Source organism: Bos indicus, chromosome 1 (assembly GCF_029378745.1).
Source record: "Bos indicus isolate NIAB-ARS_2022 breed Sahiwal x Tharparkar chromosome 1, NIAB-ARS_B.indTharparkar_mat_pri_1.0, whole genome shotgun sequence".
Classification (NCBI taxonomy): domain Eukaryota; kingdom Metazoa; phylum Chordata; class Mammalia; order Artiodactyla; family Bovidae; genus Bos; species Bos indicus.
This window is the reverse complement of record NC_091760.1, coordinates 135,706,222-135,828,117: the sequence shown is the minus strand read 5'-3', so window position 1 is coordinate 135,828,117 and position 121,896 is coordinate 135,706,222. Positions and strand designations below refer to the sequence as shown.

Here is a 121,896-nt window from a genome sequence, read left to right as displayed (position 1 = left end):
AACTCAAGGGCAGGGATCAGAGACTCTGAGAGCCCAGCACTGTGGGGTCTTGACTGAAGGGACTTCACTGAAAGGACAAGAGGCACCTGCTGCTTCTCTGTACCAGCATGATAAGTTGGGAGTCGCATTACCTCCCATCCCCATGGTCTTAGGCCCCCAAGGATTGGGCAAGGGACAGTCTCTGGCCAGAACATATAGGTTCTGTCTGCTCTCTAGCAAATATACATGACAGTACAAATTCATGACCAAGTTACATTATATTAATAGAAATATCAAAATAGAAAAAAGGCTTGGAATAGCAACCATCTTCTAGAATCTGAAGGCTGGCATTCATTGTTCATGAGCTCGGCTAAAGGCAGTGCCTTCAGAATTTGGTTAAACTGCAGAGAGAAGAACCAGGGTTAATTGCAGAGAATCATTTTCCAAGCATGACCACTGAAAGGGCTGAAACTGGCTTCTGAGGTTGCATGGAGCTTCCCTTCCTGAGTGAGATCTGTGGAAATAGAGCTGGTGGCTTTGGAATCAGGCTGTCTGTGTCACAGTGTCAGTAGCTTTCACAAAGACTTCAGACGATGGCACTGTGGCCACTGAGGTTCCATCATATGAGGCCTTTCCAGAGGTGGCTTCTGGAAGGGTCTTCTAAGAGCAGTGGCACTCAAGAGATCTGCATGTGACCATGACCAATGTCCAGCAACTCCAGAGGACATGGTAAGTCAGCTCCCTATACAGTAAAGGCCAGGAGCAGACTCAGTATGCTGAGGCATGGACGGTCAAGGTTCTGTTGATAATCTCCAGGTTCTTGCTGTGTGTCCCTCCCCGCCCAGTGAGCCTGCTCTGGGAGGCAGCCTTAGTGTAGATGGAGGGCAGGGAAGCTCCAGGGAGAACCATGCCCCCCCAGTGCTGCCTTGCACAAAGTTGGTCTCCAATAAACATTTGTGGATGAAAGGAGTCCTTCGTTGGCTTCTGACTCTGAACCTCCACCCAGGGCAGCAGTACCTCTCAGCCCAAGCCCAGGGAAGGCACCCACCTCACTGGAGGCAGTGAGAAGAGGCTGAGAAAACGCTAATAAGCACAAGCATGTTCAAAACCAGGAAAGTCAACCTCTCAGGCCTCTACTCTGTGGGCTACAGGAGACCAGACAGCTTGACGGCTTTTGACATTCGCTGGACTTCCTAACCTGATTGCTGACATCCCTGACAGCCTCTCTTTACTCCACGACCCACAGGCTAAAGTCCAGATGGAGAAGCCCATGTGAAGCCACCTCATCTGCACCCGAGTCAGCTTTGGGGAGGGTGGTCCTCCCATCACTCTGAGATGAGGAGTCCTGTCTCCCCACTGTGGTGTGGGGGCCAGGTGTCATGGCCATCCACAGCCAGCCACAGGTCTTCACCACCATGTGACTTTCTTAGTGTGAGACATACTCCTGGAAAGACGGAGATAAACCTACACAGAGCTGGGTACAGAAGAGTCTACAGTTAACGTGAACACCATTTGGATGGCCTGTCTTCAGGTGTTAGTCCGAGCTCTGGTCCTGAGCGTGGGTAGCTGAGAGGACCCACTGGCCATACTTCCCCATGAGAGCTTCCAAAGCAGCCTCTTGGGCAGGAAGCGAGGATCGGAGGGGAAGCAAGTCGGTCCTCCTAGGCTCTGTGCTGGTGTTGAACCCAGATACAAAAGGGACTGCAGCCAGCCTCCCCTCCCCTAGCCTGGCTCTGGTCAGTAATAACTCACTCCCCTCCCTCTTTCCTCTGGGCAGATACCCAGAGGTCTCCCCACAGAGAAACCACAGAGCTGGTGAGGGACCGGCGGGGCTGCGTCAGTGAGCATCCCCATCGCGCAGGACGAAACTGGGCTTGTGGGGGCCTCGCCCAAGGGGCCAGGAGAGACCCAGCCCTCCAGCTCTGTGCCCATCAGGCCCCTGGGCACGCTGGGGGTGCTCCGGGAGGAGGAGACAGGGAAAGCTAATGGTGATGGGGTTTTCTTTCTCATTTATGAAACAGAAAGGAGGCACCGTGGTAACGTTAGTAAATATGGGCAGGTATGGGGGCAGGTCCGCTCTCAGGAGCAGGGCAGCAGCTGAGGCCGAGGGTCAGATGAGGCTGGCCGCCTTCTCCTGCACATTGTACTCTTTGTTCTTCTTCACCCGCCAGCTGATGAAGATAAGCAGCACCGAGCCCAGAGCCTTGTAGGCCACCTGCAGGCCCAGGTACCTGTGAAGCAGGAGGCAGGACACGTGAGGGGTATGGCGACTCTGAGGCCAGGGCCACTGAGCAGAGCAGAATCATTGTCACAGTGACCCGGGGTCATGTGTCATCACCACTCAGGTAAGGATCCGTCCCCAGCTGAGTGGGAGCCACCTTCCTCATCCCTTTTGTACACAAGCCTAGAGAGGCTTGTAGGACGTGGGAGCTACATGGGACTCCCAGTCCAGTGCTCCTTGTTGCCACCTTCCTTGGTGCCCCTCACCCCCCAGAGGGCCAGTGAAACACTGCAGCACCAGCCATCTGGGAGGGTGCTGTGTCCCAGCACAGCCAGGAAGGGGGCCTTCTCCCTGCCCTCTTGGTCTGCCCTCCTCCTGGACTTCTATGCCCCTCCCACAGCATTTCCAGACCCCGTCCAGGCCCCTGAAGCCCACTCTCCCCACTTTGTTTGTGACAAGACAGCAGGTGAGGTGGCTGAAGGGGTGCAGAGCTCAGTGGTGCTGCAGCTGGGCTTGGTCCCACCTGCCCTTGGTCTCTGCCAGGAGCTATGATGGGCCACCTCTTTCCGAGCAATAGGAGGCTGGCCTGGCATCATTGTTCCACAGCCATGACCTCTTCCTTTAATAACCCTCTTTGTGATGCTGTCCCTCTCGAGGGCCAGGGGGGCCTGAAGACGGGGGCCAGGACACATCAGAGCAGCCTCTGGGTCTTGTTACTTGGATGGCTCTCTGTGAGCCTGACTTGCTGGTCAGTGGTGGCCCCCACTCCTGCCCATGGCAAGTTCCCCTCCAGCTCTCCCTCGCAGGCCTGAGAGCCTCACAATTGCCACTGGAGTGATGACCGCCCTTTACTCGGGCCTGGGGCCTGGCGCATCGTGCAGGCTCTCACCTGTTCCGGAGAGCATTGTTGTCATAGTAGACACAGGCCCCTCTCCTTCCCGAGCACTTTGCGCTCCACAGGATGCAGGAGTAGTCAATGGTGAGGCCATAGAGGGCTGGAGACGGCAACCAGGCTAGCATCAGCAGGAAGAGAGTTGAGAGAGCTCAGGTCACTTGGAGCTGTCAGCAGAGGCACCAGGGCAGGGTGGGGAGCCAGGTGCCTGGGGCCCCTACACAGCTCACAGGCATGAGAACAGCTCTGCCCCAACCCTGGGAACCACAGTGACTTTGGAAAGCAGACTAGCTTTCTGTGAAGCCTGAATTACTCTTTCACTGGAGGCTCAGAAGAGAAGAGGGACCTGAGCCATCCTTCCAGGACAGTGAGCTGCAGGTGTCCCCTTGTACCAGCTCAGACAGGTACCAGAGTTCCCACGCTTGGGATTGCTGGGCTCACCGGGTGGCAGGAGAAGGCTCTTGAGGACACCGACTCCTCAGGCCCTCAGGGCAACCCAGAGGCAAGCAGGTGCCCTCATTTTAATGGGGAGGAAGGTGGGCTCGGCTGGCTCACCTTTGCATAGCCAAGCAGAGTCAGGGCTGGACTTGGAACCCTAGTTCTCGGAGGTTCGAATCCCGCGTTCTTCCACAATGGCAAGCTGCCCTTAGACAGCAAGCACCACCTCCAGGCCCCCAACACCCTGGGTGTTCAGAGCCTCTGCCCCAAAGCTGAGTGCTGAGAACTGGTCCAGCAGGGGCCGTGCCCTATGGCTGCTGAATATTCAGGTCAGTCCTGCATCCTTAGCTACGGGTCTAGACAGGGGCAGGCTTGGCCAGATCCACACCCCGGTCAGGCCACCCCATTCTCAGACCCACTGAAAACAGCCTCCCAGACTCTGTTTAGGGCCCTGTGAGAAGCTGCTTCTGGGGGGAAGAAACAGGCAATGTTCTGCTTGTGGCTCTGCTGTGAAGTGGGGACCTTTAAGAACCAGCCTCTGTATCAGACCTGCTTGCTCCCAAATCTCCAGGTGAATGGGGAATGGAAGTTGGCCACAAGGAATGACCTTCCTAAATGATGTTCCCTGAATAGAAATGAAGTCCACAAAAATTTCTAACTAAGTTCCAGTGGGTAATTTGAAGCTGGCCAAGTCCTTTTCTCTACCCAGGGTGGAATTGCATTCTTGGGTGATGAATGGATCCCTCCAGCCTGCAATTTCTATCTGTGATCTCACATTGAGTTATCTGAGCTTGAATGAAAAAAACAAAGGCAGCAGGTGCTTTGAGCACAGGAGGGGGTGTTTTCACAGTGGTGGGAAGAAGCAGGGCGAGGTGCTCCAGAGCCTATCCTAGCTGCTGTTGAGCTGGGTAGAATGTAAGGTTTCCTTCCCAGTGGAGGTTTCAGAGCAAGTTATAAATGATAAGTTATAAATGGAAAGGCACTGTGGTGACAACTGTGCCTCTGCCATTAGGACAGGGTAGACCCTGGTGCTTTGTGTCCTCGTAATATAGGCCAGAGGAGCAGAGTCTCAAGAAGGGGGCTTTCGGAGCAAGTGGCCAGAGACCAAGAAACTCCACTGACAGAACTGGCTCACTCCTCCTTATCCCACACTCACCCAACTTTGGTAGGAGAGGGCCCCCGCTGGTTAGGCCCAGGAGAGACATCACCCACACACCCCAGGGTGATCATGGAAGTTGCTACAGAGTGAAGCGCAGCCAGGCTCCCGAATAATAATGCACTGCAGGCTTTTCAGGGATTTCAGCATTTAAGGTCAGAAAGTGCACTCTGATGCCAACTGAAGTCTCGTCACTGAAGTCAGCATATTCCCCACTGCAGTGGGAACCCCCAGGGTCCTTAATAAATCCCTCCTCCATCAGTGCCTTTATTTCCTGTACCTGTCACTGCAAGTCTCCATATGAGTGCCTTGTGTTTAATCCAGTGCCTGGAGGCAGCCAGAGGGGACAGTCCAGCATGAGCAGTCTGGGAAAGGACCTGCAGCGTCCTCATACCTGGGGCGAGCTGGGTGCTTGCAGATGCCTGCAGACAGCGCATTCACAGCCAGTCCTGATCCCTGGGCACAGCGCCCTTCCTCCTCGGGCTCTCACTGCTTTGGCAGGGTTTGCCAGCAGAGGGCCCCCCTTTGCTGAATAGAGGTAGGAGGAGTAGATTTTGTAAAATGGAAGGGAAGCCAGGGCTGGGCTCTGCTGCTGTTCTGGCTGCGGCAGGAACGCGAGGTTTTATTCCTACAGTGAATTCTTGGAGAGAGATGAAAAAATACCTACACTCAGCATTCTATTAGGCATTCGCAGCTGTGTCCACTTTTCCTTCTTACACAGTTTTGTTTGGAATTAATGCCATAGATGGAAACTTTCCTAATCTCAAGTGATGCGGAAACAGTCCATATGGGATTTGGCATTTGCTGTTGTGCTTATTATGTACAGCTTCTTATGACAGAGATGAGATGGGGCTTTTCCCCTCCGCACCCCACACCCCACAGCCCTCTGATTTCCCTTAATCTGGGGCCACCAGGAAGGGGGCGTCCCTGATACTCACCCAGCAGACGCATCAGCAAGAACTGCACTCCGATGGCGAAGGACTTTTCATCCTGGTTCACCACACTGAAAAGGCAAACAGGAAATCAGCCGGGGCAGGACTCAGGGCTGAGCCTTCCCTCTGCTGGTGCAGTCAGCCTCAGGGCGCATCAGACCTGCCCTCGAGAGGCCCCCCTGGCTTCCCCTGGGCCCTGTGCTCCTATTGTTCCTCTGGTGGATCTCACAGTGTGATCATTGCACCAACAGCATCATCAGCATCCCCTGGGAACTTGTTAGAAATGCAGATTCTCAGGGTGCACCTCAGATGAAGAAGCAGATGCTCTGGGGGTGAGGCCCCGCCCTCTGTATTGTAAGAAGCCCTCTAGAAGATTCTGTGCACACTCAGGTTTGAGAACCACTGGTCTCTGTGATTTTCAGGGCTGCCCAGAGCTCCCTCCAAGAGGCAGAGGACAGAGCATCTGGGAACCAGAGGATACTGAAGGCTGTGTTTATGGCAACAGGTCTGAATAGCTCTGGTGGTGTTTTACAGCAGTAGAAGACAGCCCTGATGCAAAGTGTAGCCAGAGCCCCTGGGCTGAGGGCTCCTTTGAGCAGCTAACAGAATCCTCCACTTTGGGCTGGGGCGGTGGGCATGTGACCTGTGTGGCCTTGCCGGGCTCCACACTCCGAAAGGCCCCATGTTCGCTTCAGTGCTCTGCTGTGGCTGGCTTGACATTCTTGATAATTTTGGAACCAGGAGCCTTGCATTTCCATTTTGCACTGGGTCCTGCAAATTATGCAGCCAGTCCTGCCCCCGCCCTTCTTCCCTCTAGAGGAGGAAAGCACTTGCCTGAGGAAGGAGACTGAGAGAGGAGAGGGAGGCTGTCTGGAGGAGGAATTGCTGGGCCCTGCCATGCCAGCTAGGCAGGGAGAGGAGAGGAAGGCCCCCATCCACGACATGGGGAGTCAGGAGTGGGCCAGCCAGGGCACCAGGCTTCCATGTGCCCTGAGTGCACACTCCTGAGTGGGAGCTGGTTGGGGGAAAGCATTCAGAGCTGAAGGGAATTCAGATCTCCACACACATATTGTTTTATTTCCACAGTTCTGCTAGCAAACTGGAAAGGGACCATCTTTCAGCTTCTCAGAATCCCCACTGGGGTGAAGCAGGGGAGAGGTACCCACTGGGAGCCCCCAGTGGAAAGTGCCTCAAATCCCAATCTAATGGACACTCCCTTTATTGAAATAAGTCCCTTCAATGGGCCAATCCACAATAGATGGATTTGTTTTGGTCCTTTGCTTCCATGTTTTGGTCCTTATCTCTGGATAGACTCTCCTGGTTTCTCAACTAAATGGGACTTGGGAACCCCAAACTGGCTTCTAACAGAGAGTTTGAGTTCCTTGTGATCTCTGCCCCTTCACCCCTGAACTAACACTGGCTCTCTGACCTCTGTCTTGTGATACATTATTGGCACATCTTCACTCCCAGACTGTATTTCCATGCCTGCTTGAGGGCCATGAGTGATACAAATAAGGTTTGGGCCACGTACAACATTGGCTTTACCCCTCACCTTCTTTGCACTACATAGCATCCATTCTTTCATCTTTCCCAGGGGAATTTATCTTTAAATTATTTGGGGATACTGGGGCCTCTTCTTCAATTTCACTCCAGCTCCTGACCAAACTTGGAGGGGATAGATTTTTCTAAAAAAGCCCACCCTGGGGTTCAAATGGTGCTTTCCCTCCACTACTTCCTCATCCCTGATGAGTGGCAGTCCTCTGGGAGGCAATCTAACAGCAATGCCCTTCTCCAATGTTTGGGGGCTTCCCTATGAAATTTCTTTATTCTATTCCCTCTCTTTGTCATGGCCACCCACATACCTTTCTCAGAATTACTGGGTCCACTGTGGTCCATCTGACCTGGAGTGCAAGAAGGGACCCACACGCAGGGGCCTTGAGTGAAAGCATGAGTACTTGGAATGCACAGATGCAGAGCGGTAGAGGAGAGGGTGGCGACGGTGTTGAGACAAGCAACCTACTCTGAGCACCCCTACACATTCTCGTGGAGTATGCTAAGAATGTAAGGGCCTGACTGTGTGCTTCCTGGGTCATTTCCCAAGGGTGTGGTTGCAGTGAACAGACCTAAGGCATGAGGTAAAAGCTGCTAGACCTGCTGCAGGCTTGGTCTATAGAAGCAGTAGCTCTCCCAAGCTCAGTGCTCCTCAGCTGTGCCCTACACCCACTGCAGTGACACATACACCTGAAGCCCTCCACGTCACCCAGTAGGACATGGGGTCACAAATAAATGATGCAGCATGAGCTTCACATTGCTTGCTGTCCTGTGAGCAACAAAGTCCTTTGCCTTTGACCTAGGAGTCTTCCGGCTTCTGCCAGCATCCTTATGAAACAGTAACAGAAACAGGAGCTCGGTAGTTTGCAAGCTAACTTGTAAATAGGATAAAACCCCAGACTCCTCAACTCCTAGTCTTCTGGGGAAACTAGCTGTTGATAAGAATAGTAATAATAATTTGGTGGTAATAATTCTTCCAGTAGTCATGTATGGATGTGAGAGTTGGACTATAAAGAAAGCTGAGCGCTGAAGAATTGATGCTTTTGAAATGTGATGTTGGAGAAGACCCTTGAGAGTCCCTTGGACAGCAAGGAGATCCAACCAGTCCATCCTAAAGGAAATCAGCCCTGAATATTCATTGGAAGGACTGATGCTGAAGCTGAAACTCCAATACTTTGGCCACATGACGTGAAGAACTGATTCACTGGAAAAGACCCTGATGCTGGGAAAGATTGAAGGCAGGAGGAGAAGGGGATGACAGAGGATGAAATTGTTGGATGGCATCACCGACTCAATGGAAATGAATTTGAGTAAACTCTGGTAGTTTGTGATGGACAGGGAGGCCTGGTGTGCTGCAGTCCATGGGACTGCAAAGAGTCAAACATGACTGAGAACTGAACTGAACTGAACTGAATAATTTGGTAAATATTGATAATGAACCATTATGCAGAGCAAAGCAATTTACAACCCCCACATGAATCCTTTGAGGCCAATATCATTAATGCCCTTTCATTCATGAGGAAGGGCTTCTTAGGTGATACAGTGGTAAAGAATCTGCCTTTCAATGCAGGAGACACAGAGATGTGGGTTTGATCCTTGAGTGGGGAAGATCCCCTGGAGTAGGAAATGGCAACCCACTCCAGATTCTTGCCTGGAAAATTCCATGGACAGAAGAACCTGGCAGGCTATGTCTATGGGGTTGCAGAACTGGACACAACTGAGTGACTAAGCACACACATACATGAGGAAATTGAGACTTGGTGAACTTGACAACACTGAAGGACATTTAGCCAGTTTATGGTAGAGCTAGGCCTTTGACCCTGGACCGGGTCTTTCAAATCCTGTTTTTCCATCTCTGTTGCCAGACTGATAAGGACAGGAGGGAGGTAGGCAGGGGTAAGTTATGCCAACTTGGTTGAAACCTTATTTTCTCCTTTCCAGAGGGTGAGGTGAATGGAGGGTCATTTCATGTCAACACCTCAGGGGCAGCTTGGTGTCACTGTAACAGGACACCTGCCTTGGCCTGCCGCCTGTCCTGCCCTCCCTTCTGACCTGGCTCCTAGTACACCGGGGCTTTTCTCATTGTCATCCTTTCCACAGTCCTTATTCTGTCTCTGGAACTTTTCTCGTTTTCCTTCTCTGATTTTATGCCTCTAACTGAATTCTCCTCCCTCCTCTCTGTTCTTTTGAGAGTTAAAGATAGGTGAATCTACAGGTGTGGAGTCAGCGTGGAGCCTGGAAGCCTGGAGGGGTCACGTGGCTCAGCCGGCAGGCTCCGCCTCCTCTCCAGGCCCCGCCTCCTCTCCAGGCCCCGCCTCCTCTCCAGGCCCCGCCTCCTCTCCAGGCCCCGCCTCCTCTCCAGGCCCCGCCTCCTCTCCAGGCTCCGCCTCCTCCTCCCTCCTCATACAGGATGGAGAGGCAGAGACACCCACCAAATGAGGCTGCAGTATGGAACTCCACACGGGCTGGCACCAAAGCCCTGACACTGGCGCACTAGTATTATCTCCCTGCATCACCCCAAGAATATCTCATGTCCGAGGACTCAGAGGACCAGGAGAGGCAGGAGAGCTGAGAAGGGGGCAGCTGGACGTTAAGTGAGGGGAGCGTTGGGAAGGAGAGGTGCACTCACCGCAGCACCATCATGTAGAGGGGGTTGTGCGAGATGCAGGCTATGAGCGCCGCAAAGGAGATGAGGAAGATGGTTGGGAGCAGGAAGTGGGCGCAGGAGACGGGACACGGGCCTGTCTTCGCTGAACCAGATCCCCTGTTAACGCAGCTGCAGTTCAAGTAGATCTTGGAAGGAGATGGAGGGGAACAGGGGAAACCTGCTGTTATTATTTCGAGTCCACACACTTTAAATGCCTGCTCCAACGGTCACCCCTCTGCCCTCCCTGGGGACCTGGTGATGCTAGATGCAGAGACTGGAGAAGAGATGAGGTGGGGATTTCAGGTGCCCCGGGGATCTCGCTTCTGATCACTGGGCAACAAACAGTGTTTGTTTCACCAAAACCAGTCGTCCGTTGTGCGCTGGACTCCTCCTGCAATTACACCACGAGGGGGTCTGCAGGATCCCGCTGCCAGGTATGGTCCACCAGTTGCGGACCTGGGTTTGGGAGGGCCCTCCTCTGGGCCAGGCCACCTGCTGCCCAGCAGTAGTGGTTTTCTGGGTTTTTGTTTTTGCTGTTTGTGTGTTTATTGCAGGGACATTAAAGGAAGATAAAAATAGGAGGAGATACCAGTGGGAATGGACTTCCCAGGTAGCTCAGCTGGCAAAGAATCTGCCTGCAGTTCGGGAGACCTGGGTTCAATCCCTAGGTTGAGAAGATCCCCTGGAGGAGGGCATGGCAACTCACTCAGTATTCTTGCCTGGCGAATCCCCATGGACAGAGAAGCCTGGCAGGCTACAGTCCATGAGGTCGCACAGAGCCTGACACAACTGAGCGACTAAGCGCAGTGCAGCACAGCACCAGAGGAAACACAGTGAAATCCACTGAACTTTCTGCCTGAGATAAATTCCTCCTTCCTCTAAAGGTCTCTGTCTCAAGTCTATAAATCCATACAGCTCAACATGGTTGTACAGCTCACCTTGGTGGACCCTGTCTGTCAGGTGGCTTCATCTTCCCTCTCACATCATCTGATGGACCAGCCTATGGTCCAACTGCTTTAAGTGTCAAAGCCATTAGAGGGCAGAGATTGGAACTAATAAACTGGTATGCTTCCTTCTCCCAAGGACTGGAACTATGGACCTTCTTTACTTGGGCTGCTGGGAAGCTCATAATTAAGTTGTATACAATGTTGCTGCTACCTTCCTCAGTCTGGATTTTTTACACATATATTCCCTTATAATTTGCTATTTTTTTCTTGATATTATGCTGATGAACCTTGGTCTTGATGTGGTTGTGCTGTTATTGGAAACTTGTCAAGATTATTTCTGGAGGTAGACAACTCAGAGGTAAGTAAATAAAGATAAGAAAACCACAGAAGCCACCACAGGCTCTTCCAACAAGAAGGCGACTGAGAAGGCATCTTGTCCAAGCTCCTGGTCCTTGCACCTCCTAGAACCATGCTCCTCTGCCAGCGGAGGTGGCCATGGAAGCAGCTTTGCCTGTCGTCTCAGGGAAGATGGCTAGCCTTGCCCATGCCCTCCACACAGGTTTAAAGGAACAGGCTGCATCCTCTCCCTAGGGAGCTGCATAGACTTCTCGTGCTCTTAGGATAAAGAATGTCCAAGTCTGAAGCCTGAGCCCTGCCTGCTCCCAGGCCTAGCTGGGTATGACCCTCTTCCACACCTTGTGCCAGCCCTAGCCTTCTCGCTCTTCCCATTTGCCAGATCATTCATGCCCTTGGGTCTTGCTCTTGCATTTGCTTCACTCCCAGGTCTTCATAGGGTTTTCTTCCTCTGGTGGTTCAGTCCTAACGTCACCTCCTCTGGGAGGTCCCCAGATATTCTCTGTCTCATTAAGTCTCTTCGTGGCATGGGTTACCTTCTAAAAACACTCTTGTGCCTTTATTTGGTGAATACAAGTTCATGAGGGTGGGGACATGGGCTGATGGGTTCCCCACTGAATCCTCAGCACCCACGAATGTGTCTGGTGTTCACTACGTGTCTGTTGAATAACCACACAGACAACTGGAGTTGGTTTGCTGCTGTCTGATCTGGGGAGGCAGGGAGCACTCTGAGGGCCGGCCAGGACCTTGCCAAGTGAGTATCGTGAATGTGAGCTGTGTGAGTGGGAGGCTGTGGCTGGGAGACACCTGATCTTGCACAGACATGCCCTGGGCTGAGGCAGCACCCTGGGTTCTAGTCCCAGATCTGCACCATGAATAGCTACAGCCTTCAAGCCAGTCGTGTGGCCACAGCTGAGAGTGCTCAGAAGGGTTGAACCAAAGGGCCTCCTTCACCACTTCCGGCTCTAAACTTCCAGGTCCACATCACAGAGGCCCTCTGTCCTCAATCTATGTGGGCCTGTCCATATGGCTTTGCGACATAACAAGGTTGCAGGATGCTGGTGTGCCCAATAAGGACCCATCAGGGTGAGACTGGCAGGCTTTAGCGGAAGGAGTGCTCTGACTTGTTTCTGCTTTGAGCATTGTTAGGCTTCAGGAATGTGAATTCATTGGACATTGGCCAGTCTTTAATTGACTTTGGGCTATAAGCATCTGATCATGACCCTAGGGTATGGGAGGTGGAGAAAAGGTGGGTGTGGCCCAGAGGCCAGGATGCTGGGAATGAGTGGGGTGGAGCCCTGCCCATCCCAAGTGGAGGAGCAGGCTGTCAGAGCACACACTAGGCAGAGACCTGGGGCCCCTCCGGCCCTTACCGGTTGCTTGAGAGCTATGGAGCTGAAGTTGACTTCACTGCAGCCAGCGTGGCACGGGGAGAGGTATTCAATCCCATCGTCTCCACAGACCGGGTGGAAGACAGAATCTGGGCACGAGCAGCCCTGGCGGCAGGGGAGAGGTTGTGGACGTATAGAACTTGATGTGCTGCCAGCAAAACAGGAAATGGGAATCAAACAAAGCAAGACCAAAGGAAAGCCTCGCCACTCCAGCCCAGCGTGACTTCCCTGCCTGGTTAGCGTGCTTGTGCTTCTCTGTTTGTCTTGGGCCAGCGCCACCCAGAGATCTGAATCATGTCTACTGGAGCCAAGGGTCAACTTGGCCGGTGTTCATGGCACCTCTGCTTCTTCTGCCAGTAGGAGCCCAAACCTACCAACTAGTCATTGGGAATGCTTGGTTGGCAAATCCCCCACTGCAGAAGGGGTCGAGACGAACAACCTGCCAGGACTCTGATGAGAGAGAAGGCAGATGCTATGGGAAAGTCACAGGTGATATTTCCCTTCCTTTCTCTTTCATGTGGGCTCGGCTGAGGCCCCTTGAGGTCATCTAGGGTCTCAATGGCTCCTGTCTCTGGGTCTAAGTAGCCATCGCCCAGGTTACTGCATCCACCTGAGCTTTAACCCAGTGGTTTCACTGGCTGGTCACACCAGTCTCTCCGCCCTCCATATCCAATATTCATGATCTCCTCTGGGAAGGGTGGGGGTTAGGGGCTGATAAACCACAGTTCAGAACTTTGCTAAAATAATTATTCCAGTGCTGGTTAACAGTAATGGGGCATCTCTCATGCTCCAGGCACTGTGCCTTAGGGCTTTTCATGCACTGACACCACAGTAAATGTTCTGATAATGATGCTCCCTTTGTGGATGAGAAACCTGAAGTAAATTTCCCCAACTAGGAAAGAGCAGCACCAGACCTCGGACCTGGTCTGATGACAAAGCCCTGTGCTAAACACCCAGGAAAGCATTCTTGGCCTCTGTCAACCACAGCCAGAAGAGAAGTACAAACTGGGAGTGGGCCAGCGTGTGGGGAGGGGCAGTTCCATCCTGAATAACACTACCCTCCTTCATACCCTCTGGAGACAGGAGAGGTCCTTTCACAGGCAAGGATAAAGCACCAAAACTGAAAAGTACGCTATCTTCCGGTATTGCAACCTCACTGGGCAAAATCTAAAAGAAGAGGTGTGGAAAGGTGGCTCTGAGGGAAAAAAGCAAAAAAGCACATCCCCTCCTTGGCTTCAAAGCCCTTCCTGAACATGAAGCCAAACTTAGAACTTAAAACCATGTCACTTTATGCAAGCCGACAGGTATCCTTTACCTGCCCTCTTCCTCACCTGCCCTAATTTTTTAAGTCTGCCATCACTTTCATTGTTCTTCTCCAAACCTTTTCAAGTCTCTGTCTCTCATCTTTCCTCAGCAGCTCAATAAGACTCTGTAATTCTAGCTGGTAGAGAGCAGATGCTAAACATAGCTATTTCCTGGTTCCTGAGGCTCACAGCACTACAGATTCATCTTGAAACCAAACAAATCAGTTTCTATTGCTTCTTAAAACGCAGAACGCTAATCCTGATTGCTAGTGGCCCACTAGCACTCTCTGATTTCTTCTCATAATTGAGCACACTAAGACCTGGCTTTCTCAGTCGCCACATACGAGATCAGATCAACAAGGGAAAAGGAGAGAGGACAGTTGAAGAAGCAGAAAGAAGATGTGGCAGCCATCTGCAGGTTCTGGACTCCTCACCCTCGCTCCCCTTACCTCGGGGGGTAGACCTCCGCCACGAGCGGGGTGGAGCAGCCCATGAAGAACAGAGGGGCACAAAGGATCATGGAGATGATGATGATGGTGGCAGCTACACGGGGAATGGTTTGCAGAGAGAAAGCACAGCGCTTCATGAGGATCCCTCCAAGCAGCATCCCCAAGGCCGCAGCAGGGAGGTTCACAGCACCTACAGACAGAGAGAAGCTGGTCTGGGCGCAAAGGCCTTGGAGTGCTAATGTGGACCACCGAGAAGGGGGCATGGCTTCCTGAAGGGACATTCAATATGTTTAATTGCAACAGTAATAGATGACATTAATTGAGCACTTACTGTTTGCCTGGCATACTGACAGAGTTATCTTGACATGGAGGATTGCCCTGCCGGTGCAAACAGTAAAGAAAGAAGTGGGACCCTTACAACCAGAGATGTGGGTTGAATATGCATTTATTAGAAAGTGAAAGTGTTAGTTCCTCAGTCATGTCCAACTCTTTGTGACCCCATGGACTCTAGCCTACTAGGCTCCTCTGTCCATGGGATTCTCTGGGCAAGAATACTGGAGTGGGTAGCCATTCCCTTCTCCAGTGGATCTTCCTTACCCAGGGATAGAAGCTGGGTCTCCTGCATTGCAGGGAGATTCTTTATAGTCTGAACACCAGGGAAGCCCAAAGAACTCTGTGCGGGCATAGTTGCATCCAATTCTTTGTGATCCTGTGGACTGTAGGCAGGCACAATACTGTCCATAGTACTCTCCAGGCAATAATACTGGAGTGGGTTGCCATGCCCTCCTCCAGGGGGTCTTCTGGACCCAGGAATTGAACCCAAGTCTCCTGCACCTCCTGCATTGCAGGCAGATTCTTTACCCGCTGAGCCACCTGGGAAGCCCTTATTAAGCCTTTCATTACCTGGCCCTTTACTGCACTGTAACCACAGGAGGTTAGCAAGGCTCTGGTGGTGCTTCCTGCTTGATGTGCTAGTCAGAGGCCAAAGGCTAGAAGGGTGAAGTCACAGCCAAGAGCCACACAGGAGGTCAGGGGTCATGCCCTGACCACCCTGCCACATCCACATGGTCAAGTTCACCAGTGAATTGGCCCCCATCATTCCCTTGGGTACTTGATGGGACTGCATCAGTATTTTGCAACCTCAGCTGCCAAAAACACACGTGCTGGATGCTGGCACCCTCTGCCAGAGATTCTGCCCTCACTGCTCGAAGGTGGGGCCTGGGCATCTGTATTTCTTAAAGCTCTCCTGGGGAGCTTAAAGTATAGGGGCTTGAGAATCACTGGGCCCCACAGTCCTTATCCAGGTGAATGTCTTCAAGCCCTTGGAGAAGAAAAACACCCAGCGGCATCTTGCCTAGCCCCCAGCTCAATCCGTGCTCTTTCCTCTCTTGTCCTTGATGATGTCAGAGCCTCTGGGAGACAGTCAGGCTTTCAGCCCCTCTGACAGGGAGGAAACAGCCCCCAACCTCCACCCACTCCTGCCCAGAATTATAGGGGCCCAAGAAATCTGCCAAGAACATTCTGGATTGCCAACCAGGAAAAATGTCCTTAAAATCCTTTCTCCTGGGCAAGAACCCGCTGGCTCCTGCCCTTATCCGGTCTGGTGGCGCACCTCCCTGGATGAACGGGGGAAGGCCCAACTGCGGCAGCCCTGGGGACTTACCGATGAGGAAGTTGGCATAAGCTGCGGAGGCGCCGTACTGCTTCTCCAGGAACTTGTTGAGGAACGTAGAGAGGCCGGCGATGACGGAGGAGAAGGTGCACTGAGCCAGGACTACCAGCATGAAGAGTGGGTTCATCAGGAGCCTCAGGAAGATGCGGGGGAACCCTGTGGACAGACTGCTCTCAGGGCTGCGCCTCCAGGCAGTGGTCACTGGGCTCCGCAAGCCTGACCTCTGCCCTTCCTGCCCCCCCGGCAGTTCCCCTCTCTTCCTCCGGACAAAAACCCAGGCCCCAGGCTGCTCAGTGGCCAGCTGGGGACACAGAGCCACTCAGGATCCACTCAATATGCTCACGGGCTAAATAAAATGAGGACAGGCCTGGAAGAAATCAGGTGGCGGGTGATTACACAGGACAGCCGCATCAATGTGAAGGGAAGAGAGAGGAGGATGTGAGCCAGACTGTGAGGGCGGGGCTGCCTCTGCCTGATTTTGGGTCTCCTGCTCTCTGCAAAGCAGCAGTCGGCAGAACCTCTCATGAAGCGATGGGCCAGTGTTGCTCTTACTGCCACTCACCACACCCAATCCCACATGGGCCAGGTGACCCTAGACCACCCCCACCCCAAGCCAGCCCACCCAGGACTGCCAGGTCACTCAGTTACTTTTAATGAAATCCACCAGGGATCTTCTTGACTTGACCTCTTCCATATTCCTTGCTTCATCCACCATGGGATGAGTCCTCTGAAGGCAGCAAAGGGGGTGAGTGTTAACGACATCCTTGAATGTTAACAGGTTCCTTACAGCCATCTTTCCCAGGCCCTTGATCCTTCTGGTCTTAGTGGCTCACGGCAGGGCGGTGCTCAGCCACCCTGGAAGTGCATGGAAGGGTGTCCAAAGCAGTCACCACATGCATGTCAGTGAGCCTGGTGCTTTGGCCACTGGCCAGAATGCATCCACACTAGGGCCTCCCAGATATGATTTCATATCTGTGCATATTATTTCATGTCTAACTGTTGGCTGATGCCAAGAGGCATGAGTGAACATCAGCCTTTGTCTGTCTGTCATGGCTACACTTCTTCCTTGTCCTCAGGTTCCAGGAGCTATGGGCCTCTGGGACGCTCTGGTCTATAATGACCTCTGTTCCCAGCTCTCTCTTTCAGTCTCCTCTGTGGAGTCCCTTCGTTCTTCTGGCCCAAAGTTGGATCCTGTCCAAGGCTCCGACCTGCCTCTTGGCCTGCACTTTCTGTGCAAACCCCCTCAGTGAACTCGCCTTCCACTTCTGAACTTGTCAGCTGCAGCCCAAGGCCCAGCTCTGAACCACTAAACAGATGCAAGGCCCCCGAGCTCAGACACTGTTGGGATCCCCCAGCAGACTCATCACCAGGTGCAGGCGCTCCCACTTATGTCATGCTTCCTCCATGGTGGGCCCCGTGCCCAGCATTCTGCATACACTGTCCCATTCCTCACAACCTCCTCCTCAGATAGGTGCTCTTATCTCTGGTACTTTTGTATTTATTTTTATTTACTTATTCGGCTGTGCCAGGTCTTAGCTGCGGCATGTTGAATCTTAGTTCCTAGACCAGGAATCACTGAGAGCACAGATTCTTAGCCATGGGACCCCCAGAGAAGTCTCTATCTCCAGTACTTTAAAGTAGAGGAAACTTAGGAGCAAGAAAACTTGCCTAGGATCTCTCAGCTAGTTTAGAAGTAGCAGAGCTAGATTCAGACTCAGGTTTGTCCGACTCCAGCATCCTGATGATGTGCTGCCACACTTTGAAATTCTTCTTCAAGACAAGTTGAGGCCGTCTATCCCTGCCCCACCCCCGCCCCGGCCAGGCCTAGATTTCACCCAGTCTCACACACCTTATTGCAGAACGTCCAGCTCAGCCTCTGGCTCTAAGCCTTGGCACAAACTTCAGCTGCTCACGGCTAAGTCCTTCTGAGCAACCCCTCCGAGGACATCTGTACTGCCCTGTTCCAGGTGCCTGGCAGCCAGGGCCCTGGTCCTCAGCTGCATCATCTCCACACTGGCTGCATCACGTCTCCAGGCTTCATTCCTTCCCGACTCCCCGGCCACAACCCCATGTAGTTGTCACCCAAGTGGGCTCCAGTCACTTAGAACTTCACGAGATCAGAACAAGTTTCAGATCCTTCAGGCTAATGTCAAGGCCCCCACTCAGACTTCTCCCCACTGCTTTCCAATCTCATCCTTCCCTGATTTCTTTCCCCAACAGATATGACTGGAAGATGCATGCAGGTCAGTCTGCTCAAAGTATGCTCCACTCTCAGCCCAATCTCACACTCTTCAGCACTAGGAATGTCTTTTTTACTCAGTCCTTTAGGATTAGACATGACCAGCCCTATTACATGCAAAAGTCAACGGCTCCAGGTCACATATTCAGTTTTTATTGACTCTTAATTCTTTATCTCACTTTACATAACTCAGAACTTCCCCCAGACTATATTCCCTGGAGCCCTCCTAATCCCTGAGATGCTACCATGGTCAGGGAACACATGAAATCACATCTTTGGGAAATTCACAAGCACGCTCACCTTTCAAAGCCTCTGAGAAGTCCTGCATCAAGAAACTTGATTAGATTTCACCCAGAATTAACTTACTGAAACTTCTCAGCTTTATTATCTACCCCTCCATACCTCCTGGTGGCTCAGATGGTAAAGAATCTACCTGCAGTGTGGGAGACCCAGGTTTGATCCCTGAGTCAGGAAGATCCCCTGGAGAAGGAAATGGCAAACCACTCCAGTATTCTTGCCTGGAAAATTCCATGGATAGAGGAGCCTGGCAGGCTGTAGTCCATGGGGTCTCAAAAAGTCAGACAGGACTAAATGACTGACACAGTACCTCCTTTTAGGAAACTCTTACAATAGGTAGAATTGTGGGTTCTCAGAAGCTTACCTCCATTTTTGTGGGTATTGCTCGAGGAAAGAAGAAGAAGGGGAAAGAAGTGACAACCAAACAGGCAGAGGAAATGAGCAGGCCCAACCACCAGGCTCCTATCCATCGGGGGTCTCCAGGGCTCAAGTTAACCGAAGCTGAAGAGAAAGCACAGGACACAAGTATTTGTTGGATGAATGCATGATCTCACTTTACTCATCAAGGGAACTAGCACCTTGGTCAAGACAACATCCGCTCTTTCTTCCCAGAGAACAGAGGCCTGTGGGAGGATCAGCGAGGTTAACCTTGCCCTGCAAGCACCATTTCATTGGCCAGTTTCAAACCCATGCATTCCTGGTTTCCAAACCTGCACTCTTAATAACTGAGTGCTCTGCCTCCCACTTTTGTTAACCCCTAAAGAAGGAGGCCTCGCAATTCTTAGAAAATCAAAAAACCACCATGAACAGAGTAGGCTCTTGGGTAAGCAGATGCTTTCTCCTGTGCAGTCTCCCATCCACATCCAAGGGTCTGCTGTTGTGTTTCTCTTTGTAAGTAAAGAAGCCACATGGGCATGCAGGGAGAGAGAAGAGGGAGAACACTGTCCTGGGCCCTGTCCCTGGTGGACTGGGAGCTCAGGGGCCAGTCTCTTTGGGTAATGAAGAGCTAGGACCCAGCTCAGGAAGTGCCAATGAAGGGCAAGCATGGCTTGACCTCGAGCAGACAGCTCCTCCAGCTTTGCCCTTTGATTTGAAGTACAGGTGGATGACACTGAGCAGATGACACTGTGGTCTGACAGTCCCAAGGTCAGGAGTCTGTGGTGTCTGGCAGCATGATCGCCCACATTCTTTGTGAGACAGGCAGGCTCTGATCTGAGTGCCTGGCACTGGGGTGGGGATGTTATTTCTGAGGGTCTGGCAGACCTGCCTTCCAGCCACATCAGGCCTGCGGGAATTTCCATACCACGCACACACTCCCCGTGCATTCCCTGTCTTGACTTTGTCCAGATGGTTTCCTCTACCTGGGAAGGCCTCTGCCACCAGCCACCACCAGCTGTGGAATTTCCACTCACATGGGATGGAGACACACATCATCTCCCTGGGAGGCCCTCCCTCATCACCTCATGCAGAAGCGCTTTTCTGGCCTTGGAACTGCCAAAGCACTTTGCCTGTCCCTCTGTTACGGTGCTGGCCCTCTCTGCCTTGCAGAAGGCTGGGGGGTGTCAGGCAGGCTTACAACAGCCATATGCCCTTGTAGGATTCATCCCGGGGTCGGCTCCCTGAATGGTTAACTCAGTACATGTGCTCTTGTCTGTGGATTGTATTTTCTCATCCTGAGATAGAGAGGCTTAATCCATATCATTTTGTTAATAGCTCACTTCTGTCAGCCTCAGTATATATCGGCCATTTTTAAACATCACAGCAACTTTATTTCACTATCATTAGCCCCATTTTACAGATGAGGAACTGAGGCATAGGAAGATGAAGGTTTGTGCCCAAGATCAGTGGAGGTGGTAGAATTCAGCTAGTAGAGGTGGAACCAGGATTAGACACAGGTTCCCTGCTATCTGTGTCCACATGGTTAAACTCTGTTACACTCTTCTGTGTGGGAGTCATAAGCCATGTGTATATTTCACATACTGCTTCTTCCTTTCCCTTAAAGAAGTCTTCTCAAAAAATTTTAAACAATCAAAGCCATCTTAGAATCAAAGAATTATAGAGTTATTTTTAACACCATGACCTCAGAAGGCAGCTGTGATAGCAACACCTGAAGCCCTGCCCAGGTCGCAAGGTTTCCCACTGCAGAAAGTATGTTTTCTTAGGGAAGAAAGTGTGTTTTCATGAGGTACCATTTCATGCCAATCAGAATGGCTGCAATCCATAAGTCTACAAGCAATAAATGCTGGAGAGGGTGTGGAGAAAAGGGAACTCTCTTACACTGTTGGTGGGAATGCAAACTAGTACGGCCACTATGGAGAACAGTGTGGAGATTCCTTAAAAAACTGGAAATAGAACTGCCTTATGATCCAGCAATCCCACTGCTGGGCATACACACTGAGGAAACCAGAAGGGAAAGAGACACGTGTACCCCAATGTTCATTGCAACACTCTTTATAATAGCCAGGACATGGAAGCAACCTAGATGCCCATCAGCAGATGAATGGATAAGAAAGCTGTGGTACATATACACAATGGAGTATTACTCAGCCATTAAAAAGAATACATTTGAATCAGTTCTAATGAGATGGATGAAACTGGAACCTATTATACAGAGTGAAGTAAGCCAGAAAGAAAAACACCAATACAGTATACTAACGCATATATATGGAATCTAGAAAGATGGTAACAATAACCCTGTGTACGAGACAGCAAAAGAGACACTGATGTATAGATCAGTCTTATGGACTCTGTGGGAGAGGGAGAGGGTGGGGAGATTTGGGAGAATAGCATTGAAACATGTATAATATCATGTATGAAACAAGTTGCCAGTCCAGGTTCAATGCACGGTACTGGATGCTTGGGGCTGGTGCACTGGGACGACCCAGAGGGAGGGTAGGGGAGGGAGGAGGGAGGAGGGTTCAGGATGGGGAACGCGGGTATACCTGTGGCGGATTCATTTCGATATTTGGCAAAACTAATACAATATTGTAAAGTTTAAAAATAAAATAAAATTTAAAAAAAAGAAAGTGTGTTTTCCTCAGCGGCAACTCCCGCTCCATGATAAAGCCTGGCCCTGGAGAGAGGAGGCACATGCTGTCTGCTCTCCACTATCTGAGGCCGGCTGACAATTGCAGGTGGGAGGGAGGGAGTGGGGAGCGAGGGAGCCCTGGCACACACTCACCTGTGTCCACCCTGCCATAGTCTACAAAGATCTGCAGCATGACCGAGCCCAGCAGGTACCCGAAAGCTGGTCCAAACACGGCGATGGCAAACAGGATGGCTGGAGAGGGGAGAGAGAAAGGCTGCTGAGGGGTGTGAGAGGACTGAGGGGGGCACCCAGGCTCTTTCCCTCACCGAGGGGTTCCCGGGACATTCCCCAGTCTGTCCCCTGGCCCTGACAAGTCCACACCTGTAGCATTTCCCACAGACAACGCCAGAGCCACTCGAGACCCTGGAAGGTGTGGAACCCAAGCTGCTTCTCCTCTGGCTAGATGCCAGAGCGATCTGCTTGCTGGGAGAGAAGCGGCCTCCTGGGCATTTACAGATGAAGGCCCAGGCGTGGGCTGGGGGCAAGGATCCTTGCAGGTATGATGTGGCAGCCGTGGTGGGAGCTTGTGGGCCACAGAGCCTCTGGATGTGGCCTGTCTGGTCTGGGCCCTGAGGATATGCTCAGTGTGGCTTGTTCTAAGGGAAGAATTTGGTCATTTGCTATCTATTTTGGGCTTCCCTGGTGGCTCAGATGGTAAAGTGTCTGTCTGCAATGTAGGAGACCTGGGTTCGATCCCTAGGTCAGGAAGATCTTCTGGAGAAGGAAATGGCAGCCCACTCCAGTACTCTTGCCTGGAAAATCCCATGGATGGAGGAGCCTGGTAGGCTACAGTCCATGAGGTTGCAAAGAGTAGGACATGACTGAGCGATGTCACTTTCACTTTATCTATTTTGCATGTTTTTCTATGAGGCCAACTTGTCCTATGGGTGGCTCAGAAGACACGTGTGCTGGCCGGTGCCTGGTCTGGAAAGCAGTGGTGCTGCTCCTGACCAGTAGCTTGACCCGATACTTGACCACGTACTGCTGGTCAAGGAGCTGCCCTGTTCCTGGCCCGGGACCAAGGGGTCATGCAGATACCCTCGGGGACTCCCACGGCTCCAGCACCCAGAGACCGTGGGCCCTGTCCTTCTGGTGAAAAGCTGCAGCCTGGGCTGGGACTCAAACAAGGTGCCTCAGGTCCCCAGACCTCTGTATGCCTTGGCTGTGCCATGTGAGGACCCGCCCCCAACCCAAGCCCTCTTCAAGCCTGACTCACAGATGTACAGGGGCGAGTTGTTGGGCTCCGAGAAGTCATCCACGTAGGAGATCCCAAATGGCTGGATGGGCACCGTGCCGATGCCTGCCAGTAGCTGGGCGATCACCATCAGGCCCCACATGCTGCTGGTCTCCTTCTGAGAGTCCTGGGGGCTGCTGTGGCACTTGCTGGGGGGCAGGCCCTGCCAGGATTTCTGACAGAGCTCGGTCTGGAGGTGGCTGCTGTTCCCTGCAATGGGAGAGCACACACCCGTCACCGCCACCCTGGTGTCCTGCTGTGGCCTCTAAACCCGGCCTTTCTCCCAGGCCTTCTTGGAGTGGTTCTAGAAACAATGGTGAGAGGAGGGGAGAGGCGGACTCCCTGCTCTAAGGGGACCTAGCCCGCATTGGATGGGAGAGGCATCTTCCTCTTCTCTGGGACCATTCTTTCCCCTGTCTGGGTACTGGCAGGGGGGTGGTGTTAGTAACACGAAGCTTCGGCCCTGGAGGTAAGGCCATCCAGCGGGGAAATGGGGAACCAAGATCCACATCCAGGCTTGTGGGCCTTCAGCGCCCCTGTGGGCAGCTTCAGGCTCAGGCCCCCAAGATGTGTTTTCTCTTTAGCAAGACAGAAGTCATTCTGTACCCCAGAAGACGGTGTCGCCTCCAGCCTGGAAGGCTCCCAGGGGTCATGACTCCCAGAATTCTCCCTCTTGGATAAGCCACACATTGGGTCACACTAAGGAGCCCTACTGCCAAAGGCATTGAACGTGCTACCCAGTCTGGCCAAGGATCAAGAATTTGGGATGCTAAAGGGATTTTGACACCCTCTGGTTCAAACTTCCTGTTCCAGATAGGGGCTGAGGCTGCACCCACAAGAAGAGCCAGGCTGCACCTACTGTGAGGGCCCCAGAGGCCCCATCGTGGCCTGTGGGCACCAGTGCCCATGGCTTTGGGGACCTGGCCAGGCTGGCCTGCTGTTCCCATGCGCTGTTTCCAATTTGGCCCACACTAAACAGACAGCACTGCCAGCTCTCCAAGGCCCTGAGGGCTCCTTTCCACGAGATGCCTTCTTTCCCAGCCTTGAAGAGGCCAGTGGAAACCACTAACATCCCTGACCCTGCTCCGTAGGGTTCAGTTTCACTCTCATTTGTCTTTTCAGAGAGGACATAGCTCCGAGCTGGGTGGACCTCAGAGTCCCGTGGAGAGGAACCATGAGGGCTGTGGACAAGATCAGTCCATCCTCCTCGACTCTGCCTGGTGCTGTTGAGCTCAGGGCTGCTCTGGGCGGTGGGGCTGGTGAGGGGTCTGCCCTCCTCATCTCATCTCCCCTCCTCTTCACCAGACACACATGCTTCATCCAGCCAGGCCTCCCCATCTCCCTTCCTCTTCACTGGAGTTTGTGTTGAACACGTGTGAAAACTGCTGGCTTGGGGGTCCCCTCATCAATCAGGGAGGCCTGCTCAGTAAAAGCAAAGGAGGCCAAGATGTCATCTGGTCAAGGTCGTCCAGACCTGATAGTAGCTGCACGCAAGGAAGCTCTGTGCACCCAGCCTAGCGCCCAGCCCCTTTGGTTAGTGTCCCTCCATCCCATCCATTATCCTGCCTTTCAGTGCAGGGTATGGGGTTTGGGTAGAGTGGTCCAACCACAAGGGTAGGTGGGAGACAGACTCTTAGAGGGAGGTAGCTTTGCTGACATGGGAAGGAAGCTATAACATCTTGTAGATTCAAAAACTACCTAGTAGTTTGGAGAAGAACATGATCCCTAATTTGTAAAACTTATGTGATCTCGTTGAATATGCAGAGAAAAACTGGAAGACCATGGCTGTTCCAGGGTGATGGGATTGTGGCATCTTTGCATGCATGTGTGTTTGCCTCTGTGTACTTTCTAATTTTTCTATAAGGAACACATGATGCTTTTGAAATGAAGCAACAGCGAAAACTTTTCAATTAAAAATATTTTTCATAAAAAGTATATAGCCAAACTTTAACAATCATTCTCACTTCTTATTTCTTGGTTCCAGAGCTGTTGCCCTGGGCCTGCAGAGGTGTGCTTCACACCAGAGCCAAGTTTCTCTGACACCCATCTTCCCCGAGGCCTCTCCTTGGTGGAGTGCTGGGCTCTTCTCTGAGTTACATGCTCTCCTGTAAAGACCCAAATTCCAGCACCAGAATTTTAAAACTTCCCCTTACTGCACAAGCAGACACTGCCAAGGCTGTGACGTACTTTGTGTCCCGCCTAGAGGTTACTGGCCCATCTAAGTGGCTGCTTTGGGGCAGAGCTGGCATTTGAACCCATGTGTGCCTGATTCAAAGTCCTTAATGAAATCAAGTCTGAAATGGCAGCTCTGAAAAGATCCAACACAGGTTTTGCAGGGATGGGGGAGGCAGGTCTGGGGTGATTCCTCTGCTCCTCCCTAGTTACATTCAAGCACATAAGCCCTCTGATCTCTGTAGGTGGCTGGGAACCTCCTCCCAGAAAGAGGTATCCTGGGAAGGGCTGGCTGCTGGGAGTTCTGCTGAAATCCGAGACAAAGAGACAAAACGAGCAGAGTATAAAGAGTGAAGAAATTGGTTTTGGTGAAATTAGCCAAACACGGAAAGGCAAATACTGTATGATCTCACTATACATGGAATCTAAACTAGTCAAATATATAGAAGCAGGGAGCAGAATGGTGGTTGCCAGGGACAAGGGGAAGGGAAAAGGGGAGGCTATGGTGAAGAGTAAGAAGCTTCAGTACTGTCAGAGAAGTTCTAGAGATCTGCTAGATGGCATAGTGCCTATAGATAACAATACCACACTGTAGACTCAACATTTACTTACAGGGTAGATCTTAAGTGTTCTTAACACACACACGCACACAATAATAATTATTATTATTAAAGGAAATTTGGGGACATGATGGATATGCTTTGACGGTGATGACAATTTCATGGGTGTATACTTAAACTCATTAAGCTTTATATATTAATATGTATAGTACTTTACGTGTCAATCACATCTCAATAAAGGCATTTTTTTTAAAGAAAGAAAAATTGATTTTAGCCCTAAGTAGCTGTGTGATCTTAAGCAAGTCTCTGACCCTCTCTGAGCTTCAATTTCCCTTTAGGCAGAGACCATAATGTGGCTAGATAGGGACAGCTCCTGTGGGTCACTAAAGGGCTAGAAGGCAATAGTTGCAGAAGGGAGCAGGCATGAAAAGTCAGACCCGCTGGTCAGTCAGCATGGCTGACAGATGTGCTGGCCCCCTTGTAGGAAGGCTGGTATGACCCAGCGGTGCTGCAAGGCTTGACTCTCACTTTAGTCTGGAAGCACAAAACTGTGAAATGTTCCTGCTGAGAAGGAGGAAAGCCCTTCACTGCCCTCAGGAACCCTGTCACCAACACTACCCCATGTCCAGCTCTCAGAACCAGAGGTGTGGTTCTGGCAGACTCATGCCCACCCCCAGGAGGAGGCCCAGCTGGCCATGGACAGGCAAGACCCACAGATGTTGGAATGGCTGGATTGGGGGCCTGGGATCTGGGTCCTAGTCCTGAATCTGACTCCCTACATCTGTGACCTTGACTTTGAAAGACCTCAGAGGATTCCAGGGAAAGGGCCATGCACAGAGGTGGGTGGTTGCTGGTGAGCTCACAGCTCACTCTGGGCCCTCAATTTGGCAGCCACTGGGACACCCCAGCTGATGAGCATTTACACACGGTGGGCTGTGCTAATCTTTAGAAAAAGACCCCACTACCCTTCTCAAGACCATTTGGACAGGTTCAGGAATGAGGCCAGAGCAGGCCGCCTGACCTGGGCCACCTTCTAACCCAACTGGCCAGGTGCAGCTCTGTGGTCACTCAGTCGGCACACACACCCTGCTCACCTCCTTCTGCCAATTTTGAGCTGAAGCATGTCTAAAGGACTGATAAGTAAAAAAGCTGCCACCAAGTTCTCAAATGGGCATTTGTTCTTAGAAGATTCAAACAAATTTCAAGTAGATTTTGCATGAGGAAATGAGCAAAGTTTGGAGTTCCCTAAAACCATGGGCTGTTATCACTTGCAAATGTGCTTGGCTAAGCTGCCTGTCCCTGTCTAGGTGTGACAAAAGCTCCCTCTCAGTGTTGTCTTATCAGCTATGGGGTGGCAGGACCAGGCCTCCCTTTTGTGCTAGGTGGCAAATGACCACACCGGGAAAGAGGTGCGAAGCACTGGCCCCTGCTCCTAGTGCAGCCACTGAAGAACCACACCCAGGCCTGTCAGCTTCCGTGGACGATGCCTGCCTCACTCTTGGCTATTCAGTTACTTGGTCAAGCGTGACTGGGGGCAGGCACTCTGCTGGGGTGACTGAGACAAGCCCAGGAGCTGCCATTCCAAAGCCTCTGACTGCTGTGGGACACTCATCATCAAAGAAGCAACCACAATATTGTCAAAATATTGGTCAAATAAAAATCCCATTGAAATACCACTTGCCACCCTTTGAAAAACAGAAAACAAATGCTGGGCACTGCTGGTAAGAATGTAAAATAGCGCAGCCACTGTGGCAAATGGTATAGTTCTTCAAAAAGTTAAAAATTGAACTACCATATTATCCAGCATTTACACTTTGGGTAAATAGTATTTTACCCAAATACCACTCTGGGTATTTGCCCAAAAGAAATCAAAGCTGGGACTTAAAGAGATATTTGTACACCAATGTTCATAGCAAGATCATCTGCAATAGCCAAAAGGGGGAAATGATGCAAATGTCCATCAACGGATGAATGGATAAACATAATGTGACACACACATACAGTGGAATAACACTGAGCCTTATACACCTGCTCCGTTGCAAATGAATGAACCTTGAAGTCAGGCTCACTGAAATGAGCCTGACACAAAACTACAAATATTGCATGATTCCATTTACATGAGGACCCTAGACTAGATAAATTCATAGAGACAGAAAGCAGAATGGTGGCTGCCAGGCAGGGGCTGGGAGGAGGAGGAAGAGGGAGTTAGTGTTTAAGGAGTACAGTTTCCGTTGGGAAAGATGCAAACGTTCTGGAGATGGATGGTAAGAATGGTTGTACAATAGCATGAAAGTGTTTAATGCCCTGAACTGGACACATTAAAATGGCAAATTTTATGTTATGTATAGTTTACCACAATAAAAAAATACAGCCTGGTATCCACTGAGTTGGGCTCCCAGGTAGCAGTAGCAATAAAGAACCCACCTGCCAATGCAAGAGATGTGGGTTTGATTCCTGGGTTGGGAATATACCCTGGAGGAGGGCACAGCAACCCACTCCAGTATTCTTGCCTGAAGAATCCCAGGGACAGAGGAGCCTGGAAGGCTACAGTCCATGGTCACAAAGAGTCGGACATGACTGGGGCGACTAGCATGCACACTCACATCCACTGAGCTGGAAAGGAAAGTGTACCAGGGAGCATGTGGGGGAGGCGCCAAACCCAGGCTCACTGGGGAGAGGATTTGGGAAGGATTCCTGGAGGACATGGGCTCTGCACTGAGAAGACTCAATAGGAAGAGACAGAAGGGAAGAGCGCAGAGGTTTGGTGGGGTCAGTGTGCAAACACAACTACGGTGAGGCCTGGCCAGCCCTGGAGGGCTGCTGTGTCCCATGAAGGGGCCTGGATTATATCCTAATGAGAACCCAGAGGGTCATGATCACGAAGGGGAAATTAACCAGTGTTCAAGACCCATGTGGAAACAGCGGAATTGACCCAGCCAAGAGCTACTTGGATAGTAAAACAGGTGAGGCTGCGTGCTACGTGAGAGGCAGGCAGGGGTTGCTGGTCCAATCCACGGCTGTGAGCACAGGATTGCTCAGCCCAGGGTGGGTGTGCAGCAGATACACAAGGCCAGGCTTGTTGTATGGGAGCAGGAGCCTGAGAAACAAAGGGCCAGAGAAAAAGTACTTCTTTTAAGAGTTCTTGTTTTTAATTTTACTGATTCTTATTATTCAACTAAAGTCATATTCATTAGAACATTGTTGCTGGCAAAATTATTTTTCTGTGAGCCATTTAACAGTGATCAAAGCTCATAAAAATGTTGACTGGCTTATTAAGCCTTTACATAGCATGTTGCACGGTACACCAAGGCCACAAAAGTCCTCATGAAATTTCACCTAATGAAGTGTCCAGGAAGCAAAATTCTCTGGGGATCTTTTAACTGTTTTACATTAACTTTTAGAATGTTAGATTACCTGTCAGAAACTGCCTTTATTAAACATGCGCATTTTCAAAAATAGTCAATCGGCCCCAGTTAAATCCAAGTCTACCGAGTTCCTCTTGGAGCATTCTGCACTCCAAATTGATTCAAGGTCTCCCAACAAACTTTCTTTTCCTTATGCCAGCCCTAAATGGGGCCAGCCCTAAATGGGGCCACCCCACCCTGACCAGGCTGTGACACAGGTGAAAGGGAACGAGAAGTTCCTCCACCTGGGAGCACCACCCTCAGGAAGGGAAGCGGCAGCTGTCTGTCCCGGGGGCAGGGTGCCCTGGACCCAGGTAGAGTGGTGTGTGGTGGTGGGAGAGACCACTGCTTCCTGACTTATTGTGGAAAAGGTGTCTGCATCAGAGACAGAATGTGGGCCTTCCAAGAGCCCATGCCTGGGCCTCCCTGCAGTGGGCAGCCATGGCCAGCTCACTCTGGTGAAGACAGTCTTCTAGAAGTTAAAATATTAGGCTCTTCTCTTAAAAAGAAGACAGTGATGGAGTGACAAGACCTCGTATCAAGACCCTTTGGCAGAACTGGGGGGCTCAACTTTCTGCAGCCCACCCCCTCCTCTTCCCTGGAGCGAATTCAGGAGCTCAGCCCATGTGAAGAAGCAAGAGCAGCCTCTCTTCATTTTTGGGGCATTTCAGCAAAGGCCAGGCACCCAGTCTTCTCCACTGACTTACAGAACCTCATTGCCCTCCTCCTCCTCAGACCTGCCCACCGTCAGATCCTGTGATAAGGTCAGAGAAAAGCCCACCAATTCCAGCCACAGTCTCAGGGGCTGCCTGCCTCCAACTTGAGGGGCCTGGGAAAGGGAAGGAGGGAGGTGTGTTCATTAGCTGACTGTCAGTCTATTTCCCATCTTCCCTGAGGCCCACTTCTGGAAGGCTCAAGCTTATCAGAGCACATTCTTCTTCCCACAAGACACCAGAGATCTCGCTGTGCCAGTTATCACAGGGCTGCGAGATGCTAACTTGAAACAGGCCGGGACCTCTCCCCTCCTTCAGCTACCCCCCATACCAGCCCAGCTGCATGCCAGTCAACCCTTTGACTCACCCCACAATTTAAATACACAGAATTTCAGCTCTAATTTCTAAACAGCTCCTCCAGTTTGGAAAGAGGGGACGTAGTAGGGCTACCTTCCTGGAGCAGGACCCACAGAGATGGGCGGATCTGGGCAGACCAAGGTCTGGCCTCTTCACTGTTCAAGGACACACAGTCCAGTGTGGCCAGGCTGAGGTAGTAGGCTATCAAGGGTCTAAATAAGAATCTCTGCACAAAAATCCAGCCCTGGGGCTATGAGAGGATGCCAGAAGGTTTGAGCAACACAGGAAGGCCATGGCAGGAGCGGGCTTTCCTCTGACTAATCTTTCTTGTCATTCTAGTAGAGGAAAGAGAGAATTCTTGCCAGGAAACAGGAGGGCAGCACCTTTAGAGCTACCCATTACCTCCCCACTCAGAAGGGGGCACTGCTGGTGGGTGAGTAGGGCCAAAGGAGGAGGAGGTTAGCAAGACCTCAGAAGCAGCCCATAAGAGTACAACAGAAAAAGGCAGTGGTGCTTCCGGAGAGTTTCCTGGAAGCACACCCAATGTGCCAAGCTTCACTGGACTATCAGTAAGCTCCTGGACCCTCATTCAGAATGTTCCACTCTGAAGGACCTATTTCCTCATCCTCCTAAATTCGGCTACTCAACAGTTCTTCCTGGAACTCTGGCAACACCCACCAGGAGGCCTGGAACAGGCTGTCCAAACTCATGATGGAGATCTCCAAGTCATTTATAAAGTGACCTGTTTGCAGAGCAGAAGTGGCTGGGTTCCTTGTCAATCCATCATGCCCCTGTGACAACACGTGTTCTTTTCCAACTAGACTAAGCCTCCCCTTAGACAACAATTCCTATGGGCATGTGCCTTCTGACTTTCATTTTGGGAATCTAAGAGAAAACATTAAGAGAAAAAAAATTAAGATAAAACATTCTTCTGCACCAGCAGAAATGAACAGAGTTGGGGTTGACAGCCAGAGTCACATGCTTGAGCAGTGCAAGGAATCGTATTTTGAAATCAGACAGACCAGGTTCAAATGGGAATTCTCAGAACCTTAGTCTCTTCATCTCTGAAATAGATATAGATACTAACATCGACTTTGTAATCGTCTTATTCAGATTAAAACTAATAACAGTAACAAAACCTGGGATATGGTGATTACACAATAACATCAATTTTCATTCAAAGTTTCAAGCCAGAAACTTTGAGAAATTCAGACAGATGAGAGAGATGTCAGAACTCTTGAGACAGGCATTGTTGCCCAGGTTTTTAAGACTTGGGAACTGGGTCCAGAAACCAGAAACAAGTAAGATCAGTGCTGGTCACTAGAAATGAATGGATATAATAAAGGAGTTGAGGGCAAGTGGGTTGCTTGCAAGGATTCACATCCATGCAGGGAAAGAGTGAGCTTAGGGGAGTGGAAGAAGAGGGTTCCTTTGCTCTGTTCTCAAGACTGGGTTTCCAAGGCTGAGACTGAGGCTGGACACCCTTTCCCACACAGCTTTTCAGTACTAAAGAGGCCATGGGGAAATGCCTACTTGTACTGAGAAGGCCATAACCAGCGAGGTCGGTGTGAGAGGGCAAGTCCATTATGCACAGGGTGATGCTGCAGACAAGGGGCGTGCCTCCAGCCTGTCACCCCCCTCCTGCACACCCACCTGCTCCTGAGGAACTGCCATCAGACCAGGGAAAGAGGAATTGCCTGGGTCATCTTGCATCAAAATTGTTTCTTAGTGGATAGGAAGGGAAGAAGACACACCTGACGGAACAGGAGGGAGGCTCAGAGCCATTTAATTTTAGTATTCAAAGAGAATGCGTGCTTAATTTGCACACTCCCAATTGGGAGTGAAGCAGAATTTATTGTTCACAGATTTATTAACAGGCTGATGAGGAGCAATTTGAAGGGGAAAAAATGGGATGAGCTGAGCCAACATGAGTTCATCAAGAGCCAGTCATGCCAAACCAACCTCATTTCCTTTGTTAATGGGGCTCCGAGACCGGCAGGAAGCCGTAACACGGTGTTACTTGACTGGAGGAAGCCTTTTAACAAAGCCAGTCATGATATCCTGACTGATATACAGACTAGATGCAGACGCGTGGCTGAGCGTCCTCTGGGGAGAACGTCTCAAAGCGTGCCCGGTGCAGGCACGGACGGGCCAGGGTGACCTGGAAGACAGTGGCTCTCGGGTCCATCGTGCAACTCAGCCCTGGGCACGGCTGAGAACAGCTGACATATTTGTGAATGACATGAATGGCCTGAGGCTGGTATCAGTGGTTAATAAGACAGTCCAAAGGTTGAAAATTCAAAATTAAGACCCAAGGTTATGAGGAGGGGCTCCAAACAAAGGGACTGAATCTAAGGGAGTCCATGGGGGCTGCTATACCAAAGGGTCACAGCCTGGGCAGCTTACAAACAGCAGAATGGTTTCTCACAGTTCTGGACACAGGAAGCCCAAAATCAGGGTGCCGGCATGCTGGGGTTCCGGTGGGAGCTGGACTGCTGACTTTCTCTTGCAATCTCACGGGGCTGAAAGAGCCAGCCAGCTCTCTAGCCTCTTCCACAGAGGCATGGACCCCACCAGGGGGCTCCACCTCCATGAGCTCCCTGCCTCCAAAAACCTGACTGTTCTTGGCTGCTTCCCCCTTTAGATCTCTGAGCCTTACTTACATTCCCTGACGGAGGCCAATCCAAGCTCTGGGTCCTGCAGTCCTTTTGTTCCCTTAGAGAAAGAGCAGGAGCTCCTCCCTGTGTCCCCTGGGGGGTCCTCAGAGGCGGCCTCGATGGTTTCTTCAAACCATAGTGCTTTGCAGGACAGGGGCTGGCACCCTACTTCTGTGGGGCCATCCCCCTGACAGTTTTCCTGGGGTGATCACAGCCTCTGGAATAGTAACCAGTCTTCCTTTCCAGTCTGAGTGTGGACTCTCCTCAGGAAACCACCTCCCTGCCTTGGGTGGGCCCAAGACAGACAGTCCACAACGGGTCCCTGAGAGGCCCTCTTCCCAGAGGAGCCAGGACGCAGGGTGCAGCCTGGCTCACAGGCGTCCCTCCCCTCCCCTCCAGACCCAAGCAGGCCTATACCCCCAGCCTCATTCCTGAGCAAGTGAAGTGATGAACAAGCCTCCAGGGGAGGCAGAGTGACGCTCAGGTCTCTACTGGGGCCTGTACTGGAGACCCAGAAGAACAAGGGTTGTGACTCTGCCACACAACAGAGGCAAGCACTCTCCGGTCAGCTGCTGGGGCTATCTCTCAGAGAGGCCCGTTCTCTGTGGCCCCAGCTCTTTTCCCGGCCATCCCCTGACAGGCAACACAGCAGCCTGGTGTTTTCTGTCGTGTCTCCACACTCATTTCTTGTCCTTCCTATACTGTGTATTGAAAATGTGTTCCACATCAAGTCTCATTAGCTTCGTTGTGCTCATCAGTTCGGGAATATTTTCCTCTCAGTTGACTTAATAACACTCATGTGTTTTGTGACTTTCCCCTCGTTGTTTTCTCTTCCTTTTCAGGTTAAATAGCTCCAACTGGCCAGCCTGTGCGACCATACACCCACTTACACCCCGCAACACACATGCTGACATTTATGTAAGTATAGGACCCCAACCCCTGCCAGGCTGCTCCCCCACGTCCATCCCTGTCTGCACCTCCACACCCACAAGACCCCCACCCTCTCCACACCTCTGGTACACACCCACACCCCCACACACACACACACATGCACTTCTTCCCTTACACACCCACCTCTTCCACGTACAGCCACCTACCACCACAGAGAACAGCCTCTCTTACACACACTCCCATACACCCCCAAAACACACTCCTTCCCCACCACGTCCCTCTCACCCCATGGCCAGATGCTGCCCCTTGAACAGCCCTGAGCTCAGCATCCCTGAGCAGTTCCCTCAGTGCCAGGACCCTGCGTGGCTCTGGGGTTCAGTGCCATGGGTTCTGCTCCGGGGCTGAGCATCCTCCAGTGAAGGGGCTCAGTCACTCAGGGGCCTGAGGCTCCTGTCCCCAGGCCTTCCCACCACCCTCCTGCCACTTTTGATGAACAAGCATGGGTGAGGAGCTGGCAACTTCACAAATAGGGGACTAGAAAGCAACTCTTCCCTTTCTTTTCTTGACCGCTCCAAAAATACCATCGACTCCCCCGACCCCACAGTTCCCACAGGAAACCCCCTCCCGTGTGCATCCATTGTCTGCGAGGAGCTGACTTCCCTCTGGCCTTGGCTCAGGACCTCTCCCAGGTTACACCTACTCCTCCCAGACACTGGTTTCCGAAGACACTTCTGTCTCCCGGGGGAAATGGTCTCCTGTTGGCCTGTCTCCCACCTATCCCAACTTCTCCACGCATTCCAGAAGTGGTCTTAGAGGCTTTGGCTCGGTGGCTAGTCTTTTCTCTAAAGGCGCCAGGCATATTTCCGGACCCCACTGACATTTAGAAAATCTAAACACTCAAAAACGTCTGCATGGCCTTTTTAGAATTAGCAATTAGTTGTTAAAGGTCTCTGCGATTCCCACAATGGCTCCATCTCTAATTTGTTTTTCCTAAAACACTTTTCATTTCCCATGTCCATTTCTGGAGCAGCTCTGCTCCAAAGGGAAAGAATCAGCAGGCAACACATGATACCAGGTCCAGGGGTCACTGCTGATGAGTAAGAGATTTCACATACCACATCAAGGGCAGGCAAAGAGAAGTGTGCTGAACAGCTACTGTGGGCCAAGCACTTTATCTACACAATTTAATTTTACTTTTGCCCTTAGAACATGCTGAAAAGTGGAGAAATTTATTGTTCCCACTTTACAGATTAAGAAACTGAGGCTCAGAAAGGTGAACAGCAGCTTGCTTGAGGAGACTTAGCACCTACATGGCTTAGCTGGGATTTGAAATTCTCTGTTCTCTCTCCCCATTACCAGGTACCTCCAACTTAAGGGTCTAGGAACGGATCAGAACAGCAGCCTAAGCTTCAGGAAAGAGAAATCCTATGGCCTCACATGTGAAGGTGTGGCAAGGATATGCCCAGGAGGGGCCGTGCTCCAGCTAGAGCAGAGGACGGATGGACGGTGAGGACCAGGGAGAAGCTGCAGTCAGATACCCTAAGGATGCCCAGCCTGTTGGCCGGGAGCTGTCAGACACTCCATAGGAAGCAGGCGCTTCCTCATTTGGAACCCTTGTTTACCCAGCATAATACATGTATTGTCCCCACCACCGCTGGTTATAAAGGCCACCACTGAATAGTTGCTGCATGTGCCAGCCACTGGGCTAAACTTAGAGCACACATCCTTCAGTCCTTGCAGCCGGGCGAGGGAGACTCCATTTTATACAGGGAGGTACTGAGACTTAGCTGCGAAGGAAGTGGCCCAAGGCCATGCTGTTAAGGGGTCTCAAAGCCCAGCTTCGGATATAGGACTGTCCAGACGCATGTCACCCTTCAGGGTGGTGCATTTAATGAAATTCATTTGTTGTTGATGTCTTGCATAGTTCAAAACTGAAGTTCCCATAGGAATACATTTGAAGAATCATACTTCAAAATTTTCCCATGAAGTGAAACTTTATAAATATTTTTGCACATATTAGCATAGTACATGCCCTCGCTGCACTGGCACCCACAGCCTCAGCTAGGTCCCACAGTGTGGCTCCTGGGCCAAAGTCCTCCTTAGCCCGAGCCCCTGGCAACATGAAGATGCCCTGAAGGTAGCCCAGCCCTGAGCACTTCCAGCTGCTGCTCTGATCCCAGCCAGCATGAGAGGGACTGTGTCCTATTGTTGCAAATAGAATCGACACAAACAAAAACACAAGGACCTCACTCTCTTGGCCAGCTTTTCCTTCCTGCAGGTTGAGAGGCAAGTCTTGTTCTTTCCTCTCTCCCTAGAGGTGGGCTAAAAGCTGGAGTGTTTGCCTAGGAGCAGGGAGGATGGTGGTGGAAAGGACCCAAGCCACCTGACCATCCCTAACAAGGGGCAGAGGGGTTGCTTTCAGAGCCCCGCCCATCTCCACCCACCCTCTTTGGTGGCTGCTCTGTGCGGAGCCATTGCCCTTGGTATATGGCCCAGGCTAGGGGAGGCTGGGGGAGCCCGCCCTAGGCTAGGCAGGCCACCGTGTGGCGCCTGGCAGGATGCCCTCCCTGCAGCCTGGCCCCAGCGTCTGGGGCTCCCCTGCTGATTTCGTTACCCCATTCTTCTTGCCGATGGGGAAGGACTGGGATCTTGCATTGGAGCGGGCATGGCACAAGGCTTTCCGATGTGGCCAGCAAATCCTGACTCTCCTTCTGAGCTGGCCTCAGATCTTTTGTCTAGATCAAGGAGAGGGAAAGAGCTTAGACCCCTAGGCTTGGGTCTGTCTTCCTCTTGCGCCTACTTGAAGCAAGACTCAGGCTTATGAGCTTTAAGCCATAAGCCTTTAAGACTCATGTCTCCTGCCTTGGAAGGCAGATTCTTTACCACTGACCAACCTGGAAAGCTCACTCATCAGCTGTAGAGTTTGCTAAATCATGGTTCGTTGTTAAAATGTAAGGGTAACAGTGCTGCACTCAATATGCCAGAAAATTGGGAAAACTCAGCAGTGGCCACAGGACTGGAAAAGGTCAGTTTTCATTCCAATCCCAAAGAAAGGCAATGCCAAAGAATGCTCAAACTACCGCACAATTGCACTCATCTCACACGCTAGTAAAGTAATGCTCAAAATTCTCCAAGCCAGGCTTTCGCAATACGTGAAGACTGAACTTCCAGATGTTCAAGCTGGTTTTAGAAAAGGCAGAGGAACCAGAGATCAAACTGTCAACATCTGCTAGATCATTGAAAAAGCAAGAGAGTTCCAGAAAAACATCTCTTTCTGCTTTATTGACTATGCCAAAGCCTTTGACTGTGTGGATCACAATAAACTGTGGAAAATACTCAAAGAGATGGGCATACCAGACCACTTGACCTGCCTCTTGAGAAACCTATATGCAGGTCAGGAAGCAACAGTTAGAACTGGACATGGAACAACAGACTGGTTCCAAATAGGAAAAGGAGTACGTCAAGGCTGTATATTGTCACCCTGCTTATTTAACTTATATGCAGAGTACATCATGAGAAACACTGGGCTAGAAAAAGCACAAGCTGGAATCAAGATTGCCGGGAGAAATATCAATAACCTCAGATATGCAAATGACAGCACCCTCATGGCAGAAAGTGAAGAGGAACTCAAAAGCCTCTTGATGAAAGTGAAACAGGAGAGTGAAAAAGTTGGCTTAAAGCTCAACATTCAGAACGTAGATCATGGCATCTGGTCCCATCACTTCATGGGAAATAGATGGGGAAACAGTGGAAACAGTGTCAGACTTTATTTTTGGGGGCTCCAAAATCACTGCAGATGGTGATTGCAGCCATGAAATTAAAAGACGTTTACTCCTTGGAAGGAAAGTTATGACCAACCTAGATAGCATATTCAAAAGCAGAGACATTGCTTTGCCAACAAAGGTCTGTCTAGTCAAGGCTAGGGTTTTCCCAGTGGTCATGTATGGATGTGAGAGTTGGACTGTGAAGAAAGCTGAGCACCGAAGAATTAATGCTTTTGAACTGTGGTGTTGGAGAAGACTCTTGAGAGTCCCTTGGACTGCAAGGAGATCCAACCAGTCCATTCTAAAGGAGATCAGTCCTGGGTGTTCTTTGAAAGGAATGATGCTGAAGCTGAAACTCCAGTACTTTGGCCACCTCATGAGAAGAGTTGACTCATTGGAAAAGACTCTGATGCTGGGAGGGATTGGGGGCAGGAGGAGAAGGGGACGACAGAGGATGAGATGGCTGGATGGCATCACTGACTCAATGGACGTGAGTCTGAGTGAACTCCAGGAGTTGGTGATGGACAGGGAGGCCTGGCGTGCTGCAATTCGTGGGGTCGCAAAGAATCAGACATGACTGAGCAACTGAACTGAACTGAACTGAACAGTGATGCATACTGCATTCACAGACTGGCAGACGCAGTGTCAACTATCCCCAAAGTGACCTACGAATTTAATACAAGTCTAATCAAACTTCCAGAAGGTTTTTTTTTTAACATATAGACAAGCCGATTATAAAATTTACATGGAATGACAAATGAATAAGAATAGATGAAGCAATTCTGAAAAAGAATAGTGTTGGAGGAATCACACTACCCAGCTTTCAGACTTCTTTGTAAAGCTACAGTAATCAAGAGTGTGGCAGTGACAAAGGAATAGACACACAGACTGATGGAACAGAAGACAAAGTCTAGAAATGGACCCTTACACATATGTCCAACTGAGGGCTTCCCTGGTGGCTCAGTGGTAAAGAATCTGCCTGCCAGTACCGGAGACAAGAGTCTGAACCCTCGTCCGGGAAGATCCCGCTTGCCATGGAACAACTAAGCCCATGCACCACAACTATTAAGCCTGCGCTCTAGAGCTTGGAAGCCGCAACTGCTGAGCCTCCGGGCCACAGCTACTGAAGCCTGCACACCCTAGAGCCTATGCTCTGCAACAAGAAAAGCTACCGCAATGAGAAGCCTGCACACCACAACTAAAGAGGAGCCCCCGCTGCTGACTGCAACTAGAGAAAGCCCATGCAACAAGGAAGACCCAGCACAGTGAAAAATAAATTAAAAATGTGTCTCTTATTTTATTTTTAAAAAATGTCCAACTGATTTTTTATAACGATGCAAAAAATATTTAATGGAGAAAAGAGAGTCTTTTTGACAAACGATGCTTAAAGGATTTAACATCCATATGCAAAAAGAAGAAAAACAACCTTATAAAAAACTAACTCAAAACGTAAATGTGAAACTATGAAACTTATAAAAACACAGGGTAGAAGTCTTTCCTGACTGGAATGTAGCAAAACATTCTTAAATGTGCACCAAAAGCACAGGAGGATTGAGGGGGTGTCTCACTAAGTTGGCAGGGGGGCTTCTGGGCAATGGATACCACTCTGAGCTCTGCTGTCCTATCCCACCAGAAAGTTTCCTTGGCTTTCCTCCCCAGACTGTATCTGACAGTCAGAACACACAGAACTATGTACCCTCATTCCCTTGAAGCAGTAATGGGAGGCCACTTACCCATGATGGTCTTGGTGTATTGGTAAGGCTCTGAGAGGAAGTGTGGGAGGGTGAGGATAAAGGCCCCCAAAGCTAGCAGAAGACCCCCAATGCCAATCAGCCTTGGACGGTGCACCCGGCTGCCAAAGTAGCTGACGAAGATGATGAGGACGGCGTTGCTGATCTGCAGAGAGAGCAGAGGAGCCGAGTGAGACACAGGCTATGTCCTCACCCACCCATAGTGGACCTGACCAGCAAAAAAGAGAGGCAAGAAGCTGCCTGGTGTGACCTAAGGGCTCAAGCAGAGCTCCTTCTCCCTGTTGTCAGAAACCCTTCCCAGCCTTAGCCTTCTAGGCCAGACCAAAGGAAGTATCTAGAGACCACGGGAAGTTCAACCATCTTAGGGCCAAACCTTTTGGGGCCAAATTCAAGAAAGCCTCCTATTCTGGCTGGCTCCTAGAAACAGTGCATGTTCTCTAACTAAAGTCCCTAAGGACTCTGATTTCATAGTCAGAATAACCACCAAGCAACATGTACTATCTCATTTCAGCATGCAGCAAGACATTTTGCAGATGGCACAATTGGGACTCAGTATATTAAGTAACTTGCTGTGTCCATGAGGTCAAGAGGTGGCTCAAACCAGGATGACCTGAGTTTAAAGTGCCCTGTCTTAACTGCGCTGGTTTATTGCCCCTTGCAGAAGTGGGTTTCTGCCCCAGAAGCTCTGCTTCTAATCAGCCCTGGCTCTCCCTGGGTTGGTTTCCACTTTTGTGAATAAGGGATGAGGATTAAAGTGCCCCAAGTCCCTTCCCAACTGGAAACACCAGTAACTCAAGCTGGTGCTCCCTGGAAGGCGTGCTCTCTGAGCCCCACCAAAGAGGGGAATCAAAGGCCCCAGCCTGGGGAGCAGGCTCCTCAATGGTAAAAGAGGGGCTGGCAGATCTGACCTTGACTCCAAGATGGTCATCTACCCCAGAAAGTAAGTTCGCCTGAGCCAGAGGAGCCCTGGATGTCAGCACGCGTAGCACCCGCCCTGTCCATGCCACAGTCTCCTTCTGGCTATTAAAGCAGGTGCCCCTGTCTCAGGAAATAGGGACCAGAGGCTTGGTATGTGGCTCTTCCCATGATCATCAGTGACCTCCTCATTGCCAAGCCCACTGGCTAATCCTCTTCTCACTTGATCTCTCAGCACCTTTTGATTCAGTTAACCACTGCTCTCTTCCTAAAACCCTCCTTTCACTGAGTTTCCCTGACACCACCATCTCCTAGTTGCTGCCCCTGGCTGCTCCTTCTCAGTCTCCTTGGCTGGTTCCTTCTTGCCTCTCTGATGTCTCAACTCTCTGAGCTCAGTCTCCGCACCTCAGCTCTTGTCTTGGGAGCTCAGCCAGCCCACAGCTTTCCTTGTTCTGTATATGCTTCTAACCCCCATAAGGAGATTAGAAGCACATTTCTACAAGTAAATGTCACACTTATCATTAGAATGATATTTGAGCAGAGATTTTTTTTTCTGTCTGTTCATTCCTGTCTCCCCAGCACCTAGAATGGTGTTTGACACACATTTGGTGCTCATGAAAGGTTTGTTGAATAAATGAATGGATGACGGAGTAAATGGTAGGCTTTTTCAAGAAGAGGAAGGATTACCCAGGAGACCCCTCCTGTGTGGCCAAGAAAAAGAATGGTTTATGACACACAGAGAAAGGGAATATGAAGGTGGGTGAGGAGGCCTAGCCTGACTCAGAAGTTGCGCCAGTTCCCGGCCAGATGTGGTTCTAGGACATTCTGTAACCAGTACCTGGAAACAAAGCTTTGTTATGCTTCTTAGATTTTATTCCCTTCTTGTTTCCCTATCATTTTGCAGGAAGTAATTGTAAATTTCAGACCATATCAGCTAAGCTAACTGAGGCTGACTTGCAAGGTTTTGGAGAAGAATGGTGGAGGGCCCCAAAGGGAGGCTCAGGAAGGACTGGGGGGCGCCCAGCCCTAAGCACTGAGAGCAGACTTGGCTGGCTTCTTGGAGGGACCTGGGCCTCTATGGCTCTTATGACTGGCTTAAGCCCTTGGTTCCCAATCTTCCCTTCAGCAGTGGAGCTCCTTTGAAAAAAATTACTTTCCTTAATACAAAAACAAAAGAAGCAGCAGCAGCAATTCTAGCTGAGGAGAGGAGGGGCTCTGCAGCCCAGGCCACATCCCTCAGCCCTGACCTGGCACCAGACAGCTCTGTGGGCTTCCTGTCAGAGCATTTGTAACACATCCCTGCCCATTAATGTCTCAGAACAAAGGGACCCAGGGCAAACCACAGCGGGCATTAAGGGCTACTGTAGGTGAAGCTGATGCTTCACTGGCAGATGCTCACATCTTCCCTGCCAGCCAAGCCCCTCCTGCTGCCGGCCTGGTCCAACCAACCCTGTCTCCCCTTCCCCTCACCGCTGGGCCTCACTGGCTTGGAGACTGGCCTGCAGCGTGCAGGCTCCCACCTCTGGAAGCTGGCTGCACACTCCAGGCGATCAGATGGGTTTGCCTTCCCCTCCACCAGGCCTTTTCTTTCTCACACCCCTCATGCTTCTGATAGGCAGCTGCCTTTTGGTCTGTGGTGCCTCCAATCCCCCTGTGGCTCAGCTGGTAAAGAATCTGCCTGCAATATGGGAGACCTGGGTTCAATCCCTGGGTTGGGAAGATCCCCTGGAGAAGGGAAAGGCTACCCACTCCAGTATTCTGGCCTGGAGAATTCCATGGACTGTGTAGTCCATGATGTTGCAAAGAGTCAGACACAGCTAAGCAACTTTCACTTCACTTAGCCTTCAATCATGTGCGCAAGCAGCTACCAAATCCTGTCTTTTCTTCTTTTGCAGGATCACCAGGGCCCTCTTCTCCCCTAGCTGCTCAAGCCAGGCTTAGTGAAGGCCTCCTAGCCATCTGACTTCAGGATGCACCGTCTTCTACCTCAGGTGTCTCCCAGGCTCCTCTCCAGAGGGTTCATCTTCACTGACTATACACCCAGCCCTGACTCTGTTCAAGAAGCCAGGCCAGTTCCTTGCTGCCCATCCCAATAGCTGGGAGCCTCGAGCTTGACCATGAAGCTCCGTCTTATTTGGCTGCCCTCTGCTCTCCCAGTAAGACCCCTACTTTCCTAGTCTGTTTTTAAATGCTGGGGTCAGAATCAATAGGATTGGGACTTCCCTGATGGTCCAGTGGCTAAGACTCCATATACTCCCAGTGCAGGGGGCCTGGGTTTGATCCCTGATCAGGGAACTAGACTCCACATGCCACAGATAAAGATCCCTCATGCTGCAATGAAGATCAAAGGGTCCACATGACACAACTAAGATATGGTGCAGCCAAATAAGTAAATAATAAATTTTTCAAAAAATTTTAAAAAAAAGAATCAATGGGATTGTTGAAGACCCTTTGGCTGAGTTCCTATCCTACCTACTCCACACATTCACCCATTCACTTGCCTTCAACACACACAGATACACATCCAGACACACACAGATACACAAGTACACACAGACAGATACACAAATATACTCACAGATCACAGACACACACAGTCATACACAGACACACACAAAGACTCAGACACATGTAGAAACAGATATACACACAGAGAGATGCACATTTTCATACAAAGCACACACACAGGATTGTTAGGTTCAAGGAATTAACTTTCTTATATTTGCTTCGAACAATGCCCATAGGGATATCTAAAACCTGATTGTTGAAAAACTCATCTGAGTTTGGGAAAGAGAAATTAGACATCCAGAAAACAGTGAAAATATCACGTGGGCCTGGGAGCTCAGAGGAGGATCTGAGGCCCATGAGGCCAGCAGGCATGACTGATGGGTCCCAGGGCTGCATGTGTGCAAGGGTGTGCCCATCACAGTGGAGGAAGTCCAGGGAGGCAGAGCGCGCATGTCAAGAGAGGCAGCAGTAGAGATTCCAGCAGTGTGTCTGGGGACTAGCTTTTGAGCAGAGCAGGGCTGGTGGACAAAGGGCAGGGCGGGGGTTGTAGAAGAGGGGCTTTGGGGATCAGAGGGAGGTCTGGGGTGGTGGCCGTCAGACAGACCTGGGCTCTGATCTGGTGTGGCCACCAGGATCGGGTAGGCTTTCTGCCTAAAAGACATGACCTCTGTGAAGGCAGTCCTCCTGTGAGGACTGCAGGGGGATCTGCCCTGGGGTGGTGGGGAGGGTTCCTGAGGGGCTCTGCTGTGAGCGCCTGGGGGGGCACAGGACTGAAGGGTAAAGGGGCATTTCCAGCAGGGAGCTGGCTGGGGGATGAGCTGGCCGGAAGGTGGTGGTTAGGGGCTGCTGGTAGACCTCCCGCCTTCTTTTCAGCTCATTTCAGAAGCTGCCCATGAGAGTCCCTGCGTCGGCCTGAATTTCACTAAGTCAACAGAAGACCTAACTGCATTTGGGCTCCTGGGAGGGGGAGGCTGTGGCCTCCACCCCAGAACAGTGGGCCTCATGGAAAGGAAAGACAGGAAGTCATAGACCTGTGACCCCGTCTGGGAGTCAAGGCCATTGAGTTGGCCTCCAAGAGCTGCTCCCCACCTGCATCCTGCGGCTCATCTTCCCCTGGATGGGGATGGACGGAGGCCATGTAAACTGGTAGGTGGTCGCAGAACTCAACCAGAGGCACGGAGTTTGGAGGCAGCAGGCCTGCACACCTTGGGCAAGCCACTGACCTTGTTGAACCCCAGTGCCCTCACCTGTTGGAGGAGGTGCAGATCACCCACTCGCAGGGGAGTGGTGAGGAGGTCAGGTAACTCTGGAGGCTCTCAGCTCAGTGCTTGGTGCCAGGGGAAGTGTATCTGGCTGTCTCCATCCCCCGTGTGCCCCCTGCCCTGACCTGCTCCTCCAGAGCCCCCTGCTGGGTCCCGTGAGCACAGTGATGCTTGGGTAGGTTCCGATGGACTCGAGCATCCTGCTTACCTCATTCAAGCTGGAGATGAAGCCTGACGAAGAACTGGAGAGGCCAAACCGCTTCTCGATGGTGGTGAGGCTGCTCCTGAAGTAGGCACTATACAGGAGCTGGCAGAGCTGCAGGAGGCCATGGCACAGCACGAACACCTGGGAGGAGACTGGGCAGTGAGGCCGCTGGACAGTGAGCCCTGCTGCCCACTTCTGCTCTCCCCTCTGGGGCACAGAGGCCCAGCAGCCTGACCCATTCCCTCCCTTGTTCGTTGGGAACACGTTCTCCATCAGGTGGTCCCAGTGAAATGCTGTCATCCTCAGACCCGTTTCATCTCTGACCTTGGTCAAGGCATGGCAGTCATTCCCATCATTTCAGCCATTCTTTTCACACAGCAGGAAAACCGCAGGGTTGGAGAAGCATCCTTAAAGGTCTGACTGATCAGATTTTTCTCTGATAGCTCTGCCCTTCCTCCTGGGTCCCATGAAGGTTGAGGGTCCCCCTCCCAGCCCATTCATGTCACAAACAAGCAGGGGGGTCACATTGCTCCACACCTCTTGACTGGGCCTCCATTCCCCTTCCCCATCGACACCCATCCCCCCAGACTCCCTTCTCATACCCCAGTGAGGCTGCAGGTGGGCTCTCACCCAGGCCGATTCAGTGAACACACCAGCCCAGCTTGCTACCACCTCTTCTTATACGAGGTGTTTGTGCCGATGCTGGCTCCTCCTCTGGATGAAGATAAAGGCCTGGGAAAGGCATCCCACCCTGTCCCATAGGCCTGGTCCTGTGGGTGTGAGTAAATGTGACAAGCAAATGTGCTTTCCGTGGTTGACCGGGGCAGATACACAGTGGCAAGGGTGGAGAGGGATCGTGGCATCTGGAGTTGGCTGCACGCTCAGCGCTCCTGGGTTCTTGGCTGTTGGGCTGAGAGCAGGCTCGGAGCCCCAAACCCCCTGGAGGTGCCCCTTCTGAGGACAGCACTTGTCCTTCAGGGAAGGGTGGGGTGCCAGTCTGTCTCCTAGTCTGCCAAAGCTCTTCCCTCGCTGGAAGGGCTGGCATCTCAGGAAAGCAACAGGGATCCACCCTCATTTCTATTTCCTTGTTAAGCCAAGCCAGCCATCCACAGGGGCCCCACTCTAGGCTTCGGGGTCAGAACTGACGTCTCCTCTCCAACCTGTCAATGTAAAGCCTCTGGAAGCCCAGGGTGCAGCCCAAGCTGCCTGCTCATACATCCAAATCAAGGTGGCCAACACACCACAAAACCAGACACTTGTCCAAGCACTGCCACTCCCCTCCTGGTCTGCCGTCTTTTCAACCCATCTCAGAAGCTGCCTGTGTTGGCCTGAATTTCACTAAGTCAAGGGAAGATCTAACTGCACCTGGGCTCCCGGGAGGAGGAGGCTGTGGCCTCCACCCCAGAACAGCGGGCCTCGTGGAATTTACACTGTCCCTCAGTGATGCAAATCAAAGTTAGAGGGAAGAAGGATGGGCTGAGAGGTCAGAAGCCAGGATCAGCTAGGAGACACTGAAGCCAGGGAGAGAGGGCAGAAGCAGTGCTGGTGGCTCAGCTGGTAAAGAATCTGCCTGCAATGAGGAACTGGGTTCAGTCCCTGGGTTGGGAAGATCCCCTGGAGGAGGGCATGGAAATCCACTCCAGTATTCTTGCCTAGAGAACTCCCATGGACAGAGGAGCCTAGTGGGCTACAGTCCATGGGGTTGCAGAGTCGGACCTGACTGAGGGATGAAGCACACACAATCTCTACTTGGTTCCCTAGCAGTCTGAGGAGAGAAAGGTGAGGATGGTGGAGAAAAAAATCTGTCTCAGATCTTTTCCTGAAAGATACGTCTTTGCTTTTTCCAGTAAATACAAAAATCCCTTCAGACACGACGTGGAAGACTCCACCTAGAGCTAGAGGGCACCTTTCTCACTTCACACCCCAGCAGAGCCTACTGCACTGCCAGCTTTCACTCACTGCAGCCCTGTCGGGTTGGGGTCCCTTACAGGTGCCCCAGTGGAAGTGCTGGTGTGTATCTGAGACCCCAGGTTCCAGTGGACTCAGCAGATGACGAGGAATGAGATCTGTGGCTTCAGGGGAAGGAAAGGTGGGCAGAAGTAAAGAGACTGCCGGGTAAAGAGACTGAAGTGAGTAGAAGGTTTCAGTGGATTTCTGTCCAGAGCTGCTCAAGGTCACAGCCATCTGCCTCATGGGTGGCAGAAGGAAGCCTGTCCACTCACCACCCCTGCCTCCTCAGGGAGGCTCAGCTCTGCTTCTTTTCGTGTACTGGAATTCTCCACATTTTGTGATAAAGGCACTCTGGAAAATGATCCAGTCTCTCTTACGAATGGGGAAATAGAAGTTCAGAGAGGGAGAGAGGCGGGAAATCCTAGCGCCTCAGAGCTGGGGAGACCAAGGGCTCACGAGGGCAGGAACCTGCCATGGCTACTCCGTTGTGTGAGAGGCAGGCCCAGAACCGGGCATGCCAGGCACCTGGAGAGCCTGGCACTAAGCCCGCAGCACCTGCTACGTCCAGGATACAGGCAATTTAGTCTTGGATGCCTTACCAGATTATCTTCTTCTGATTACCCCCTGAAGGTTAACGCCCCCCAACCTGCCCCACTCAAATTGTCTGTAGTCACCGTCCCTGGACAGTGCCCTTTCTGTGCATGTGCACTGGAAACCCCCTTTGTGGTGCCCACATCTCAGACTATGCTCCAGAATGTCCCCCAGGGTTTTTACACTCAAGGGCATCACACGTTGTGCTGGACGTGTCCATATGGACATTCTCAAACCCCTCCCCCAGACTAATCACTTCCTAAATAGGGTCCAATGTCCTCCCCCCAGAAACCTCTCCAGTTTTTCCTTCACTGCCCATCATGTTTGCTCAGTGCCCTAAGCCAGAAACCGGAAATCCTCCTGGATGCACGGTCCTCACCTCTGACATTTGGTGCCACTGTGATTTCATCTGGCGCCTCTTGCATTTGACCTGCCCTCACCTCCAGATTATGTCTGGCTTCAGGCCCTCCCTCTCTTATCTCCGCCAGATTCCTTCAACAGCCTATCACAGATCTCCTGTCTGCCGCCTTCCAGTCTTCCATCTCATCACTCCAGGAAGAGCTTTATCAAACAGCAATGTGAGCCAGTTACACCCAGATTAATACCTCTCACTGGCTCCCCACTTTTCACAAGATGAAAACCAATGCCCTTTGGAGAGTCATCCATGATGCTACGGGTCCTGGACTCTGACTGCCTCTTTTCCCTAGTCTGCTGGGTGGATCATGTTTTACAAAGATGGCTACACCAATGTCTCCTGTCCCACATACACCCCTTACAATGTGACAATCACATTCATCCATCAAGAAGTGGCATCTGCATTCTCTTCCTTTCAATATGGGTCAATCTGACCTATTTGCTTCTGAAAAAGAGAAGGAAGCAGAAGTGAGGCTCTGTGACCTCTGTGGCTAAGTCTTGAAAGTTAATAGTGAATCCCCCAGCTCTTTCATGGAAACTTAGACTCCAGACATCACACTATAAGGAAGCCCCTCTTCCCTACTCATGGGGGAATCCACATGGTGATGTTCCAGCCTATAAATCCAGTTAAAGTTTCAGCCTGTAGCCAGCTTAGGATTCCAGCCTTCAATGACAGGTGAGCTATGCCCACCAAGCCTTCCACAGAGGGCAGATCCATGAGAAAACTAAATGTTGCCTTTGTTTTAAGCACTAAGTTTAGGGCTGCTTTGTTATGTACACTAGAGCTAGAACCTCTTGTCCTTCAAACTTCATCAAGGTCACACACTACCCCACAGCACACACGCACTGTCTGCATCTCTGCTCAGTCTTTACAAAATCATCTTTCCCATCTCTGTCTGGATAACCCTTCAATGCTTCCCTTGCCCAGCACAGGGCTCAGCTATGTGTCCAGTTCAAAGTAGCTTCCGAAAGTCCTGGCACCTGATGCTGACTTCTGCGCAGAGGCTTCCGGATGACTTGGCATGTGACTGGCATTCAGGGTGGCATCCAGAAGAGGGCTGAGGGCTGTCAGAGCAGCCTGGGAGAGACACTGAGGGCTGGGCCAATGTCCAGGGCAGTGGGGAGGCAGGGAGTGGCAGCTTAGAGGCTCCTGCAGAGGTTAAATTGACAAGGCTCTTGTTCTTGATTTGAGGTGGAAGAAAAGGGGCAGAGTTTCCAGCCTGAGGGCCAGGAAGGGGTCAAGGCTGTGCGTGAGACGGGGGCCCAGGAGGAAGTGCAGATGGAGAGAGAGGACAGGAGTTCAAGTTTGGAACACCCAAGTTACTGCAGATAAAGTTCAAAAACACCAGTCTCCCTCTAAGCAAATCAGTAATGAATTAACAGGACTGATTGATCTCTACTCGAGCAGCTGATTGGTGGCTCAGACAGTAAAGAATCTGCCTGCAATGCGGAAGAACTGGGTTCAGTTCCTGGGTTAGGAAGGTCCCCTGGAAGAGGGCATGGAAATCCACTCCAGTATTCTTGCCTGGCGAACCCCCATGGACAGAGGAGCCTGGTGGGCTACAGACCATGGGGTTGCAGAGTCGGACCTGACTGAGGGATGAAGCACACACAATCTCTACTTGGTTCCCTAGCAGTCTGAGGAGAGAAAGGTGAGGATGGTGGGGAAAAAAATCTGTCTCAGATCTTTTCCTGAAAGATACGTCTTTGCTTTTTCCAGTAAATACAAAAATCCCTTCAGACACGACGTGGAAGACTCCACCTAGAGCTAGAGGGCGCCTTTCTCACTTCACACCCCAGCAGAGCCTACTGCACTGCCAGCTTTCACTCACTGCAGCCCTGTCGGGTTGGGGTCCCTTACAGGCGCCCCAGTGGAAGTGCTGGTGTGTATCTGAGACCCCAGGTTCCAGTGGACTCAGCAGATGAAGAGGAATGAGATCTGTGGCTTCAGGGGAAGGAAAGGTGGGGAGAAGATGCGGGTAAAGAGATAGAAGTGGAGAGAAGATTCCAGTAGATTTCTGTCCAGAGCTGCTCAAGGTCACAGCCATCTGGTTTCACTACTGAGCTTACATGGACAGAACTGAGGCTACTGGAAGTTATCAAGTGCCTGCTCCATGGCCTGGAGAAGGCAATGGCACCCCACTCCAGTACTCTTGCCTGGAAAATCCCATGGACAGAGGAGCCTGGTAGGCTGCAGTCCATGGGGTCTCGAAGAGTCGGACATGACTGAGCGACTTCACTTTCACTTTTCACTTTCCTGCATTGGAGAAGGAAATGGCAACCCACTCCAGTGTTCTTGGTTGGAGAATCCCAGGGATGGAGGAGCCTGGTGGGCTGCCATCTATGAGGCCGCACAGAGTCGGACACAACTGAAGCAACTTAGCAGCAGCAGTAGCAGCTCCATGGCCAGTGTAATATGGAGCAGCAAACACTTGACACCATACAGGGCAGATAGAAATCCATCCCTTGTGAGACTATGGGGCTTATGAGCATAAGGAGACGGACTGGTGGGAGAAGGAAAGCTTTGCTCAAGGGGTTGCAACCCATCCTCCACTACCATTTAGACAACATGGTGTCGTGGGATTTGATAGTTGGGGTTTGGGACTCAAACAAGCTGAAGCTCACATCCTGACTCTGTAATGAATGGTGTGACCTCTGACTATGTATTTGACCCTCTGACAGCAGTTTTCCCACTGGCAAACAGGAGCTTTGACAATACCTGTTCCTGCTGTCTTGGGAGGTTTGCATAAAAGGGTCTGTGTTTAAAGCCCTAGAGACCTGCTTGACCCACAGCGTGTGCTCCACATTCTGGAGAGATAGCTAATAAGCCCAGGCTTCCACCTCTCACTCCTCCTGCCCAAATAATTGAACCTCTCTGTTGCTTTCCCATCTCCTGTGGCATGAAAACTCTAGGACAGAGTTTCCCACAATGTGTTAGGCAGGTCACCACTTGTTTGAGATGCCCCAAGTTGAAAGGATTCCCAGGACAAAAAAGTTTGGAAAATTTTGCATGCTACCATCCTTCCTTGTGGATATTTACAGTTCGTATCAGAATATTAAAGTCTCTAAGAAAACCTTCAGTAAAGACTTGCTTTTAGCTTTGTTTTACCCAACTTTCTCCATGGCTTCTTTAGCCATGTGACCCCCTGTATATATATGAAATGTCTACAGACTCTAGCATTCTGCAGAATATAGTTTATGGAAGGATTCCACATCCCTTTTAAAAGTAGCTAATGGTAGAATCTGGGTCTTGAGATTTCTTCACAAAAGGAAAAGAAAATAAATATCTATTACATGGCTGTATTATCTTTTTAAAATAGCCCACCAGCATTTTCTGTCTCCTCAGTCCACTTTTTTTTTCCTTTTTATAGCGTTATTACTTCCTAGGAGAGTGAAAAAGCTGGTTTAAAACTCAACATTCAAAAACTAAGATCATGCCATCCGGCCCCATCACTTCATGGCAAATAGATGGGGAAACAATGGAAACAGTGACAGGCTTTATTTTCTTGGGCTCCAAAATCACTGCAGATGGTGACTGCAGCCATGAAATTGAAAGACACTTGCTCCTTGGAAGAAAAGCTATGATAAACCTTGAAAGCATATTAAAAAGCAGAGACATTACTTTGCCAACAAAAATCCGTCTAGTCAAAGCTATGGTTTTTCCAGTAGTCATGTATAAATGTGAGAGTTGGACCATAAAGAAGGCTGAGTGCTGAAGAATTGATGCTTTTGAACTGTGGTGTTGGAGAAGATTCTTGAGAGTCCCTTGGATGGCAAGGAGATCAAACCAGTCAATCCTAAAGGAAATCAACCCTGATGTTCATTGGAAGGACTGATGCTGAAGCTGAAGTTCCAATACTTCTGGCCACCTGATGCGAAGAACTGGCTCATTAGAAAAGACCCTGATGCTGGAAAATATTGAAAGCAGGAGAAAAAGGGAACAATAGAGGATGAAATGGTTGGATGGCATCACTGACTCAATGGACATGAGTTTGAGCAAGCTCTGGGAGTTGACGATGGACAGGTAAGCCTGGTGTGCTGCAGTCCATGAGGTCGCAAAGTGTCAGATACGTCTGAGCAACTGAAGTGAACGGAATTGCTTCCTAAAATTACATCACACATTTATCACTTATGGTCATCACCCCACCAAAATCCAGAAGAATTCACAGAGGAAAAATGATGTGTGCTTTTTAAGATGCCATGTCTTCTTGTCTGGAACAATGCCTAGTCCTTAATTGGGGCTCATTCATTGTCAAGTGAATGAATAGGTCTTTAAATAGTCTAACTGATGAACTCTCTTCCAGAATATATGTCCATCAGAGGAGCCATTTGGGAAGCTGCAGGTTTGTTCCAACGGTCTGTCCTCAATCATTATAAAATTCCCCTTCAGCATTGCTTTTAATCAGTCTAAAGGAACTCATCAATCATTTAAAATCTGTGCACTTTATTATGTAAAGTGAAATGAAGTGTTAGTCACTCAGTCGTGTGTGATTCTTTGTGACCTCATGGATTGTAGCCCACTGGGTTCCTCTGTCTATGGAATCCTCTAGGCAGTAATACTGGAGTGGGTTGCCATTCCCTTCTCCAGGGGATCTTCTCAATCCAGGGATCAAACCCAGGTCCCTTGCATTGCAGGCAGATTCTTTACCATCTGAGCCACCAAGGAAGCCCTATAATATGTAAACTATACCTCAATAAAGTTGATTTAAGGAAAATTTAATTTCAAAATGATTTGCAACCAGCAAGGTATTCAAAATAATCTTCTGAGGCTTTGAAGGGAATTCCACAAACAGTTTTTTTTTTTTTAAACTATGAGCGTTGGCAGTGTCATTGGAATAAATCTGTTAAAGAGTTCACTTTGAAACCATCAAAATCCAAGTAGATATTTAAATGTGTGTGTGTTAAAACTATACAAGTCTTCAGGCACATCTTGTAGAAGGAAGTACGAAGGGAAAGTTAATGCAAGGGAACAACATTCTTGCAGGGTGTGGTGGACAGGAAGCTCTAAAACATCTAACTGTTCACGTTCACAGCTCTATTCTTTTTCCAATCTTAACAAACATGGAGAGGAAATTCAGACAGGAAGGAAGCAGAGAGATTGGAGTGGTCATGAAGATCTTTCTAACAGAGATGACTCTTTTTACCACCTTTGCCAAAGAGCTAAGAATGGCTGAAAGATGCTGAGACACCAAGTGAAGGTTCAGAGTGGAACCCCAGGCCCCAGCCAAACTGCAGAGCTCTGTGTAAGTAAATAATCAGACTGTGAGGGTAAACTGTTAGGACAGACAGTGACACCCTTAGAGCTCGGGATGAAAAGAAAAGGTCAAAGTGCAGCCCAGCCATTGTTTCTTCTGCTATGCAGGTTCATGACATTCTTTTCTGAACTAAACAGAGAACTATGATCTGAAGCACCTACTTGGAATTATAGGGACACTAGAAGAATTTCTGAAATGTGGTCCTCACAGGATTACTACCCATCTAATCACTGACTCTGCTGTCAACCAAGTCTGATTTTGTCCACATGCATCCCGATGAAGGCAAAACTCTAGAAAATTCAGCCGATGCCTTAGGCTCACCAGGATGTGATGTCTCTGAGATAGTTTAACACACTTATGGGAACCAGGAGTGGGAAGAAAGCCATTCAGGAGCAGGAGATGGGACTGGACTGGGACACTGGCTGTGACCTCCCAGTTTAGATCAAGGATGTTCCCATCCTTAAACAGCAGATGTCAGTAGTCTAAATGGAGCTATTTGGAAGGAAGGAAGGAAGGAGGAAGACTGAGAAGAAAGAGTAAAGAAGAGCTCAGGGAAACCTTACTCTGGCCCAGCCCAGCAGTGCAGGCAGAGCTCAGAGGATGGCTGATCACAGTTCTCCTGTCAGAGAGGAGTCTTAGAGGTACCACTTGCTTTAGTCCCTCCAACCTGTGTGGGACAAGATCTGGCCCCAGAATCCTTGTTGATCCTCCTCACCAGGTTGAAGTGGACTGGAGCAGGGAGGCAGGAACAGCTGGAGGCTCGCACATCCCTTGGGCAGCACCAGAGCTGCCCAGCCACAGTGACAACCCAGCTGGGTTTGAGCCACATTGCCATTCAGAAGCCCCTTTTCATGGTCAGCTGGGATCCCTCCTACTTAATCACAAATCCACTTACATTTATTTTCACTTTTTTCTTTTATTTTGAATTCAATGTATCACATGCACATTTTTTTTTTTTAAATTGTCATGTGGAAGGACTAAGAATGACAAGGCCAGCGCTATGCTCAACTGTAGGCTACCTCAAGTACTACAGTCCAGGGACATACTCTTTTTAGTGTTTCTGTCGATTACATCCACATATCTCAAAATAATATTCTTGTTTTGCAATTTCTTGATTTATCACTTTTGACTGTGTGCCACGATAGAAGAGGATTTAGCTCACTTATTCAGGTCCCCTCTCTCTCCCTCTTCCCCCCAACTTTTAATAGTTCTATCAGTATTTATATCCTTATTGGATATAAATACTTCACTTTGTGGCAAGCAAGCCTGGAGCCAGCAGTGGGGCTTACCCTCTGGGTGCCCACCCACACCAGCTGACGATTCCTCAAGGCATGGAGAGAAGCCTAAGGTAAAGGGCTGTGCTGTATTAACCCCTCAGGTCCAGCTCCACTTGTCTGTCATCTCTTCCTTCTTCCATCCCTGCCCACTCTGAACCTGCAGCTCTCCATGACTGTGCCAAGTTCCAAGTCCAGGGGCTCCCCCACTGTCAGCCCCACACATGCACTTCAGAGTCCACTCTCCTCCACTTTGTCTCATCTATCGATACTTTCCAACCACTCTCCATCTTACTGAAATTTTTGGGGTGTTTCATCCACTCATAATTCCTGTACTTTTCTTTTTTCTGTTATTAGTTCTCATAATTTTTTAATTCATTGCTCTTATCCTAACGAGGGTATTAGAGATGAAGGGAGACAAACACATGCTGAGCCTGCCATCCTGAATTATGAACCAAACCCACCTCCTGATGCTAAGTCCAGTAAACAAATTAATAATTCTGTCCTCACTTTTTCAAAGGGAAAAAAAAGGCATATGTACTTGTCAGGGGCCTAAGTAGTCAAGCCAAGAAGTGTGCCCAGGCTCTTCTCCAAAACCTTCCCTCCCTCACCCCCTAGGATACTCGTGCATCCTGACACCTCATTCATTTGACTAGGATTTTCCAAAGTGGTCAGTCTATCTCCAACAGAAGTCACATGGCTGGAAAGTGGTGCTGGCTTAGGGTGTCTCTCCATCTCCACCTAAATATTTCTATTTTTTTTAGTGTCTTTACTCTCATAGCCCATTCTCAGTCCTGGTTGGAAGTTCACCCAATGGATAAGATCTGGGAGGTGAGACTCCAGGCTCAAGAGGTCCTAATGCAATAGGGACAAAGAAGGAAACTCAGAAAAGGTGACTTCCGGCTGTTTCCAATGACCTCAAAGAGGCAGCATCTGAAAGGAAAGGAGGTCTGTGGGTTGGCTCCTCTGAGCTGGAGGGGAGAGGGGAATCTTGCCCCTGTCCTGCCAAGAAGGGAAGCAAAGCAAAGATGGGTCATGGAGTGAAGGCCTCCTTCAGCCCCATCCGCCTGCTTACCCTCCTGTACCTTCAGCAGGGTGTGACTTTGGATCCAAACCATGGTTCAGTGGCCCCAAAGGGGAATATGTCTTTTAAGAAGTGATTCAGGAAATCAGGTACATTCCCACGTGGGAAGAATGCCTGAACAAGATAAAGCTCAGAGATTCAAAATAGCCAGCCCAGGGTCCAAGCGGGAGGTAGTCACGGAAGGTACCTGTAGTAGTATCTTTCGTATTATCATAAACTAGACAAAGCCTTTGATAAGACATGGTCCTGGGTGCTCTGGGAAGTTTGAAAATCAGAACAATCTAAAAAGAACAACACAGATTCCCCTCACGGCTTCCTTGTTCCGTAAAAAGGGCAGTGGCCAGTCTGGAGAGCTGAGACTCTGATTCTGCCCATCGGGGAGGCCCCTAGGCGTCTCTGCCCAGCACCCTCTCACTAGCTTTTGCTCTCCACACCATGACCTTACTGTCTGGCAGGTTCTCCTCATGCGACCGCAAACGGCCATCGGAGGTCTGTGGGAGCTGCTCTCCGGAGGACTGGAGCTTCAGTGGAGGCCGGGAGTCCACCAGATGCCACAGCAAGCCCAGAGGACCACAGCACTTCAGTGGTCTCTCCCATGGGTCACACTGCTTGGTGGGGGTGTGGGGTGGGCCAAGGACCTCTCCAATCCAGATCGCCAAGGAATTGGGTTAGATCAGGATCTTCCAGCCATTTTTTAGTTTAGTCCACTCGCTTAGAAAAAAAAAATCTCGCCTAAAGGCCTCTAGGTAAGAGAAAATTGAACAGGACACTGCAAGCCCCAAGCCACATAATTCTCTAGTTTTTGTTGTTATTGTGACTAGCAGAGGCCTTTGATAGGACTGAATCCTGAGGGCCCTTGGATGTACAAAAATCAGCACTATCTATAAAGAAACATGTGGATTTCCGTGGCAGCGGAAGGGACACTGCAGTGATACCAGAAATCTTCAAACACTTTTGGCTGCAGTTGATTTCCTTTGGCTTTTCCCTGGTGGTGACTGTCTGAAGCTCAGCCCCAGCCACGAGGAAGTCAGATGTCTAGACTCTCCTGGTGGCATTTGTGAAGGAGGATGAAAGAGCGAAGGGCGAGAGATGGCCCAAGGTGACCAGGACATGTGGCGTGGGCTTCAGAAATCGTAGATTTAAAAAAATTCTGGAAGAGATGAAACATGAGCACACAGACTAAATGAATTTAGTCTGTGATTTAGTCTTTAGATTAACTAGAACCATGGTGCTCAAGGGTTCCCAGAAAAATAAAAACTTTGAAACAAAATTATCATTGACATTTATGTAAGTATGTGTCCAAATTCTTCTCTAGAAATTTCCAAAGTCACTTTTATTTTTTAAGTCAGAAAAGCTTTCCTTCTTGGAAAACAAGTACCATTTGTCTTTTTTTGGAAGTTGGCACAAGAGTAATTTGTTAGGTGAAATAAGGCGCCATTCGGGAAACTTTGAATCCATTTGTGGCAGGAAAACACCACTCATACTGTATTAATATAGAAACTTCACCTATTTTATATTCTTCCTATTCTTTGTAAAACAAGATGGGATGTTAATATTTTCCCTCACCTCCCTGAAGGGTTTGCAGATTAAGCCCTTCCCTTCCTGCTCTCAAGGAAGGGGAAGTGAGTTTTTCAGAGAGAAAGTAGGGTGTGGAAGCATGTATTGGAAGAGCCCAGGATCCTGGGAAGCTGGCCAGGAAGGAGGGACCCCTCTGCCCAAGAAGGCTGGTTCACGGCCACAGGGAAGCATGAAGGGCAGTTCTCCTCACATCACCTTGTTTGTGTAATGATTAGTTTGTCTGCTTGTTTTTGATCTGTATCTTCTGCATCTGGCTGAGTATCTGGCACATGCTGCTGCTGCTGCTGCTGCTGCTAATTTGCTTCAGTTGTGTCCGACTCTGTGTGACCCCATAGACGGCAGCCCACCACGCTCCCCCGTCCCTGGGATTCTCCAGGCAAGAACACTGGAGTGGGTTGCCATTTCCTTCTCCAATGCAGGAAAGTGAAAAGTGAAAGCGAAGTCGCTCAGTTGTGTCCGACTCTTCGTGACCCCATGGACTGCAGCCTACCAGGCTCCTCCGTCCATGGGATTTTCCAGGCAAGAGTACTGGAGTGGGGTGCCATTGCCTTCTCCATCTGGCATATAATAGATGTCTAATAAATACCTGCTGCATACAGTGAATCCTCATACCCCTGAGAGGCAAATACGATTCTGCTGGTTTAAGGACGAGGGAGCTGAGGTTCAGTTAAGCTTACAAAATGCTCTTATCATACAGTTGGTAAATGGTAGCACCCAAGGTACGCCAAGTGACACCATCATTCTGCTCCACCCAGCACCCTGATCGCATGAGAGTTTGGGCAAAAAAGGCACCACTGAAGCTGTCTTCATCAAGATAGCTGGTTACCTAACTGCCAAACCCAGTGCCAAATCCGATGACAGGTTTACCTGAGTCCTGCAGCACCTGCCAGTCTTGTTTCCCTCAGCATCTCTGATGCCATTGCTTCCCGAGCTCATGCAGTCTCTGTAAGTGTTCCTCCGTAGAAATTCCTGTGGGAGCTCTTTCTGTTCCATCCTTAGCCCCGTTGTCTGTCTCTCTGCACACACACACACCCCATGGGCATCCTGCTCATCCACCAAACAGCTCACCCTCGTGGCATGCCAAAGCCTCCAGTCCATGCTAGACTGCAGACCTCCCACCTCAACCCCCTACTTCCCACACAGTTTGACTTTACTCCCAACAACCAGTATCTGAAATTCAAACGACCACGTTACCCTACACTGCCTCCTGCGGATTCACCTTCAAACCAAGGCTCCAGGCCATGCTGTGTCTCCGCCTCCACTGCCGCCCTCCATCCAGAGGCTGGCAGGCCCACCTGGCCACTACTGGTCAGGTGGGTCTATGCTTTCCTGAAGCCCACTCCTTCCTCCTTCCAATCGATTCTCTAGCCAGCAGCCAGAGTGATCTTTGAAGAATGGATAACATTCACCACAAAAAGGCACAAGTCAGCTTGATACAGTGCCAGAGGGACAGCACGCAGACCAAGAAACAGAACATTTCTAGCTTCCCAGACAGCCTCCGGCGCCCTCTCAGTCAGCTTCCCCTCCAGGGTAGTGATCGCCTGTCCTCTAGCAGCTCACGTAGTTTGCCGGGTTTGTACTTTACAGAAGTACAATCGCATGGAGTGTCAGCGTGATCTTCTGAAGATGGAGATCAGAGCCTCTCATGACCCATGAAAAATCCCTCCAGTGGAATTCCACCAGCTCAGATCAAGATCAAGCAGAGCACCCCAGCCTGCAGGGCCTCCCTGTTCCAGCTCACGTCCACCTCTGGCCTCGCTGAGCTTCCCGCCACCACGGCCTCTCCTTGCGTACTACCCTAGCTACGGTCTGGGGTAACAGGCAGTAAAATTTGTAGCTGGCTGGAAAACTCATCACCTGTGTGAGATGACGTGTTACCTTAGAGCTTCTGGGGGTGGGGCCCATTCTGTCTACCAGGGTCTGGGGCAGGGGGCTCTTCATTCCCACCGCCTCCCTTGTTTAGCCTCTACTCACATATCTATATGATGGTGAAGAATGTCTCTCCTGTCACACATTCTCCATTCTTCCTTCATGGCCCTGAGCCCAGACTGCAATTACAACGACCTTGCGTGTTTGGGGCCCTATGGCAATCCTGGCATCCAGCACAGAGCCGTCGCCAGCCAGTGGGCGGAGGAGGGAAATGACCGCAAAGCACGGCTGGCTACTACTTTATGAGAAGGAGGTGATCTGCTTGGCAAATATCTGACGATAAACAAATCAACGGGAAAGAATGAACTTCAGGGAATGTAACCACCGGTTACATCAGCACCTGTAAGCCATGAGTAGGAAGATGTAAAATTATTAAAGCAGATTGTGAATTCCTTGAAGATATAGGGTTTTTTTTTTTCCTTTTCTCCTTCTATTGTGCCCATTTATCTCCCAAGGAGATAAATCAATTACTTAGCAAATTCTTGTTAATTCTTTCACTGTCAGCAGGGTGACACCCAGGGCCAGCTGCACATCAGAGCTCCCAAACATCTCCATTTGGAAAAATGAAACCCTGGACTCATGGTCACCTCTTGCCAGGCTTTTTAACAGAAAGACTGGAGTCACACTGAGCAGTGAAGGGGGGCAGGTCTGGGTGTCCCCCCGAGGCTGCCGCACGAGGAGTTTGAGGTTCTATAGGGAATGGTAGGTGCCCCAGCAGGCTGAGGAAGGAATCCTCGCTCAGGGAAGCCCTGCCTGGAAGCCTGTGCTCACCCTCTCAGAGGCCGCCGAGTTCCTGATAAACCACAGCACACCCCGCCCAACTAAAGTCACTGGAAATCTGAGAACCAAGCTTGAAGAACCTGTAATAGAGTCAAAGACAGCAGACACGCCTGATACAAGAGTGGGCCGGCTGCCCACCAGGACAGGCCAGGACATGGGCGTGCATGGACGCCAAGACTCCGGGTCTGCTCATTGTCACTGTCCACCTCACTGGCTGACCTGATGTTAGAGCGCCTCCTGAGGCTGTAGTGTTCCAGAGCCGTACACAGCAACAGAAAGGCATGCTCCCCTGTGATGGGCCGCCCCTGGCAGCAACATTCTCCTGCATAGAAGCATCTTCACGCCCCATCCTGCTCACTCCAGCATTCCCCTGCCCATTCCCAACCACAGTGGTCCTCACACATGCCCATTTCCTTCCAAGACCCCATCAATCTGAAAGTGACAGCAGCCCCCTGGAAACTCCAGCCCGCCCCTGCCAGCAGGACAAGATGTTCAGGGCAGATGCCCCAACACAGCACAATTGCTACACTTTGTGGCATGACTTCCTTCTGCTTTCCTGGCTGCTAGTAGAAGCATGGCAGGAGGAAAAGGCTTTGTCAGATGCATCAGGAGGATGACGTGTCCTTTGTAAGTGCTGAGCACAAATCCAGATCCCACCCTTGACCTCCTGGAGATCCCCAGAGGGACGTGGAAGCTGATGGTCTCCATTCCCTACTGATTGATGACAGTCAAAATATCAAGGATATGAACCCAAAGGAACCACGCTACCTGCAGATAACTCTGGCAGGGAACCCAGAATATCTGTCGCCATCATGCCCCATGGGCCTCCACTTCCCCTCCCCACAAGCCCCTCTCCCCTCCAGTCCCCCATGTGGTCCCCCAGCATCTTTATGATCTTTATGTCCCCCAGCATCTTATGATCTTCATGACTGATCTTACCTCTCTCTTCACCCTCTGCCTCTGCTAGGGACACTTTCTATGACCTGTGCTGTCCCCAGCCTCTTTGCTGGATATTATGGGCTGAATTGTGTCTCCAAAGAGATATGTCAAAGGCCTAACCCCTGGTGATTGTGAATGTGACATTACTGGAAATAGGGTCTTTGCAAATATAATCAAGTTACAATGAGGTCATCCTGGAGTAGGGTGAGCCTTAATCCAATGACAGGCGCCCTTACAAGAGCAAATTTGGATCCGGAGACACAGGACACTGGAGGCAGAAGACACTGGAATGATGTGGCTACAAGCCAAGGATTTCTGGCAATCACTAGAAGCATGCCTGCAACTCCCTTGGTCCTCTTCACTCTGTTCAATGACAGAATCCTGTCCCTCTGGCCCAGATGTCCTCAGCTGACCCTACTAGAAACCATCTTTAACCTCTCTCGGGCCCACTACATTTCCTTCTCCAGCTTCAGAGAGTCTGCACTCACCCACTCTTCAGGTGACTGAGGAAGCAGGTTGCTTTCTTAGCTGTTCATGTCCCTCCCAATTCACCCAGCTGTTTTCTTAATTCTTTTATTGCTCATGGTTTTCCTTTGTGGACAAACACCATGACAGCCAAAGCCTCCTATGCCTCTTCCCCTCCCACCCTTGTTTTGATTGCCTCTGGGCTCCACTCCCCTGACCTGGGTGTCTCCTTCTTATCCCCAGGCTCTCCCACATTCTCTCCATTCCTGGAGGGACCTGACTCACGTTCCATGAGAATTTTCCCTAAACGTGTGGACCTCTCCTCTGTGGAAACCAAGTAGTTACAGGAAGCCCATGTGGAATGGAGGGACCTTCCTTGTCTCCACAAAGTGAAACTGCCTCCCCTCCTGCCTTTCGAAGCTGTCTTGCAGGGTGTCCTGCCGCCTTCACTGAGGGCAAATTCTCACAAGTAGCAGGGTCAGTCTTCAGGCATTTCTCCACAGGCCAGAAACGTCTACCCACCAATCTGTCTGGACCTTATGAAGGACCGAACTCCAGACTGATTGGCTTTTCTAGACTTGCTCTAAACCAGAGCCCACAGCCTGCAAACCTTTAAGAGGTCTCCTGGCTCAGCAGCCCCAACACACTGAACTTGTATCTACTCTTTGAATGTGGTCCTTTTCATCCAGGTTCAGCGTCCTTGTGTATGCTTCCTTATGCCTAGAACATTCTCCCACCCCTTCCCTTGCCTCCTTGCTGGCCTGATTCCCCTTGTCAAGCTCTGTTTGAACATGGCTTCCCTTATTTAGGCTACTCCCCTGCTGACACATCCCCTTAGGAAGCTGTGGACCTCTCTCTCTGACACCATCACAATTGTGACCCCAGGGCCATCATGGTTATACAGCAGATCAGCTCCCAAAGACCTTGCTTAGTTCAAAAAACACACAAGTCAAGACTTAACCTTCATGGGATGCCGTGTCTCCTTATGAAAACTGAAACGGTGCCTCCCTCTGGCAAAGGTGCAGACACAGTCTACAATTCCCTTGGTCTATTTGCTTTAACAAATCTTAGTGCGGGCTAGAGGGGGCAGGGGATACAGGGGTACATTATTGCTAATTTCTCCCAGAAGGAACACTTGAAGTAATGTGATAAGCAAATGTTTATTGAATATCATTATGGGTTAAGCAGGGCTCAACCCCTCTAGAGCAGTTTGTAAATACGATGAGGTATGTGTACACACATACACCACCACACACACAACACCTTACATCTTTCCTGAGAAATCTGTAGGCATGTAAAGAAGCAAAAGTTAGTATCAGACATGGAACAACCAACAAGTTTAAAATTGGGAAAGGAGTATGACAAGGCTGTATACTGTCACCCTGCTTATTTAACTTATATGCAAAGTACATTATGCAAAATGCTGGGCCAGATGAATCACAAGCTGGAATCAAGATCACCAGGAGAACCATCAACAAACTGAGATGTGTAGATGATACTATAATGGCAGAAAATGAGGAGGAACTAAAGAACCTCTTGATGAGGGTGAAAGAAGAGAGTGAAAAAGCTGGCTTGAAACTCAACATTAAAAAAAACAAAAAACAAAAACTAAGATCATGGCATTTGGTCCCATCACTTCACAGCAAACAGAAGGGGGAAAAGTAGAAGCAGTGACAGATTTCATTTTCTTGGGCTCCAAAATCATTGTGGATGGTTACTGCAGCCATGAAATTAAAAGATGCTTCCTCCTTGGAAGTAAAGCTGCTGACAAAAGTCCATATAGTCAAAGCTATGGTTTTTCCAGTTCAGTTCAGTTCAGTCACTCAGTCGTGTCCAACTCTTTGCAACACCATGAATCGCAGCACACCAGGCCTCCCTGTCCATCACCAACTCCCGGAGTTCACTCAGACTCACGTCCTTCGAGTCAGTGATGCCATCCAGCAATCTCATCCTCTGTCATCCCCTTCTCCTCTTGCCCCCAGTCCCTCCCAGCATCAGAGTCTTTTCCAATAAGTCAACTCTTCGCATGAGGTGGCCAAAGTACTGGAGTTTCAGCTTTAGCATTATTCCTTCCAAAGAAATCCCAGGGCTGATCTCCTTCAGAATGGACTGGTTGGATCTCCTTGCAGTCCAAGGGACTCTCAAGAGTCTTCTCCAACACCACAGTTCAAAAGCATAAATTCTTCAGCACTCAGTCTTCTTCACAGTCCAACTCTCACATCCATACAGGACCACAGGAAAAACCATAGCCTTGACTAGATGGACCTTTGTTGGCAAAGTAATGTCTCTGCTTTTGAATATGCTATCTAGGTTGGTCATAACTTTCCTTCCAGGGAGTAAGCGTCTTTTAATTTCATGGCTGTCTCCCCATCTATTTCCCATGTTCCAGTAGTCATATACAAATGTGAGAGTTGGACCATATAGAAGGCTGAGCACTGAAGAATTGATGCTTTCGAACTGTAGTGTTGCAGAAGACTCTTGAGAATCCCTTGGACAGCAAGGAGATCAAACCAGTCAATCCTAAAGGAAATCAACCCTGAATATTCGTTGAATGTACTGATGCTGAAGCTCCAATACTTTGGCCACCTGATGCGAAGAGCCAACTCACTGGAAAAACCCTTATGCTGGGAAAGACTGAAGGCAGGAGGAGAAGGGGGAAGCAGAGGATGAGGTGGTTGGATGGCAACATTGACTCAATGGATATGAGTTTGAGCAAACGCTAGGAGATGGTGAAGGACAGGGAAGCCTGGTGTGCTGCAGCTCATGGAGTCACAAAAAGTCAGACATCACTGAGTGACTGAAAAACAACAACCTGTAGCAGAGTAGAGGCAGGGAGGCCAGTGAAGGATCTGGGGACAAGACTGAAGGAGTCTCCAGTCAGGGTGTGTCAGTAGACCAGGGGACGTCAGCAAGGGAGAAGGTTATGACCTGATGACTAAGGAGAGGTGGGGGTGGGGTGAGCATCTGAAGACCAAGGAAAGGGAAGCAGGGGGCTCCAAAGACAATGGGGAGCAGGGTAAGTGGTGGGAAGCAGAGTGGGCTGTGGGGCAGGGAAAGACCCAAGTGCATATTAATGGAGCCATCCCTGGTTTCAGGAGAGCTGCAGGTGCCCGTAGGGAAAAAGAGCCTCACTTCTGACAGCTATTGAACCCCACACCCCGGAAGAAAGAAGATCCCTTCGGGACCATATAGAATCCAGGGACTAATCCCTAAATTAAAATGGTGACTCAGTAGCCACTATTTGGGGTCTTGAAATCAATCCCCTTAGGGCTTTATGTTGACAGTGTTTGAGCAAGAAGGCAGCTGTGGGAAGATGTCTTGTCTGATTATCTCTGTTACCTTTTGTTCCACGAGGGCAGAGCCTCGTGCCTTGTTAGACTTCACACGGATGCATGACACCATCTATGGATGGAAGGTTTGCCTGCAGTGGAGCCCCAGGGATCTCTCCTAACAGAACGTCACTAGCTAAATTTGCAGAAGAATCTGGAGGGAAAACGGGCCTTTGATGAGGCTCTCTGGGACAAGGGAATTCTGACTTGAAAGATAAAGGATCTGGTGCCTGACAGAGGCGACCTGATTTCTAACAACATATATGATTTGATCCAAGTCCAGTCTTGTGTCTAGTCTTTAAATGGGTAAGAGTCTGCTTGTCTGGCCCCCTGCTCCAGGGGTGGGCAGCTTTGTCACTGAAGGCTACATCCGAATGCAGGTGGTCAGCACATCTGCTTGGTCTTCTTTGGTCACCCCTGGCCAGCACAGTGGCCCAGGATATCTCTGCCCCAGAAGGAGCCTCTATTCCAGTTCCCCTCTCTCCACCACTTCAATTTATCTCCGGCCCTGTCTGGACTGAGGGCCTCCCCTTCCACGGCCTCACCTCTTGGACTCCTATATGCCTCCACTTGCCCTCCGCTTTGTCTGCCTTCCTCCCCACTCCACTCCTCAGATCAGCAAGGAGCAGGGGAAAGGGAGAAACACTTGCAGGGTCTGGAGAGGGCAAGGTAGAAGACACTGGGTGGGATCCAGCCTTCAGCTGATAGGAGAGGACCATCAGCACTGCAGAAAATGCTGAAAACCTTTCTTGGAAAATTTCCTCGGGTGCTAGGTTGGACTGAGAGAGGAAAGGAAACTCTTACGGGAAAGGTCAAGGCAGGAGGCCAAGCAAGGCATGCTAGCCTCCTTCCCATCAGAAAGTACATTATATAAAAGCAATCGAACATCCTTCCCTGGTACCCGCACCCTCAGCCGCTTCCTCCCACCTCCGCCGCCCAGGGCCCCAGGGAGTGCTCAGGGGAGTGGGCCACAGGGACCTCCTCTGTCGCCCTGTTGTCCACAGGGGTCGTCCAGGGTATCAAGGTCTTTTCTATGACGTGAAATGTCCAGTCTAAACACAGGAAATGAGGGCAGGAGCAAGAGCAAGGGGGAAAGCAAGCCAATTTCTCAAATTCCCTGTTTACCTACAGTAAGCTTTAAGCTATAAATATCACTAGTTAGAACACCCCTGATCTTGACCTCCGAGAAAATTTGCCATTTCCAAACCACCTGTGGGAAGAAAGAGGTTAAAATGGAACTCAGCCTCGCACAGCATGCCTGTGTACCCAAGCTCCCCTGGAGATTCTCCCAATTCCAACACGTGGCCACCATGCTTGTCAAGCCCAAGAAGGCTCTGTCCACCCCACCCTGCCCTCCCCAACCTCCTCTCTCCACGGTGTGCCCTGGGAGGCCTCCACTGGCCTGCCTGGAATGTTCCCCAACGTTCTTCCCATCAATTACGACTCCACATTAGACACATTCCTGGCAACCATTTCGGTTTAATACGGTTACTTCCCATCAGTCACTTTAACGAATACTGTGGGGACAAGACTACCACAGCTGCCTCAGTGAGGCGGAGCAGAGGTTCTTGAACTTCAGGGCACACTAGAGTGGCCTAGAGGGTTTGTTAAAGCGGTGTGCCCCACCGCCAGTTTTGGATTCAGTAAATCTGCAATAGGGCACAAGAACTCACATTTCTAACCAGCTCCCATGTGATGCCAATGCTGCTGGTACAGGGGCCACACTTTGGGAACCATCGCCTCAGATTCAAGTAGGTCCCCCTGAACTCTAACCCAAATCCTTCTTTCCAGCATCTCCTTCCTGGAGACAAGGCCTAACCTCTGTAAACCCATTACAAAGGAATGAGGGCAAAACTGAGAGGCACACCCTTGATTCCTCTGCCCTCCCCTTGGCCATCTGCCCATCTGGGTATGGGGTCTGTTTGCATGCTAAGGCTCTGTCAGCACTGTCATGGCAGCAGCCAGGAGCACCCCACAACTAGCTCTGACTGTGCACTTCCATTGGCCTCTCAGCTCCTTGGAATACCCCCGCTGCCTCGCCTGGAGCTCTGGATGGCAAGTGCAAGGCAATGTGGTTTCATTATCCACATGTGCTCTCTCCCAGCAGGTTTCAAGACTCCTGAATGAAATCATCAATAAGCATCTGTAGATGGAGAAAGATTAGCTAAGTGAATACTTGACACCTACAAGCCGCAGCCTTGGGGGAAGCAGATATGAGCTCACCCCCTTTCCAGTATCTTGACCAACTCATGTCTGCAGCCCAGGGGGCTATGACTGCAGCAGCAGGTCAAAGATGAACACCAGTGGGCAGAGTAGGAAGGGTCGTCAAGATGTTAGTGATACACTGGGGGTCTGCTCTGTGGAGGGGAGGGAAGCACAGACTGATGATGGGATTTTCACTGTGGGAAGGAGAAAATGTCATGCCCCATTTCAGGCCCCCTTGCAGAAGCTCACCCCTACGTACCCATTCCTCCCATCCGTGATGTCAGCAAAGCCCTCTGCAAATCTCTCCTTTTGCAGGCCTATTGCCCAGGGGTCCTCACCTCTCCTCCCTGCTGCCACATTCTGTTCCATACTTGTCCTGAATGTCACTGCCCTTTGACCCTGTGACAGCATTTAGATGTGTCCATTTGGCTACGCTACAGTCTCCAGTTACTCAATCAAACATTAATCTAGGTGTTGGCTGTGAAGCAAGTTTGCAGCTGTAATTAAAATATATAATGAGTTGACTTTCAGGAAGATTATCTTAGATAACCTGGGTGGGCCTGGTTTAAATAATCAGAAGACATTAAAGGCACAGTGGAAAGAGAGAGAGATTGACTCCCCTCAACAGGAGCTTTGGCCCAATGCCTGTGATCATCCTTTCCTGACTGCTTGCCCTGTGAATTCTGGGTTTGCTTATTCAGCCCCCACAATTGTATAGGCCAACTCCTTGAAATAAATCTTTTAACGCATATATCAATACATACGTATGTGTGTTTGTATCTGCTATTGGCTCTGGTGTGATTAAACCCTGCAGTAGACAAAATAATAGCCTCCCAACCCCTATATACAGACACTGTGCTTAGTTGCTCAGTCGTGTCTGACTCTTTGCAACCCCATGGACTGTAACCCACCAGGCTCCTCTGTCCATGGGATTCTTGAGGCAAGAATACTGGAGTGGGTAGCCATTCCTTTCTCCAGGGGGGAAATTGTAATTGTAGATCAGAGAAATGATGCTGCTGAAGAAAGAGCCCAGAAGTGAGCTACTTCCCTTTTCCTGAGTCTGGGTAGGAGACAGAAGTAAGGGACTCAAGTCAAATCAGCCTGTTAGTCGCTCAGTTGTGTCTGACTCTTTGCGACCTCATGGACTAGGGCCCTCCAGGTTCTTCTGTCCGTGGAATTCTCCAGGCAAGAATACTGGTGTGGGTAGCCATTCCCTTCTCCAGGGGATCTTCCCAACCAAGGGATCACGCTAGGGTCTCCTGCATTGCAGGCGGACTCTTTACCACTGAGCCACCAGGGAAGCTGGTGCAGGGAAGCCATACATGATGCGTATAGGGATACTTTCTTTTTGTAAATTCCTGTTAGACATTACTATGCTTTTTTTTTTTTTTTTTTTTTGAGGTACTATATGTCTTATTAATTCTGGAGATTTTTTGGTCATTTTTTTCAATACTGTCTATTTCACCTATTCATTCTGTTCTCTTCTTTGGGACTCATTTCAGACTTAAATTGGACTTTGTTTTTACTGTTTCCATGTGTCTTAAACTGCCTTTTATACTTTTCACTTCTTTTTTTCTTTTAACTCATGAAACTATACTTTATTCAGATCTCATTGGGTTTTCTCATGTCCTTTTTCTGTCCCAGAATCCCAGCCAGGACACCACACCACATTTGGCTGTCTGGTCTCCTTAGGCTCCTCTTGACTGTGACAAGACATTCAGATGTTCCTAGTTTGGAGGAGTATTGACCAGATATTTTGTAAAATGCTCTTCATATTGGGTTTGTTGATGATTTTCTCAAGGTTAGACAGGGGATATATTTTTCAGGGAGGAAGACCACAGAGGTGAAACGCTCTTCTCACCCTATTAGTTAAAGGTATATATTTTCAAGATAACTTATCACTGGTGATGCTAAACTTGGTCACTTGGCCAAGGCTGAGCTTGCCAGGTTTCTCCTCTGGAAGCGTCACAGTTTTCACTTCTTTATTCCTCTGTGCTGCATTCAGGTGACTCTTCAACCCTGTCTTCCACTCAGTATCATTTAGTGCAGATGTCATGAAGTTAAGGACTTCAAATTGGGAACTTATCTACTCTATTAATTAACCAGTCATCGCATCTAACCTACTACCTAACCATTCACTTTTTACTTTCTATAGCTATAGAATTTCTATGTGTTTCTCCAATCTGCTTGTTCCTTTTTTATAGTGTTTGTTCTTCCCTGGTGTTTTCTATTTCTTCTTACATTTCTTTAAACATGTCAGTATATATTTATATTTATTGATCGGCTCCACTGGGTCTCCATTGCTGCACGTGGGCTTGCTCTAGTTGCCAGGAGTGGGCCTACCTCTAGGTGCAGTGTATGGGCGTCTCTTTGTGGTGGCTTCTCTTGTGGCGTATGGGCTCTAGGGCACATGGGCTTCAGTGGTCGCTGCCCACTGCTCAGTAATTGTGGCTCCCAGGCTCCTAGAGCTCAGGCTCAGTTGTTGTGTTACACGGGCTTAGTTGCCACTCAGCATGTGGAATCTTCTCAGACTGGGGATCAAACCAGTGTGCCCTGCATTGCATGGTGGATTCTTAACCACAGGACCACCAGGGAAGCCCTCAATATAATTTTATAGTCTCTTTCAAAGTGTACCATTATCTCAAAATCTTGAGGTGCTAGTCTTCCTCAATGATATATGATGTATGTGCTGTCTGTGGCTTATGGTGGGTCATTTTCTGTGTGACTGTTTAGTGTAAGCTCCTCTTCCATGAGCACAGTCTTCTCTTGGGATACTTTTGGTCTGGATTGCAGAAGTATCCCTCCAGAGTGGTTTTCCTCCATGTCTACCAGATAGCAAAGAGTTAGCACCAGTCCAGAACCAATTTCTTATGCTAATTTACTTGATTAGAGATCCCCATACTGTGTGGATAGTATACATTCTGCTTCCAAGTTCACGTGGCTCAGACATGAGGTTTTGATTTCTCAGAATTGTTTCACCTAGAGGTCCAGTTAGAGATATGCCTCTTGCCTCTAACCAGGTGGTGGGCAGAGTTTTTCTGGTTACTTTCTCATCAAGGACCCAATTTCATGCATGAGTCTGTGTGCCAACACCCCATGTCATATTTGGTGCCTGTGAGATTACTAATACCCAGTCTCTATCACGAGTTTCTTGAGAGTTTCTTTACACAGTTTCCCCTTAATCCCTGCTACAGAGTCAGCAGATACACTGTTCTTTACTTCCTGCCCCTGAAGATTTCACTTCCTTTCTTATAAGTTCAGCTCTGTATTCAAATATTTGATGGTATTCTATTGTATCCAGAAACTCTAATTATTTGTAATAGGAGGGTCCCATGTTATGTAAACCTGTCATATTGATGAAAACCACAATTCACTAGAGTTCTCTCATCTTACTGCAACTAACAAGAGCCTTTGGAAAGGGGTTGTTTTATGTTGAATAAACCTGTAAACAAACAAACAAACAAAAGCCTTTGGAAGACAGGCACCTTCCGATTCACATTCGTGTTCCCCACGCAGAGGTTAAATAGCAGAAGCATGAAGGTGGCATGTTAGAGTTCAGAGTACATGACCCCAGATGTATTGAGCAGAATCCAGCTCTGTTTCTACCTCCTCCTTCCTCACAAAACCCAATTATTTCCCCTCTTATTTGACACACAACTTTCATCTCTTTGTGAATCTGCCCACTGTTTATGTCTCTCAGGAGGGCTTGGTCCACTCTGTTTTGTTCATCATTGTACCTTCAATGGTTGAGCCTAGGTGATCAATAATTATGTATTACATGAAGCAGAGACATCACTTTGCTTAAAAAGGTCCATATCATCAAAGCTATGTTTTTTCCAGTAGTCATGTATGGATGTGAGAGTTGGATCATAAAGAAGGCTGAGTGCCAAAGAATTGGTGCTTTCAAACTGTGGTGCTGGAGAAGACTCTTGAGAGTCCCTTGGACAGCAAGGATATCAAAACAGTCAATCCTAAAAGAAATCAACTTTGAATATTCATTGGAAGGACTAATGCTGAAGCTGAAGCTCCAATGCTTTGGCTACCTGGTATGAAGAGCTGATTCATTGGAAAAGCCCCTGATGCTGGGACAGGTTGAGGGCAGGAGGAGAAGGGGATGACAGAGGATGAGATGGTTGGATGGCATCACTGACTCAATGGACATGAGTTTGAGTAAACTCTGGGAGATAGTGAAGGGCAAGGAAGCCTGGCATGCTGCAGTCCATAGGGTCTCAAAGAGTCAGACATGACTGAATTACTGAACAACAATGAATAAATGAATGAATGACTGCATTTCAGGCAGCCGTCCTGACACCATTCCTGGCCTCAGAGTTCTGAAACCCCTGCTGTTTATGACATTAGCAGAGTGCCAGCTTGCAAAGAGTGGTCACCAAATGACTCAGGGCTAACCAAAATGATTGCATGAAAGCCCACCCAGGGATGTCACCACATCCTTCCAGGTATAAAACTCCAGACTCAGCACTGGATCCCGGGCACCCCTGAGCAGATGCTGTCCTGGCCTCTGTCCTCACCGCTCAGGCCCACTCTTCCTAAATGGCACAGAGCCCATCAGGTACACTCACTTCCCTAAGACGTTTGGCCAACCCTTAGGACTGGATTCCCAAGCTCTAAGCCAGCCTTTGGGAGTGGGCACCAGAACAGCAGAGAGGCCTGGACAGAGACACTTCTCAATCTTCCCAGAAAAGAAAATGTTCCATAGGTTTGCCTCTCTTTAAGAACTAAGGTATTATTATCTTACTTCACCTCCATCCCTGAGGAGCCATAAAACAACAACAAAAAAAATGCAGTGGGAGGACTTCCCTGGTGGTCTAGTGGTTAAGAATCCATCTGCCAATGAAGGGGACACAGGTTCAATCCCTGGTCTGGGTAGATTCCACATGCCATGGGGCAACTAAGCCCATGTGCCACAACTATTGAGCCTGAAAGCCACAACTAGTGAAGCTCGTGTGCCTAGAGCCTATGCTCTGCAACAAGAGCAGTCATAACAATGAGAAGCCCTAGCACTGAAACTAGAGAAAGCCTGCATGCAACAACGAATACCCAGTGCAGCCAAAAAAAAAAAATTGCAGCAGGAACAGTGACTGGCATAGGAATGGTCCTTGCAGACAACCCCATCCCCTGGCTGCCCTCCTGGCCGCATCCTTGGTCCATCCTCGGGGACCTGGAGAGCAGGTCCCTCCTCACATCTCATTTCGCAGACCACAATGACAGACCTCACTGCACCAGGCAAAGGTGGGTATGAGGGTATCATCACAAACTTCAGGGCTTTTAATTGGTAGTTTCTTCTAATTATAAATGCGGGACACATTTATTGTAAAAATATGGAAAACACAGAATGTCACAAAGAGGAAGAACAAAACCATTTATAGGCTTCCCACTCAGAGAACTACCTTTGTTCAGGCATATCCTCTTCACTCCTTATGAACTGTACATACATGTTTGTGTATTAAACTTACAAGTTGACTCATGGGACCCAAGCTTTCCCGGGACAGGGAGGATGGAGCAGCAGCGAGTCCAGCAGGGCAGCGTCCCAACAGCAGCCACGGCCCTGAGGCTCACTTGTCCAAGTCAGCGACAAAGTCCAGGGCTGCAGATGGCCCACTAGCAAGGCCAGTTCTACATCACTTTGGCTTGGCCATGGGTGGGTGGGATGTGGGGGTGCAGTCTAGGGTACAGGCAGGGATCCACAGGAGTGTTCCCACTGGCATTAGGGCAGATGCCCTCCGTAAGGGTCTCTGTCCCACTCCCTTGTGATAAAGTCAAGGAGTGTGGTCCCAGCAAGCCCCTCGTCTACTTGCTCCAGAGAGATGTTGCCCAGCTGGAGCCTGGAGAATGGACCCAACGACCTTTCCAGGGTTCTTCCATGCTTGGCAAGGATTCTCCGTAAGAGCTCCCAAGTCAGGGAGAAGTAAGAGAAGACGGTGGAGAGAAGGCAGCTTGTGAGTAGGCCTTGGGCTCCTGAGGGCATAACAAACTGGCAGGGCCTGATGGGGTGAGGATGCCCATCATAGGAAGACTTTTGCTGGTTCCAGGAAATCCCAGGCCCACCAGCCTCCACAGGGCCTGAGACCCCCTTGTGAGTGATGACCAGAACCAGTGAGGTTCTGATTACAGCTCTGTGACCCGGGACAAGAGCAGTTGGAGGCCACATCTGCCCCTCAGCAAGGCCCACCTTCAGGGCCAAACAGGTTTTTAAAGAGGGTATCCCAGGCCCCTGGGGCTTTCTGTTTCAACCCAGTTAGAAGGACCTGTGGGAGAAGGAAGATTGCCCTTCTATCAGACACAGTGAGGAAAGTGACCAGGAAGAGGGGCTCTGCTGGATTGGCTCCAGGGGATAGACATAGAAGGGCAGACATGACCCCACATGGGAGAGAGCTGCCTACTGCCTGTGGGGCCACAGCTGTTGGGCCTGCTTGTGATGTGGTGAGGTCCCCATCACTGGGGCTGTGCAAGGACATTGCCAGGAAGATTCCAGCCTCTTTGAACACATGAGCTTTCGCATCACTTTCAATTCTGAAATTCAGTAATTCTGAAAAGGGCAAAGGGCACTGTGTTTCCTTCATATATATATATATATATATATAAATATAACATTTTAACATTTAACAGAAACTATATATAATATTTTTATTGCATCTTACATAAGATAGCCACAACAGAAATTTACATAGTTTAGAAGCAAGATGGATGGTTAAGAAGGGCCCAGTCCTGTGGGCTATTTTCTGAGGCTATAGGTCAGAGATCACTGAGGAGAGGAGCTTCAGATTACTCGATTAGGGAAAAGGTGAGGAAAGGCTAAAATATAGGCTGCTAGACAGAGATAACGAGCCACTGGGATTATCGCTATCCCAAGACTTGGGAAAGAGCATTACAAAAATCCCTTTCCCCTTAGGCACAGCTCCAATCTCGGCAGCTATGACAGGAATCACCTACTCTCTTCCTTGCCTAGAGTGGGAAAACATCACAATTTAAAGACACTATTGGCCCCTGCCCCCAACATTTGGTTAGACTATATAGCATTCAATAAACCAGAAGAAAAACAAGGTAGCCTGGCTTGTCCTTTAGTGAGAGAGGGTCAGAAATACTGCCTTAGAGAATGGGAAATACAAATCCCCCAAAGTCAACTGGTTTCCGAAACACAGGATCAACTGACACGGGTGGGTTCTGGACACTCTGAGGCAATGGTTGCAGAGGCTGTCTCAGAATTTTGAGATCCCTGTGATCAGCACCCATCTCCAGCAATCTGCATGTGGCCCAAAATGTCCACTGGACCTTCAGCAATTTCTTTCACCAGATGATCTTCAAGGGTTAGTGAAGGGTCAAAACGCAAGGGTGAGGGAGGGCACTGCATACCATCACCCACAGCTCGGGCTTATACGTCTGAGGCAACTTGAAATGCAGTGGGCAGCAAAAAGGAGCCTCAGAATGGCTGATGGGAACTGGTTTGTTGCACGGTACCTGTTCACACCCCTGGCAGCATTGAAGAGAGCCTGATCTGTGCCCTGACATACAGAAGTAAGGCAGTGTCCGGTCACTGGAATCCACAAAGACCAAGCACCTCTGAATGGAGCAAGTGGTATGAGCCTGTCAGGCAGCACTGTGTGCGGCCAGCTTTCTGCGCTCCTTCGGCTTGCCTGTGTGGTAAGGCTTCCACTCCACAGCGCTGACAATACCACTGAAGACATTTTAGATGCTTTAACTTCTCTCGTTCTTTGGCCAGAAGTCTCTCCGGGCCACTCACGAGACTACCTAGAGCTGCATGTTCCACTTTGTAATTATGTAACATTGCTTCTTCTCTTTGAGCAGATGCTGAAGCCATTTAAACTGGTCAGTACAGTTCAGTTCAGTTCATTTCAGTCGCTCAGTCATGTCTGACTCTTTGCGACCCCATGAATCACAGCACACCAGGCCTCCCTGTCCATCACCAACTCCCGGAGTTCACTCAGACTCACGTCCATCGAGTCAGTGATGCCATCCAGCCATCTCATCCTCTGTCGTCCCCTTCTCCTCCTGCCCCCAATCCCTCCCAGCATCAGAGTCTTTTCCAATGAGTCAATTCTTGGCATGAGGTGGCCCTTAAAGTACTGGAGTTTCAGCTTCAGCATCATTCCCTCCAAAGAAATTCCAGGGCTGATCTCCTTCAGAATGGACTGGTTGGATCTCCTTGCAGTCCAAGGGACTCTCAAGAGTCTTCTCCAACACCACAGTTCAAAAGCATCAATTCTTTGGGGCTCAGCCTTCTTCACAGTCCAACTCTCACATCCATACATGACCACTGGAAAAACCATAGCTTTACTAGAGGGACCTTTGTTGGCAAAGCAATGTCTCTGCTTTTCAATATGCTGTCTGGGTTGGTCATAACTTTCCTTCCAAGGAGTAAGCGTCTTTTAATTTCATGGCTGCAGTCACCATCTGCAGTGATTTTGGAACCCCCCAAATTAAAGTCTGACACTGTTTCCACTGTTTCCCCATCAATTTCCCATGAAGTGATGGGACCGGATGCCATGATCTTTGTTTTCTGAATGCTGAGCTTTAAGCCAACCTTTTCACTCTCCACTTTCACTTTCATCAAGAGGCTTTTTAGTTCCTCTTCACTTTCTGCCATAAGGGTGGTGTCATCTGCATATCTGAGGTTTTTTATATTTCTCCTGGCAATCTTGATTCCAGCTTGTGCTTCCTCCAGCCCAGTGTTTCTCATGATGTACTCTGCATATAAGTTAAATAAGCAGGGTGACAATATACAGCCTTGACGTACTCCTTTTCCTGTTTGGAACCAGTCTGTTGTTCCATGTCCAGTTCTAACTGTTGCTTCCTGACCTGGTCAGTGCACAAAAATTGCAAACAAATAAGCTTCTCACGCATAATCAAGGCCACTTCTTCAGCTATGTAGATGCCAGCACATTCGAAATTTGGCTGGCCTCACTGCAGCTACATTTTGGAGTCTAAGACCCAGCTCTGTCCCAGCATGTGAGCTCAGCTGGCACAAGAATGCTTCACCCACAAGCCCTGGACTGGTCTTCTTCGCTTGAGCATGAAGAACCAGGGCATTCCCACGGGCATGTTCAGCACAGAAGGACACCCCATCTTTCTTCTCAGGCTTTAGGGCAGCACTGGGACATCTTTTTCCATTTTTCGCCTCTTGCAAGGCGCATTCTTGTCTTCGAGGATATGCTGAGCAAAACTCCTGCCCCACCAGATAAGGTTGCGAGCATGGGCGATGAATGAGTGAACAGCACAGGGGCTCTTGAGCCCTGGGCACTGGGGTGATCCTCACTCGATCGGTTAGCAACATGTGGATCTGCATCCTGGTCATACCAAAACCTCTGCCGCTGCGCCGCTCCATTCTGGCGCTGTGTTTCTATAGCTCAGGTTTATCATTACTTGTATGGATTCTACACAGTAAGTTTAAAATGTTGTACAAGTCATAACGGGCAACGAAGGCAGGGCCAGACCGGAGGACTTCCACGTACAAACAAGAGGGAGAAGTGGGCCCTACCACCCGTCTTCTCCTGGAAGCCTCCAGTTCCTTCCTGCCGTGAGGCTTATTTCCATCCTGGGTACCATCCCTGACCTGCCATAGTCTCCTCTCCCACCCTATAGTCAGGGGCTGGAAGTCCATTCTTGTAAAATGTCACAGCAAGGGAGGCAGTGGGGTGACCAACTTATCCCCATCTGCCCAGAACATCTTCAGTTTTAAAACTGAAGGATGGGGAACACTTGTACACCCATGGCAGATTCATGTTGATGTATGGCAAAACCAATACAATATTGCAAAGTAATTAGCCTCCAATTAAAATAAATTTATATATATAAAAAAAACTGAAAGTCTACATGCTGGGAACCCCCTCGGTCCTACACAAATTGAGGCCATGCGTCACACTGAGAGGCAGGGCGCTACAGATCATTGTTTCTTGGAAACATGGGGGCCTCTTAGGGAGCTGAGTGAAACCAGTGACGTCTGGGGACGTGCCTCCACCGTAGACATGCTGTACAGGCTTGTGAGCGAGTGATGCTTAGCTCCCCGCAATTCCCTCAAATGCACTGTGAATAGAAGGCAAAGCAGGGCAATTTCATAAGGGCCTGGACTCTGGCAGGAAGGACTTCTAAAACAGTTTAATTCATCCTGCAATCTCTCAGGCAGCCAGTGGGGCAGGACCAGTGTGGCCCTTGCTGCCTGCTGTCTGCCCCCAACCAGGCACCCCCTCTCCCGAAGCCCATGGGGCCTCATGCACCCTCTAGCCAGCTCCTCTCCTGGGGTGTCCCATGGGCTCAGCCCAGGAATTGCCTGCATCTGCACCCCATACCTGTCCCATTGACATTTCCTAGGTATCGTTCCCTCCATGCCCAACAAGCTGGCTGAGTGAGTTAATCACATAAACCAGTTCTAACTTGAGGCCTGGGGTATCATTTCCCAAACTTTACCTGGGGTCACATCTGGACGACCTGAGCCAAACATGGTGTGGCTTCCTGGAGCATCAGCGTTACTACAACATTTGGAGGTAGACACAACATATTATTTGGAAGCACACAGATACATTGTGTGGGAGAAAAATATAAAATTCACTTGATTCTAGGATAAAATGTCAACTACCACAGAAATGTAATAATCACTGTTAGTTAAACCACATCTCCAGAACCCACCTTCATCCCCTTGTCCTCCTCCAGTGTGGAGATCTGGTCACTCCTTTAGAATTCAGGGCCAGCCACTAGCTTACTGAAGTTCCCCTGGTGCCATCTGCATTTTAACTGAGGCCTTCTGTGCTCCAGGCCAGCACCTCCCAAGGGTGTTGGATGGGACACACTTCAGAACATATATAGTTAAGGCTGATGTTTGGGTAAACAAAACTCATCATCGGGACTCTCAGGGTCCTAAAGGACTTGGGTACACACTAAATCTTCAAGAAAGGGTTAATGTTCCCACATTTGTAGAGGCAGAGGTCAACCCTGTAGGGGTCAGTGCCGATGCTGACCAGACTGAGTGTCCCACAGGTCACAGTCCTCGGGTTACTGCCCCAGCTGGTGCTCTCTGCTCAACCCACAGCCTCGGTTGCACCTCCACCCAGCAAGGTGACGAGGCCGGGGAGATGGTGAGAGGGCTGATCACTGCACAGCATCATCCCATCCATCCAGCCTGCAGTGTAGTCTGAGTCTCTGGGCCTTGGTTTCATCCATCACTCCTGATCAAATTTAATCCATTCCAGGGAATCAAGGTCCTCTAAACAAAGAGAGCTGGGATTAATTGCAGACAACCCAACGAGCCCACATCCTCCTCTTTTGCCAGGTTTCAGAGCAGGACGGAGGCCAAGAGGAGCAACCCCACGTCCAAGGAGCAGTGGCTGCGTGGGCGCAGGAGGGCCGAGAGGAGCTACTCCACATTCAAGGTCAGGAGGGGCAGCCCTGGGGAGATACCCCTCATCCAAGGTAAGGAGCAGTGGCTGCGCTTTGCTGGAGCAGCCGTGAGGAGATACCCCACGCCCAAGGTAAGAGAAACCCAAGTAAGAGGTAGGTGCTGCAAGAGGGCATCAGAGGGCACACACACTGAAACCATTAGCACAGAAAACTAGTCAATCTAATTACACGGACCACAGCCTTGTCTAACTCAATGAAACTAAGCCATGCCGTGTGGGGCCACCCAAGACGGGCAGTTTAGATGGTGGAGAGGTCTGACAGAATGTGGTCCACTGGAAAGGGAATGGCAAACCACTTCAGTATTCTTGCCTTGAGAACCCCATGAACAGTATGAAAAGGCAAAAAGATAGGATACTGAAAGAGGAACTCCCCAGGTCAGTAGGTGACCAATATGCTTCTGGAGATCAGTGGAGAAATAACTCCAGAAAGAATGAAGGGATGGAGCCAAAGCAAAAACAATACTCAGTTGTGGATGTGACTGGTGATAGAAGAAAGGTCCGATGCTGTAAAGAGCAATATTGCATAGGAACCTGGAATGTCAGGTCCATGAATCAAGGCAAATTGGAAGTGGTCAAACAGGAGATGGCAAGAGTGAACGTCAACATTCTAGGAATCGGCAAACTAAAATGGACTGGAGGGAGGGAGGAGGGAGGAGGGTTCAGGATGGGGAACACATGTATACCTGTGGTGGATTCATTTCAATATTTGGCAAAAACCAATACAATATTGTAAAGTTTAAAAATAAAATAAAATTTAAAAAATAAATAAATAAATAAAATTAAAATAAATAAATAAAAAGGAGCTATTAGGTATAAATAAATAAATAAATAAAATGGACTGGAATGGGTGATTTTAACTCAGATGACCATTATACCTACTACTGCGGGCAGGAATCCCTTAGAAGAAATGGAGTAGCCATCATTGTCAACAAAAGAGTCCGAAATGCAGTACTTGGATGCAATCTCAAAAACGACAGAATGATTTCTGTTCGTTTCTAAGGCAAACCATTCAATACCACGGTAATCCAAGCCTATGCTCCAACCAGTAACACTGAAGAAGCTGAAGTTGAACAGTTCTATGGAGATCTACAAGACCTTTTAGAACTAATACCAAAAAAGATGTCCTTTTCATTATAGGGGACTGGAATGCAAAAGTAGGAAGTCAAGAAACACCTGGAGTAACAGGCAAATTTGGCCTTGGGATACAGAATGAAGCAGGGCAAAGACTAATAGAGTTTTGCCAAGAGAATGCACTGGTCATAGCAAACACCCTCTTCCAACAACACAAGAGAAGACTCTACACATGGACATCACCAGATGGTCAACACCGAAATCAGATTGATTATATTCTTTGCAGCCAAAGATGGAGAAGCTCTATACAGTCAGCAAAAACAAGACCAGGAGCTGACTGTGGCTCAGATCATGAAATCCTTATTGCCAAATTCAGACTTAAATTGAAGAAAGTAGGGAAAACCACTAGACCATTCAGGTATGACCTAAATCAAATCCCTTATGATTATACAGTGGAAGTGACAAATAGATTTAAGGGCCTAGATCTGATAAATAGAGTGCCTGATGAACTATGGACTGAGGTTCATGACATTGTACAGGAGACAGGGATCAAGACCATCCCCATGGAAAAGAAATGCAAAAAAGCAAAATGGCTGTCTGGGGAGGCCTTACAAATAGCTGTGAAAAGAAGAGAAGTGAAAAGCAAAGGAGAAAAGGAAAGATATAAGCATCGAATGCAGAGTTCCAAAGAATAGCAAGGAGAGATAAGAAAGCCTTCCTCAGTGATCAGTGCAAAGAAAGAGAGGAAAACAACAGAATGGGAAAGACTAGAGATCTCTTCAAGAAAATTAGAGATACCAAGGGAACACATTTCATGCAAAGATGGGCTTAATAAAGGACAGAAATGGTATGGACCTAACAGAAGCAGAAGATATTAAGAAGAGGTGGCAAGTATACACAGAAGAATTGTACAAAAAAGATCTTCACGACCAAGATAATCACGATGGTGTGATCACTCACCTAGAGCCAGACATCCTGGAATGTGAAGTTAAATGGGCCTCAGGAAGCATCACTATGAACAAAGCTAGTGGAGGTGATGGAATTCCAGTTGAGCTATTTCAAATCCTGAAAGATGATGCTGTGAAAGTGCTGCACTCCATATGCCAGCAAATTTGGAAAACTCAGCAGTGGCCACAGGACTGGAAAAGGTCAGTTTTCATTCCAATCCCAAAGAAAGGCAATGCCAAAGAATGCTCAAACTACCACACAATTGCACTCATCTCACAAGCTAGTAAAGTAATGCTCAAAATTCTCCAAGCCAGGCTTCAGCAGTACATGAACCGTGAACTTCCTGATGTTCAAGCTGGTTTTAGAAAAGGAAGAGGAACCAGAGATCAGATTGTCAACATCCGCTGGATCATGGAAAAAGCAATCGAGTTCCAGAAAAACATATATTTCTGCTTTATTGACTATGCCAAAGCCTTTGACTGTGTGGATCACAATTAACTGTGGAAAATTCTGAAGGAGATGGGAATACCAGACCACCTCACCTGCCTCTTGAGAAACCTGTATGCAGGTTAGGAAGCAACAGTTAGAACTGGACATGGAACAACAGACTGGTTCCAAATAGGAAAAGGAGTACGTCAAGGCTGTATATTGTCACCCTGCTTATTTAACTTATATGCAGAGTACATCATGAGAAATGCTGGGCTGGAAGAAGCACAAGCTGGAATCAAGATTGCCGGGAGAAATATCAATAACCTCAGATATGCAGATGACACCACCCTTATGGCAGAAAGTGAAGAGGAACTAAAAAGCCTCTTGATGAAAGTGAAGGAGGAGAGTGAAAAAGTTGGCTTAAAGCTCAACATTCAGAATACAAAGATCATGGCATCTGGTCCCATCACTTCATGGGAAATTGATGGGGAAACAGTGGAAACAGTGTCAGACTTTATGTTTGGGGGTTCCAAAATCACTGCAGATGGTGACTGCAGCCATGAAATTAAAAGATGCTTACTCCTTGGAAGGAAAGTTATGACCAACCTAGACAGCATATTGAAAAGCAGAGACATTACTTTGCCAACAAAGGTCCCTCTAGTCAAGGCTATGGTTTTTCCAGCAGTCATGTATGGATGTGAGAGTTGGACTGTGAAGAAAGCTGAGCGCTGAAGAATTGATGCTTTTGAACTGTGGTGTTGGAGAAGACTCTTGAGAGTCCCTTGGACTGCAAGGAGATCCAACCAGTCCATCCTAAAGGAGATCAGTCCTGGGTGTTCATTGGAAGGACTGATGCTGAAGCTGAAACTCCAGTACTTTGGCCACCTCATGCAAAGAGTTGACTCATTGGAAAAGACTCTGATACTGGGAGGGATTGGGGGCAGGAGGAGAAGGGGTCGACAGAGGATGAGATGGTTGGATGGCATCACCGACTCGATGGACATGAGTTTGAGTGAATGCTGGGAGTTGGTGATGGACAAGGAGGCCTGGCGTGCTGCAGTCCATGGGGTTGCAAAGAGTTGGACACGACTTAGTGACTGAACTGAACTGAACTGAGAGCAGATCTGCCAGCAAAGCTCAGATCCATCTGGCCCTACTCCTGGTTTCATCTCAATCAGCAACTTGTTAGCATGAGGTGGGAATCTGAGAACCTAAAAGGACCTCAGAGATCACTAAGCTCAGACCCAAATGTTCATGGACAAGAGTATCTGGAACTGAGAGGCATTCTGTGGCCATGGGAAGGAGGGGGTTGGAGTGAGCTGACACCTGTGGGAATTCCTGCTTTGCCACTGACTGGATATGTGGCCTTGGATGAACCTAGATTTCAAGCATGAAATGGAAATGCTTATACCTCCTTTGCGGGGCTGTTATTACGAATAGAAAAAGTTTAGAAACATATACTGAAAAATCAAATTCAAGGGAAAAGACAACCATTCAGCTCAAGCCAGAAGAAAAGCTGGAGCATGTAAATACATAAGATTCCATCCAGTTACTAAAAGCAAGCTTTGAATCTGCTCTTAACTCTTCGTAAAAGGCAAAGGAGAAGGGAAACTGAGTGGGTGATAAGATTTGGTAATCACACCATTGCAGGATGAAAGTCAAGTTTAACCTGACAGTGAGACTTGCTGTTTAGCTGCAGTAATCAGGACATGGTGGTGTGGGCAGAGAGATAAACACATATATCAATGAAGCATGATGGAAAAGCCCGAACGGACACACACAAGTATGGCCGACTGATCTTCGACAAAGACCCAGAGGCAATCCAGTAGAGTATGGACAGTCTTGTCAACAGACAGTGTAGGAACCATTTATTTGTTCCTAACCACAGGCAAAACAATGAAACCTTGACCTAAACCTCACATCTATACAAAAAATTAACTCAAAATGGGTCACAGATTGAAATGTAAAAAAAACGTATAAAACTTTTAGAAGAAACACAGGATTTCTCTTTTATGAGTTAGGATTTGGTGAAGAGTTTTTAGACAACAATAAAAGCAGGATCCATAAGTTTAAAAATTGATAAATTAGACTTTATTGGAATCAAAACCTTTTTCTCTGTGAAAGATTCTGCTGAGAGGATGAAAAGCTACACACTGGGAGAAAATGTTTGCAAACAATATGCCCAATGAAGGACTTGTATCTCATTTATGTAAAAAAAAAGTCTCAAAACAATAATTCAAAAATCAATAAGAAAAGGGACAAAATATATGAACACATATTTCAGTGAAGACGGTATTGCTGCTGTTGCTGTTTAGTCGCTCAGTCGTGTCTGACTCCTTGCAACCCCATGGACTCTGGCCCGCCAGGCTCCTCTGTCTACCATGGGATTCTCCAGGCATGCATAGTGAAGTGGGTTACAATTTGCTTCTCCACAGGATCTTCCTAACCCAGGGATTGAACCTCGGGCTCCTGCATTGTGGGCGGATTCTTTACCAACTGAGCCAGCAGGGAAGCCTGAAGAGGGTATACACATGGCAAATGAGCACATGAAAGGATGTTCAACAGCGCCAGCCAATTGGGAAAGGCAAATAAAGACCACACTGAGATCTCACTACACACCAATTCAAACAGCTAAAATACTCCTACTTCTCTGAGACCTTGCAGGGGTCACCACCCCTCTCTGGGTCCCTTTTTCATTTGGAGGAGGTTCTGGCCAGTGTTGACATTCTATTGTTGTATAAAAATGGGGTCATCCAGTTTATTTTCACTACAGAAGGCAGTGCCCTTCTGTAGGGGAGGAATTCTTTCAAAAAAAAAAAAAAAAAAGGATAGCTAAAATAAAAAACAGTAACAACATCAAATTCAGTAGAGGAACTGAATTTCTCAAACCTTGCAAGTGCAAATGTAAAGTGTTATACCCACTCTGGAAAATAGTTTGGCAGTTTCTTTAAGAAAAAAAAATCAACAGGAAACCACCATGCAACCCAGAAAATGCACTCCTGGGTTTTTCAGTTCAGTTCAGTCAACCAGTGGTGTCCGACTCCACGGCCCCAGAGACTGCAGCACGCCGTTTCTCTGTCCATCTCCAACTCCCAGAGCTGTCTCAAACTCACATCCATTGAGTCAGTGATGCCATCCAACCATCTCATCCTCTGTCATCCCCTTTTCCTCCTGCCTTCAATCTTTCCCAGCATTAGGGTTTTTACCCTAACAAAATGAGAATTTATGCCCACACAAAAATCTATACATGATTGTTCATAGCAGCTTTATCTGTAATAGCCCCAAACTGGAAACAATCCAGATGTCCTTCAGTAGGTGAATGGCTGGACAAATCATGATAACATCCATGCCTTGGAACAGTATCCAGCAATAAAGAGGAACAAACTATTGATACATGGAACAACTTGGAATGGTCTCAAGGGCATTATGCTGAATGAAAAAAGCAGTCTCAAAAGGTCACACACATATTTCATGATTCATTTATATCATGTTCTCAAAATGACAAAGTTACAGTGCTAGAGAACATTGGGGTTGTCAGAAGGAGATCTCGGTGGCAATGGGACAGTCTTAAAGCAGAGGGATGGCAGTTCCCTGAACCTGTACACATGATCGAATGGCCTGGAACTACACTCACACAGTACTGCAATCTCACTCTCCTGTTTTTGGCCTTACATTGCAGCTGTGTAAGGTGAAACCCTTGGAAGGAACCAGGTAAAAAGTACATAGGTCCTCTCAGCACCATTTTTCCTATGAATCTGTAATTATTTCAAAATAAATCCTTCTTCTACTTGCTTCCCTGATAGCTCAGTTGGTAAAGAATCCGCCTGCAATGCAGGAGACCCCGGTTTGATTTCTAGACCAGGAAGATCTGCTGGAGAAGGAATAGGCTACCCACTCCAGTATTCTTGGGCTTCCCTGGTGGCTCAGCTGGTAAAGAATCCCCCTGCAATGTGGAAGACCTGGGTTTGATCCCTGGGTTGGGAAGATCCGCTGGAGAAGGGAAAGGCTACCCACTCCAGTATTCTGGCCTGGACAATTCCATGGACTGTACACTCTATGGGGTCGCAAAGAGTCGGACACTACTGAGCGAATTTCACTTTCACTTTCCACTTGTTAAATTCATCACCAGGAGACAAAATGAAAACCAGGAAAGGGCTTGAGGCACAGTCACAGGAAGAAAGGATCTGAATAACCTTTGACCTCCACCCCACCCAGTCCCATAATTCTCCCTCCTCGACCCCCAACACACCCATAAGCAGAGCAAGGTGGGCCTCTCAGGGGACAGACACCCTGGAGAGAATAACATACGCTGTCCCTTGTGTCAAAGAAACAGCCCAGGAAGGAAAGCATGTCAACTCATAGGGGGATGAGGGCATTCTCTGGCCCAGGGGATTCTCTTCAGAGTCTCCCCAGGCATGGATTGCAGGTTGTGGGGATGTAGCACTTTCCTCTGGAAACTGAGAGGTTAGGCCCAAGCTGCTGCCCCACGGCTGGGGGTCAGAAGCCTCCAGACATTATGGACACAGGCCAGAACAAAGCACCCCTCCCTCACTTGGGGGGAGTCACCAGAGCCACTCAGGCCCAGCTGTGAAATCTCCTTCTTCCCACTGTTCTTCCCCCGCCTTTCACCCCCACTGACAGGACAGCCATTATTTCGCTAGGCTGGGACCCTGGGTGTGAAAGTTCGTGGGCAGCAATTACCAAATCAACCACTCCTTCTATAAGATAACCCCAGTTTGGCTCCAAAAGTTTCATTTTAAGAAGCAACAGATCTCTTTGAGGTTGCTAGGATATGTTAGCCACCAAGATTTCCCCTCACCTCCCCGACTCGTGCCCCATAAACATTGAATGAACCTGTTCTTAATTTGGAGCTTAGGAGTTCTGGATGCTGAACTGCTCCCCCTGACAATAGCTGGTGAGCAGGTACTCTGCTGCTGCGGCTAAGTCGCTTCAGTCATGTCTGACTCTGTGCAACCCCATAGACGGCAGCCCACCAGGCTCCCCCGTCCCTGGGATTCTCCAGACAAGAACACTGGAGTGGGTTGCCATTTCCTTCTCCAATGCATGAAAGTGAAAAGTGAAAGTGAAGTCTCTCAGTCGTGTCCGACTCTTTGCAACCCCATGGACTGCAGCCTACCAGGCTCCTCCGCCCATTGGATTTTCCAGGCAAGAGTACTGGAGTGGGTTGCCATTGCCTTCTCGGGAGCAGGTCCTCTACTTCTTAATTTAAAAATTATTTAATAAGAAAAGAAGTTTAAAAAATATAATACACACAGTAATTATTTCTAAAAACATGTGTTTATAATTTGTATTCAGTAACATTCTAATTAGCCTTATGTTACTAAAAAGCATTACATGTTAAAAAAAAAAAAAAAAAAGAATGCTGTAAGCAAGGTGGCTCAGTGCTAAAGCATCTGTCTGCCAATGCAGGAGATGTGGGTTTGATCCCTGGGTTGGGAAGATCCCTTGGAGGAGAGAAAGTCAACACACTCCAGTATTCTTGCCTGGAGAATTCCATGGACAGAGGAGCCTGGTATTGCAGTGAAAAGGAAAAATGAGGAATGAGTTTTTCTTTCTCTTTCCTGAGAACAAAGAAGATAGAGAGAACAGTGAACAGTCCCAAACTTTCCTAGTTTTTACTTTTAACTGTTCCTAATCTGTGCTCTGTGACTAAGCTTGCTTTCTTGCCCCCTAACTCTGCATGTCTGTAAATAAGTTTGGTTTTCTGCCCCCTAATTCTGCATAAGCTACATTTTGCACCTATTATCCTTTGGTTCTATGCCAATTACATCCTGTATTTGGTGTTCACCTTTATAGCACTCTCTTGGCAGATCAACCCTCAGAAGTTTTTCTGTATCAGAAAGAAGGCCCAAGTAAAAATACACAATGGACCCAACTATTGGGCCACCAGACTGCCAGAGGCTACCTGAAGCCAGCCTACGGCTATTTTTGAAACAAGGCAAGAGGAAGATGACAAGATCCTAACACCTTTGTTCCTCATCACTGACCCTTAACTGCATATAAACCCCAGGCCCCTCCTCAGGAGGGATGGCACAGTTCTTGAGGCATGAGCCTACTATGTTGCCCTCTCAGCCAGCTGAGGATTAAAGCTACCTTTTTATATCCTCCAGACTCTGTCTCTGTAATTTTTATTTGGCTTCAGTGGGCAGCGAAAGACAAGATTTTGTTCACTAACACTGTGGGCTGCGGTCCACAGGGTCACAAAAGAGTCGGACACAACTGAGCAATTATGCAGGCATGCACACAAGTCAGAAGCAACAGTGACTCTCCAGAGAAAATAACAATTGTATTGACTCCTGCAGAAGGAGGTACCAAAAACTCACCCCACGCCTGAGAGTCACCAGGCTCTTGAAATGAGACCAGGGAGAATGAAGAGATCTGAACCTGTTAGCGCCTCTACACATCTGAGCTGCAGCCACTGGTTACAACTGGATGTGTCACCAGAGTCTGGGGAAACCCTTGACTGCTCGGAATAAGTACATCCAAGGTATCTCCATGTGCTTATACAGAGCTAACCAGCACCGTGCAATAGACAGGGCCAGGCACACAGGGGTTAGGGTTCGGGGCTCTGACTCCGGAGGCTCAGATTCCTGGTTCCTCTACACACCACCCTTCCTATGTATCCACACCCAAGAGACCAGCCTCACAAAGCCTTGTTTTCCTCATCACTAATGGGAACAGTAACAGTATAAAGTTGATAGAGCTGTAATGAGGATTGCATGTGGGTAAACTATTTCCATAGTTCAAGTACATTCAGACAGATCCGTTGCTGTTAGCTACTATTGTTATTTTGGGGATATTATTATTATAAATGGCAGTTTCTCTTAACTATTAACTGTGTCTCACAGAATGAGGTGTAATTGGTGGAATAATAGATCCGAAATGACGTTTGTATGCTGAGTCTTGTTTGCTGAGGCAAGAACTGACCTCACAGTGATGCCAATACCAGAAAGCCCAGCATGATTTACAAAGCTGTTTCCTCTGCCTCTTTCCACATAATTCTTAGGAAGCCCTCCCCTACCAGCCCTCGGGAGGTAGGCATTGTTCATATTACCCAGTATTTTTCACTTAAGGACTCTGAGGCTCAGGAATGCTTTCCTGTGTCACCTAGTTAAGTAAGGGGATGGCATGAGGCTTGGGTCTTAGTCCCCTTGTTTCATGCCTTTTCCCAAACCATATGGTATGTGGGGTATTGCAGGAATGTCATAAAGCCTACTGGGCTTCCCATGTGGTTCAGTGGTAAGGAATCTGTCTGCCAGTGCAGGAGGATTTGATCCCTGGGTCAGGAAGTTCCCCTGAAGGAGGAAATGGCAACCCATGCCAGCATTCTTGCCTGGGAAATCCCATGGACAGAAGAGCCTAGCGGGCTAAAGTCTATGGGGTTGCAAAGAGTTGGACATGATTGAGCATCTAAACACATGCACACCTAAAGCCTATTGGTCAATCTGTCCCAACAATGAGGAACCTGGAAAAATGATGGGTCCTTAGGTTGGGTGTCCCTTGTTCCTCCCATATCACACATGTCACAAGACATGTGCAGTCCACACCCCCTGGGAAGGTGCAGGGCAGCCACCAACCTTCTTATTGGGAGGAGGAAATCTCTCATCAAATCGCAAAGCCCCCACATGTCAGCAATGTCCCCTGGAAGAAAAGGCTTCAGGGAGTTTAACTAATGGAATTCCAGCCCCCAGATTTGCCTTGAGATATCAAATTTCCTACCTGTTTTCAAGCTGGTAAGTGAAGCTAAGTGGAAGCTGCTCCTAACTCTGGCCTTAGAATTACTATGGATTAAGAGAGGAAATGATTGAAAAAATTCTGGTTTTCAGAGATCAGAAAAACTTTTAACTGGTATGAGTCTTAAGGAGGCCAATTGGCCTGGGCCCAGGCCTCGGGCACGTGTGACTAAATCATCAGCATGTGATAAATTATCTTATTTTTATAGATCTTCAAAGAAACTGCTGCCATAAACTCATTTATTTTAGAGACTCAGGGCGGGTCTAAACAGATCAATTTCATTTGGGGATACCCTGGCTATGAGCTGTCCCTCCTGCTCCCAACACTACGAGTGGTGAAAATAGAGGACTTAGCCTCAGTCTGGCTCCCTTCTGGGCCTCTTTCTTTTCAGACCACCTGATGATTACTCTGGCCCTTTCCTCCCAATTCCTAGTTTATAAACACCAAATTTTTCCACAATTCTCTGCTGAAACCTTTCTAAACTTTCTTAAAATGATGGGACCAAAACCACACACAGTGTTCTCATCAGGGTCTGGCCAAAGGTGAGGAGATTTGAGTATTATTTTAAACTCTCTCAAAATTTCTGTCTTACTTACATCCAACCATGGAATCAATTCAGCCTAGTGTGGTATGGGGAAAGAAGAGAAGCAGGAGTGGGGAGCCCAGCTCTATTGCTAACAATGTGATCTCCAGATCCCTTTCTTTTGGACGCAAAACCAGCCCAGAGAGACCTTTATCCTCCCTTCGTGTGTTCTGGGTCCCCCTTAATTGTACCACTGGAGGCTTTACCGCCCCGAATCTGACTGTGTGACTGCCATAAACAACCTGTCTGCACCATTTGCCCTGACTCCAAGGAAACCTGACCTGGGCTCCACTACCTCCCACATCCTTACCACAGGAGGTGCATTTTGCCCTCCCAGAAGAGGCAAAAAAGCCTGAGTGTGGATTCCACCATTCCAGTCCTCTTGGACCTGTGAGTGGAGGAAAGCAACCTCACCACACAACTGCCTACACCCAGCTTTTCTTCACCCACTCCCCATAACTTGCCAGGCACCTGCCTAGACTTTATTGCATAGACCAAAAGCCGCTGCTTTCCGGGGGCTAGTTCCGGACCTGGAAAGCTGGTCCAAGAGCTGCAGTGTAGGTTGCCAGCCTCGGGGGAATTCTTAACATTGCAGGCAGCAGCCCGATCAGGTAGCAGAGCCCACGCGCTGGCTGCCGCCCTCAGGGACGGGGAAAGCATAGTGGAGAATGGCTCTTCTGCCACCCACTCAAGCTGAAACCGGCTCTGATCTTCATCTCAGAGGGACCACAGCCTGTTCCCTACAAGGCGCCAGACCAGGCACTTCCAAGCCCACGCCCTTAACAAAGTAACTGTCACAGGAGCCCAAAACCGTGTCCCGGAGATGTTCTTGTTCAAAGAACTGGGCAATTCCCTACCCTAGTGCCAAGACTACCTGAATAGAGCTGGCCCAATAAGCAGGTAACTTGCATCGCCGTTTCCTACCCTGAGGAGGGCGTGTGAGTAAGCGCACGCGCACACATACACACACGCACGCATGCATACACACATGCACACACACGCATGCACACACGCACACGCACACACGGCCAGCACCGGCTTGCCTGGCAGGGCGCCCCCTTGCCCGCGGTGCGGGGTCCGCAAAGATGCGTTGGGGAGCGCAGCACCGACCGAGGGACTGCGAGGGTGGGCGCCCGCACCCTCAGCGCCTCCCAGGCGCCTGCAGCACCGACGCCGGGACCGCGCCGACGGTGCGCCCCGTGCGGCTCGGGCTCGACGTTCCCGCTTCTCCGCTCACCTTAATGTTGCTGAAGATAGAGCGGGGACTGCAGCCGGCTTGGCCAGTAGAGGCGGCGCTACCCTGGCGCGCGCCGGGCTTGGACAGGAGCCCCATGGAGGCGGCAGCACGGGGCGGGAGGCCGGGAGAGCGGGGCCGGGGCGCTTGGGCTGGGGCGGGCGGCCAGCGGGTGGCGGGCGCCGTGTCGGTGGCCGGAGGAGACTGAGCGCGAGGGTGCGCGCCTAGAAGTTTTATAAGTGGCCGCCGCCGCCGCCGATGATGAAACGCGCACTCCCTCCTCCCTCTTTCCCTTCGGTGTCAAAGGCGCTGCGAGCCCCCGCCCCGCCGCCGCCGCCCCCTCAGACAGGTGTGACGCGGTGGCCGGCGGCGCTTGACCTCTTTCCGGCCGAAGTTGTCTCTGCGTCCGCAGCTGGGCTGGGACCCGCAAGGCTCGACCGCCCCTCGAGAAGGTCCCGCCCGCCGGAGGGTGGGGGCGGGGGTGGCGGGCCGGGGAGAGGGAGGTCTGCAGGGGGAGCAGCCGGCTGCAGAGCGTGGGGGCACCCGGGGCGCTGGCGTGGCAGGGTGGGCGCCGCGGGCCCGCAGACTCGAGGGGGCCAGAGAAGGGATGGGCAGGGCTACGAGGCTAGAAGACAGGAGGCGGGGGCGAGGGGCGCTGAGGGAACCAACGGGAGCCAGGGTGGTTGGAGGGGAGCCGAAGTTTGTGAAGGGAGGGGGAGCTTCCGCGCCCCTCCCGATGCGATCTGGGAGATTTACAGAGCCGGTCTCTGCTTGTTTGCACTCGCCGAAAACCTGGGCTCTCAGTTCCGGTGATGGCTCTGAGACTCGCTGAGGCTCTGTTTGTGTCGAGGACTGATTTATGTTTAAACTGCTCTTTGCACTAGAGAGGGGCCGGGTAACAAAGGTGGAGAAGTGGGGGCCGCCCCGGGCTGGACCCGAGCCAAGGTAAACTGGAGGTGCTGTCAAGTGTCAGCCTGGCTCGCTCTGGCCTGGAGTGTTGCCAAGAGGGTGGGAGTCGGGAGGAGCGGTGAGAGTGGGGCCGTGGACAAACGGGGTACACCCACTGATCTCCTTTTCAGGGCTGGAATAGAACAGACGCTTAATTTTTTTTCCCTAAGATTTTTTCCACCAAGATACATAGTGCTGGAAAGAGAAAGAAGGTGAGACTTCCAAGGGAAGGGTAAGAAGGTTCTGCCCAAAGCAGCTGCACTAAGAAATCTAGTTCTGGAGGTGTTTTTCCAGCTGCCTAATTCCTGTCATTCTCGAAGAGCCAACGTTTTCAAGCCACCACCCCCCCCCCCCCACACACACACACACACACATCCCCCCTCCCACCTATTCCCAGGAAAAGACGCTCCTCAATTCCCAGGGAGATTTGGCTAAGACAGGAGCCACAGGACAGATGGACCAAGTAGGTCTCTTATTTCTACCCAAGGCTTGATTGATGCCTTTCTGGGCCTGGTCTGGGCTGTCTGTGTCCAGGGGCTTCTCCTTTCCACCTGTGGCCCCAGGACCCTGGACACAACAGCACAGAGTGCTGGAGGAAAAGCCATTGGACTGTAGGTGGCTTTGGGCCAGTTCTCTCACCCACAGATCAAGAGTCAACCAGAGAGGCTTTTGGGAGCCCTGCAGCAGGCCCAGACCCAGAGGAAACACGAAAAGGCAGTGGTTAGTAAGCCAGCTTGGAGAATTTGAAACACAAAAATGGCCCCCTACAGAGCACTCAGCATGTGTTGGGCACTGGGCTCTAGCAGCCATGGTGGACTCCACCAGGCATTCTGCTAGCACTCCCAGATGTGATGCCACAGAACCCCAGCATTAGCCCAACAGTTATTAGCACTGTTATAACCTGGATTTTACAGATGATGATGAGGTCAACCAAAAAGACTGCCTGTAAGTCATATAGCTAGTAAGCCATGAAGATGGACCTTGCTTTCCTGACTCCAAAGTCCAGACTTATAGCACTGTACCTTTGAAAAGTTATCTATTCTAACAGCCTCATTTCACAAGTGAGACCAAGCAGTTAGCAGAGAAGGCCCAGGTCAAGGTTATGGTCATGTTAGGGCTGCATCACTAGAGCATCTTCCTCACACATTGAGTGAGGCCTTGCTGTGGTCCTCTGATAGAATCCCAGGCAGGGTCAGCCTCTCCAACCCCACCTTTTCCTCCTCCATTAATCTTGCCTTTGCCCATTCTCAGGACTAGCATCATCTTTAAAGGAAAGGTCTATTCAGATGCCCACAGATGGTTATCTGCCATCACCTACCTTTCCTAGGGGGAGTTCACCTAAATGTAGTGGAGACCCAACAGTTGGGCTAACTGAAGTTGGGACTTAAATGAGTTTTACTGGTCTCTCATAACAAGAAGACGCTGGTAGGTAGTCCAGAATCATGACCTAGGTCCCTTCAAGATTCTTTAGTGTGTGCGCTTCCCTGGTTGCTCAGATGGCAAAGAATCCACCTGCAATGCAGGAGACTTGGGTTTGATCCCTCTGTTGGGAAGATCCCTCTGTTGGGAAGATCCCCTGGAGAAGGGAATGTCAACCCACTCCAGTATTCTTGCCTGGAAAATCCCATGGACAGAGGAGCCTAGAGAGCTACAGTGAATGGGGTCACAAAGAGTCAGACTCAACTGAGCGACTAACATTTTCACTTTCTTGTCCTCATGGCTGGCTCCTCTACCAGCTTCCTCTCCTAATTCCAGGGAGGAGGTGGAAGACGGAAAATAGGAAGGGGCTGTGATCACATCAGGGAAGCAGATCTCTCCTGTGCATGCTCAACTGCTGCTGCTACTACTGCTGCTAAATCGCTTCAGTCGTGTCCGACTCTGTGCGACCCCATAGAGGGCAGCCCACCAGGCTCCCCCGTCCCTGGGATTCTCCAGGCAAGAACACTGGAGTGGGTTGCCATTTCCTTCTCCAGTGCAGGAAAGTGAAAAGTGAAAGTGAAGTCGCTCAGTCATGTCGGACTCTAGCGACCCCATGGACTGCAGCCTACCAGGCTCCTCCGTCTATGGGATTTTCCAGGCAAGAGTACTGGAGTGGGGTGCCATTGCCTTCTCCGGCATGCTCAACTACTTTTCCTTAAATCTTGTCGGCCCAAACTGGGTCACACAGTCACCCATTAGAAGGAGGCTAAGAATTGTAGTTAATATCTGACTGCTTCCTTTCAGTGTCTACAGTAACCCATTTCCCCTAAAAGAACACCCTCAGCGTCTGTTTCTAAGATTCTTTTCAGATCCTGTGATTTCAGCAAATACTTCTCAGCACTAGAAAAACAAAGCGCAAGGACGGTTCCTGACTCCAAAGATTCTCAGGTCTCAGGGTGGGGAGCAAGAAGAGAACGCATCAGCATAACGTAGCGAAAGATCTGTTGTGTACATTGGCTGTGGGAACACAAAAGAAGGGCAACAAGAAAGCTGCCTGGAGGAGGTGACTTTCAAGCTGAGCCCTAGGGTCTGTAAGGATTGGGAGGATTAGAGTGAAGGAAGGTAAATCTACTCCATGATTTCAGCCTGGCTGGAACTGAGACCAGAAGACAGTGAGAGGTGTGCAGTGAAGAAGGTGGAACACCGAGTGGCATGCAATGAAGTGCAGGTCTTATTTCCAACATAATGCTGCTGCTGCTAAGTTGCGTCAGTCGTATCCGACTCTGTGCGGCCCCATAGATGGCAGCCCACCAGGCTCCCCCGTCCCTGGGATTCTCCAGACAAAAACACTGGAGTGGGTTGCCACTTCCTTCTCCAATGCATGAAAAATGAAAGTGAAGTCACTCAGTCGTGTCTGACTCTTTGCGACCCCATGGACTGCAGCCCACCAGGCTCCTCCATCCATGGGATTTTTCAGGCAAGAGTACTGGAGTAGGGTGCCATTGCCTTCTCTGCCCAACATAATAGAGTGCCTTTAAAGGCTTCTGAACAGAGAGTGACCATGCTGGTTTGCATTTTACTTGGGCCTATGGGGCAGCTGGGTCAGTGTGCAGTGGGGCAGTCTGGAAGACATCCCAGGAGCTCTGCAGCAATGGGGATGATTCTGGGGAAGAAGGAAAGGCACAAAAGATGTTGGGCATCCAAGTGTCAATGAGGGAGATGTTAGGGATGACTCCCAGGGTCTGACTTGGGCAACCTGCATTGGTGATGCCGAGTGCTGAAGAGGGGCCCAGGAGCTGCAGCAACTGGGGGAATGTGGTGAGTCCCTGAGGCTCATTTGAGTTCAGATTGCCTGGAGTTCGTGCAGGGAAAAGATCCAGCAGGCAGTTTGGCACAGGGGTCCCGTGCTCAGAGGGTATGCTGGGCTAGAGCTCGGGGGCTGGGTATCCACATGGAGGCAGTGGATAACCCTCTAGAACAGATGTGTCTCCTGGTGAGCATGTGTTGGAGAAGTAGGTCCGGGAGCAGCCCCAGCAACACCCAGGTGGCACAGTGGGTGAAGCCAGCAAAGGAGACAGAGGGGAAGAGTCCAACATGGAGAGGAGCAAACCCCAGAACGCACGTCCGCATGTTGATAGAGCCCCAGGGCAGTGTTCTGAGGAGGAGGTCAGGAGCATGCCTGGGATGCTGAGGAGGGACGATAAGATCCAAGGATGGCCATTGGACTGGCAGTAGGACCTTGGCAGGAGTGTTTGTGATGGGTGATACGAGCAGAGGCCAGACTATGTGGCCTGAGGAAGACCTGAGAGGGAGAAAGTGCAAACAGGGGCCAGTAGAACTTGCTCCAGGGGTGCAGAGGGGAGGAGAAAAACAGGAGCCAAGCAGCTTCTCATCTTAGCCCTGAAACTTCCTCTCCGCCTGAAACTGGAGCAGTTACGTTCCTCTCGGGCTTTGGCTCATGCTCCTCCCCCTGCCTTGTAGCACTTGGTTTCTGCCCTTCAAGGGTGGCTCCTGTTACTATCTGTTCTGGGCCCCCATAACAACAATAGAACTAAAGGAAACTAAAGGTCATTGTGCCCATTTCACAGGTGAATAAACTGAGGCTTGGAGCTCTTTCCTAACACACTCCATGTGTTTCTCCTGCCTTTATTATCACAGGTAGCAGTGGAGACGATACGTGTGTTGCTGAGGGCACAGACCCCCGAGTCACACATAAACGCCACTGCCCCTCCTCACAAGCTGTGTTACTTTAATAAAGAGGCCTGCATCACCTCTCGGTGCCTCTGTGCCCCTTCCCGGCTGTTGTAAGTGTGCATGAGGCCGTGCTAACTTCCCAGTGCTGGTGTGGGAGTTGCTGGTGCCCAGTGGGCGCCGGTGGTTGGCAAGATTGAGCTTGGTCTCTTCTTCTAAGTCAGTTGTGAGCCCTTTGGGACAAAGCTTCTGTGTTCATTCTCTTCGCCAACCATATCCTGTAGCTTTAAGATGTTTATTAAGTGGAATTGAGCTGAAATGAATCCCAGAAAGACCCAGTGACTGGGGAAGGCCTCATTGCTCCAGAGGCCTCCAAGCCGCTACTGCCTGCATACCAGGCTCCCCACTCCCGCTGCCCTCCCTTCCACTCCGCCGCCTCCACCCCCTACCCTAGGCCTCCCTAGTCGGCCTTGTTGTCACTGTTGAGTGGCCAGGGGCCCCTTGGTGTGTTTATCGGTCCCCGGGGCCACACCCACCACTCCTGCAGCCACAGATGGAGATCTATGACAGTTTGGACTTAACTATGATTTTGGGCTAACTCTGCCTGGGTTGGGAGGATCCCCTGGAGAAGGGAATGGCTCCCCACTCCAGTGTTCTAGCCTGCAGAATTCCATGGACTGTGTAGTCCATGGGTTTGCAAAGAGTTGGACACGACTAAGCGACTTTCACTTCACTTCACTTCATCGCCCACCTAGCTCCTTGTGTGCCAAGGTGATGGGCATGGGGTGGGGTGGGGTTGGGATGGGGCAGGGGTCCCCCAATGACTACACACCCCACTAGGTGCAGGGTATCTCTGCATCCAACTGACTCTGGTGTGGCAGCCTCGTCCCCTGTGAAGCTCTGGCCACTAGTTTATATTTTTATTGAACAAACGCTCAGCGTTGACAGTCCTTGCCTCGCACTGGCACAAAGCTGATTCATTTAATCCTCAGAACAACCCAATAAGAGGAGTTACTTTTATTAGTGCCATTTCATATTTGGAGAAACTGAGGCTTAGAGAGGTTAAAATAACTTGCTCACGGCCACACAACCAGTAGGTGGCAGAGCCAAAATTCAAACCCTGGCCGCTCAGAGCAGAGTCTCAGCTCCGAAGTGCATCCCCTGCTCCCCCCTCCCCCACCAGAGGGCCCTTCAGGGGTCTGAAACCCACCTTGGGCCTCACCCATCCCTGCCCCCTCAGGACCTCCGCTGCCAGCAGCACACCAGCCTGAGTGGGGGTTTGAGCACAGCCTGGGGCCACTGGGATCCTTCTCAGTCCGGCTCTGAGGGCCCTTCACGCTTTTCTTCTCTACCCGCACCTTCCCTCCTGCGGCACCTGCAGCAGCCCACCTGGGCCTCACTCGGGGCTGACCTTGCTCCCCTCTCCCCACGGGAAAATGCAGCAAAGAGAGGGAGGGGCAGGGTGTCCCACTCCTGGGACCCCAGCTGCATTGCGTGTTACCTGTGGGACACCAGTGTTTGCTCAGGGTGGGCACACTGATGGCATGTCTGCCTTCTTCCTGGAAGGGCTTCTCACGGCCTGATGTCGTTCCAGCTCTGGGGCTCACCCAGTGCAGGTTACTTGCTGCTTTGAGAGGAGGTATGGCAGGAGATTCAGCAGAGGCAGGAAGAAGAGAGACCCCCACAGCCCTGACTCTGCACTCCTCCCCCTGGGCAAGGAGCCCCAGCTGGCCCCCATCCTCTGTGCTCCATCCAGCCAGGTTCGGGTTGTCCCCAGGCGGTGTTATCACAGCCAGTCCTCCTGTGTGATCACCAGCCAGCCTCCTGCAGCGCACGGACTTCACCTCAACCTCCTGATCCTGCCGTGCGAGGGCCCCAGGCCCATGGATCCTGTCCTATGGATGTTGCCAAGTAACCAGAAAACCAGTGCTTTGTCTCTTTGCCATGGCGTTTGTTTTTGAACTGTTTGTTAATCTTTAGGTTATAGTCTTTCAAAAATAATTTAACTGTGTTTGAACTCTACTCCACCCATCATTTGGCACCACTATTAAACCTTTACTGACTTTTCTATTTTTCCTGTTTCTTTCCAATAAGCATGTTTTCACCCAGAAAAATCACAGTGTACTATTTGGCTCCTACTTTTTACAATAAGCATTTTTCCGTGCTGCGAGGGGCTTGTCACCATTCTTTGAATGGCTGTGTGGACAGCCAGGAGTTATATAAGCCCCACTGCTGTTGAATGTTGGGGGTGTCTCTAACTTTTGTCTTTTATACACAGGGACTTGATGGATAACTTTTTGCAAAAAAACTCTTTGCCTTAGGACTGATGGCCAGCAGTGTCATTTGAACACTGCTAGATATTTTTCTCTGTGATATTCAAAATTATGCCTCCTGCTATATTTCTACCATTTAGGTCTCTTCTCCTCACCAATGACATCCCTCCTGGCTCCCGCAGAGGGTGGCCGGCCCCCAGGGGAAATGGCCCGACTTGCTGTAAAGTCCACCCAGGTCCTGGGGACCTCCTAAGGTCTTTCTTGTTTCCAGTGGCTCAAACAGAGCCCCAGAACTCAGAGAGACACCTCCAGGCTGACCCACGGGTGCCAGGTGATGTGGCTGCCTTGATCTGCAGCTCTTTCCCCTCCCCCAGCTCTGGAGAAAGAACTGTAGGTCAGAGGCCTCGGGTAGGCACCTTCCCAGAAAGAGCTGATCCGCACCTGTATGGTCCAGAGAGGGACCCCTTTTTCTCTCTGCCCTGTCAGCTTACTGGCTGTGTCGCCTAAGGCAAGTCGCTCAACCTCTTGGTGCAGCATCGGCCTCTCGGAGCTGCATGAGGAGTGAGCGGGACTCACAAGCCCTCGATACAATCATCACTGGCAGCGTGGTTGTTTTCTCCCAGCTCAGCAGTGCTCCCTCCTAGGCCCTGTTCCATCCTCAGCTGTTCCCTGCTTTTCTCCTTAGGAGGCCTCCTTTCTCCAGAAATGTCTTCCCAGAGGGAGCCTGCTGCTAAGTCACTTCAGTCGTGTCCGACTCTATGTGACCCCATAGACAGCAGCCCACCAGGCTCCCCCGTCCCTGGGATTCTCCAGGCAAGAACACTGGAGTGGGTTGCCATTTCCTTCTCCAAGGAGACCCTTAATCCAGCCCCCAATGTGGCAGCTGCATGCGGGGTGGGGGGGGTCACCTGTCACCCAGGCCTGAGGTGGCTGAAGGCATGAAAGGCCCAACCTGCCTGTCCCTAAGGAGCTTAACTGGAGCCCCCCCCTCTCCTGATGGTGGGGATGGAGTTGGGGGTCCAGGAGGGGCACCGCAGAGTGAGGCGCCCTCCCAGGTCCCCTCTCCACTCTCCCCACTGAAGCGTCGCCTCGTTCCCTCCACGTGCACTAGGAGAAGCTGGGCGTCCCGGTCCCCGCCCTGGAATTCTACCCCCCCACCACCCCCTGCCTGGGAGCTGGAGGCCTGGGCTGCAACACAAACACAGAGACATCTCCTCACCCCGCCCTCTCCTTGAATCTTCACATTGTCCACAGCAGGGTCAATCCACGGGAGCCCCGACGGAGGGTGTGCTAAGCACTTTTCCAATTTCTGAAAGTTCCCACCCAGCCTGGACAATTTTGATTGTCCCCCGGGGCACGGATCCTCCTCTGCTCCCTGTAAGGCTCTGGGTCAAGGTCTGGCCTCATGCTCCCACCTGGCTTCTGAAGGCAGTTGGTTCTTTTATCAGTCTTGCTTCTTGACCCAAATCTCCTCCTCCTGTATTTGTCCAGATCTGGGGCCTCTTCATCAGAAAGGCCTCTGGCTCCCTCTTTCCTTCCCCTCCTACCCACCAGGGCTCCAAAAGGTTCTCTGAGGCCTGCTTCTTTCTGCTCCTCTTAGAGGGAATGGGTCCTACCTGGCTGTGCACACACCCTCTGTGCTGTTTGGACGGACCCCATATCAGGTGGATTGTGAGCTTTCGGGGCAGGGACCAAGGACAAACACACAGAGATAGCAGGATGCCCCGGGAGACAGAACAGGAGCCCTGCTGTCTGCAGAGTCCCCCACCACACCTGGGATCCCCCATTGCGCTGATCACACCTTACCTCCCAGATAAACAGACCTGCGCCTTCTGGGGCACCTGACCTGATGCAGCCAACCCTTCCTCTGACAGTTCCCCAGTCTGTCCTCTGCCGCCCCCACCCTTCCAGGAAGAAACAGCTCTGATTTCTCAGCGGTAACTTTGGGGCCTCTAGAGCTCTGTGGGGTCCTTCAACTGGGCTGGGGTCCCTAACACACCCTGGCCTGTGTTCCTCGGGTGCTGAGTCACCTGATGAGGTCACTTTCCAGTGATCTCCTCTCCGTGAGGCCTCCTCCCTGGTCATGGGTCACCAGGCGGGAGCACTGAGGGGTGTGGCCCCATTGCTGGGAATTCGGGAAGAGAATGTTGATTGTTTCCGTGTGAAGCCAATGGGGGAGGAGGAGGAGGGCCACCGGGAGTGTTCGAACCCAAGACCCGGGAGATCCACAGTTCCCTCACACTGAGGTGCTCTGAGAACCTGACTCTGGCCACAGTGGCAGGAGTGATGGCCAGCGAAGTGGACATCTCCTGCTGACCCTTCCCCACATCTCCTGGTTCCCCCCTTCCCACTCTCAGGTTATGAGTGTAGGTGGGTGGGCCCCACTGGGGCAGAGGGCATGGGGCCTGGGCCTCTGCTGGAGCAGTCGGGAGAGCATGCTTTCTTCCGGGGCTGCCAGCAGTGGGGACGCCTTCCTGGATGCGGGGGTGGGGGAGGGCGCAGGTGCTGGGTGAATCTGTCCCAGGATGTGGCCACTGAAGGAGCAGGAATGTGGGACAAAGGTCACTGAGGCTTGTGACTGTGTCCCTCAGGCTCTGGGTCCCACTGGACCTCAGCATCTGGACTCTGCAGGTCTGTGAGGCAGTTGTGTTGACCTTGGCTTCCTGTTGCTCACAGGTAAAGTACGCTGATGAATCCAATAAACCAAGGTTTGGACAACACCAGGCAATTCAGAGAGCGGCCTCAGAGCCAGAATCTCACATAACCTCAAAGTTGCCTTGCTCGGCAGGTCTCGTGGTTACTACTTGGAAGAAGTAGAGGAGTAAAGGTGAGAGGTGAGTGTGGTTCGGCACCTGCGTCTTCTGAACACAGACCTCATCCTGCTGCTGGGTCCATGTGCCACGGAGCTCCATGCCATGCTGGAGTCAGGCTCTGCCCATTGAAGACACGAGGATGGAGGCTGGACTGCCCACCACCGGAGGAGACAGCCGAGCTGCAGAGGCTCCATAAACACATGGGGAAACAGCTCCGGGGGTGGACATGGTCACTAAAATTCATGCTCAGAAAGAATCTGTAATAATGAGAAACCACTATGTCATAATGTCAAATAAAAAATAGGACAAACTTATAGATTACACACACATATATGTATTTATATAATATTCACAATTTTTCAAAAGGCATAGAATTTTTTTAAGACTAAACATACAGCAAATGTTAGAAAGATGATCTCTCAGTGGTGGAAATGTGAGTTTTTTCATCTCATTTTTTCTACATCTTTCTCATTCCTTTGATAAATTTGCTTTATAATGAAGCAAATATAATAAGCTTTATTTAAAGAAAAAAACAGAAAATCGCTTGGTCACATAGCAGTTTTCCATAAGTACCATTTTCAGAATTGAAAACAAACCAGTCCTTTGTCTGGAACAACATCAGGGAAGCTACTCTTGGTTCAGTCCTGCCTTGACCACTTTCCCCTGGCGCTCAAGTTCCAGTCACTGACTTTGGCCGAAATTCACACCCACCCTGTGCCCTCCTATGAGAGCTTGGCTATTCAGGGGGCTCATGTCACACCGCTGCTTGGCAGTAGCCCCCCTCATGGTGAGCTCCAGCCCACAGCACCCTACAGGGAACTCTGGGCATTGTGCCCCTTTCGCCAGGGAGAAAATCAAGGTCCAGGGGACCTAAGAATTTGCCCTCAGTGTCAGGGCTGGGCAGAGCTGGAACTTGAACTGCAATCCATCTGATTCCAAAGTCCACACCTCTGGCCATGATGTGACACAGCCTCTATTCTAAAACCTTCCTGTTCTATACGTCAGTCTTTTGGACTCTGTGGGAGAGGGAGAGGGTGGGATGATTTTGGACTCTGTGGGAGAGGTAGAGGGTTGGATGATTTGGGAGAATGGCATTGAAATATGTATAATATCATATATGAAACGAGTCGCCAGTCCAGGTTTGATGCACAATACTGGATGCTTGGGGCTGGAGCACTGGGACGACCCAGAGGGATGGTATGGGGAGGGAGGAGGGAGGAGGGTTCAGGATAGGGAACACATGTATATCTGTGGCAGATTCATTTTGATATATGGCAAAACCAATACAATATTGTAAAGTTAAATAAGATAAAATTAAAAAAAATAAAAGAAAAAAAATTAAAAAAATAAAACCTTCCTGGGTCACTTGTTTCTTTGTCCCTTTCACAAATATTTACTGACCACCTACTATGCCCATGACACAATTATTATTTACAAAGGAGATGCAGGGAGAAAATCTGAGATATCAGCACACCCCAGCAGCTCACACTGCAGCCCTATTGTCTCAAAGCGGGATGTCTGCAGCCTGGGGATGCTGGGTCATCTTTTAAGGAGCAGGCAGAATACATCCCAACTTCTATTTGTAGCTGTTTTCTAATATTTTTTTCATTTCTATTTTTAAGCATTTATAATACATATGATATACCGAATACTGCATGTGTACTCCCCCACTCCAGTGCTCTTGCCTGGAAAATCCCACGGATGGAGGAGCCTGGAAGGCTGCAGTCCATGGGGTCGCTGAGGGTCGGACACGACTGAGCGACTTCACTTTCACTTTTCACTTTCATGCATTGGAGAAGGAAATGGCAACCCACTCCAGTGTTCTTGCCTGGAGAATCCTAGGGACAGGGGAGCCTGGTGGGCTATCATCTATGGGGTCGCATGGAGTCGGACATAACTGAAGCGACTTAGCAGCAGCAGCAGCATGTGTACTCAGTGGCTTAGTTGTGTTCGACTCTTTGTGACCCTTCAGACTGTGGCTTCTCTGTCCATGGGATTCTCCAGGTAGGAATACTGGAGTGGGTTGCCATGCCGTCCTTCAAGGGATCTTCCTCACCCAGGGATCCAACCCGTGTCTCCTGCCTTGCAGATGGAATCTTTACCACTGAGCCACCAGGGAAGCCCATACTCTATAGTGACATCCTTATAAAACATAGGTGATAACTCTTTGATTGGCATATGATCTTGTTCATGCGTCCATGTACATGAAACTATACATCACGGTGATCAGGGAAGGCTTGGGGAGAAGGTGGGAGCTGCACTGGGATGGGTTAATCTGGGCAGAGTGAGAGAAGAGGCCATCAAAGGCGACATCACAGCCTGGTGGGGATGGGTCCTGCTGACTCAGGGAATGGGATGTCGGCCCCCTCGTCCCTGCTACCTCCTTTAGGCTCAGAGCCTGCAGAGCATTGGCTGGCCCTGGCAACCTCTGGGCCCCTGAGGTTCAGCCTGTGTCTACCTAGTCCAGCAGTTAGGCTCCCACCCTGGCCCAGGACATGGCCCCAAACTCAAGGTCTTTGGAGTCAGATCCTCCTCCTCCCCTATTCCAAGAGCCCTCCATGTTTCCTCTTAGACCCAACTGCTCCCTCCATCCCACCCCTCTCAGCCCAGCCTAGCCCACCTTGAACCCTGGGTCTGCGGTCCCCACTCCCCACCTGCTCAGCCTCTGCTCCTCTGCTCCTTCCACCTGCATCCTGTGGAACTGACTGCCCTCAGGATGCACTGCCTGAGAAAAGCTGCTCATTCTCCAAAATCCAAGGCCAGGCGGTGGCCATGGGGCCAGCTGGAGGCTTTCTCTTGGGTCCCTGAGGCCACTTCCAAGCCTTTGCTCCTTGAGCCCTGCCTCCTGTAAGCTCAGACATCCAGCCCAGGCCCCCTCGGCCCCTTCCTTGCCTCCCTCCCTCCACTGGGCGCTGCTGCACCCCTGGAACGCCCACACTCTATGCTGGCACATCCCACTGCAGCTGACCTCACATTTCACCATCACACAGCGCGTTAACACCTTCGATTCTCCCATTTCTCTGTCCCCACCTGCTTCTATCTCCTTCTAGCTTAGAACCCAGAGAATTTCCAGCAAGGGCTATCCATCTCCTCGACCAAGAGTGACCAACCCTTAGGCTGCGCCCTGAGTCCATCCCCTTCTGCTCCCTTGGGCAGTAATCTGCTCCTTCAGATTTGCTCCTCTCCCTCCTGCAGCCTCAACTCTCTCTTTTGAACCTCTTCCTTCAGCAAATTTGCTTATGTGTCCATGTTTCCGACATTAATAACAGAACAATCACCTACCTCTTGGCTTCCTCTTGCCCCTGCTCTGTCTTTTGTCCTTTTTTATGGTCAAGCTTCCTGAGATTGTCTCTATTTTTCTCTCGATCCATTGCACGCTGGCCTGGGGATTACACCATCACAATGGATTGCTCTTGACAAGAGCTCCAGGGACCTTGTTAACTTATTCCCTGGATGCCTGATCCTGGCAGGCTCTCCACAGCCTCGAGCATGTACTCATGGGAATTTGCTCTCAGTCCAGTCTACACACCACCCCTTCCTGCTTCCCTTGTCCCCACCTTAACTGCTTCTCAGGCTCCCTCCTGGCATCCTCATGGTAAATACTCCTCAAACACCCAGGGGAAATTCTGATGCAGCTGGTCTGAGAAGGGCCAAGAATTTGCATCCCTTACAAGTTCCTGAGTGATGCTGCTGCTGCTGGTCCACAGACCACGCTTCAGAACCACCACTTTATAGAGGAAAGTTAGCCTTGGCCTGAGCCCTTCAGTGAATATAGCAGGCTCATCACAAAGTGGGCCCCTGCCACCCAAGCTGGGGAAGGTTCTGGCTCCACTTGGGCTCAGCTCACAGCAGTGAGGCCTTTGACATTGGCTTGAACTGACTCTTGGCTCATTTTCCAACTTACTCCTAGTCATTGTTGCTGTGGCTAAAGAACAGAACATAGGCATTGAGGGTCATTATTGGTGCTCAAAGTGGAGGTAAGTGGCAGGGATGCCCATCAAAGGGTGTTCTGCCTGCTCCCAGGTCAGACTCAGGCCTTTCTTTTCTCTGCTGCATTTTCTCTTTGCCCCATCTTTCGTGTTTTAAGAGCACATCAAGCCATACTTCTACAGAGACCTAAAAAATGTTATCTAGTAATTGCATTCAGAATTCTCCCTCAGTTTCCTCTGACTCCCTGAGCTCCATCCCCAGCACCCGCTTCTGGGTTGAGAGTCAGAGGACTCTCCAAGCAGGACAGATGTCCCCCAAAGAGGAAACAGAATGCACGTGTTCCTGCTATAGGAACATAGTGAAGTAGCTCAGTTGTGTCCAACTCTTTGCAATCCCGTGGACTGTAGTCTGCCAGGCTCTTCCCTCCATGGTATTCTCCAGGCAAGAGTACTGGAGTGGGTTGCCATTTCCTTCTCCAGGGGATCATCCCAGCTCAGGGATCGAACCCGGGTCTCCCACATTGCAGGCAGACGCTTTAACCTCTGAGCCACCAGGGAATCCCCTTATAGGAACATAAGGACAGCTTAATACCGAGGCCAGGGTCATTCCGCAGGGCTGAGCCTCAGAGCTGCTAGGCTCCTTCCTCTTTGCCCTGCATCTGCCCAAGGGGCCAAATAAACGAACTTCACCTTGGGCCCTTGCCAAGGGTCTGCCTGTTTCCCACAGCAGCATGGGCTGATCATATCTGCATAGGAAGGAGGGTTGACGTGCTTGTGCTCATGAATGTATGAAGTGTCTGAGGCAGGGGTTGACCCAGATCTTACTCAATCACTCAAAACAGCCACAGTTTACTAGAGCCTGTGGAACAGTCCCTGGATCCTTGCCTAGCACTCAAAAGATGCTCAATAAATATTTGTTGAGTGAATGAATGCGTTCACTCCAGGATAATCTGTTCATTCCAAGAAATCTGACGCGATCCTGGCTGCTCTCATCTAAACTGAGTTTTTCCTGTTTCTTTTCATCTTTCCCTTCCTAAAGTTCTCAGATGGGGCATAAAACAAATCCTCTTTCATCCTGCCAGGGAACATGGAACATGGAACCAACACACACATGAAAATCCCTGACCATGGGCTCCCTGTGCACTCAGCCAACCCAGCCATCCCTCCAGCGGCCACACCACAGAGCGAGCCCATGGCAGCCCCCTAAATGAACATAAAGCTGCCTCTCCTTCTCTGGAGATCTGCAGCTCCTGGAATCTGCCAGGGCAGGTGTCTCCTGGCAACTGTGCAGGTGTCTCTCCCCTTGTAGATTCCTCGTGACATGCGCCCTGCATTCTCAGGCCTCAGGAGATTTGGGGCCTCGAAGAAGGACTAAGAACAAAGAAGGGTCAGGGAGGTGAGCCAGGTGTCAATAAAAGGCAGATGAAAGATGTTTTTAATGAATTGATTTGATCTCCAACTTGTAAAATAAACCTGCTTTTTGGAGTTAAGAGTTGGGAAGATCTCGCTCAACTCTGCTTCTTTCATGCCTGGTTCCCCTTATGGACCAAGCTGTCACCACACAGCCCTCCCCGTAAGGTCACAGTGTTGCTGGGCAGACAAAGCCATCTTCATCAAATAGCCACACAATGTGACAATGTGGCAGAGGTTAAAGAAATCATTCTACAGCCTGTCACAGTATCATAAATGATTACTGGTGAGTTTGGTGTCACATTTTTCTAGCTTTGAATGAGTTAGAAAAAAATTTATAGCCATTTACAAAAATGCTAAAGTCCATGTGGCTAAACTCACACCAAGTGCCCCCCACCGAATGTGCTCCTTTCCTTGGACAGTGTGACTTCCAGCCCCTGGCCTAAGAAGACTCCCCATATGCGGCTCTAGCAGGTAACTATTGCCCCTGAGGCCAGCCAGGCAGACATGGAGCATGCTGGATGAGGCTGGATTGCGCTGCCCTACTGGGCCATATGACCCAAAATCAGAGCCCAGGTTTTCCTCTCTGGGCTCAGATGCCTAAGTGACTTGTTGGAGCAAAGCCCTGGAGCACAGCAAGCAGGAAGTCTGTTCACCACTCAGCCAAGACCGGGGTCTACCACCCTCCCATCCTGGCCCTTTGCCTCCACAAATAAAAGGCTGTCCAGCTCCACTCTCTCCCACTCCTCCTGTCAACATCCAATGCACTTCATGACCTGGCATCTTCAGGGAACTCATGACAAAAAGAAATAGGAGTCAACCTGCCAGCAATTTTAGCCCAGACTGATGTGGAGAGAAATGTGATTGCTGCCCCTCGAAGCTGGGGAGGGGCAGGAACCCAGTCCTCCACCCCTCCCAGGGCTGACTGGGGCGTGGACACCTCCCCAGAAACCCATGCAAGGTCATGGGGCAGACCTTGCTGCAGACATTGGCTTTGGGAGCAATCATCCCAAAGTATTTTTACAAGTGTATGAGTAAACACCAGCCTAAAGTGTGACTCTTCAGAGGAAAAGTGAGTAATTAATCTAAGTTTCAAATACTGAATATTTTTCAATAAATGTTGATTCTATTTGTATATCTCCAATCCACAAGTATTATTGAGAAGGTTTGGAAATGCTATTGAAGATGAAGAATAGAGAAAACATGTTTATCTCACTTACAGCTACGTACAGCAGTGTTGTTAACCTCGACAATGTCCAGCTCTGAGCTCACATGGGAATCAGTCACAGAGATGCTCTCCATGTCTATTGTGCTTATGATGTTGAGCTGAGGGCTTTTGCCATGATGCCTTCTTCCTTTCTAAAAATGTGCTCAGAAAAAAAAAAAAAAAAAAAAAGGATGTCTAGGTTGTGATACGGAGAAGGCGATGGCACCCCACTCCAGTACTCTTGCCTGGAAAATCCCATGGACGGAGGAGCCTGGTAGGCTGCAGTCCATGGGGTCGCTAAGTGTCAGGCACGACTGAGCGACTTCAATTTGACTTTTCACTTTCATGCATTGGATAAGGAAATGGCAACCCACTCCAGTGTTCTTGCCTGGAGAATCCCAGGGACAGAGGAGCCTAGTGGGCTGCCGTCTGTGGGATCGCACAAAGTCGGACACAACTGAAGTGACTTAGCAGCAGCAGGTTGCGATAACAAAATACCATAGTTTGAAGCTAATAAGCAACAGAAATTTACTTCTCATACTTCTGGAGTCTGGAAGTCCAAGATCAAAGCATTGGCAGATTCCTGGTTCGTGGACAGCGTCTTCTCACTGTGTCCTCACAAGGGGAAAGGAGGCTCTCTAGGGTCCTTTATATAAGGGCACTAATCCCATTCCTGAGGGCTCCACCTTCATGACCTCATTGCCTCCTAAAGGCCCCACCTCCAAATATCATCACTGTCAGGGTTAGGTGTCAATATATGAATTTGAGGGGCACAGCATTCAACCTATGCATGCATGCATGCTAAGTCACATCAGTCATGTCCGACTCTGTGCAACCCTATGGACAGCAGCCCACCAGGCTCCTCTGTCCACAGGATTTTCTAGGCAAGAATACTGGAGTGGGTTGCCATTTCCTTCTTCAATTCAATCTATAGCAATGCACAAAGAAGAGAAAGAAAAGCAAGAAAGATGATGGAAGCATACACCCAGAGCACAATGTGTTTGGTGACCACTGCATAAACAGATATGCTGGAGTGACCTCTGGGGGGGTTGAGGATCTGGGCATCCATAAGATAGGCTAGAGGCTGTATGCACTTTCTAGAACCCCAGAGAGGGGCATTATGCCAGGAGAGGCCTCCACTTGCCCACACACATGGATCATTGACCAAGCTCAGTTCTGACTGCCGGTTACAAGTTGCTTGCAGAGTCTCTGACACTGGGTGGCACACATCATAGATGTAAGTGCCACGTTAGGGTTCTCCAGAAAAATGCCAGATGCCCAGTTCAATTTGAATTTCCAACAAACAACAGTTTTGGGTTTTTTTTTTTTTTTAAGCATAAGTATGTCCTAAATATCTCATGGGACATGCTTGTACTAAAAAATTATTCATTGTTAACTGGACATTCACATTGAACTGTGTGCTCTTTATTTTTACACATTAAATCTAGCAACTCGCTATACTAGGTGTCTGAGGGCCTTTCTGGACCAAGTCAGGGTGCTGGGGACAGGCATCCACCTGGCCAGGCCTCCCCAGACACTGAGACCAGGCATATCCCCGGTCAGGCGACAGCAGAGCTGCTCTTGAATGACTTCTGAGAGGATGGGCCCACTGAATCCATTCCACCAGTGCGGGAGGGTCCCCATGCCACCATTTCACTTCTGACATATGTCAGTGGGGTCCAAATAAACAGTAGCAAATTTAATGTGAAGATTAAGGGTGGCAAACTGATGCTAGAATCTAGATGCTTTAGTCAAATGTATTATTCTTTCTTTTTTTCTTTTTGAGGTCACAGATGTCAAAAGTTTAATGGCAGCAGGACTTAACAGAGAGTTCTCTTTATGAATTTTTTCTGTTAATTGGAGAAAGACTGCCATTATTTTATTTGACATGGAGAACATACATACTCCAGCCTGAGGGCTGTCAAGGACCCATCAGGACACTGCTTGTTAATAGATTCACAACCCAGATGGAGACCCCAGAGATGATAGGAGAAGAAGCCAGGAAAGCAAGCCTTAGGCAGAGCTGGACTGGTTCACAAGGGCCAGAAGAGGGGCAAGCAGTGCTTTGGGAGAGGGGGTGTTCCCTAAGGATGCATGGTGTCTGTGGGAGCACACGGCCACCTGGGGACCATGTGCTCCCACATGTGTGTGGCATTGTTGTTGTTGGGGGGCACTCTGGAGAATGCAGAGCCCAGATGACTGTCCACTAGAGCCCAAGGGCCCTGGAGGGCAGTGAGCAGGGGCAAGTCAGGCAGACCCCAAGTGATGCTGAAAGCTCAGCTTCTCTGTGTACCAGTGCTGAATTGAATCTTGGAGACAGAGTTTTGGGTAAAGTCGAAAAGAATAGCTTTCTTACTTTGCCAGGCAAAGGGGGCCTCAGCAAGCCAATGCCCTCAAAACCATCTGTCCCAACTTGGGAGACAATAGTGAGAAGTTTTACAGTAATTGTTCAAAGAGGACATGGTCAGCTTGTGGACATTCTTCTCATTGGTTGGTGTGGAGGTGAGTGGGAGTCGGCATCATCAACTTTCTGGTTCCAACTGGTCTGGGATCTACATGTTTGTGGGCAGCATACCATTGTTAATTGTTGACTTCTCCCACCCAGAGGGTGTTTCAGTATCTGCAAAATAGCTCAAATATATTGTGGTGTATCTACTGATGGGGAATCAGGACCTTGCCCCAAGGCTGCTCTTAACTGTTTCTCACTGGTCTCACATACTCTCCCTTCCCTAATTTGTAACTGCTTGAAATCTGTCCATTGGAACCCAAGAAGGTCCTGGAGGCTGAGTGAAAACTGCTTCCTATAACCAAAGAAATAGTGGACACAGAAAGGCTTTGTGCCCAGGAGCCCCACAGGGCTCTGCTCAGTATCATAAGTGGAAGGTGGCATGGGAGGCTAGCCACCAGAGAGAAGTCCAGGTTTGCTCTTGGCCTGCCACACAGAAGGGACCCTCTTGAGAGTGGCAGGGGGAGTCTGTCTGAAGGGTTGGAGACTAGAGCTGAGAAGCCCAGGTTTATTATCCTGGCAGAAGTCTTGAGGGGACCTCAGAGGCTGTTGGGTGAGTGTGGCCCAAGTGGGAGTGACTGGGGCCTGCCTGGCACATCGGCAGGAGGGGGCAGTGAGGATGGTGACAGAGCGACCACAGAGAGCGGTACCCACACAGCCGGAGTGGACAGGGCTGAAAGGAGCCACATACACGGTCTGATTTAGACCCTTAGGACATGGGTCAGGGGTTCAGCTCCTGCCTTTACCTGCTGTTGGCCAATCGGCCGGGTGCCTTCCACCACGGCCTGACAGCGGGTCTGGTCCCAGTTCTGGCACCGACTCCGTGTTCTTTGGAGAAACCATGTCTCCTCTCAGAAGCTATTTTCACAGCAACACAGGAGACCCCCTTCATGTGCTCTGGGAAGTCACAGCTTCATGTCGGGTCAACCAGGCTGGCCCAGTACAGCCACTGGTGTGGACCAGGCATGTGGCTTCCACGCAGGATGGCCAGCCTTGGCACCTGAGCCAGGCACACGTCACCACAGCTGTCCCACCATCCTGCCCCGGTGTTTCATCAGGGGAGTCTGAAAGTGAAAACAACGGGAAGAAAAGTGAAACCTCCCAAAGGGGCAGGCAAAGGTCGCTTCGTGTCCCTTGAAATGAGACCCAGAGGAACCTTTGTGACTTCCGCATTCCTGTCTTCCGTCGCACTTCCTGCGTGGCTCTGGTTCCTGGCACACACAGCCCTGTAGAGGCTGTCATCATAACCCTGTCAGCCAGATGGCTGCTCCACCCAACCCTGCGCTGACAAAGGGTCGTCTCCCCACATGCCAGCCGCACACAGAACCGAGCATGTGGTTCTGCATGTGGCTCTCACAGAACTCACACCTGTGCACAGGATCTATCCTCAGGTACCCCCACAGCTCTCCCCAAACACAAGCCTGCACACACCCCTCCCCCAGCTCAGCCCTCACACACCCATCCTGGCAGAAGCACACTCACGAGCACAGACACGGAGCACCCTGTGCGTGCTAAGTCACTTTAGTCACATCCAACTGTTTGTGACCCTATGGGCAGTAGCCCACCAGGCTCCTCTGTCCATGGGATTCTCCAGGCAAGAATACTAGAGTGGGTTGCTATGTCCTCCTCCAGGGGATCTTCCCCACCCAAGGATTGAATCTGCGTCTCTTGCATCTCCTGCATTGGCAGGCGGGTTCTTTACCACTAGTGCCATCTGGGAAACCCTGCATTCTTGCATATCCAGGCTCCCTACGTGTGCTCATGCCCAGTACACAGACAGGTGCAAGGGCCTCTCTGTTGATGGCTATCAAGCCCTTGGGTGGCTATTCCTCTGTGCACAGAGCAGGGACACCAGCCCCTCCCTCCACTGCCATCTAGAAACGGTCTCCACCACCTTCCTGAGCTCAACCAACTGGGCGGGGCCCCATAACTGCATCTGGTTCTGTTTGCACTGACTCAAAGGGCACTCCCTTTGAGACCCCGCCCTTCGAAGGCCAAGCCAACACCTGCCAGCTGTTTTTCCCACACATTGAACATGCAGTGCTGGAGGAACTGGCATCCTGGCTACCTGGACTCTGGAGCAAATCAATACGGTTCTTCTTATCTCTGTATTAGAGAGGCTATTCCAAGCTGTCAGAAACACAGAAACATAGACACTCGGGTTATTTGGAATGGTGGCTGTTCATTGGAAGGAAGAAAAGAGGGCCAGAGAGAGATGCATGGGCAGGACCACAGCAGTGTCCTGCAGTTGGGACTTGAGTTTGGGTTTAACCCTAAGAAGAGTGTCTGCCCCACCTGGGTCCCGGACACAGCACCAGACGCCTAGTGTGTGTTATCAAGGGGTGCTCACAGCAGCCTTATGCAGGAGTTCCCGTCACTGTCCATTCAAAGAGGATGGTGAGGCTGAGATAGTCTGTGGCTTGCCTGAAGTCCTGCAGCTAGTGAGTGCAGGGCTGGGACGTGAGGCCCGTGGTCAGGGGCCCGTCCACGTACCAAGGAGGCCCTGCAATGCCACTCCCAGAAGCTGGTGTCTGTGGCTCTCGACCTGGTGGATCTGCCTTTCTCTTGAGATGACTTCCCCCGTCTCTGGATGTTTGTCTGTCTGTCTCTGCTTCCTACTCTGTGTGTCTCTATCTAAAACTTCTGAGAGGGGACCCTTAGCATCAGTCAGATTCTAGCCAGTGCAGAACCACTCTGAAAGTAAAATGAGCAAAGTTTCAGCCAGACTGGACCCATGCTCCACTCCCTTCCTTCCCACAGTGAGCAGATGCCTTGGGGCGAGGCGCTCAGCTGTGGTCAGGACAGCTAGTCACTCTCAGATGCCCTGGGGACGGGGCAAGACACACTACGAACCCCAGGTTGTCCAGTGTGGTTTCAAATATTGTTATTGGAAACTTTTTCTGAACATATTTCTCATTGTCTTGACTTGGTGAGATTCATCTAGTAAGCATAATTGAATATCTACAAAAACTAGTCAGGATTTTATGATTTCCTGGAGCATCCTTCGGCATTCCAAGTGCATCAGGCAGCCAAAGCAGAAGGGATGGAGAGCGGATGGTGGTGACAACCAGGAAACTCCCTAAACATCTTTTTAAACATTCTTGATGAGTTTTTTGCCTTAACGTTAATTTAAAGGCAACAAAGAGGAAACTCCCTGGCAGCAGGTTCAGTGAGCTAAGCGTCGTGGCTGCAGATGCAGGCAGGGTCCCTGGGTCAGGCAGCTTCCTTCGCCTGGGACCTTTCAGCCTTGGCTGCAGAAGGCCGCCCACATCAAGGGGCCTCTGGGGGCACTTAGGCGTGGAGGGTCCCGGGCCAGCTCCTCAGTCATCTGCATTCTCAGGAGCCTCCTTCACTGATAGAGGACAGAAGTGGGGGTCTCGGGTCACTCAGCCCATAACACCCTCAAGCACAGGCCACCAAGCCACCCTCCCTTGGGACTGTCAGGAGCAGCCCATTTCAATTTGATCCTTTCCATAAAAACATTAGAGGCCACAGACTTCATGTCAGCGTGTGGTCCAGATCCTGTTAGAAAATATCCGTATTTATAGAGAAGCTTAAAAGAAGGAGCAAAAGTCCCAAATCCTTCACTGAAAATGACTGAGTGGGAGGGAATATTCACACCCAAAGCTACAATCTGGATTCTGGACTCTGCCTAACGTCAAACAGTATTCCCTGTGGATCTGAAACCCCACATGCTAGCAGCTACTGCGGAAGCAGGGCTTTTCCAGAACAGCCATCTCCTTGGGAGCTGTGCCCTGAACTGACCGAGAATGACTGACCTTTAGTCTCCTTCAGCCCAGGCGGCAGCTAGGCACGAGGCTGTGGGGCTGGAATTCAGACCTCTCTCCCCACGGGCCTGGGCGCATGGGTGTGGGTGGCTGGGGGAATGTTGGCCTGGCCTCAGGCTCCTGTTTTCCTAAGTCAGGAGCCAAACGAGGAGATGGCTTCAGACCATGTGCTGCAGGCTGACAGTTACCCGACAACAGACCAACACTCACAGTCACCTCGATTTTTTAAAGGAATGCATGTCAGTGGCCTTGCTTGGCAAGAAAAACCTTGATTCCCCCCTCTTATTCTGCAGCAGAAATAGGCAACTTTCTACCAAGGTTTTACAGGATTCCTAGCCCAGCACCTGACTTGGAAACTTTTCCAAGAGGGTCCACCTTCACAAAGTTGATGTGTGGGTCTCAGTCCCCTGATTTTAGCCTGCATTGTTGACAGAAGCACTTTAAAGGGGTGTGGGATCTGAACGGGGACAGAGGTGGGTGATTCTGGGGGAGGTGAGTGGACCCACTGCATGTCATGACTAAATTAGTCCACTACAGGAGAGGAGGGTCTGGAGATGTGCTGCCCCAGTGGAAGTGACCTCAGAGAGGAGTGAGGACCATCTGATGACAGGTCCCCAGAGCCCTGCACTCTCATGGGAGGGGTCTGAGCCATCTCTGCCCAGAGGGAATCCCTCCACACAATCAGTTCTCCCAAACCCGACAGCCCAGCACCCGAGGCAGGGCCTAGGAGCATGAGAGGGCCGAGTGGGTGGGCACAGGGCCTTAGGTGGTGCCAGTCCTTTCCAGAACGAACACGCACCTGCTCTCCTTGCACTGCCAAGAGGAAAAAGGTGAGCAGAGGCTGCCCTTCCCCTCTCAGTCAATGTAACCAAGACCCTCCCAGACACCTCTCCTCCTGAAACCTCAATGGGGTGTATTCCTGAGGGTCTTTGCCCAGAGCAGCCCCATGGTGCCACCAGGACTCCCCTTAAATCACTGACTATTTCCCTGAGAGACTCAACTGGACAACTCCAGGACCCAGGGAGGCAGCGGGTGAACTCAGGGCCCCAGAAGACTGATGTTGGGGTCGTCATCAGTTGTAGGTTTGGGGAGGGGTTCTAAGTTGGAGAGGAAGTGAGTTCCTAGGCTTCCTAACATTCCGTGAATCTCATCCAGACCTTCTCTCTTAGTTTTCTGGGGCTGCTGTAACTGTAGTTCCACAGGATGGGGTGCTGACACAATAGAACTTTATTGTCTCACAGCTCTAGAGGCCAGAAATCCAAGGTCAAGGTGACGGCAAGGGTGGTTTCTTCTGAGGCTTCTCTCCTTGACTTGTAGACAGCTGTCCTCTCCCTGAATCTTCACACGGTCTTCCTTCCCTGTGTGTCCGTGACCAAAATTCCTCCTCTTATAGCACTAGCCATATAGGATTAGAATGGTCCTAAGGACCTTTTTTTAATTTAATTACCTCCTTACAGACCTGGTCTGTAAGCACTCTTTTCACAGCAAACACCCTGGTCACAGAAAACACCCTTTTCCAACATCACAAGAGACAACTCTACACATGGACATCACCTAATGGTCAATACCGAAATTAGACTGATTACATTCTTTGCATCTGAAGATGGAGAAGCTCTATACAGTCAGCAAAAACAAGATCTGGAGCTGACTGTGGCTCAGATCATCAGCACCTTATTGCAAAATTCAGGCTTAGACTAAAGAAAATGGGGATCCTCTAGGCCATTCAGCAATGACTTAAATCAAATGGCTTATGATTATATAGTGGAGGTGATGAATAGATTCAAAGGATTAGACCTGGTAGACAGAGTGCCTGAAGAAATATGGACAGAGGTTCGTAACATTTTACAGGAATCAGTGACCAAAAGCATCCCAAAGAAAAAGAAATGCAATAAGGCAAAGTGGTTGTCTGAGGAGGCCTTACAAATAGCTGAGGAAAGAAGAGAAGTGAAAAGCAAGGGAGAAAGAGAAAGATATACCCAACTGAATGCAGAGTTCCAAAGAATAGCAAGGAGACAGAAGGCCTTCTTTAATGAACAATGCAAAGAAATAGAGGAAAACAATAGAATGGGAAAGACTAGAGATCTTTTCAAGAAAATTGGAGACATCAAAGGATCATTTCACGCAATGATGTGCATGATAAAGGACAGAAATAGTAAGGACCTAACAGAGGCAGAAGAGATTAAGAAGAGGTGGCAAGAATACACAGAAGAACTATACAAAAAAAGGTCTTAATGACCCAGATAACCACGATGGTGTGCTCACTCACCTAGAGCCAGACATCCCAAAATGTGAAGTCAAGTGGGCCTCAGGTAGCATTACTATGAACAAAGCTAGTGGAAGTGATGGAATTCCAGCTGAGCTATTTCAGATCCTAAAAGATGATGCTGTGAAAGTGCTGCACTCAATATGTCAGCAAATTTGGAAAACCCAGCAGTGGCCACAGGACTAGAAAAGGTCAATGTTTATCCCAATCCCAAAGAAGGGCAGTGCTAAAGAATGTTCAAACTACCGGACAATTGCGCTCATTTCCCATGCTAGTAAGGTGAAGCTCAAAATCCTTTAAGTTAGGCTTCAGCAATACTTGAATTGAGAACTTCTGGATGTCCAAGCTAGATTTAGAAAAGTCACAGGAACCAGAGATCAAACTGCCAACATTTGCTGGATCATAAAGAAAGCAATGGAATTCCAGTAAAACATCTACTTACACTTCATTGACTATGCTAAAGCCTTTCACTATGTGGATCACAACAAACTGTGAAAAATTCTTAAAGAGATGGGAATACCAGACCATCTTATCTGTCTTCTCAGAAACCTATCATGGGTCAAGAAGCAACAGTTAGGCTTCTACATGGACTGGTTCAAAATTGGGAAAGGAGTACAACAAGGCTACATATTGTCACCCTGATTATTTAACTTATATGCAGAGTACATCATGCCAAATGCCAGGCTGGATGAATTATAAGCTGGAATCAAGATCGCCAAGAGAAATATCAGCAACGTCAGATATGCAGATAACACCACCCTAATGGCAGGAAGTCTAGTCAAGGCTATGGTTTTTCCAGTGGTCATGTATGGATGAGAGAGTTGGACTGTGAAGAAAGCTGAGCCCCAAAGAATTGATGCTTTTGAACTGTGGTGTTGGAGAAGACTCTTGAGAGTCCCTTGGACTGCAAGGATATCCAGCCAGTCCATTCTGAAGGAGATCAGCCCTGGGATTTCTTTGGAAGGAATAATGCTAAAGCTGAAACTCCAGTACTTTGGCCACCTGATGCAAAGAGTTGACTCATTGGAAAAGACTCTGATGCTGGGAGGGATTGGGGGCAGGAGGAGAAAGGGACGACAGAGGATGAGATGGCTGGATGGCATCACTGACTCGATGGACGTGAGTCTGGGTGAACTCCAGGAGTTGGTGATGGACAGGGAGGCCTGGCATGCTGCGATTCATGGGGTCGCAAAGAGTCAGACATGACTGAGCGACTGAACTGAAACTGAAAGGCAGGAAGTGAGGAGGAACTAAAGAGCCTCTTGATGAGGGTGAAAGACAAGAGTGAAAAAGCTGGCTTAAACTCAGCATTCAAAAAACTAAGATCAGGGCCTAGTCCCATCACTTCATGCCAAGTAGATGGGTAAAAAGTGGAAGCAGTGGCAGATTTTCTCTTCGCGGTCTCCAAAATCACTGCAGATGGTGACTGCAGCCATGAAATTAGAAGATGCTTGCTTCTTGGAAGGAAAGCAAGGACAAACCTAGACAGCATATTAAAAAGCAAAGACGTCACTTGCTGACAAAGGTCCGTAGAGTCAAAGCCATGGTCTTTCCAGCTGCCATGTACAGATGTGAGTGTTGGACCATAAAGAAGACAGAGCACCGAAGAACTGATACTTTCAAATTGTTACTGAAGAAGACTCTTGAGAGTCCCGTGGACTGCAAGGAGATCAAACCAGTCAATCCTAAAGGAAATCAACCCTGAATACTCATTGGAAGGACTGATGCTGAAGCTGAAGCTCCAATACTTTGGGCACCTGATGTGAAGAGCCAACTCATTGGAACAGACCCTGATGCTGGGAAAGACTGAGGGCAAGAGAAGAGGAGGTGACAGAGGATGAGACGGTTGGATGACATCACTGACTCAATAGACATGAATTTGAGCAAACTCTAGGAGATAGTGAGGGACAGGGAGGCCTGGCGTGCTGCAGTCCATGGGTTTGCAGAGTCAGACACGACTTAGTGACTGGACAACAACATTACAGATCTTACTTCCAAGTGTGGTCACGTTCTGTGGGCAGCGCTTCAACATGTGAATGTGAGATGGTGTAGCCCAGCCTATAACACCTGCCCAAGCAGCAAGCATCTACTTCTGGATGGCATCTGGGTGCTCCCTCCGTAAAGGCAATCCATGTTGCCCACCGGGTATTTCACAAGTGCTTTCTGCTTCAAACCCTATAACCTCCCCTGGAGTCAGCAGAGAAGCATCCTCATCTCATTTCATAGATGAGAACACAGGTCATGAGAGCTAAAGTTAGTGTCCCCAAGCCCCCTGCCAGGAAGTGAATGTTCTGGGCTGAGACTGGGCTCCTCACTCCTTGGCACTGTTCCTTCAAACTCCCTGCTTCGGGGACTACAACATCTCCCTTCAAGGAAGGAAGAAAATATTTCCTCTGATAAGAGCTTAACACCCAAGTCAAGTTTGCAGGCTTTCAGGCTCCTCGTCCTATTTAATGTGCCAGAGCTTCTTCTAGTTAACATTTATTTGCTAAATAAAGTCACTTCTCCCTACATTTGGCTCTCACACAGCTGGTGTGAGCCAGGCGCTCTGCAAGGCCCCTCATATGTATTATATCAAAAATTAATCATATTTCATAGATGAGAAATGGCAGCTTAAGGAGGCAAAACTGAGCTGCTGGTCAGTGCTGGAAGGGTGCAGTGAAGCCAGGAAAGGGTGATTCACAAGCCCTTATCTTTCGAGGGTAGCAACCCTCAACAAATTCAGTTACTCAGCAAGTGTTTATTAGATGTCTGCTCCATGCCAGGCACTGTTCAAGGTGACATTCTAGTTGTTTGGGTTTAATCTATTTACAAAAGAGACACTGAGCCCTGTGTTTATGGAGCTAGAGTTGTCCAGAGGGAGACAAACAATAAATATAGGAAATAGGTAAATTGTATTATGATTTCCCTGGTGGCTCCGTGGTAAAGAATATGCCTGCACTGCAGGAGACTTACAGGAGGCACAGGTATGATCCCTGAGTCGGGAAGATCCCCTGGAGGATGAAATGGCAATCCACTCCAGTATTCTTGCCTGGGAAATCCCATGGACAAAGGAGCGTGGTGGGCTAAAGTCCATGGGGTCGCAAAAAAGTCAGACACGACTGACTGGCTAAACAACAACAATCAAATTGTAATATATGTTAGAAAGTGGTAAGTCCTATGCGGCAGAGTGGGGGTGATCAGGAACACTGGGCTGGGGAGAAGAAGTTGCAGTATTGAACGGGGTGCTCAGGGAAGGTGTTCTGGAGCGTAGACTCAGGAAGGAAGAAGTTAGACAATGAGGATGCCTGGAAAAGAAGGTCTGAGCAGAGAGAACAAGTGCCAAGGCCCTGGGCCCGGAGGGTGCTTGGTGTTCCGTAGGGACAGCACGGGGCCCTGTGGCCAGACAGGCAGGGACGAGGGTGAGGACGGCGTGGAGGGGAAGTCGGAGCGGAAAAGGGCCTCTGGGGGCAGGCTCACAGCCACTGCCAGGACCTGGGCTTGGTCTAGAAGCGGGACCTCGGCAGGGCTCTGAGCAGAGTAGGCAGGCATGGTCTGACCACTTTCTAGTGGGATCCCAGCTGCTGTGTTGAGAATACCTGGCAGGGGAACAGAGAGGAAGAGGGGATACCAGTTAATAGGACAGTGGAGTGGACAAGATGGCCCTGATGCTGACAGATTCTGCTGCTCTTGTTGCTCTTTCTCCCTCTCCCCATCTCTGCCTCCTTCTTTTTGGAAAGTCTCTGGAATGTCCAGTCCTGGTGTCCCCAGTGAGCAGCTCTCTGGGGTCAGAGATAGCTGCTTCTGTGCTCAGAATATCAGATCTCTCCTTTAGTAAATGAAGTAAAACATGGTTAATGATGTCAGCCTCACAGAGCAGTTGGAGAATCACCCATGGATGGATAGATGTGGGGCGTTTCAGTCAGTTCAGTCACTCAGTCATGTCTGACTCTGCGACCCCATGGACTGCAGCACACCAGGCTTCCCTGTCCATCACCAACTCCTGGAGCTACTCAAACTCACGTCCATCAAGTTGGTGATGCCATCCAACCATCTCATCCTCTGTCGTCCCTTTCTCCTGCCTTCAATCTTTCCCAGCATCAGGGTCTTTTCCGGTGAGTCAGTTCTTCACATCAGGTGGCTAAAGTATTGGAGTTTCAGGTTTAGCATCAGTCCTTCCAATGAATATTCAGGACTGATTTCCTTTAGGATGGAGTGGTTGGATCTCCTTGCAGTCCAGGGGACTGTAAAGAGTCTTCTCCAACACCACAGTTCAAAAGCATCAATTCTTTGGGGCATTCGGTCCCAGCCAGCTCAGTCAAGGCCCCTCAGATTGGGTTTCTGAGCCCTTGATCCCTTGCCCCAAATGGGAACCCTCCAGACATGGGGCTCACAGAAGGATACAGTCCTCTGTGAGCGTCAAAGGCAGAGCCCGTGATCACTGGGGAACCAGCTTAGAGAGGCCCAGGAATCCAGGTATGAACCTCATGTCTTCTGATCCTCAGGGGAGGGGGCTGTATGTGAGCACTGGATCAGGAGTCCAGCAACCTGCATTTGTTTTTTTTTTAAATTGAGATATAATTGACATACAACACTATATTAGTTGCAAGTGTACAACATAATATCTGTTTATGTTGCAAATGGTCACCACAGTAAGTCTAGCTAGCAGCAACCTGCATTTCTTCGTCAACTCTGCCACGTCCCAACTCAGCAGACTTGAGAGACGACATCTCTCTGGGCTTGTTTCCCCACCTGACAAATGCACATGTTGATAACATTTCCATGCTTCTCTCCAGCCTTCTGGGAGTTTTCTGGGCCTGAGAGGAGCCCGGGCAGTTGTGGAGTCACAGAGTTACTCACTTCCTTGTTTTCCTACATGACTTGGCCCTATTTCCTGGCTTCCACCTCTACCCAGTCAATGACTTGGTCTGAGCCACTTATGCGGGGAAAGCTGGTGAGCTGAGCTGGGATCAGAAAAGTGCTGGACAGACCTGGGCCACACAGCCTCCTGCCCTCCCCTGAGGGTGGGCCCTGCCTCTAAGGAGATGTGTGGATAGAAGTCCATGAAGGTCGTGCTGGAAGGTCTCTTAGAGACCCTCAACTTACAGCGGGGAAGCTGAGGGTAACAGAGGGGAAGAGACTTGTCCAGGATCTCACAGAGGTCACTGGAAACATCTGTTTGTTTTTTAATAAACAAGAAACAGCCTTATTACAGTATAAGTAGCATCTATTAAACTCTACATGAAGTGGCGTTGGGTGAGTTCTGACACACATACATCCCATCATCCAGCTCCACAGTCAGGATACTTATCGTTCCCATCACGTGGGGACTTCCTTGGTGGTCCAATGGCTAAGATTCTTCACTCCCAATGCAGGGGCCCAGGTTCGATCCCTGGTCAGGGTACTAGATTCCACATGCCCCAACTCAGAGGGCACAGGCAACAACTAAAGATCCTGCATGCCTCAACTAAGACCAGGCACAGCCAAATAAATCAAGCTAAAAAAATTTCCCATCGCCTCCAGAAGCTTCCTCATGGTCCTCTGTCCTGTCTCCCTCACTGACACTCCAGGCAAACTCCAGTCTGCTTTCTGCCACTACCGACGCATTTTTGCATCTGTTTTAAGGGAGCACTGATAGGGCTGGTGGGCAGGCTGGGTGTGGCCTGGGAAAGACAGGGGTCACCAGGATTGCGGCCTGAGGACTGGAAGGCTGGGGCAGCCATACTTTGAGGTGAGGGTCAGGGAGCTTCATGAGCTTAGCCTTAGGCCTTAGGTGACCTGTCTAGTCATCCTCGTACGGGGAAGGGTCCGGGGCAGTTGGGCACAGGAGCCTGCAGTTCCAGAGTCTGGACTGGAGATCTGCAGAGAAGGACGGGAAGTCAAGGACCGGCCAGACCTCCAAAGAATGAGTGTGGTGACAGCGGGGCCCTGGTCTCCCACTGGGCAGTTGGCCAGGGCCAGCTCTCTACAAAACATCTGCCCCTTCCAGGGGTCTGGCATCCCTGAGCCCAGGGAAGTGGGTTCTCCAAGGGCAGAGTGTTGTTGCATCTGCCTGGTGGCCACACAGTGCCTGGGCCCTGGGAAGAGCAACTGAATGGGCAAGGAAAACTCCCTTTACCTTGCCAATATTTGCAATATTGGCAAAAAGTATGTGTCAGAGGAGGGCAAGCACTGACAATTACGACCACTTTCCATGGGCCTCACCTCTGGCCAGATGTGCTGCAGAAAAGGAAAAAGCAAAGTGACATTTGACTCGCCTTTCACGAACACTCCCTCAGTTGACCTCCCAGTAACCCCATCAGCTAGGTCCCTCCTTTACAGAAGAGGAAAGTGGGGCTCCAGAGAGAAGATGGCACCAAATGTGGACCCACTGCCTCCTCGGTGGTCCCTGGGGGCACGAAGGCTTGAGCAAATCTGCCTTGGGCCATCCCCAGCTGGTCACTGCCCTTTCCCCAGGGCTCCCCTCTCTCTGCAAATCTACTCCAAGACATTTTGTCCTGTTTGGACTAACTGCCCCACCAGCCCTATACCTTGGCACCGCACCCTGGCCTCTCAGTGTGAGCCCACACTTCCCACCTGCCCTGTCCTAAAGGGCTTTCTCTGGGCCATGCGTGATGCCTCATACTCCAGGTGTGTGCAAGGCCTCATGGCAGTATCTTCCAGAAACCCCCATGTGGCTAGAATATTCGACATAACTGATAAACACAGTTGAGCAGCTTTCACTGTGTTTGGCCGGGCACACAAGAGGCAGGCACTATCCTAATCCTCCCACGCCTGGAGACAGGAGGTCCGTGGGTCAACCTCAGGTCATTAAAGTTGACTGTGAGGCATGTGTGCTCTGAAGAAAAGGGTCAGTGCATAGGACAGGGGACCAACCATTCCAGGATCCATAAAGGGGTTCTGGGGAAGGGAGTGGGGAGCTGGGGCCGAAGGAAGAGCAGGAGTCACCAGGGGAAGATGGAGGAGAGGTTATTCCAGGCAGAGGAGGGAGGGGGCAGAGCTGTGAGGGCCAGAGGAGGCCTGTGTGCCTCAAGAGGGGACACCTCAGGTCAGCTGAGGATGTCCAGAGGGCAGGTGGGACCGGAAGCGGTGTGTCTTGTCCACCAGCAGAGACACACGCCCTTCCCTAGAGCGGCTCAGGGACTGGGAGCAGGCAGGGGCCCTGGGCCTCATAGCACCTTGCAAAGGGAGGCTCCCATTTCAGTTCCTGCTCAGCAGAGGCCAAGTAGCTCCAAGAGCTCTGCCCAGCAGAAAGGGGGCCGCTGGTCCCCACTGCCTGTCCACTGTCGGCTGCAAGCAGACCAGGAGGCCCGGGCCTTCCTTCTGCTGTGAGTTTTCTGATGGAGGCGGAAAGGCCAAACCCTGGAATGTGCTGACCTCTGCCCCCTGCAAGGTCCAGGAGCTAAGGCCCATTCTTCCCAGTGCCAAAGCCCTGCTAAAGCCAAGGATGGGTGTGGCCCAGCACGGGGCAGGCCAAGCAG

General features: G+C 50.0%; 1 protein-coding gene and 2 pseudogenes across 1 annotated transcript; all 3 read right to left on the bottom strand.

The window, feature by feature from the left end:
* Nucleotides 1-238: 238 nt before the first annotated feature.
* On the bottom strand, nt 239-89,585 carry SLCO2A1 (solute carrier organic anion transporter family member 2A1). Its single transcript, XM_070794633.1, has 14 exons — nt 89,193-89,585; nt 43,954-44,091; nt 39,043-39,205; nt 22,774-23,001; nt 21,651-21,749; nt 18,834-18,970; nt 16,582-16,660; nt 15,925-16,089; nt 14,262-14,451; nt 12,491-12,656; nt 9,799-9,962; nt 5,625-5,689; nt 3,090-3,213; nt 239-2,210 (listed from the first exon to the last, which is right to left on the bottom strand). Exons 1-14 carry the CDS (start codon nt 89,286-89,288, stop codon nt 2,090-2,092), a joined length of 1,935 nt encoding a protein of 644 aa, XP_070650734.1. The 5' UTR covers nt 89,289-89,585; the 3' UTR covers nt 239-2,089.
* LOC139182218 (KAT8 regulatory NSL complex subunit 2 pseudogene) lies at nt 72,906-73,652 on the bottom strand (annotated as a pseudogene).
* LOC139184545 (KAT8 regulatory NSL complex subunit 2-like) lies at nt 73,542-83,811 on the bottom strand (annotated as a pseudogene).
* Nucleotides 89,586-121,896: the final 32,311 nt, after the last annotated feature.

Coding starts and splice junctions, on each gene's coding strand:
- SLCO2A1 (XM_070794633.1), bottom strand. CDS start 89,288: ATGGGGCTCCTGTCCAAGCCCGGCGCGCGCCAGGGTAGCGCCGCCTCT. Junction 44,092..89,192: donor CTATCTTCAGCAACATTAAG/GTGAGCGGAGAA, acceptor GTCTCCTCCCAG/GTGTTCGTGCTGTGCCATGG. Junction 12,657..14,261: donor GCGGAGGTCTACCCCCCGAG/GTAAGGGGAGCG, acceptor TTTTGCTGGCAG/CACATCAAGTTCTATACGTC.